The sequence below is a fragment of the Nelumbo lutea genome, chromosome 4, assembly GCF_056320005.1.
Source record: "Nelumbo lutea isolate HS-2025 chromosome 4, American lotus-T2T, whole genome shotgun sequence".
Classification (NCBI taxonomy): domain Eukaryota; kingdom Viridiplantae; phylum Streptophyta; class Magnoliopsida; order Proteales; family Nelumbonaceae; genus Nelumbo; species Nelumbo lutea.
This window is the reverse complement of record NC_142687.1, coordinates 94,269,893-94,392,040: the sequence shown is the minus strand read 5'-3', so window position 1 is coordinate 94,392,040 and position 122,148 is coordinate 94,269,893. Positions and strand designations below refer to the sequence as shown.

The 122,148-nt window shown below is 36.9% G+C and overlaps 4 protein-coding genes, 1 long non-coding RNA gene, 3 other non-coding genes and 4 pseudogenes across 15 annotated transcripts; 3 read left to right on the top strand and 9 right to left on the bottom strand.

Annotated features, from left to right (window-relative positions):
- Positions 1-6,648: 6,648 nt before the first annotated feature.
- On the bottom strand, positions 6,649-7,855 carry LOC148861928 (non-specific lipid transfer protein GPI-anchored 7-like). The gene is made up of 3 exons (XM_088985985.1): positions 7,444-7,855; positions 7,195-7,239; positions 6,649-6,893 (listed from the first exon to the last, which is right to left on the bottom strand). Exons 1-3 carry the CDS (start codon positions 7,763-7,765, stop codon positions 6,799-6,801), a joined length of 462 nt encoding a protein of 153 aa, XP_088842111.1. The 5' UTR covers positions 7,766-7,855; the 3' UTR covers positions 6,649-6,798.
- A 14,312-nt stretch (positions 7,856-22,167) lies between these two features.
- Positions 22,168-23,620, bottom strand: LOC148861927 (uncharacterized; annotated as a pseudogene).
- Positions 23,621-29,337: 5,717 nt separating this feature from the next.
- Positions 29,338-31,628, bottom strand: LOC148861926 (non-specific lipid transfer protein GPI-anchored 7-like). The gene is made up of 3 exons (XM_088983236.1): positions 30,964-31,628; positions 30,669-30,713; positions 29,338-29,635 (listed from the first exon to the last, which is right to left on the bottom strand). The coding sequence occupies exons 1-3, from the start codon at positions 31,292-31,294 to the stop codon at positions 29,541-29,543; spliced, it is 471 nt and encodes a 156-aa protein (XP_088839362.1). The 5' UTR covers positions 31,295-31,628; the 3' UTR covers positions 29,338-29,540.
- On the top strand, positions 29,579-31,893 carry LOC148861925 (uncharacterized). The gene is made up of 2 exons (XR_016112650.1): positions 29,579-29,704; positions 31,516-31,893. It is a non-coding gene; the product is annotated as an uncharacterized LOC148861925 (long non-coding RNA).
- Positions 31,894-40,618: 8,725 nt separating this feature from the next.
- On the bottom strand, positions 40,619-42,114 carry LOC148861924 (granule-bound starch synthase 2, chloroplastic/amyloplastic pseudogene; annotated as a pseudogene).
- A 678-nt stretch (positions 42,115-42,792) lies between these two features.
- On the bottom strand, positions 42,793-44,315 carry LOC148861923 (granule-bound starch synthase 2, chloroplastic/amyloplastic pseudogene; annotated as a pseudogene).
- A 1,055-nt stretch (positions 44,316-45,370) lies between these two features.
- LOC148861922 (U2 spliceosomal RNA) lies at positions 45,371-45,526 on the bottom strand (annotated as a pseudogene).
- A 2,475-nt stretch (positions 45,527-48,001) lies between these two features.
- LOC148861921 (U1 spliceosomal RNA) lies at positions 48,002-48,163 on the bottom strand. Its single transcript, XR_016098325.1, has one exon. It is a non-coding gene; the product is annotated as a U1 spliceosomal RNA (small nuclear RNA).
- Positions 48,164-53,051: 4,888 nt separating this feature from the next.
- On the bottom strand, positions 53,052-53,247 carry LOC148861920 (U2 spliceosomal RNA). Its single transcript, XR_016095146.1, has one exon. It is a non-coding gene; the product is annotated as a U2 spliceosomal RNA (small nuclear RNA).
- A 741-nt stretch (positions 53,248-53,988) lies between these two features.
- On the bottom strand, positions 53,989-54,149 carry LOC148861919 (U1 spliceosomal RNA). The gene has a single exon (XR_016095412.1). It is a non-coding gene; the product is annotated as a U1 spliceosomal RNA (small nuclear RNA).
- A 14,998-nt stretch (positions 54,150-69,147) lies between these two features.
- LOC148861918 (uncharacterized) lies at positions 69,148-89,250 on the top strand. Of its 3 annotated transcripts, XR_016112938.1 has the most exons (11): positions 69,148-69,408; positions 76,485-76,544; positions 76,655-76,694; positions 85,387-85,565; positions 85,750-85,788; positions 85,982-86,068; positions 86,248-86,308; positions 87,925-88,049; positions 88,555-88,610; positions 88,685-88,776; positions 88,972-89,250. XR_016112938.1 is itself a non-coding variant. In XM_088984720.1 (10 exons), the coding sequence occupies exons 1-10, from the start codon at positions 69,361-69,363 to the stop codon at positions 89,084-89,086; spliced, it is 825 nt and encodes a 274-aa protein (XP_088840846.1). In that variant the 5' UTR covers positions 69,165-69,360; the 3' UTR covers positions 89,087-89,250. The 3 variants fall into 3 exon arrangements, 2 of the variants coding, with proteins under 2 accessions (XP_088840846.1, XP_088840845.1); XM_088984720.1 differs by lacking the exon at positions 88,555-88,610 and having other exon boundaries at positions 69,165-69,408; positions 85,408-85,565; XM_088984719.1 differs by lacking the exon at positions 88,555-88,610 and having other exon boundaries at positions 69,165-69,408.
- Positions 89,251-99,716: 10,466 nt separating this feature from the next.
- On the top strand, positions 99,717-110,357 carry LOC148861917 (DWNN domain, a CCHC-type zinc finger). Of its 6 annotated transcripts, none has more exons than XM_088984527.1 (15): positions 99,717-100,748; positions 101,199-101,298; positions 101,537-101,621; positions 101,727-101,893; positions 102,008-102,087; positions 102,172-102,237; positions 102,333-102,489; positions 102,588-102,736; positions 103,126-103,290; positions 103,370-103,672; positions 104,212-104,250; positions 104,608-104,860; positions 104,985-105,104; positions 106,913-106,988; positions 109,453-110,357. In XM_088984527.1, the coding sequence occupies exons 1-15, from the start codon at positions 100,583-100,585 to the stop codon at positions 110,065-110,067; spliced, it is 2,541 nt and encodes an 846-aa protein (XP_088840653.1). In that variant the 5' UTR covers positions 99,717-100,582; the 3' UTR covers positions 110,068-110,357. The 6 variants fall into 6 exon arrangements, with proteins under 6 accessions (XP_088840653.1, XP_088840651.1, XP_088840652.1 ...); XM_088984525.1 differs by having other exon boundaries at positions 109,450-110,357; XM_088984526.1 differs by having other exon boundaries at positions 106,910-106,988.
- The last annotated feature ends 11,791 nt before the right edge of the window (positions 110,358-122,148 follow it).

Below are 122,148 nucleotides of genomic sequence, written 5' to 3'. Positions count from 1 at the left end.
TTTACAGTTTACGGTTTGGTTCAGTTTATAAAATTAAATAAACCAAATCAAAACTGTAAATCGTAATTTGAAAAATTCTCAAACTGAACCAAACCATTTATAGGTATAAAGCAAACCAAACCACAAACTCAGTTTGGTTCGATTCAGTTTTGCGATTTAAACTGTATAATGAACACCCCTAGCTAGTCAAATAACATATTTGAATTGAAGTGATTTAAAAAAAAAAAAAAGTGATTTTCAAGTACCAAAAAAATAATACACAAAAACAACCCGATAATGATAATAATGACTAAATTCACTATGAATTTATAATCCAACTTTAGCCTTACAATCATTATTTGAACAGTAATCAATCAAAGCTACTAAGCTAGCAAGTGAATATAACGAAAATGACTCAGCAGCACCACCTAACAATTGAGCATGAACAAAAAAACACAAATGGAAAACGTAAGTTCAAATATTTTCGATCATTCTCTAATTTAAACTCCTTTTCATTACAAAAAATAATTAAACTCCTCTTCTTGTTTTCTTGTTTGATCTATAAATTTAATAACTGTGTTTCTTCCATCCGAAAGCATTCCTTAAAGAATGGCCCAAAACGACCATGTCAAAACAGAAATAGTAGTCTTTCCAAAGCTATTTAAAAGTGAAGAGTCGAACCACTATCTCAGTTGCAAGTTATAGGGTTGTATAATCACCTTTCTCTTCACATAAATTGCTATACACCCAAAACAAATTAACCAAAAAAATAAGCATAAAAGAGAAACCAAAAGATAGTGCAAGTTAAATCAAAATTTAGAATTTTAGACAAAATAAAAAAATAATAAACTAACTACTTTGTTGAGTTAACTCTTATTTTGGATTCTAAATTGATTGTGTATCCAAATAAAACGAAATAGCATTCAAATCCTATAACATACTACACTCCTATTTAGGTTCAAATTTGGAGGATTTTTATAAATATGATCACATTTTTATTAAAAATGGGGAGATACATCCATTCAACTTATTAAGTTTATCAGATTTCATTTAATATCATGAAAACAATCCAGAGCCATGTGAGAGTTGTTCAGCCCAAGGTTTTTAAAACCGACTTGGACAGCGAACCGGTCAAGGGTCTGGTTCCCAGGTCGAACGGTCTAACCTTCGAAACGAACAAACGACCCGTTTTGACAAAAAATAAAGAAAAATATGAAAATAAAAACTGGCCAAACCATTGAACGGTTCGAGCAATTCAACTGCCCGGGTTAGCAGCCAAATCTATGGTTTTGGGGGAAATAACGGTTCTATGGTAAAACAGAGCCGATCACTTGACATATTCCTGGTTTTTTCGGTCTGATAACCATGGTTCAGCCATATTTATTTGGTAAAAATTTAACCAACATTATGACTACCTTAATAAGGTAACCATTACGTGGAGAATTTGGATGTCCACGTATTCATCTTTTTAGGGCACTTGTTTCTCTTGTATATAAGGGTAAAATAGAAACCTTGAATTTGCTAAATTGGTTGTCAACCCATTCAAAGTTGTATTATTAATAGGGGCAGATTTGTAAATACAAATCAGGGTATTCTACAAAAAAAATGATCATTTTCTTATTTTTAAAATTTTTATATAATGGGGTATATGTTAGTTTAGCTATTTTGTATTATTAATAAGGGTAAATTTGAAAATAAAAATCAAGGTGTTCAAGGAAGAGCCATTGATCATTCTCATTTTTAATAATGAAATAATGAGATAATGAGATGAGATAATAAATTTGTATTATTAATATGGGTAAATTTGGAAATAAAAATAAGGGTATTCAACAACTAGCCATTAATCATTATCATTTTTAATAGTGGTAATAGAAAATAAGCAGAAAACTAAGAGAGAAGCTAAAAATTAAACTATTAGAGTTAAATATCACTCCAATCGGACCCGTTTGACCTATTTAAACAAATGGATCAATGGTTCAACCACTTATGGAGAACGAGTTTTAACCAATGTTTTAAAAAATGACCTAGAATCGGAACCGTTCTGGCCATTGGATTCCGGGTTGACGGTTCAACCATTCGTTCTAAATGAATGGCCTGTTCTAGCAAAATAAATTACAAATTTTAAAAATGATAACAAACCGTTGAATGGGTCGACAGTTCAACTGCCCAGGTCAACACTTCATTGGCCAATTCAACTTTTTTTTGCCAAGGACCGGGTTTGAGGTAAAATGGAACCTATTGCTTGAACGGTTGTTAGGCCGAACGGTCCAACCATCTGTCAACAGTTGTTTGAAAATCATGTTGATGTGATGAACTTAATAGGCACTGATTTATACGTTTCATATTTCCATCGAGGTAGAAAACTACCAAGTGTGCAAGCCAATAAGCCCAAGACCAAAACTCTAGCAAAAACTTGTGTATTAGAGAAAAAAACATAAACAACCAAAGGGTTATCACCAAGCATAGACTGAATCAATGTTTTAAAAACCAAATCTATAGGCTAGACCAATGTTTTTGAATCGTCGTTGACCCAGACGGTCAGACCGTTTGGCTTAGAAATCGTCCGAACAATTGGTTCCATTTCACCCTAACCTGTTATTGGGTCAAAAGCCGTTGACTTCATCAAAAAACCGCTGACCTGGGCGGTGGAACTGTTGACTTGTTCAACCCGACCAGTAGTTCGCAATATAAAGTTGCAGAGAGAACTGAGATGATTCAGATTTGAGATCTAGTCTGAGACACGAACTTAGATCTGGGATCTTGCACAAAGAGAAGAAGAAGAAGAAGAAGAAGAAGAAGAAGAAGAAGAAGAAGAAGAAGAAGACTTTCTTCTATAGGTGTTTTAGAGAAATCGATCTCAGATCTGAGATCCAAGAACTCAGATATCAGATCTGTATTTGTTGTTGCTGTCGTCGCCACTATCGTCGCTGGTGAGCATCCAATCATCCTCATCTTCTTCCTTCTTCTTCCCTCCTCTCCTTCCCTCCTCTCCTTCCTTCTTCTTCTTTCTTTTTTCTTTCTCAGAGAACAATCTCCTTTCTCCTACTGCTTTCTGGCTTTCTCAGCTGACATCTCTTATGAGGTTTTCATATCAGGGCAAGTCTCATATAAACATTTGCCCTAATATGCAAATTGTCCGAACCGTTCGACCCGGAGGTTGAACCACTGACCCGAAAATCGATAGCTTGAACGGTTTCGTTTCCTGGTTAGTTTTTAAAACCTTGGGCTAGACTATTTTTGTCTCTTGGTCACGGGTTAATGGTTCAATCATTGGGCTTGGACAAGCCATACCATGTATATCTATAGTTTATATGTATGTGTGTGTATAAATATGGATTATATCAATTAAATAATAATGTATAATCATATTCTACATGATATGAGTATATATCATTTTTTTTTAATTTTATCTATACTACCTATAAAAGAGCGAATGCCTCTTCTTTTTGGAATTTTTATTGGACGTTTTTTACCCCATTTGTCTAAGCATACAATGGGTACAAAGAGGGTATATACGTTTTTTACTGTTATTTTAGAAATTGCCCACTTATAACCTTTTAGAAACTACCTCGGTGTTGGAACCGGATATGGTAAGTTGAATAGTTTTGTCTTAGAGAATTCTATCCATGAATTTTCAAAATACCTTAATTAATTTTTGGATAAATGAATTAAAAAAAGTGACCATGAATTGTACATAATTTTGTCTTATAGATACTGTCATGTGCAAATGCATGTACACATTTATTAGTAAATAAAAAAGATGAAAATTAAAATTTGATGCCAAATTGAGAGGGGGTGGGGGTAAAAAATAGTGTGGCAAGGTGTCTTTTGCCTCATTGGAACACATAAATCTCTAAAGGTTATCGAAAATAAAAAAAATCACAAAATCTAATAATTGAGCACATAGTAATGACATCTAAAAGTTTCAATGCATTTTATTGTGTAACCTATGATTGGGTTGAGCGGATTAATAGTTTATCCGCTTGAGTCTTGTGGGTCTTTTACCAGATCAACATTTTTTTTTGGCAATTTTGCAGGTTTTAAGAAAACTATACTTACAAAGGGGGCAGGTGATGATTCAAATAGTTCGACCATTTGGAGCGTCTCAGTCAACAACAAGTTGTAAACGTTGCGCTAATGTTGCTAAATATAAGTGCTTGATGTTAATCTAGACAACGAGAAAGTATGGCTTTCAACTGTTGGTATATTTCCAAAAGTAGGGGTATAAGTCAAGCAACCCAAGCCCAAACCAAACTAAAGGTGAAGCCCGATCTATCCAATCTAGGCCTAGCCCGCATTGAAATTTGATATACTCATGTTGAATTGAGATTCAAAGCAAACACGGATTGGTCAATAAATTTACACTAAAATTTGATATAAATGTATATTATTTACATGCATGTATGCATGTATACATAATTTACCAAGAAAACATATGCATGTGTATATGTATAGGGTTGGGCTTTGGCCTGATTCAAGTTAGGGATAATAGCATATAAGGGCAATTTTTGGGGTTTAATATCAATAAAACCAATATTTAAAAAAAATCAAAAATAGGTTATTTTTTTTTAAATAATATCAATAAAGGGCAAAAACACTATTCATTATCTTCTTCTTGCCATTTGTTCATTAGCGCTGCCGTCCGCCTCCGCCTCTGGCAACGTTGCCGGAGGTGGGTGGAGATAGAGGTGGCAGTGCATTGCTGGGTAGAGGAATGATCACCAGCGTCGTTGCCAGAGGCGGAGGCGAAAGCGGAGATGGGTGGAGGCGGCGGTGGTAGGCAAGTGAACAAAATGGCAAGAAGAAGATGATGAACAGTGTATTATTTTTAAGAAGTTAACATATTTTTTATTTTTTTTTAAATATTACTTTGATTGATATTAAACCCCAAAAGTTGCCCTTATATGCTATTACCCCTTCAAGTTACCTAAAGGGTGAGCCCAAGCCCAACCCAAACAACAAAAACCCAAAATTGTAGGCTCATGACTTATCAATGCATATAAATTTGTGGGTTACATCTACCCTGGGCCAAATTGAGCCCACCCAAGTTGCACCCCTGTCCAAAAGCAAATGCCATCCCTCTCAACGAGTCATATTTCTTTTTGTCAACTCTTTCAAGGAACCATACTTTAGTTACTCATGACGTTAGAAGTTGTTGGGGGTGGTTCTAGAAATGAGATTTTGATTTTAGTTTCTCTTTTTCCTTTGAATTTGGATGATACGAAAAAATGGAGCCAACCAAACACCTAGAGGAAAAAAGGGAAAATTATACTTTAGTACCCTGAACTTTGGGGGTAAAGTGAAGTTAGTACTTAAACTTTCAAAAAGTGTTAAGTTGGTCCCTGCCGTTAACCGATCGTTAGTTATTCGTTGAAAATGTCAAAACTACCATTCAAAAAAAGACACTATTCATTATTTATACCTTGAGGCTGAACCGGTTATCTCAAAGAAAAAAGAGAAAAAATATCAAATATGATGGAGAGAAACAATAACTGAAAGCAAAGAAATAACTATACAAGAATGTGTTTTAAATCTAAAGGTAGAAGACAATGATTAGCCTAGAACCTTAAACACTTCAACATGTTTAGTTTCAATGTATAAGACAATGAACAATGTCTTATTTTAAACGATAGTTTTGACATTTTCAATAATTGGTTAATAGGCAGGGACCAACTTAACACTTTTTAAAAATTTAAATACTGCAGTGACACATCAGGTAGTAACTTGACAGTACCCCAAAGTTAAGGGTATTAAAGTGAAAATTTCCAATAAAATGCTGCAACATGGTCGCATGTGACCCGAATCATATGATAACACATCAGCGTTTGAATTAAAAAAAAGAAAAGAAAAAATCAATTGATTTGTATTGGGGTCGCATACGACCACGACCACGACCACAGCAGGATTTTCCTCTCGAGCCACAACCGAGTAGCTAGATATAAAACCTAACTGCCGTAGCTTACTAAAATAACTATTGAAGTATTCACGGTTCAACCCAAGACCAGTAGACCAGTAGACCACTGCTGTAGCCTGCAGCTAGCTCATCCAATAAAAAACGCATTGTGGTCTTGATTTCTCATTTGGGCCCGCACGATACTGAGTTAATGAGTTATAAAATAAACTCAGTTGGACAGTTGTGTGCTCTTTACAACACAGTGAGTTGATTTACAAGGAAAGAATTCTGTGTATCACATCTTGCAATTTCTATGATTCCAACTCTAACTCATGCACCCCAAATAATTGAACCCCCCCAATCCACCCTGCCCTAAGCCCCTAACGAATATAGGCTGCCCCAATTTTCATATTTATTATAGACTTTGAGATTTGAAGGCAAAGGCTGATTGTAGGGGGTGTTCATGCTTCAATTAATCAGAATTTTTGGTTCCGTTTTTCGATTTTTTAGTTTTTGATAATCATCCCTGTCGGTGTAAATGGTCAACGACCAACGCGGTTGCGCTTTGTGGGCCTGGCTGTTTTGGGTTAGTCCGATTTTGGGCTGGGATGGATTGGTGTAATGGTGTTAAATATGAAATAATCCGATTTAACCAGTACTAATACCCACATGGTTTCTTATACAATTATATATTATATGCATACTTGCCAAGATGCTATAACATCTCCATGCATGATTGCAAGTTAGGCATTTAAATATTTGTGAAAGACAAAATATAATCATATATAAAATACTTATTTAAATCAATTGAATACAAGCACACGTGATAGAACACATCATACATATAAAAATACAAGCAAATAAGAAATTAAATCTGGCCGGCCGGGCATCCTAATCCTCTGAAATAAAATCTCTGCAATCCTCAATTAAAACACAAACATGGAGGTCCAAAGTAGAACCAAGCTAGTCATCCCGGTCCATGCCGTCTTGCTCACGCCATTGCCGTCGCTTCCCGGAACTCCTGTTTTATTCAAATTTTGGTTAGACAAGGAAGAGAATTTCTTAGAAGGGATGAAAATTTTGACTACGTAACTGATGAAATCTGAGCCAAGAGTCTAAATGAGATTTGACAATTAAATAATTGCAGTTAATTTTCAAAAGAGAAACACCAATCAACAAACCAACAAGTAGCAACTGTATATTGACAATTACGTAGATCGATACATTCTGGATCTAAAGTTGGTGACCAATCAAATATTTTAAAAACGAAGTAATTAAAAAAGGGAGTTGGTGAGCGGAACTCATGAAAGTGAGATTTGTACCTGGAGGAGGTGGAGGTGTGAGAGATGCAGGAGACGGAGCTTGAGCTGCAAAAATGGAAAGCAAATACATTAGCTATAATTAATGGCGTTAATTGTATAAAAAACAAAACACGTAACAAAACCCTGAAAACTGCATGGTTCAATTCCAAGAGCTCAGAAGCTCAGAGATCAAGCTCTTCACCTTTTTATCATGTTTTGAAGCAAACTGCTTTGGTTCCTAGCTAGTTTGAACAAAGAACTGGGGAATACCTTTGATGCAATCGCTGACTGTAGCATTGACACCACAGTACTTGGAAAGCTCAAGAAGTTGGGTGACGTTGAGTCCGAGACTCTGAGGGAAGTTGCTTTTGAGGAGGTTGCAAAGGCAGGACAATTGGGTCTGTACCATCTGCCGAATAGGTTGGCAGCACGTCTCAGGCGGTGTGGTCGAGTTTAGGAAATTAGCGCAAGGCAGCAATGGAGTCGCGCACGCCGTATCCTGTCCCTCTACCGCCTGCATTCCTCCGACCAACAGAATGGCAGCCACCGCCACCACCAACACACCCACATCACTCTTCCTGGAACAACTCATCTCTCTCTCTCTCTCTCTCTCTATGATTCTATCTATCTCATCTACCTCTCTGCTTCCTTATTTATAACTCCAGAACGATTGATGTATAACGAATTTGGAACCTTCTTCTCTAAGATTTTCACCTTCTGGCCGTGGAAAAGACGGCCATAGTCAATCTTGTTGGTTTATATTTCGGGACTCTTTCAAAGTTCAAACGTGGAAAGCAGTCACGGCAGGATTTTTTTATCCACCAGACTCGACAAACAGTGTGAGCCCCACCGCGTTCATCATTTTTGACTTTGCGATTTTCATCCAATGAATGAAATGATAAACACGGCATACACGACACCGTTACTCAGTGTGGACTTTCACAACGAATCATCACCTTCGAACGTAGTTCCGTTATACGATATATATACTGGGTTTTATAGAATCATATATAAAATTATAAGCAGGGCTGGGACTACTGGCTTACTGCATGTACAAGGCGTAAGATTCTTGATTTGTTTTTTATAACTGAAAGGATTAAATTATAAGAAGTAGGAAGGTTCTGTGTAAGATTCTTGATTGATTTCTTTTCATCATGGTTGCGACTTCCGAGCTGAAAAGCCTGAAACTAATTAAGGAAAATTGAGCTATGGTCACCCTTATTATTATTAGTTTTTTAAATTATGCCTTCTAATTATTTAGAACTTGATTTATTGTGTGGTTCATTATTAGGAAAGGACTAATTTTTACATGGTGCTGAAATCTGTGCTTGTCCAGCCCAAAACCAACCGACCCTGTCCAACCTATGGTTTCAGTGGGGCCAATCCAGGCTCATTTTTAAAAGTTGTACTTAATTATTTTTCTTTGTTATGGATGGGGCGTAAACCACCCTGATTGAACCAGAAGATAACGTGGATGATACCTGGTCAAGCTGTTCAACATGACGCCAATGTGGAGGACGATATGACGCACGATCATTCACCGCGGAAGATAACCAAAGCGAACGCCGTGGACCTTGAACAAGGAGGGCACGTGACGACCTTTTGACATGCTACGTGTCACGCGATTCACGCCAAGTGATTGTACAATGACACCCCCCATCCGGCGTTGATTGATATTTTTTTCGGTTTAAACGTTTTGTTTAATTTAAATGTTTTTTAATTTTATTATTTGGTTGGGTTTTACTTTAAACATTTTTTATTCTTTACCTCATATTAATACCCATTAAAGTGTGCCACATCAGCATTTGGTTTCAAGAAATGCTAAGGTATTGGGAGGAAACAAGCATTTGATGTTTCCTCAAATACCCTATGTACAAAAATCAAAGTGTTTCAGTTTTTCACCATTTATTTGATAAAAGCTGAAACCCAACATTTGTTTTATTTTGCTTCTTATGTAATAAATACCAACACCTATGCTTATGAAGTGCTGATGTGGCAGCACTTTTTCAATAAACTTCCATAGAACCAAACACAACCTAAGACCGATTCATCCTTATTAACTCGGCCTAACCGATTGTTTGATTCTATTTAATTACTAACATGAGCATTGGAGTGGTGCTCCCCAAGAAACCACCTTGAGGCTGGCTTCTAATTTCTGTCTTCATAGCGTCTGTTTGGAACCGTTGATGTTGCTCTAGAAAACGGTGCCACATCAGTGTCATGTAGGAAAAACGGTGCTCCAGGAAATAACTTTCTATTTGGAATTATTTTTTCATAGAAAACGGTGCTCCAAGCCACGCCTTGAAAATCGGGAAGGCATGGATAGGAGTAACGCCAAATTTGGCATTTCCTGGAGCTGTAGCTTGTTGTTGCCAATAGGGCAGTGATGTGACAATGGATAAAGGGTAGAAAGTGCATAAAACACTTCCAGCAGCATTGGTATCAAACAGAAAAAGTTGTTGTTGCCCCAGGAAACGTCCTACCTGGCAACAACGATTCAAAAAAAAAAAAAATTCATTGTTTTATGATAAAACAGTGTTCTAAGCCACACATCAGCAGATGCCAAACATATACATAGGTGGTCGGATCCACTTTAGCTCGTCAAATTTATCAAGACACTCGTATATTGCTCATCCCCCTTAACTCAAACAACGCCACTTCTTCTTTTGTATTAAGTTGAATGTAGACTTTATAAGGATCAGATCCATCTATAGTAGTATCTCTAGGGGTGTCAACGGTATTTGAAAATCCGATTTTGAATTTGATATTCAACATAATCGAATCGAATCTGAATATCTAATTGGTCGAATACGGATATTCTATTCTTACCAAATAGTTATTCAATCGAATTCGGATATGACCTGATTTGATTCGATAAATATTCGAATTCGACTGATTGTTTAATTCTTATATATAATATATAAAATATTTTATATAATTTATATATAATAATTAACTTATAAAAATAATTTATATATTTATATTCTTTATATCAATAAAATATTTATTTTATATATTTGCTAATTATTTAAAATAATTAATCGAATCAAATTGAATATTCAAATAATTTATATATTTATAAAAATATATAAATTAACTTATAAAAATAATTTATATATAATAATTAACTTATAAAAATAATTTATATATTTATATTCTTTATATCAATAAAATATTTATTTTATATATTTGCTAATTATTTAAAATAATTAATCGAATCAAATTGAATATTCAAATATTTAATCAGATTCAAATTTGGATATTAATTTTCAATATCCGCCGGATATTGAATCAAATTCGGATATCGGATTTTCTAATCGAATTTGAATTCAGATATTGACTGATCCTATTCGAATTCGATCCGTTTACACCCCTAATTATCTCAGCCAATTATAAAATCTCGGACCAAATCAGATTTAGTTTTAATCCACATCCATCTCACAATGATAAAAGTAAAAATATTAATTACTTTTAACTTATACATGTACAATAAATATATAAATGTTTGAAAAATCAATTTGGACGGTGTCTTTTTTGGAATGAAACCCACTTTGGTACATAACTTATATATATACAATAAATATATAGGATATCTTATTTCTTAGAAAACGGTGCCTTTTTTTTATTTGAAAACAATGTTGTTAGGTAGGACATTTTCTAGAGCAACAATAGCACTTTTTGTTGGGTACCAATGCTCCATATCTGTTTTCAGCATCGATACTCATTATTAAGGGTGTCAATGGACCGGTTTTGGATTAAACCCCATCTAGTCCAAAATCAATTTGGACAGACTAGATGGACCAACAAGACATATTAGATTGGATCAATTCGGTCCAAAATAATTATTAGATTGGATTGGGCCTGGTCCGTCCGTAATAAATTTATATTGGATTGGGTTGGATTAAACCAATATCTGGTCCATTGATATAAGATAAGAATATATGTGTCAATGGACCGGGTTTGGGTTGAAACCAATCTAAATCAAATTGAATTTGAATAGATTGGATGGTCCAGACATTGAATTGGATCAGTCCAAAATGGTCCAAAACATTCATTGGATTAGATTGGACCCAGGGGTGATCATTTTAGCCCGGCCCAGCCCAGCCCGGAAATTCTAGGATTGGGCCTAGGTTTTGTGTTCAGGCCCGGCCAAGGCCTGGGCCCTTATCAGGCCCACAAATTTTAGGGTCGGGCTTGGGCTAAATACTTCAAACCCGGCCCGACCCGCATATATTTAAACTTACACATTTTGTATTGAATGTATACAAGTTACTTTTCATTATATTATATATTTTATATATAAATATTATAGCATGACATGTATAATTTATGTTATATGTAATATTTTATATTATATAATGTATAAAATAAGTTTATATGCATGTTATGTCATTTAATATAAAATATTATAGATATGTAATGCTTTATATATATGAAAGACATTGGTCAAAAATCAGGCTTGCCCCAGCCTGGGCCCGTGTAGACCTGGGATAGGGCTTATATTTCAGGCCCGGAACCCGGACCGGGCCCGAGCCTAAGCTATAGCCATTATCATAAGTGCAAAACCTCGCTCGGCCCATGGTCACCCCTAACCTGGTCCATTTATAGTGGACTCACATTAGACTAAATCGGATTGGACCAAATCCAATCCAATCGACACCCCTACCCATTATAGGAAGTCCATGTCACTGCCACATCATGTCCTTGTTGGCAACAACGAGCTCCAATAGAGAAAACATCAAATTTGGCATTGCTCCAAACCATGTCTTCTCGATTTCCAAGGTTTGGCTTGGAACACTATTTTTTTATGGAAAAACGGTTCTAAACATATTGGTATTTTCTAGAGCACTGATTTTTCCAACGTGGCGCTAATGTGTCACTGTTTATCTGGAGCAACGACATCGATACCAGATAAACACTTAATTTACTTCATTTGTACTGCAAACAAACAAAATAAGATAAAATTTAAAACAAAAATAGGTCAGAATTTACACTCAAATCATTTGCACTATCATGGTTTTGCATCAGTGCAAATTTATTTGCATTGCAACCAAGCATATAAGCATCCTATTTCATTCAATCAAGAAGTTGATACAGAAAAAGGCCGACGAGGCCAATTAGAAAACCCAGGAACAATTTTTTCAAGAGAACAAAGTAAGACAATGGATGAAGGAGGATCAAAAAATATTCTGCAAAAGAAAACATACACATCTCCAATCCACCAATCCGCCACAGATTGTGAACGAAGCTGACAGAGGAGGAATCCAAAAGACTGTCATCACCGGAAACTCACCATGAGCAGCATCAACCGGAGAACCGCGAACGAAACTCACCATGAACAACAACTGCTGGAGAACCGCAAACTGACAGAGGAGGAAATCAAAAGACTGCCTTCGCCTGCGGACAACAAGCTTGAGCGAGAACCTCGAACAGAATCAAACCACGAACAGAGAAAACAAAACCTTGAGAAAACTTAAGAGAAAAACCTCAAAAAAGCTTGAGAGGAAAGCTTTCTCAAAACAGAGAGAGAGGGAAGAGGGAGAGAAACCAGAAGTTCGATTGTCACTAAACTTATCGAATTAATCTTTCATTTATGTATTTTTTTAATTATCAAAATCCAATCCAAATCACCATGTAATTTTTTTTATGCATTTATTAAAAAAAGAATCCATTTTCGAAAAAAAAAAAAGAATTCATCCGATTTTTTGAACATTAATGATTAAATACGTAATAAATATAGTATAGGAAATGTCGGAGTTTCCTCATATTTGCTTTCCTTTTCCAATTAGTTTTAGCCCAGCAAGGTCCGCTACAGGTCATAAAACCTTGGTCAAGTGGGGTTGTTACGATGAAAGGCCATATTTGGTTAAGAAAGTTGAGGGAAACTTCCTCTTTATTTCTCCTTAATTTGTTAAGACCTAACAACCTTCCGTCATCTCAAACCAAATACATTGTAGGGGTGAAGTTAGATTCTAAGCCCATCCTTTCTTTTATTCTTATTCTAACTCTAGAAAAACAAAATAATTTGACTAAACAAAGTCTTGGCTTTCACCACCTTGTAGTCTGTCTCTCGATATTGATGAAAGGGGTCATATCGATCAGTATTAAGTGGGTTCATAGATTTCTTTTCCCCCTAAGTGGGTTGAAGTTGTTCAAAGAGAAATCTGACGATCAGTATTAATTGAAAAGTTTATTGGGTTTTGAGAGTCAAGCGGCAGCACATGAAGATCCTTAAAATAGTTCATCCCATTTACCAGTTTTGTTATATTCCAAGGTGTTTGAATCTTATAGAACAACCTGATATAAATTCTTAAACCTAATATCAATCATCATTGTATATAGAAATAAGGCTCAGTTTAGAAAGAATATAAATATAAATATGTACAATATAAAATCATAAATATATATAAAATAATACAAAATATAAGGTTTTATGCTCTACATATTTATATTTATACTCCTTCCAAATAGAGTCTAAGAAAAAAAATCAACTGATGCTTGACATAGAGATCGAAGAGATGAAAAGGCATTTTGTTAGAGTGGTTTGTGATTCTTAAATCAGTAATTCTACTTTTTGAATATAAGGTATGTTTTGAGACACAATCATTGTTAATTTATATGATTTTTTTGAACTACGTGTAAATTGTTTATATAACATAATCTTTTAGGTTGAATAGTTGAAAAGGGGTGATTGAAAAAAAGGTGTGCGTTCAAACCATACCACCCACGATACAATTGGAATTTCCTTCTCACAACTCTTTAACCACACTCTACCGGCCTTGAATTGCAGCCACACATTCCCATCTTATATGTAAGATGTGACACTGCAGTGTAGTCCGGGTAGGTAGAGAAAGCGATAGATTAGCGAATTTGGTCTATTATTTGAAATGATCTGATTGAAATAATCATGCAAATGATAATTATATCCCAGAAGTCAGAACATACCTCATGGTCAAGGATCAAAATACCAATACACACTGATATAAAAATTGGGTGTTAATATGTATAAATACAATTCTAAAACCAGAAACCACTCTAAATTCCAAAAGAAAGTTTTTTTTCACCTGTTGTGTATTTAGAATCGGTTTAAAAAACAAAGCATTACTAGATAATGAAAATCATGATTTTCGAATTGCCGTAGTTGATTCGGATAGTCAGACTGTTCGGCCTGGGAATCGTCTAGGCAATCGGTTCTATTTTACCCCAAATCTGGTCCCTAGAAAAAAACCGTTGAATTAGTCAACAATCCGTTGACCCGGAAGGTCGAACCGTCAATCCGTTGATTTGTTCAATGGTTTTGACCGTTTTTTATTTTTTAATTTTTTTTGTCAGAATGGGCCATCCATTTGAACTAGACGGTCAAGCATCAACTTGGAAACCGGTGGCCATAACGGTTCTATTTCTAGGTTGTTTTTAAAACCATGCCAAAAATAGTTACTTCCCGATGCTTATTTTTATGAAACAATTTATGTAGACGTATGCTCTTTGGGAGGTTTTGCACCCTACATATTGGTATTTGTACTCCTTACTTGCAATCTAGAGCTAGAACCATTACATTGGGCATTCTTTTTTTTTTTGGTATTTGGTGCTATGCACCATTAATAACTTCCCCCTGACCCTTTTTTCCCAAAGTATTGGTTGTAGGATTTGATTCAGCATATACACCGGAACAAACCAACTTACACACTTGGTTGGTTACATTGGGCATTCTTTCCTTTGAAGATTCTATCAGCTTTATATCTTGACTACTTTAAAAAGTATGAATGGTCTTAAAAATACTTTTGGAATTTTCTAAGAACAAAATTTACCCCTATATATTTAAATTTATTGATAAAAAATGAGGGCAAATAAGATAATCGGTTCTTGGTATTAAATGAGTTGAAAAGATATACTTTAAAGATATTCAATACATTCAATTATCTCTCATTAAATCCAACATTAAAGTGATTAACTTGCATTCATATTCATTGAATCATATATTTAAGTCATTTTTGTTTCTTCCGATCATTAAGTTCTATTAATTAAATCCATACTTAATAAATTTATAATTCCAATAATATAAAAGCTTATACTTTTAAAACATACCTAGCAAAAATAGTGTTTTAATTTAGGTGGTGGTATGAAATTATATTATTTTTGGGTCAAATGGGTTAATATATGTTGCAACAATTAAATAATAGAATTAAAAAATAGATAAAATTAAAAAAAATAGAAATTAAAAAAATCAGAATATTTTTAACATATATATAATATATTAAACAATAATAAGTATGATAAATAAGAAATGTTTTTATTAATGATGGATATGGAATGTAAAATTTAAAACCAATTGGAAATAAAGATATTTTCATATTCTCCCTCATTAAATTCTATATTTAAGGTATATTTTTTTCATCATTAAATTCTTGTAATTAAATCCATAATATTAATTTTAATAGTATAAAAATAAATATTTTGAAAAGTAATTTGAAAACAAAATCATTTTCTTCCCTCCCGATGATGGGTAAGCAATTCAACCATTTGGGGTCAAATGGATTAATAAAGAATACCATAATTAAATAATAAGAAAGCTAAAATATAACTATGAAATGTAAGAAGTATTTTTATTATTGATGAAATGGAATGTCAAATTCAAAATCTACCTAGCAATGAAATGATGTCATAGTCAAATAATAATTTTTTTTAATAATAGAAAATACGAAGAATCACAAAAATTAAAAAAAAAAAGATAAGAGAAAATTTTGGCCACAAATCTAATGTTATATATTTATAAAAAATAAAACATTGGTATATCTAATATTTTGCATTCATTAAGTTTTATACATAAGGAATAATTTTATCAATTATAGAAATGTAATACAAAATTTAATGTCAACCTAGAAATCAAACAATTTTCATTTTTAAATGGTGGGTACGTTAGTGGTTTGAGTCAAATGATACCATAGACAAACAAAAAATAAGTGTGATAAATAAAAAATATTTTATATAATATAAATGAAATATATAATTTAAAGGAAAAATTATAGTCAAAGTCGATTGTACATCTAAAATTAGGTTGCAGACTGGTCCAAAAACCAACAAAGCTCTGACAACCAGCTCTACGTTTCAAATTATAAAAAACCATGCCATGTCATCGGAGGCTTATGTGGCTGTTGCTAACATGGGGCTCTTAGTCCATGTTGGACACAACAAAAAACGTATACCGAAAATAGGTTTTCAGTTTCTCTTCCACTCCCTTTGTATCTCGATATCCCTCTGTCTCACTCTCACAGTCATCTCTAGATCTCCCTCTCCCTCTGTCTCTTCCACTCTCTCATCTTCAACTTGTAGCCAAATCAAAACCTCCCCCCCCCCTCTCTATTATTCTCCCTCAATCTTTCTCATTCTCCTCCCTCACTCTCTCTCTTGGTCAATATCTCCTTCTCCCTCAATCTCTATTGTTCTCCAGTTGGTATAGAATTCATAGCCAAGAGCTTCTTGTGAATTTTTATCAAATTGGAGTAATAATTTTTGGACCATACCAAATTAGTCTCATGTTCTTTTATACGATATGATTAATACCATATAAGTGTGTAAGAAAATAAAAAAAAAAATGAGAGAAGGAACGAAAGAGAAATTGAGGGAGAATGAGAGATCAACCGAGAAAGAGAATGAGAGAGATTGAGGGAGGCAGATAGGTAGAGAGAGAATTAGAAAAATTGATATAGAGAGCATAAATACAAAAATCAAAAGACATTTTTATTTATTTTCAAATCACATAGTCGTTGAGCAGGTAAAGATGACTATGAATGAGAGAGTGTAGGGGGGGGGGGGGAGAGAGACTAAAAACCTTTTTTTTCCAATCACTCAACATTAAAGGGAAATTTCAATATAAGCTTTTTGTTGTGTCTAACATGGATTAAGAGTCCCAGGTTGGCAACAACCACATAAGCCTCCACTGACATGGTGAGGGATTTTATAATTTGACCAACTTGCAACCTAATTTTAAATGTACAACCAATTTTGACTATAATTTTTCCTAATTTAAAACTAATCCAAAAGCAAAGTTATTTTCTAATCTAGATGGTGGGTTAGTGATCCAACTTTTCAAAAAAAACTATAGTGTCATAATTGAATAATAAATATTTGAATTTAATTTTAATCATATTATTACTTTTGTTAATTTTCAATTTCTATCTTAACTATGATATATCTAAAATTCAAATTGTTAATATGAAGAAAAATTTCTCATGTACAACACGTGCTTAATTACTAGTATTATCAAAAGTCCCAAATGATTATTCTATCAACCTAAAGGAGGTATTAAATCAATTCCATTAGATGTATGGACAATAGGACAATTGATGAATTTGTGAAAAGTTAGAAATAATTTTTAGCAAGAACATACAAGGCACCAACGTACGATTAAGTTCCAATTGAAAGTGATGCCTTGAACGCCAAAATGGCTCACCGGAAAGCCTCAGCTCTATTTATGGCAGGTAGGGAAATTTTACTTCAATCTATCCTGCAATCTGCCCCTATGCATTGTATGAGCCTGTGGAGATATCCCAGTTTCCTCGAAAGACTTTAGCGAGTGTAGAAAGGATTCAAAGGGATTTCTGGTGGACCACTAAAGCTAGCTAGGGAAGGATCATATGGTGTTCTTGGGATGGGTTGTGTACCCCTAAACCGGCTTAGGTTAATGAAAATAGGCAACAAGATTCTCTTGAAGAGGTTTCTTATAAAAAATCGTAAATGGTGGGTAAAAATTTGGCCAGACCAGATCTACTCCTCACATAGAGTGCTTTTCTTTCGCCTCACATGCACATCGTACCATGTATTGGAAACATTTTCCGTAGTTATAAATTATTAGAAAATATGGGTATCTTTTCTCCTTTAGAATGAAAAGTACGATTTCCTAGCCTATTTTTGAAAATCTATGGCGTCCATCCCTAGGAATCTTTTTGAGGAGGTGAGGTTCTTAGTTTCTCCTGCCACGAGGTTTAATTTCCTCATCCCCTTGGATTAGGGATAAAGATGGGTTTATAGGATTTTCCCAACCCTTGATTAGGGAGATTCGATCCCTAAAATATCCGACCTGATGAGAGAGGATGGCTCATGGATCAGACCCCGATAGTAATTAGAATTTGTGAAACTCCCAATTGCCCAGTGGACCCTGATCCCCAGTGGGTCTGGACTAAGAGAAAAATGGGCATTTCTCTACCAAACAATCTTATCGGCTTGAGTGCAATAACTCTGGGAGGCCCTTTGAGCGTCCCACTATAGACTTGCTATAAATGGGTGCGGAAGTCAATGATTCTTAGGGCGCTTCAAGTTGGCTCTTTGGCGAGGTGTAGCTAATCTATTTCTTGTTAAGGCTTAGTTTGTAGAGTGTAAAACTTTATATTTTGTTTTATTTTTTTATATATTTATATTGTACATATTTTGTATTTGTGCTCTTTTCAAATTGAACCTACTTGTCCATTTGGTTGCCGCCACGATGATGAGAAAGGAAGAATATTCTCTTTAGATTTTTCTTTTTTCGCGTTAGATTTGAGAGAAACAAATGAGAAATGGGTTCACAAAAATAGGGATGTGGGGTCTCACCTAATAGGTGCAACCCCAGTGAGAAATGTAAACAATGAAAACCAAGTGGGAAGATTTTATATAAGGCGCCAATTCCTCACCTTCTCAACCAAGCTTTAGACACCCCAACGGTCACAACTCCATTGTTTCCGTCATCATTTCTAGCAAAGATAAGCCATTTGAACACTTTTTCTTCTCTTTATGCCATTTTTGTTGTTTTTTGTTTTTTTTGTTTTGGACTCATTTTTGTTCTTCCCCATTCAAGATTCACACCTTCAATGGTCACAGCTACGACCATCACCTTCTTCATCACTGGCGAAGGTAATACCATTTTATGCTGTCGTTTTTTTCATCAGATGAATTTAGCGATATAGATCTAACATGTTTGTGTTTTTCAGATCTCATCGTAGTAGATGCAAATAAGAGAAAAATAGAAGGCATGGCCACCGGAGGCGATGCTCATCGTTTATTATTCTTCTTCTCTCTTCTTTTCCTCTCCTTCGCCATTATCACCCAATTGTCTAATGATTGTGTGTATATAGTGTACATTAGAACGGGATAGATCATGTTTTTCAGATCTGCAACCCCTTGTGCTAGATCTACTAAATTACATTGGTGTTTTTCATTATTTAGACTCTTCAAAGCACTATCAGGTATTCCTTCCATCTTGCTTCTTATTTTTTAGATCTGATAAACCCCTATGCAAATTTATTGATCCCATTTGTTGAATTTGTTTTCAACAAATCTATAATTTGTAATTAAATAGAAAAGTAGAAATTTTTGTAATTTTTAATCTGTACTTTCTGTAATTTTTCTTTGCAATCAAACACTGGGAAGCATATCTGATAGGATAACTGGTCTCACCAACCCAACATAGGGTGATAGAAAATGAGAAAATAAATTTTATCTTCTCATCCCATACCTTCTCATCACATCCTTTCTTAGCAACCAAATGACCATAAGGAAAAACTGAGATTAAGTGGAGAGGAAAGAATTTGTGTCTTGTGTCAATCTCAGATAGAGTCAAGGGACCATCTTTTCGGTTACTATCCTTTAAGGCTATGTTTGGTTTGAAGGAAAAGGTATGGAAATAAAGGAAAAGGTAAGGAAAACTATACAAGTTTTGTAAAGGTTTCCTTACCTTTCCCTTCCTTTCCCTACTTTTTCCTTCAAACCAAACACAACCTAAATGAAGCTATTTGGTTCGGGATCACCTTGGTCTCTTAACTTGCAGAACCTCCCAAGTGTTCCTTTTCAGATTGGATTTTCTAGCTAATTAGTTCCTTAACAAGCAACCAAACTCTATCTGAAATTATCTTTTGGATAGTTATAACCATTTTCTTCATTTGATTTGTGAGGAATGAGTTAATTTTTAGTGATAAAGGAAAGGTGTGCTATAGTTCTTAAATAAAGTTGGTACAACTTATCACAATTTGCTAATGCCGAATGATATTAAAGCCCTAGACATTGACAATTCTGGGTTGGGGATATATGTTTATTCCCTTGGATACTCAATCTATTATTTTATGTGATGGAGGATTAGCTAGGTCATCCATAAGCAAATTTGGCTTTGTTTGCATGATAAATTTGGTTCATATGTAGGCTCAACTGGAGTCATTTAAAGCTCAAGGTATTGTGGAAGAAGCAGAGTTTATGGTGGCTATTCTTAAGGCTTAGTTTGGAATGAGTATAAATGCAAAATATGCATAGTGTAAATATATACAAAATACAAGGTTTTGCATTCTACATATTTGTATCTGTACTCTTACCAAACTAAGCCTAAGGTTCTAATAGAGGCGGTCTCAAAAGATTGGTTGAGGATGATGTGTTATTTGGAGTTTAAGACTCCCTTTCGGTGGTTAATAGCTTAAACTCTACATCTGAAATGATACCTTGGCAGGCTTACTACCTCCCTTTTGAAATCCAAGTTGTGAAAGTTTTGGGTATCATTGATAGGCCTACTTACTTGGCTGGACTATTATTTTTGTAATGCTTTATCTTCTTAGTGTATATTTTTTTTTTTGCTCATTTATCAAAAAAGAATGTAAGATTTAAAGAGAGAGAATTGAATGGGGTAAAAATGGTAGTTTCAATTACATTTCAAACCTCACAATTAAATAGGATTAAATAAAAATATGAGTATTTTAGTCCAAAGAAAGTTTCATAATTTTATTCATGTTTTTAATTGTAATGTAAATATGGAGTTATAGATGTGTTCAATTTTTTTCAATAATTTCTATATGTGTAAAAATAATACAGTTATGTACAATTTTTTTTGTTTAATATGATAAATATATGATATTATACATGTACCTAAATGGTTTCTGTAAAATTTATGTATTTTTATGTTTTTTATATTTTACTAATTATTATTATTATTATTTAATTATGACATTAAATGTTGATAGATTTGACACAAAATTTGAACTATTGATTTTCGCTAAACAAGAAAATAATTTCATTTTTCGTTAGTTTTAGATTATAAATTTCATTTTCATCATCAATAAAAATAATTCTTGTTTATTACACTTATTTTTTAATTTGATTAATAAAAAATATCATAAATGTGTCTATTGTTTTCTTCTTTTTTGTAAATTTCTATATTTATTTCTCTTTAAAAATTTTATTATCTAAATATGATGACTTCATAGGTTAGCTAATTTGTTTCAGATATTTGAATTGCTTAGTCATCACTTAGATAAAGAATGATTTTGTTTTTGAGTGAGTTTTAAAATATATGGGTTTATATTGTTAAAAGTATTAGACATAAATCTAATTAGTAGAATTTATTAGTGAAAAATAACTTAAATATGAGATTTAATAAAGGACAAATTTCTTAAACTAACCTTATGGTTTAGTTAATTGATTAACTCTACCCCTATTGTTTACATATTGTCTTAAAGTACCCCTATTGTTTTTGACAATTGACATAATCATTAAGTTCTAATGGAAAAACAAAATGTCTAATTTGCCCTCCATTATTCCTCAAATTTTCAAAATAAAACCCAACTAATAAAAATTTTCAAGTTGATTTGCTACTCCTTCTCCATCTTCATCTCTATCTCCATTTTCTGTCTCCATCTATGTTTTTATCTTCATCTCCATCTCTATTTGTGTCATTCTTGTGGTATCCCTCACCTAAGTCGAAACAGCATACATTTGCGAGGTTAGACACGAAAGCCCTCCATCCTCTCTCTCTCTCTCTCTCTCTGAAGTCCGAACTGTTCATTCTAACATACTTCTTTTTCTGCTACAACAATGTGGTGCCACTCAAGAGGTATTAGACGAACCAGGATTTCTTTCTCTCTTCTCCGTCTACCTCCTCCTCCTCCCCCGTCTCTGTTCAATCTCCTCCTCCTCTCGGCCATGTATCAGCAATCTCCGAAAACAAAAATACAAAACAAGAAAAAACAACAGAAAATTTACAAATTGAAGTGGAAAAGTAAAGGTTATTAACGACCCAAATCCAAACAATTGATCCATTATGCGAATCAGCAAGCGCTTAGACTTATTTCCATCCATCAGCAGCGACAATGATATTGACTAATTCTATTCTTATTGATGAAAATTCACTAAGTGTATCTTTGTCGTTGACAATTGACTAAGTGTACCTTCGGAAAAAAAAAAGTAAAATACCCGTTATACCCCTGTGCGAAATTACGTTTTTATCCCTTTTTTTAACTTTACTCTCTCTCAGACAGGTTGCCATCTCTATCGTCACGGACGGCGGTCGCTGCAAATACCGAACGGTGGAGGTTCGGCGGAAGTCGACTCCGATCGACGACGAACGACACTGGAGCCACTGTGGATTTCTACCGAACGGCGGTCGTGCCCGGTTGAGAGAGCGCAACAAGCAGCAAGATCCCACCTTGTCTCACCAATAATCCTTTGTTCTATACACTGTCCGCGCATAGTTGCAGAAGCGACAGTACTGCGAACTCTTTCCCTTTCATCAACCCCTCTTCGATCGCTTCAACCAAAATTGCAATCCCTCCTTCTTCGACTATGGCAGTTCTGCTTTTTGGAATTGCAGCTAAGCTGCTTAGAACCACCATAGCCTTCTCCATCAAACCGCTCCCCTACTCTAAAATCAAGTCTACCAGCGGTTTCACATCTCCTGCATTAACAACCCTCTCTTTGTTCTGTTTCATAGAAAAGAGCTTGTAGAGCGTCGTAAGCGCGTTCTTCCATCGGTTTGATCCATTCAGGAGCAAAGAGACCAACGGCGGGATCGCTCCTCAAGCACCGATTAAAACCTTGTTGTCTTCGATTAACGAGAGGCTAAGTAGAGCACATGCGGCGTTCTGCTTCGACACCTTTGTACCGGTTTTCAAAATGTAGACGAGAGGCTTTATGGCTCCGGCATTCATGATGGGGGACTTGTTCCCATCGTGGAGAGAGAGGTTTAACAAAGCAGTTATTGCGTGCTCTTGTGTCCAGGGATCGATACAACAAAGGAGAGGTATCAATGCTGGGATGGCGTCGGATTCACCGATCAGTGCTCAATTTTCGGATCTATTCTTTGCCAAGAGGCGCAATTTCGCTGGCTGAGCGTTTTACGGCAACTGACGGCGATTGAAGACCGTCCATGCAGATCTTCACCGCTGCTTCAAGATTTTCCGAAGGAATGTTCTCGAAGATCTCTGATGAGAGATTCTCCCGCTGCAGAAATCCTAACCATGGCTCAGGCTCCAGATCCGAGGATTGGCATTTGTGTTGATCTTTAGACGATGGAAGAGAAGCCAACATTTGCGGCTCCCCTGAAATGTCGCTACTACAGGCCGAGAGGGATTAAGTTAAAAATAAGGATCAAAATGTAACTTTGCATAGGGGTATAATGAGCATTTTACCTTTTCATTAACGGTTAAGGGTATACTTAGTCAACTGTCAGCTAGATTTGGTCAATTTTCAAACAGTAAGGGTAGAGTTAGTCGATTAGTTAAACCGTAAGGATAGTTTAATAAATTTACCCCTTTTTTATAAATTAAAATGTCATTTTCTCTTCTCACGCCTTGATTGGATCTCCATGTACACTTTGTATAGTTTTTGCTTCACGGTAGTAGTGATAAACTGGTAGTGATGGCTCGTCCGCCATGGCGAACCATTGATCCATGCTCACTCATATGGTTGTTGAAGCTGGAGAAGCACAGAAGAGATCTATTCCTTTCATCTCTATAAGTGTTCACTTATAACCATGGTTCAAAGTATCAATACGCCTATTGGCAGAGGCATATGGGTACTTAGATAAACACGGAATTAACTTTTTTTTTAGTTTTTTTTTTTTAATTTTGGTTTTTAAGGAGTTAAAAAAGGATTTTTTTTTTACTATGGACAAGCCCATTGCAGAATTCTGATTTCCTCTGCAGATCTACAACATTTCAAAAGGTCAATTACACCTATCCTATGCACCAATGCCCGCCTGTGAATTGACATCAATTCTGATCTGGCACCTACCCCAGTTGTACTTTGTGCCTATGAATTCTGATCCTGGGTTGAACTGTCATTCTCCCTTTTTTTATTAAAAAATGGTGGTTTTGGGACCCAAAAGATATGATATGGAGTGTATAATATCGATTTTTTGAACCTTGCCGATAAAACAAAATATGGAACTAATGGTTCAATGAATATGCATCCAAAATGGTACCTAGAAAAGGTTTGGATGTTGAAAACACCCTAGCACCAGAAAAGGTTACGATAAATCAATACTGGTAACAGAAAGGGTATTATTGTTATTTTCTCAAAATATAATGATCAGGTGGGGAGTAATTAGTCAATTGTCAGAAAACTTGGGGGTACTTTAAGATAAAATATAAATAGTAAGGGTAGATTTAGTCAATTAGCTAAACCATAAGGGATTAAATGAGGTGAAAAGCATTTATTAAAATTATATTTTCAACAGTTCAACCTTAATAGTTGAGATGGAATAAATAACAAATGTGGCATTTTAGTAAAGAAAAGTTGCACACCCTATTTCATACTTTTTATAGTACTAATAAACATATATGTGCATTTGCACGTGACAGTATCTCTAAGACAAAACTATTTACAATTCATGGACAATTTTTGAACAATTATAAGCGTGCAATTTCTATAAGTGGACAGTTTTTAGAGTGAGTAAATGACATATATGCCCTCTTTATGCTGCTTAGATAGGAGATAGAAAATGTCCAATGAAAATTCAGAAAAAAGGGACATTTGCTCTTTTATAGGTGATGTAACCGTTTTCGGCCACGTACCAATGTTTTGTGATGTAAAATTTTTTGGCTAAGTACCTCGTCATTTGACCCGGTGGTGGCGTGCCTTAGTGATGAGCTACTTGGTGGTGAACTGCCTATTGGCGAGCTGCCTGGTGGAGAACTGCCTAGGGGCGAACTGCCTAGTGGAAAACTGCCCGGTGGTGAACTGTCTGGTGGCGAACTGCTTTGTGGTGAGCTCCCTAGTGGCGAACTGCCTGGTGGCGAACTGCTTGGTGGCGAATTGCCTGGTGGCGAGCTGCCTGGTGGTGAGCTCCCTGGTGGAGAGCTACCTGGTGGCGAACTCCCTACTAGGCGGCCGGTGACTTAGAGAATGGTGGAGCTCCCTGGTGCGACGCAATCCGACTACCCTCAGCATGAGGTGGCCTTCTTTCCTTTGTAGGCAGTGGGAGCTGAGGGACCTGCAAGAACTCCATTTTTCCTCCTCTTTGTAGGTGGCGGGAGCTGAGGGACCTGCGAGAACTCCATCTTTTCCTCCTCTTTGTAGGCAACGGGAGTTGAGGGACCTGCGAGAACTGAACCAAAGGTCCTGAGGGTATTTTCCCGGTAGGGTCTCTCCGACGCTTAAGTTAGCACTCTGATTGTAGAGAGCTTTGAAGATAATATTGGAGAAACAAGAGAGTTAGAGAGCAGGGGTTACTTCCCTTTTTCATCATCCTTTCCCCCTTTGAGGGGTGAGGTCCTTATATACCGGAGTCCTTGCGGGTTAGGTGGGTGAACTCCTCGAGGTCGTCAGGCTGGCGCTTGTGTCAGGCGGCCAGGTCGGCACTTGGGCTGGGTTGTTAGGGCGGCACCTGCGTCAGTCGGCGGGTTGGTGTCTGGTCCAAGTTGTCAGGTCGGCGCCGGTGTTAGCCGGCGGGTCAGCGTCTAGGCCAGGTCGTCAGGTCAGTGCCTGTGTCAGTCGGCGGGTCAGTGTCTAGGCCAGGTCGTCAGGCAGGAGATCTTCCTGCGATATGCCAAACTACTCCTGTACCGAACTTCTCTACAAGTGGCAAGCTGCCTAGAGCGAGCTGTCCGGTGGCGAACTGCTTGGGGGTGAACTCCCTGGGGCGAACTCCCTGTGGCGAGCTGCCTATGGCGAGCTCTACCGAGCTGCTTGGCTCTTTGGCGAGCTCCCTGGTGAGTTACCGAGCTCGTGGGGCATGTATGCCGTCGAGTTTTATCAGTGGGCATCTTATGGGCGGCTTGGCTGGATCATGTGCTAGGCTGGTCCAGGTCGGCCAGGTCGCGCAGGTTGTGTGTGTTGCGCGCAGGTCGCGTCAGGCCGGCTAAACTGGTGCCCGGGTGGGTTACCAACTCCGTAAGTTTGTTGGATGGGTGTTTGCCAAGTTGTCAGGAGGTGCCACATGTCACAATTCCACTGGAGGGCCAAATTTGCCCTCATCAATAGGTAATACATATATTATATTAAAATAAGAATACTATTCTTTTCAATTTTGTATATTTTATTATTTTATTGTAACGTTATGAATTAACCCTTTTGCCTCATATGAAAGAAATGTTGAACTATTGATCCAATTAATAGATCATATGTTAGATATTGTTCCACTTTTTTTTCTCTCATTTTTGTGTTTTTCTATAATTTTTATTTTTTATCTATTTATTATATTTTTGTTACTTAACTTTGACTTTATGGATTAACCCATTTATCCATTAATTGGATTTAAAAAAAAAAAAAACTAGCTTTCTTTGGATTGGTTTTAGACAAGACTTGTCTGACTTTTATGTTAGACAAGTGTTGGACAAGACCTCCCTTCTTTTCCCACTTTTGCACACCTTTTCACACCAAAATATTGTGATCCTAATTCTTTTTTCCTTTGCAGCTAATGTGAGAAGGAAAAAATATTTGAGAATATTCTTTTTTCCTTTCTTTTTTTTTCCTTCCTCACAAACTGAATGCAGCACAAAGCATCAAAAGTGAAAGAGTGCTATTGGATTGCGTTGGGGGACAGAAGACCCATGAATAGGTATGGGCTTTTAGGTAGGAATCAACAATGTCCACTAACCACTTCTCTCCACTTTGGGACTTCCCTTGACTTTTACATACCTCCAAGGACACCCCCACCTTTAGATATATTCCATCAAATGGGAATGAAAAGCTGGCAAAATTACTACTGTAGTCAATAGTCATCATATATAATAAATCCTCTACAGAAACGCATTCTTCTTGTAAGAAGAAAGTTTATTGATAAAGGAGGCGTACTTCATCAAGGGGTTAATAGGACGGTGCAAAGAAAGGAGTATATATGATGACTACTGAATTGGACAACGGATCCAGTTCTAGGGCCAAATGATCTGATTGTTCGAATTAAATGGATGGCCCGTTTTGATAATAAAAAATAAAAAATAAAAAATTGTCAAAATTGTTGAATGGTTTGAACAGTATAACTGTCCGAGTCAACGGTTTGCTGATCAAATCAGCGTTCTTTTGGCAAAAATCCAGTTTTAAGGAAAAACAGAATCAGTCATCAGACCGGTTTTTGGTTTTTCCGGACCGACCACTTATGACTAATGGAATTTTGGAAAACAAATGGACCACCAAATTTGCTTTCATTGCTTTCTTATTCTTTTAATACACGTGTATGATTTTAAATAAATCGATATGAATGGACAAGTGATATCAATTGTAGACTAGTAGTACTTCTTTCTTTGGGAGGGCTTTTAGTTTTGATTGAGCTACTTTCACTAAGCCCCTTTGGAGCACTCAAAGGATTTTCCTCTGATTGAGCAAATATGCGCTGAGATCTACTATTTATGCACAAGACATTGCGACATTGCAGTTGCACATCAGGAATGTCTACCCATAAATGACAATATTCAAGGACTGGAGATATTCTTAATGCATGGTTTCAAAATGCAATTTTTTTTGTGGGTAAGCGTGGATAGCATAAGATGTCTACCCATAAATGACAATATCCAAAAGAGTTTTTTTTTTTTTTTCAAAAATAACTTGGTAAGGTGCATAAGATGCCTTGGGATGCATAGATATCAAAACATTACCTAAAATAGAAAAAAAACCAATCGGATATCTACTCACAAAGTTAAGGCTTCTTAAAGTTTGCAATATATTAAGTGTGCAACCCGTGACTTGGTGACCGGGTCGAACAGGTCAATGATTCAACCAATTTGGTTTGAGAGTTTTTTGCCAAGTCAATTGGTTTTGACTGAAAGCTAGGCCAACAATGTTTTGAAAACACTGAATCAGCTTATCACATTTAAAAAATAAAAATGTAAAATAAAGGATTAACCCAAAAACCGTTGTCTAGATCAAATAAGTCACAGATTTGACCAATGTTTTCAAATCAGCATTGACCTAGACAGTTAAACTGTTTGGCCCAAGAACTATCCAGGCAACCAGTTCTATTTTACCCCAAACATGATCCCTAGCCAAAAACTGTTGAATTGGTCAATGACCTTTATGTTTTATTTTTAAACATTTTGTCAGTACAAACTGTCCATTGGAATTAGACAGTCGAATCAACTAAAAAATCGGTGACTAGAACAGTTCTGATTCTGGATTCTTTTTTAAAATATCGGATTTGACAACCAAATAAGCGAATTTTCAGGAAAATAATCATTTGGGGCCGATAGCCTAACCGGTTTCTAAGCCAAAGCGGTCCGACCGTCCAGGTCCACGACGATTTAAAAGCCTACGTATATCAGAAGACTTTGACTCTTTGTTACGAATTTCATTCATGCATAATCTAATAATCGTCCACACACGTTGGAAATGACTATCGACTAATCCTCATTCCCCGATGTCCGCGGAAAACGCAGAATTTAAAACCAAAGGGTATAAAATGCACGTTTCGCGTTTCGCGGAGAGAATCTAGGAATTTAGAGAATGGAAATTCCAATTCTGTAGCTAATAATTGTGGTTTCAACTTTGAAGAGAGTTGGTAAGAATTCCCCATACAGCGCGCTGGATCACAGTCAATCCTACGGGAGATGTTCTCAATGCACGCTGAGATGTGCTGTGGGGCGTTTTTGGCCGCGCTGGGTGGGGCGCGGTTGTGCAGATTGAACTCAGTTGGTAAAGGCACCAATGGTTGGCCTCATCACTTTTCGCTATATACTTCCCCGTAATTGCGGGTGCGGGCTGGATATTTTAAGGCTGTGTTTGGTTTTACAGGAAGTAAGAAGTAAGAGTGATCCAAAACCAAATTTAGGCTACGTTTTGGCTAGAAATAAGCCCGCAAAAAGTGTGTGAGAATAAAAACTTATTTGAGATGCCCAAATTTTAAATATATTATTAAAGTTATATTTGATTTGAAGGAAAAAATAATATTTATTTCCTTTCCCTACTTCCTTCAAAGTCAAAGTTCAAACTAAACATTTATAAGTATTTTTCACTGAACATTTATAAGTATTTATTATATAATAAACACTTCAAATAAGCACTCCTAAACTTAACCTTAGCATAAAGGAAAGGGAAATTAAAGTAATCAATCAACTCATCTCTATTAGACTATTACAAAGGCCACCACCAACCAATTGGTCTTCCTAAATGTTCAAAGTTTTTCGCCCACAAAAAGGATATAATCCTCCCTAGAACACATTCATAGAAAACCAAACCATAAGAAGACTAGAAATTCCGGTCGATGCCAGCCTGCCCACGCCACTGCCTTCTCCCTGCGACACACCTGTGATGTAAATTCAACCCAGGGAAGTTCGTCAGCAAAGCACGAAGAAATATCCAAGTTTGACAAAGGGTATGATTTGATCTCTTGGGCTTATTCTATTTCTTTATGTTGCTTGTTTTACCAAAAATGAAATCCTTGAGTCGAACTCAGAAAGAGACACTCTTAAATGAAAAATGCAGAATGATTCGTTATGCCCAAATGCTTTCAGGGTAAAATGAATAAAAAACCAAAAAAAAGCGCTTTCAGGGCATAATGAATCAAAAAGTGCTTTGAGCATTTGGTGCTCAGAAAGAAACACTCCTTAAAAGTGTTTCCTTTTACCAAAGGCCCAAAGTACTTTTTGGCTCATTTTTGTAGCCAGAAGAACACTATCGATTCCGATCTGCATTTCTTTATGTTGTTTGTTTTACCAAAAATGAAATCCTTGAGTCGAACTCAGAAAGAGACACTCTTAAATGAAAAATGCAGAATGATTCGTTATGCCCAAATGCTTTCAGGGTAAAATGAATAAAAAACCAAAAAAAAAAGCGCTTTCAGGGCATAATGAATCAAAAAGTGCTTTGAGCATTTGGTGCTCAGAAAGAAACACTCCTTAAAAGTGTTTCCTTTTACCAAAGGCCCAAAGTACTTTTTGGCTCATTTTTGTAGCCAGAAGAACACTATCGATTCCGATCTGCTCAAGTTTCATCCCTTTGATCCATACAAACATTACAAGTCTGAAGACATAGCTACTAATCTAAACCATCCCAGCAATTTACCCAAAAGGTACAAAAAATTCAATAATTCACAGACCATTTGACAAAGTGAAAGGAGGTAGCCAAAAATCTGATTGGTTGAGGTAAGTGCATTCAGAAACATTTCAGAAACAGGGGTCGGTATTTGCTACATGGGTTATCTATAATTTATACCTTTTTAACATCTGAATGTTCAGAGAAACAAAAAATAACAAAAATCAAAGAAGCAGATTCTCAATCTAAGTGAGTAACTAAATATCTTCTCTAAATCTAAAATGGGTTTAAACAAAGATTCATACCTGGAGGTGATGGCACAGAAGTAGAAGTAGAAGTTGGAGCTTGCGCTGCGAAAAATAAAAAAACATATACATCGTTACTAAAACACTCATCAGATCAGAAACCCTCAAGGCAGATTCCAATTCCAAGCCCAATAGACTCATCACTCAATTCACTCCATCAAAATCTCCTTTTTCAAACCCCTAGTGGGTTTACTGGGTTTTCCCAATATCCAAGCAAAACACCACATCCATCTGCAACTCCAAGACTTGGGTAACAAAAGCAGAATATAGAATTATAGATACACAAAACACAAACCCTTGTTGCAAGCGCTGATGGTGCCGTTGATGCCACAGTACTTGGGAAGCTCAAGGGCTTGAGTGACGTTGCTGACAAAAACTTTCAAAGTGGGGCTCTTATAGAGATTGCAGAGGCATTCGAGTTGGGTGTTTACGGCGTTCCGAAGAGGTGTGCAGCAGGAATCCGGCGGCTTCGTTGAATTCAAGTACTGTGCGCATGCCGCCAGATTCGACCCGCACGACGGTGTATCCTCCCCCTCTACCTCCGTCGCTCCTCCGATCAACAAGATCGCCACCATCACCACCGCCCACATACCCACATCACTCCTCTTACCCTTTGAATCACCCATCTCTCTCTCTCTCTCTCTCTCTCTCTCTCTGGTTCACGGGGCACCCTCTTCTCTTTTCTATAGTTACTCGTTGAACTCAGGCATTTACTTCTTAGTTATCTTCCACACCGGAGAATTTAGGTAGATGCAGAAAGGTGGGTTGACCCGTAAATAATGTAATTGAGTGTCTAATCATCTGGCTTATTGTCTGAATTTTAATAACCGTTGGTGTTTGGCTGCAGATCCAAATTATTCGTTCGCATGCATCAGATAAAGAAAAAGAAGCGAAACCTAACTGCAAAAGAAAGGAAGGGGATTTTGGTAATTGTTGTTTTCTCAACTCTCAAGGACCATCTCCGGGAAAACCGCCAAAGGTTTTTTCTTGGGGAGTGGGATCCACGTCCACGAGGAGGAATTTTAACTGGGCCTACAACGATGATTGATCCACGTGGCCCGACAGGGCCCAATCCACTTCACACATGGCAGATTAACAAGTTAGGAGCCAGGACGCACAAAGAGGAACCCACTAGGGCCCACTAATACGTCAACGCGTGTAGAGATTATGGTGTATAATTGATAAGTTCTAATGAAGCCAAAAAAAATCGAACCGGTTTGATTAATCGCTGGTTTGTTTTTTTTTTTTAATATTGAATCAAAATCGAACCGTTTAATTTTTTTGATACGGATCAAGTTGCCAATTGGAATAAACATATTACGCAAGATTATTTTTTATTCCATCTATATCAAATTCAAATGTAAAAAACTATTATTTTGCCCCTTTTGTTAATACACTGATTTCATCTTTCAAAAAAAAAAGCCACCAGTTCCACCGAAAGGCAAAATCAGTGAAGTCTTCCACGTTACTTACAGCTAATCCACTGACTTAATCTGAATCACCCTAGAAACTATCCTTATTAGCCTCGGATGGAGATTTGGACTAAAACAAGCTTCAGATTTTGCAAGATTCACCTTCTCCCCACACTGCTCCAGAACCTTCATTATTCTTCCTCCTGCTACACTGGCCTTTGAGAAAATATAAGTCATATGCAAAAAAGAGATGAGTGATAGCAGGACACAATTTGTTCGTCTTAATTCCATATATCATATCTTCACACACTTAATAGTCAGAGATAAAACCTTAGAATTTGATATGAGACAGATGAAGTGCATGCCGTCATGGTTTTAAAACCGACCCGTTAATCGAACCAATTAGGGATTCAGTTACTGGGTCGAATGGGCCGAGCGTTTGATTTTGACAAAAAAATTAAAAAAAAAAAAACTGTTAACGTTTTTAACCGCTCGATTCAATGGTTCACTGACCAAAATCAATGGTTTTGGGGGAAACGGACCTGACCGGTTCCCAATTTTTCTGATCTGACCATCCAGTTCGGTCCAGTTTTGAAAATCATGCATGCCATGACCCAATCTATGAACTTCCTGTCAAACCCTAAACAATAAAAAAAAAAAATCAGGTTTCCAAATTGTACTATCATGCTGGAAAAATGTGATACCAAAAAAATTTACAGCCAAATCAACGGACATTATAAATTTAATAACCAATCTAACGGGTTTTTATAAAATTGAGAGGAGTTGTGATTGGTTAAAGCCTTCCAGGTATCATATTTTTCCGACTTAGTAAATTTTCCTTACAAAATTGATCTTCACATCGACCTCCCAATACTTGAGCCGTGCACATTGGGAAATCTTCCCATTAATGATGGCATTAATTCTTCAACTGCATGTCAACTAACCGAGTTACATAAAAAATCAACTACCTGCCTGGGAACCAACACTCAATTCCCGAAATATATGTAAATTCTGGCATGTGGGTTAAAGTGTAATTAATTGACAAAATAAATAAAATTCATAAAATAATATCAAAAACTTTTTTTTTTCATTTTTTAGGAGAGGGTAATTGTGTCTAAAAAATTGGGATTTTCCTCACTAAACCATTATGTTTGGAACGTAATTGATTTTGTAAATTTAAGAAATTTCATTATACATCTTATAAGAGTTCCAAAAAAGATGTTTATTATTTCTTTTCACAATAGATAAATTACTACAGATCAGAGGAGAACTACCCCAAAATTTAGACTGAGAAATCAGTCATTGGCTTCTCTTTAGTTTTTAGATTTTTATTGGGCTTATCATGGAAGAATTAAAGTAGTGTACAAGACCTCTGAGAAAAATTGAAATGTAAAAGTTGAACTTCTTGTCTTTTTTTTATAGATGGGGCGAATTTGTTGTTGGGACCAGCAAATATCCTCCAAATGAATTTGTCAAAGCTTTCACACGGCAAATGTGTTAAGGAACATGGATCAGCCCACAAAAATTGAACTACAGAACCAGAAGATTAGTAAAAGGGGGACAATAGATAGTGGGCACGTGACCTCTGTGGGGCTTAACAACTTGTCATCTACCCTCCATCACAATCAATTCATCATGTCTTATAATCAATAGCTCTCATTATGTGGATTACAAAGGACCAGCTTCAGCTTGACTTCCTATACAAATTGCATAGGGCGTCAACAATGTGGTTGGAGATGGTCATAATTTCTGATAGAGCTATGCTCTTTGTGGACGATTTAAAGATGGATTTCAAATGGCGTTGGTTACTGTTTTTTTTATTACGGCTATTAAATTCAAGGAAAATAGATCGGAAGTTGTACGACATTAGATTTTACCGTTGGGCGTTGGTTATAAACTTATAATTATCTTCAAGCTCTAGACTTCCACTAAGCTATGCATTGTGAATTTCATTTGCACTAGTAAAATGAGAATGCAAATAGGCAAACTGTAAATTTGTCATTCCTGCCTTTATAAAAGAGAATGAATGTAGGAAGAAGCTTATCTGTCTACTTGTATGGGAATGAAACAAGATGACGTGGTTTCCAATTTATATGAAAGAATTCATTTAAGATTATTACAAAATTTGAATGGCCAATGAGTGCAAATGAAGCAAAAAAAAAAGTATAAAATTTATTATGGAAGAATATAAATTACTTATACTATTATAAAAAGTATGAATAATGGTGTAAAACTTTTTTTGACTAAAATGTCTATATTTTTTATTTAGTATACCTCTAATTATATGAAGGTTGAAAACATAATTTTAATTAATGCTTTCCACCTCATTTAATTCTCTCATTAATTCTTGTATTTAAGGTATTAATTCTCATTCTCTCTTATTAAATCCCATATTTAAGTTAGCTTAACTAATAAATGCTACTAATTAGATTTATGTCCAATACTTTTAACAATATAAATCCATATATTTTAAAATTAATGAAAAACAAAATCATTCTTTATCCAATTGATGACTAAGCAATTCAACTATTCGAATCAAATTAGTCAATTCATGAAGTCATAGTTAGATAATAAAATTTTTAAATATAAATAAATATAGAAAACTATAAAAATATAAAAATAGGCACACTTATGATTTTTTTATTAATCAAATTAGAAAAAGAAAGTGTAATAAACAAGAATTTTTTAATTGATGATTAAAATGAAATATATAATCTAAAATTGACCAAAAATTAAATTAGTTTCCAATTTAGCAGAAATCAATAGTTCAACTTTTGGATCAAACCTGTTAACCTTTAATGTCATAATTAAATAATAAAAATTAATAAAATATAAAAAGCACAAAAATAAAAAAAAACATTTGGGCACATGTATAATATCATATATTTATAATATTAAAAAATTGTTTAAAAATAACAATATTATTTTTACACACATAGAAATAAAAAAAAATATAAAAAAATTGAGCACATCTATAACTCCAAATTTATATTGCTACTAAAAATATGAATAAGATCGTGAAACTTTCTTTTGCCTAAAATACCAATTTTTTGAATTTAATCCTATTTAATTATGAGGTTTAAGATGTAACTTGAACTACAAATTTCATATCATTCAATTCCCTCTTGAAATATATATATATATAAGAAGAAGAAGAAGAAGAAGAAGATAAAACACTACAAAAAGAAGAATTTATCCAAGTAGGTAGGCCTGTCAATGGTACCTAAAACTTTGTTGCCCAATATGATGTGCTTATGTAATTAGATTCAAATTTTGCAATATGCGTCCAATTAATAGTGAAAAACAAAAATATAAAAAATAAAAATTACATTAATTTTATAATAATTTTGGATAGAATATTTCTATCATTATCATCACTTAGAATTGTCACATGCAAAGCACATACACACTTACTAGTAATTAGATATAAATAGATGCAAAATTCAAACAATTATAAAAATTGTATATAGATTCTAGTTCAGATTTGCATGGATTGCAAACAAGCTTGAATGGGAAACCATCACATTATGGCATAGGGTCGCAGGGGAGTCTTCATCTAGTCCACAGTCTAATTTGATTGGACTCTCAATCCATAGGAGATGGGAAGAGTTGTTATACGTTGTTCATCATCGAAACATGAATCGCTAATATGAAGAGTTAATGGGTATTTGGCATCGATGTTGTTTTCTAAGAAAACAGCACCATGTATGCACCACATCAGAAAAAACGATGCTTCAAAAAATGGCATCTTACTTGGTATTGTTTTTCCATAAAAAGCATTGCTTCAAACCATGCCTTGGAAATCAAGAAAGTGAAGTCTGAAGCAACGCCAAATTTGATGTTTTCTCACAAAAACCGCTCGTTGTTACTAGCGGTGCAATGATGTGGCATTATCTTGGATGTTGAATAATATGACCAAAGCTGAAAACAGTTCTATAGCACTGGTACCAATAAAACCAGTGCTGTTTTTCATAAAACAACCTATGTGACAACACCGCTTCCAAACAAAAAATAAGCACAGTTTTATCAGAAAACGATATTTACAACTCACACATGCCCAGCACTGTTTTTATGAGAAAACGGTGTGTTCCCAGTACTTTTTCCAAACACCTATATATTTAATGAATCAAATCTGCATTTAGACATTAATTGAACTATTACCAAGCTCTGACATGGGCAGAGGAAAAAATAAAAAAAGAAATTAAAGAATTGAATATCCGGAGTTTGCACTACTAAGGCTCAGTTTGGAAAGAGTACAAATGCAAATATGTATAGTGCAAATACATACAAAATAATACAAAACATGAGGTTTTACACTCTACATATTTGCATTTGTACTCCTTCCAAATTAAGCCTAAGGAGAAGTGGAACTTTCATGGGAGCAAATGGTCAGCGAAGAAAACCAAGCACTGGGATTATTTAATTAATTACTAAAAATTATTTGAATTTCAACTTTCAAGGGCAAAATCATGGCTAATAATGTTTTGCTTTGAAATCATCGCCCAATGGACCCAACCTGGGTGAAAGGCAGAAAGCAATTCCAAGGAATGTTTTCAAAACCGAATCGGAAAACCAGGAACTTGTCGTCATTTTACCCCAAAACCGCTATTTGGCCAAAAACTGTTGATTTGGTCAGTAAATTACTGACCTGGGTAATCGAATCGTTTGACCCAAGAACAGTTTTAGCCATTTTTTGATTTTTTTTAATTTTCTTATTTTTTTTATCAGAATGAACTATCTATTCGAACTGATCAGTTAGACTATTCGACTTGAAAACTGGACCCATAACAGTTCCTGTCCAGTCCGATTTTAAAAATCTTGATTCCAAGTCTATTAGACAACAAGAAACCTTATCAAATGAACATACCCAGTTAGCACCTTTTTTTTTAATAAGCGGGGTGCTCTTGCATGGACTAATAAGAATACAAGAAAATATTAAATAGGCAATCTTATTTAGTGTAATTTAATTAGTTGATTTAACTTAATTAATTAAATATGATAAATAAGTTTAATTATTGATTTAATTAATATAATTAAATACTTAAATTATATGATTATTCAAATTTTAAAACAAATAATTTTACAATTAATAAATTTAAAATAATTAATAAAATTTGAAAAATACATTTAAGTGAAATTAAGTAACCTAACATATGATATGCACTAAGACATTTTAACAAGTGTATACTTGGAGGGGTTGGGGGGACGGGAGGGAGTGGTCGAATTCTTGGAGAGAGAGTGAGAGAAGAGAAAATGTTTTAAAATATTAGTTTATTTTTGTTTCATGGAATTCAATTGAAACATTAAAGAGATGTCGATGAAAAGGCCCAACGTGGCCCAAAAATTCTAGGCTTAGGTGGCGTTTGATTGCACAATTAAGATGTCTGAAGTTTGACATGGTTGCTTTTCAGACGCCACAGCCGTTTGGAGTGCCTCTTAATATTAGGTCTGAAATGCATTTTCAGATCTTAAAATGAAAGTGGTTGGGTGAATGCTTAATGCGGAGAGACCATTCAGACCTCGGTAAACGATGATACTCATAAAAATTAAAAATGACAACAATTTGTCCTTCAAATAAAACCCAAAAAATTAGGTCATTCACCATATTTTCGAACTAAGAAGAAGCTCACCGCCATCCTCTCTGCAAGCAAGCTCCACCGCCATTTCTTTATGAACCTTCACTTCGAACCGAATCTACTCTCTTCTTGATTCGAACTGAAGAACCTTTTCTTGGAACCGAATCTGAAGAAGCTCCCTCAAAAACCCTCGCAATCTTCAGTTTTTTTCTTTTTTATTGCCATGCTTGTTGGATAAACATGAATGTTTTATGCTATTCAACCATTCGGATTCGTTTTCTTTGTGGTATATGGATAAACAGGAATTATTTTCGTTTGATTTGCTTTAACCAGATTCTCTGTAAGATTTATCATTAACCAAATGTATGTTGGGGAGAAGAACTGACCCAGATTCGTTTTCTTTGGAACTTTTTTTTTCTTTTAATTTTGTAGTTTTCTTCAATTTATCGAATATGGGGAACAACCCATCTTTAGATTCCTTGAAGTATGTTGGCAGAAGACAATTGGGCATCTTCAAAATCATCTCGTTGAAACTAGTTTAACCCCAGAATTGCACATTTTTTTAGGGAAATAACACCCAGTTCCAGTGTTCTGTGGTCACGCAATTTGAATTATCGGGTTACTTTACTCATTGTATAGGGAGGGAATAGGACTTTTTTAAAGAACTTGTTAATCGTGTTATACCACCTCGGTTCTACTTATAACATTTTACTTTTGGCCCATTCATTGAAGTAGTATTGCTTTTTATTGGGTCTTTGTTGAGTGTCCCAAGCTCTCTGGGGATGAGTAAATAAATGGTGTTAGTTTGGGGAACCAATTGTTGGCATACCAGAATCAGAGATAAGGTGTATGTTATTTATTAATGATACGGTTTTTGGTAAATTTTGGGGTAAACATAAGTTTTGCCAGCAGAATTGAATGAACCTATCAACTAATGAGATGTCATTGTATAGTTTTTACTAGCAATAACAGAAAAATGCATGGAATATGGCTGAATCAGTCCATGGGATATTGGTTAATGATATCACTGTATCATTAAGCAAATGTATGTTGTTGCTTTAGTAGTCATCCCATATTACACAAAATTGTTATTTTATAGGATATTTTGAGATGATTAGCAGTGTGTCTGTGTGCATTTTCATAGAAATCCAAGTGGATCACTGGTCATCAAGTTCAGGTTCACTATGTCTGTCAATGAGTTGCATAGAGTAGGTGCTATTCCTACTCTGTGGGTCATCGACATCTAAGCTATTCCTTTGAGCTATCTACAATAACATATAAGATATGGACAAGCTTGGTGCTCCCAAAACGTGATGCTTCAAGAAAACACTGGTTGACATTGTCCGCACCACCTTCTACCACCATTCCCAGCAACCCCTAAATTGCAGTAGTAGAAATACTAGATGCCCAACCAGGGTCAGATGAGCTAAGAGAAGAGATTGAGGGGAAAGCATTCCAGATCAAAAGCTTCTGTGAAACCCTTTCCTCTAAGCTGGTTGGTTACCAGCAAGATCTAGAAATGTTTTGAATGCTGACAACTGGAGTTGGATCTCAACAGCTGAACTTTGATTTTACTCTATCCATGTTTCCCTGACAACGGGAGTAGAAGTCTATTAGAGCCCATTCTGTAAAATTTTGGACCTTGGCTCCAGCTTCTGCCTTCTTCATCTCCATGGCATTCCTGGAGGTGTTCATGCAACCTTTGGGCCCATGATAGTTACTGCTTCTGCTAAACTCATTGTTTGGCTGACAGGCAGACAATTAAATTTTAATTATTTTATTATTTTTTAATAGTGAGTAATTATTTTTTATTAATTTAATTACGTTATTTATTAATTATTTTTCGTAGTTATTCTATATTTAATTATTTTTTATTCCCGTTGGTTCAATATTATTATAACTATTAATTGCACTTTTAAATTTTAATCATTTTATTAATCCCCTTCTTAATGCGCTCGGATCTGAACGCCCTTTTGGTACGCTTCATTTTTGCTTGGGTGATTAGGCGAATTGCAAATGCCCTACCTGGGTTATACACTTATACCCACTCTCCGCTTTTTGGGGATTTAAATTACTACTAGCCACCCCATGACAAAGGTACAACCCCAGGTGCACGACTCGACCTAATTTACCTAATTAGGAGTGTCAATTAGATTGGATTTGGTTCAATCCCATTCGGTCTAATATGAGTATATTACAAATGGAGTAGGTTCAATCCAATATGTGTTACGGGCCCGTACGTAAGATCTCATCACGGGTTGGTCCACGAGGAGAAAGCCCTGCTTTCCCTTGCGTGCAAAACCTATTGTGAAAACCCGAATGGGTGATTTGTCTAAAAGACCACCTGAACTCTCCGAATGGGTGATTCATCCAAGAGACCACCCGAACTCTCCTCACTCTTCGCTTGACTGGAAAACTGAATGCTTTATTTCAACTCGTAGCTCCTTAAATAGAATATTACAGAAGGGAATTCCTTATTGGATTCGGCTAGGCTAATGTAATCCAACTCAAACTCAAACTCCTAATTACCTACTCCTAATAGTAACACAACTCTTACTTAAGATAAGATAAGGATAAGATAAGATAAGGGATAAGGGATAAGGGATGGTGAAGCTGGCGGCGAGTTGGTGAGTAGAGTGTGGACCCACTCTGAAGAACTGTCATGTGGGCCCCACCCTACTGCTGCTATCGGGCTGTGCGCACATCTCGCGGTGCTGCTGCCATGCGGTGCGTGCTGCTGCATAGTGCTGCTGCCGTGCGGTGCGTGCTGCGCGCTGCCGGGCGGTGTGTGCTACGCGCTGTCGGGCGGTGCATGATGCGCGCTGCCAGGCGGTGTGTGCTGCGCGCTGCTAGGCGGTGTGTGCTGCGTGGCTCTACCGGGCAGCACGTGCTGCTGTGCGGCTCTACCGGGCGGTGCCTGCTGCTGTGTGACCTGCTATGCGTGTTGCTGCCTATGACTACGTCACGGTGCACTGCCAGTCGGCGTGTCCATAACATCACACCCCTCCTGGACCACAAGCTTGTCCTCAAGCTCGAATTCTGGATACGTGGCTTGGAACTCTGCCAATTGATCAAACGGCTGCACACTATCTCTTAGTCCACCAACAGCATGAACAACAAAGATTGCCTCGTAGCTTAGTGCATAAAGTTGGTTCAGTCCACATGGCTCAAATCTAGAAGGCATGAGTAGGATGTCAGCACTAGCAGTTATTCGATGGGCCATTTGCATAGAGGAACCAACTCAACCCCTGATTTTGTCATGGTGTTGACTCTCAAGATTTTTGAGAAGCTGTTCCCGGTCAGGTCTCCCAGTGCCCAACATGACTAGTTGCACATCCTGGTCCACCATCCAAGAAATTGACTCAGCAACGAGATCAACACCTTTCTAATTGTCAAGCCTGCCAATGAACCCAATCAGAGGAACATTCTCCCGAAGAGGAAGACCAAGCTCCCTTTGTAGAGCTGCTTTGCATTGAGGCTTGCTAGTCTGAAGAGTCTCCGCAGAGTAATTAGTGTAGCCATCCGATTCTAGGTAAACATTTAACTGTGGGTTCCCTTCGTTTCCATCAATCCCATTCATGATGCCCTTCAACTTCCAATCAAACTCATTTTTTATTTGATGCAGACTAGCCACCTTCTTTAGTTTTAAGCTCCCAGGCGTAACCATCTTATAGTGACTACACGATTTGCTGATTTTAGGTCAGCTGCAAGGGCATTGAAGTGTTCCCCACCTCCTGCGTCATGTAGTTTGAAGTAGTTTTGTGGAAAATCCACATAACGAAAATCGCGTATTGGACCACGACCCCGGTGTGCTATGTTGTGGATCACTGGGACGCACCAGGTATACTTACAGAAGAGAACCTCAAGAGCAGCCTCCATATCCTGCCCCTCCGCCTTATATCTCTTGCGCACTCCTACTTCTTGGGCTTCTACATAGTTACTATACCGTGGTGCCACAACCATAACTCTATGTCCACGCCGAGTCATAGCCTTCAGTAAAGCCCCACCAACATCGCCAAGTCCACCTGTCTTCGACCCAGGAGCGCATTCTGCAAGTACCAATATAATGTTCATGACATTGTCCCTGGCCAAAGGAGGAGACTTTACAATTTCATCCTCCGTGCGCTGATTACGAAAGGATTGTTCGCCGCGATACAGCCATCCTAGTGGGACGCCGCTGCCGCTGTATGAGGAAGACTCCAAACGGCTATACTTGGGAATAACTGTGGTTGTCGGGCCAGCGATCTGTTGTTCGCTGGATGCCTCTGCCCAGTCCGGACGACGACTGTTTGTGTTGGCGATTCCCTTAGAACTTCTTTCTTTGTTGGAGATGAATGCTTCCAATAGGCGTCGCAGCTCCCGGACATCTTCCTTGACTTCACGAACCTCTATGCTGGTTTCTGCTAGCCTATGTTCCAGTTCGTAGACCTTGGATGATAGTTGCTCCATATCGCCCATGACGTTTGGCTCTAATACCAGAATGTTATGGGCCCGTGCATAGGATCTCGTCACGGGTCGGTCCACGAGGAGAAAGCCCTGCTTTCCCTTGCGCCTTCCCTTGCGTGCAGAACCTATTGTGGAAACCCGAATGGGTGATTTGTCCAAGAAACCACCCGAACTCTCCTCACTCTTTTCTTGACTGGAAAACTGAATGCTTTATTTCAACTCGTAGCTCCTTAAATAGGAGATTACAAAAGGGAATTCCTTGTTGGATTCGGCTAGGCTAGGGTAATCCAACTCAAACTCAAACTCCTAATAGTAACACAAATCTTACTTAAGATAAGATAAGGATAAGATAAGATAAGGGATAAGGGATTAAGGGATGGTGAAGCTGGCGGCGAGTTGGTGAGCAGAGTGTGGACCCACTCTGAAGAACTGTCATGTGGGCCCCGCTCTACTGCTGCTATCGGGCAGTGCGCACATCTCGCGGTGCTGCTGCCATGCGGTGCGTGCTGCTGCCATGCGGTGCGTGCTGCTACCGTGCGGTGCGTGCTGCGCGCTGCCGGGCGGTGTGTGCTACGCGCTGTCGGGCGGTGCATGATGCGCGCTGCCAGGCGGTGTGTGCTGCGTGGCTCTGCCGGGCAGCGCGTGCTGCTGTGCGGCTCTACCGGGCGGTGCCTGCTGCTGTGTGGCCTGCTATGCGTGTTGCTGCCTATGACTACGCCGCGGTGCGCTGCCAGTCGGCGTGTACATAACATCACACCCCTCCTGGACCACAAGCTTGTCCTCAAGCTCGAATTCTAGATACGTGGCTTGGAACTCTGCCAATTGATCAAACGGCTGCACACTATCTCTTAGTCCACCAACAGCATGAACAACAAGGATTGCCTCGTAGCTTAGTGCATAAAGTTGGTTCAGTCCACATGGCTCAAATCTAGAAGGCATGAGTAGGATGTCTGCACCAGCAGTTATTCGATGGGCCATTTGCACAGAGGAACCAACCCAACCCCTGATTTTGTCATGGTGTTGACTCTCAAGATTTTTGAGAAGCTGTTCCCGGTCAGGTCTCCCAGTGCCCAACATGACTAGTTGCACATCCTGGTCCACCATCCAAGGAATGGACTCAGCAACGAGATCAACACCTTTCTGATTGTCAAGCCTGCCAATGAACCCAATAAGAGGAACATTCTCCCGAAGAGGAAGACCAAGCTCCCTTTGTAGAGCTGCTTTGCATTGAGGCTTGCTAGTCTGAAGAGTCTCCGCAGAGTAATTAGTGTAGCCATCCAATTCCAGGTAAACATTTAACTGTGGGTTCCCTTCGTTTCCATCAATCCCATTCACGATGCCCTTCAACTTCCAATCAAACTCATTTATTATTTGATGCAGACCAGCCACCTTCTTTAGTTTTAAGCTCCCAGGCGTAACCATCTTATAGTGACTACACGATTTGCTGATTTTAGGTCAGCTGCAAGGACATTGAAGTGTTCCCCACCTCCTGCGTCATGTAGTTTGAAGTAGTTTTGTGGAAAATCCACATAACGAAAATCGCGTACTGGACCACGACCCCGGTGTGCTATGTTGTGGATCACTGGGACGCACCAGGTATACTTACAGAAGAGAACCTCAAGAGCAGTCTCCATATCCTGCCCCTCCGCCTTATATCTCTTGCGCACTCCTGCTTCTTGGGCTTCTACATAGTTACCATACCGTGGTGCCACAACCATAACTCTATGTCCACGCCGAGTCATAGCCTTTGGTAAAGCCCCACCAACATCGCCAAGTCCACCTGTCTTCGACCCAGGAGCGCATTCTGCAAGTACCAATATAATGTTCATGACATTGTCCCTGGCCAAAGGAGGAGACTTTACAGTTTCATCCTCCGTGCGCTGATTACGAAAGGATTGTTCGCGGCGATACAGCCATCCTAGTGGGACACCGCTGCCGCTGTATGAGGAAGACTCCAAACGGCTATACTTGGGAATAACTGCAGCTGTCGGGCCAGCGATCTGTTGTTCGCTGGATGCCTCTGCCCAGTCCGGACGACGACTGTTTGTGTTGGCGATTCCCTTAGAACTCCTTTCTTTGTTGGAGATGAATGCTTCCAATAGGCGTCGCAGCTCCCGGACATCTTCCTTGACTTCACGAACCTCCATGCTGGTTTCTGCTAGCCTATGTTCCAGTTCGTAGACCTTGGATGATAGTTGCTCCATATCGCCCATGACGTTTGGCTCTGATACCAGAATGTTATGGGCCCATGCATAGGATCTCGTCACGGGTCGGTCCACGGGGAGAAAGCCCTGCTTTCCCTTGCGCCTTCCCTTGCGTGCAGAACCTATTGTGGAAACCCGAATGGGTGATTTGTCCAAGAGACCACCCGAACTCTCCGAATGGGTGATTTGTCCAAGAGACCACCCGAACTCTCCTCACTCTTTTCTTGACTGGAAAATTGAATGCTTTATTTCAACTCGTAGCTCCTTAAATAGGAGATTACAAAAGGGAATTCCTTGTTGGATTCGGCTAGGATAGGGTAATCCAACTCAAACTCAAACTCCTAATAGTAACACAAATCTTACTTAAGATAAGATAAGATAAGATAAGGGATAAGGGATTAAGGGATGGTGAACCTGGCGGCGAGTTGGTGAGCAGAGTGTGGACCCACCCTAATGAGCTGTCATATGGGCCCCGCACTACTGCCGTTGTTGTGCGGTGCGTGCTGCGCGTTGCCGGGCGGTGCATGCTGCGTGCTGTCAGGCAGTGCGTGTTGTGCCCTGTCGGGCGGTGCGTGCTGCAGAGCGACGCTGCTAGGCGGTGCGTGCCGCGTGTTGTCAGGCAGTGCATGCTGCGCGCTGTCAGGCGGCGCGTTCTGCTGTGCGACTCTGCCGGGTGGTGCCTGCTGCTGTGCAGCTTATTGTGCGTGCTACTACCTATGATTGCGCCACAGTGCACTACCAGTCGGTGTGTCCATAACAATCTGATGAATACTTGGAACCATTTTGGACCAATCCAATACTGTCCAATCTGTTCAAATTGGATGACGCTTGGATTATTATCTTCTTATCTTCTATCAATGGATAGATTCAATCTTAACCCAATCCAATATGGATCCATTACGGATGGACTAGGTCCAATCTAATCCAATATTAAAGCCCAAGCCTGGTCCAATTCAATGTCTTATTGATCCAACACAAAACACGTCCATTCACAAAGTGAAGAAGGTTGATAATGGCTGAGACATTGCAGACCACAGCTGTTTGCCTGTCTTTGCACAAAGTGAAGAAGGTTGGAATAATAAGTAGCAAGCTACTTAGATAGATCTTCCCCCTAAAGTAATAAATTTAATATCATGTGGACCGATGGCCCACGTATCAGATATTAAACTGATAAGAACAGATACTACACTTGATCTTAGCCACAAGGCCAAGAAAGGTATGATCCTCTCTGTTTCTTCTATCACTTTTTATAGTTCATCCTACCTCTTCGACTCCTTTCACCAGCCGATGTGGTACTAAAGCCGAGACAATTATCACCCAATACCTTTGACCTTCCTCGTCTCCCTCGATCCAACCCTCACTTATTTATGAAACAGCCACCTTGATCGACCACCCTAAAGCCGAGACAATTTTTCTATCTCAAGATGAACCATAATTATCAATGTTCAAATGCAAACTTGAGAAATTAAGTCCACTGCATCTGTGAAGCCTTTTAACTTGTTCACAACACATGTTCAAACCATCAATTTTCATGGAATAGGAGATCCACAGAATGGACCATTGTTTGTATTTCTGAAACAAACATCAAATGCGGGATTAGAGAAACGAGACAGGTCTGCTTTGTGTCTATGTATAAAAACAGGAAAAATCAAGAGGAGTCTGCATTAAACCTGTCTTTGTCTCAAAAACTAACCCATATGATTGAATGTAATAATACATGCAGAAACAGCAATAGCAACTTTAATTTTCAATGGATTTGGTAAACATTATACTGATAGCTATAAATATAACCCTAGCAAGTGTACTAGTTATTAGGTAGTATAAAATATCGTTCCCACGGGGATTTAATAAAATAAGTATTAGAACCACAATCTTCCCTAATTATCTGGACAACCGAAATTCAGAATTGAGCAAGAACTATTGAAAATAAAAATTATCATAAGAAAATAAAAGCGAATGTGATCACTAATCGAATCTGAAATGGATGGAATCGCTAGGGCTTTTGGTCCACCTAACTAATGCAATGAATATTGATGGGTTCAATTAACTAAGATTATTTGTCATTCCCATAAGTTGAGGTCTTTCCAATTTTATTTAATATTCTCTCTCGAGATATACTAAACCTACGTCCATCAGGTAGCCATTCGATCTCTCGAGTAGAACTCTCAAAATGGGAGTGCATTAAGTCCAAAAAGACCATGAAATTCAGATGAGTCATGTATATATATCTCTATATACCATTCAATTCACACTATGAATTATTCAATCGATTATGTGACTTCCTCTCTTGATTCATTCACATAACTCAAATCAATTAAGAGGTGGCCAAGCTCTTAATTGCATTAAGCACAATAATTCATAGACTATATGAAAATCACAATCTTAGATAAATCATAAAGATAAAAATATATTCATTAACATGATTAGGCTTTCCTCAGCCCTAACAAGAAACAAATCAGTTCATGATAGAAGAATTAAAGCAAACAAAGGGAAAGAAAAAACTCTTGGAATCGCCCATGATGCTGAGATCTCCTCCTCTTGCCGCCACCTTCTTCTTGAATTCTTGCTCCTTTTTTGATTGATTGCTCCTTGTTTCTTGATTCAATCCCCAAGATTGAGTGATTGTGTGATGCCTAAAGCTGATCCGCCCCCTCCTTTATATAGCTTATAGGGGAGGGGGTGGTCTCCTACTTCCTCTTGAAGTTGATCTTTACAAGAATAGAAAGTCTTATCCTAATTCTAATCTTATCTTTTTATCTAATGAACTCAATCCTCTTATCTTTCTAAGATTACATTAAGAATTTAGATCTGGAAGGACTCTTCTCAGTTTCTTGTTCTTGGATTCGTATTAGACCTCCTCTGCGAATTGGGCTTCAGCCAAGCTTTTCTGCAAGTTGGGCTTCAGCTGCGGATTGGGCCTTCCTATGAATTTTTTGCAACTTCCGGCCTAGATTTGACTTAAATGCTGGCCGAATCTGCGAAAGACCAAAACATGAAAGTTGTGGCTTTTTCTCTTATCTTTTCAATGGATTTTGAATCAGCCCATTGGGAGTTCGGATACGTGAGTTAGGCCCAAATTACAGAACGATGTCGAAACTGTGAAAAATCATCCGATTTGTATTTCTTTGCTCTTGATTCCTTCTTTCATGCCCTAAACAGAAATATGAATCCAATTAGATGCTAATTTGGTATAAAAGACATAATAATTGGGGATAAAAATATGATAAATTCTACTCTCATCACATACATGAAGCAAGGCATCAATGCAGGGCTTCAGCAGCTACAGAAGAAGAATGATGATCACTGATCATGGTTTTAGGAACCTAAGACCTCTCATCTTTTTTTATACTCAAATCTATTGTGAATATTGTAAATGCTAAATAGTTAAGGAGGTAGTGTATAGCTGGATGGATGGAGAAACCTTTCTCACCAGCTATTTATCTTATTTAACTTTTAGGTAAGGTTAAAATAGAGTATGTCAATTGTAAAGACAATCCTATAGCTCATAATGTGGCCCATTTTGCATGTAAAAGAGAGAATGGGTACAGACCTTTTGAATGTAATGAACAAGTTTAATTTTCCGAAAGAAAAAAAACATAAATAAAGAAACAAATATTGAAATCCCAACCACAGATAGATGGAAGAAAAGAAATGAGACGAAGATAGAAAATGAAATTTTTAAACCAGGGAATTGGGCAGGGGCCGCGCGAACGCGTACCCCCGGATGCCACAAATTATGACGTACACTCTCCCACTTGGGGAGATGTTAGGCGGACACCCCTCCTCAGTGCAATGGAGGTCGCCAACCTAAGCCATGGGCCTTCTTGATCACCCATCGACCCCGTCCAGGTAAGTATGTTTCATCCTCCCTCTTTCACTCTATTTATATCCCTTTACTTTCCCCCTTTGTCTTTATTTTGGTGATGTGGGACTCCAGCAATTCTGAGGCTAGATATCCGAATGCTTGAAGCTTAATAGCTAATTGTAAAACGAAGATGCACAGCGAACGCATATGAAAACAGGGGAGATCCGGATACATCCTTACTAAGGCTCCACAAACTCCGTTACCATTCTCCACAGAAACACCATATCCAGCAAATTAATTAATGTAAGCACCATTGGTATACTTGTATGATCTTTAACAAAGCCTGATTCACTGCTTGTGCTAAGATTGAGTTTGACGTTAGAGCATATGATTGGTTAGACCAGGCAAGTATGTTTCATCCTCACCTCACCTGTTTGGCTATCCATCTGGGACATTGGAAGAGAACTGAAAGCAAGAGAGATCTGTTTGGGATTATAATCACTCAATGGGTTTTTTTACCTCAAAACTATCTTCTTTATTTGGGTAAGTACATTTACTAATGTTCTTTTATTTTACAGGTAAATAACATAATGACTGTTTTAGCCAAAAAATCTATTATTAAAAGGGGCAACCTCATCCCATCCAAGTGTTGACAACTTTTTCCATGTAAGAAATATATTTATCCACCTGGGAGATGGGCATTACTTACTTAGGTAAGTAACACCCAAAGAAAATAAATTTTCAATGCCCCTTTAATAAGATTTTTGAGAATAGGGAACAAAGTTTTAATAATTAATTGTTTCCATTCTTTATAAATTTCTTTCAAATGTCTTAAGTCCACACAAGATACAAGGAATTGGTGCTGGTTTTATTCCTGGTGATTTGGAGGTTGATCTCATTGATGAAGTTATTCACTGAAACATCAGTGACTATACAAAAGGCATTCATAAAAGTAAATAAATTGTCCACATCTACAGCTGTAAGTCAGTCCTGGTTAGGTCAGGTTGGGGTTAACCCAATAACTTTGGGTTGGGTTATTCACCTCTTTTTTGCTAAAATGTTCTTAATTTCTTAGCTTTTTAGACTTGAGATTAGTGGATTAAGGTTAACTTACTAACATTATTATATGTAAAAGGGTGTTTTAGGAGTACTACATTTATGCTAAAAGGGCAGCTCGTGCATGAGGCTTCCACCAATGTCAGGTCTGAGGAGGGACAAATGCATACAGCCTCACCCTTGCAGATGCACTGAGGGTCTGTTTCCAAGATTAAACCCTTGGAAAATTATGTTACAAAGAGGCTTTAGGAGTACTGATTTATGTTACAGTAAATTTCATGTACGCAATAGATCTGTGAACCTATAGACTACAGGTTTCAATGTTGACAAGGTTAAGTGTCCATCGTACCCATATATAACTTGTACTTTTCGTAGAATTCTTGCACACTATATTTTGATTGGGTCTTTTGGCTGCAATATAGGCTTAGTTTGGAAAAGTACAAATATAAATATGTGTAGTATAAATACATACAAAATAATACAAAATACAATGTTTTGCACTCTGCATGTTGTAGTATAAATACATACAACAGACTAGTTTGGGTCTTTGCTCTTTGGAATTTTAAGGTTTATCCACCAATTACTTTAGTTCCATGTCCAACATCTGTTGCATCAATTAGATGTCTAGTTGGGTCGTTAATTAGGTGCATATTACAGGCTCATTTGATTTTTTATTTATTAAATTTGTTATGTCTGTAATTTCTAGATATCAAGTGATTAGCTATTGAAACTGCAAAGCTTCTTGCACTGAAAGAAGGTTTATTGGTAAGTTCTCTACCCTTTGATGATAAAAGACCTTCATTTTTCTCTGTTCTCTGGAATAAGCAAATCAAATTTCAAAATCTGTATCTGTATGTAGATTTCTCTAGTTCGTGGATTATTTTCCTTTTTAGTTTTATGATATTAGAGATCATTGATTACAGGTTGGGATATCATCAGGTGCTGCAACTGCTGCTGCACTTAAAATTGCAGAGAGATTTGAAGTTTGTTTTGTAGTTAGCTGCAAAAACAAGATGTATAAGATTTGCACTTTTTTGCAGCTGTTGGGATTCTATTTGAAAACATTTTGGGAGTTGAATGAACTTGATATCTCATATTATTAGTGATGAGGGCTGATTTGGCCCGACCTAGTAAGAGGGGACACGTGGACACGACCTAATCAAGAGATGACAATTCAGCTTAACGTAACCAGTCCGCAGCAGATCGAGCTCGGGTACCCAACCACCCTGAGCTAAAGTGACCTCGGGACAAGGCCACCTCGAGACGAGATCGCCTCGGTACCAGATCGCAACAAGAACACCTCGATGCCAAGGCACTTCGACACTCAACCCAGTTCGGAACTTAAAGACATTAGTTTGGGGATACCGACATGCCACTACGTAGTGATCTTGAAAACCCCTCCAACGGATCTCGAGCCTCACGGGATCACGCCGGGCGGAATTGATGAACCTTATCGGTTGGCAGCATTATCTTCCAACTTACACGGAAACGGATCTTATCGTGACGATGATCCCGGAACCGATTTGTAAAACCCGCGAGGACTCCATTATATAAAGGCTCCACCCCTGGTGGTTCAAGGCATGTGTGATTTCTATGCTCTTTAGCTCACTGCAGTCTTAAATTATTTCAGTTCGCAACCAGTATACTAACTTAAGTATCGGAGCGACCTTGTCGGGCTAGCAACCCCGAGTTCTCTAGTCCTACTTTTGCATATCAACTTAGTCCGTCGTCTGCCTGGAAGCCAGATCACCTCCAGGAAGGAGCAGTTAGATCGCGCAGCATCAATTACTTCAATCATATTGAATTTTTGTCACAAAGGATCTGCCAAACAGGACTACTCGAGGCAATCTTGGGAGATCTTTCAGAGCAAACTTTTACTTGTTTGGATGATTGTTGCATTGTTATGAATGTCAGTTTTTGAAATCCACAAACACATACAAGTAAGAGAAGAACGAGAAAAAGAAAGGCAGAAATGACAAGAATGAAGAGATCAAGTTTTGTGATTGGAATAATCTGGTCATGCTAATTTAACTAGTTGCAATGCCACTTGGAATGATAGGATGTTTCAGATGTGTGGTGTCAGATGATTTGTAAAGCATCCAAGAAAAAATTATTTGTTTTGGGCATGTTTGAGAGTGCTCAAGTTTAAAAAAAAAAAGTGCTTATTTGAATAAGCATTTATTTACATTTGGCATCAACTTTTTAAGTGCTTATTTTAATATTCATATTGGGCATTTGGTAGACTTTTTCTCTAATAAGCACTTAGATAAGCATTTGTGACTATTTTGTCTTTTATTTTCTTTCAAATTTTCAAATTATATCCTTATGAAAGTACTTTTATTAATCTACTTTTATGAAAACACTTTTACAAAGAATTTTTATATAAAAATACTTTTATGAAAGTACTTTTACAAAATTCAACTAAGGATAATTTTATATGTGGTATTTTTAAATTCAACCAGGGATAATTTTGAAAGAAAAAAAAATAAAAAGTGATAAGCAGTTAAAAAAAGAAACTGGAAATTTGGGCTTAAAAAATAAGCACTTGTTTCGGGCTTGTTTCCCAAATACCAATAAGTGCTTAATGGCCCAAATAAATACTTATTTTTATGCACTCACAAACATGGCCTTAATAATCTTGTTTTGAAAGGTTAAGGTATGCAATTGGTTAAAAAGTGACATCACTGAAATAAAACCTTTGAATTAGTATTCCTACCTGTCTAAATTTTAGACATTTCTCTTGAAGCTTATTAACTTTCTATATAGGAAAGAAAAACGAAGTAGTACTAATTCCCATCAAGAAAATTTAAGTACTACTAATAAATCTCTGATGCATTTTCCCAAAGAAAAATAAAACCTCATTCACATATAGCAAATGGGAGGGGAATTTAGCTTGGTATACAAAATTCACCCATACCTTACATTTCTGCTGATTCTACATTCCTGTACTATTTTAGTTTCATTTGAAATTTAGATCATCAAGCTGTTTCATTTCATTCTTGTTTTCTTCAACCTTATGTTGTCAGAAATGACTCGTTTTGCCGTTATGCAGGTGATTTTCCCCAGATTTGGTAAGCGCTACCTGTCATCTGTGCTGTTTGATTCCATGAGAAAGGAGGCAGAAAGCATGGTTTTTGAGTAATAAGATGTCTCTGAAGTTCAGGAGTTTTATCTGTTTTTTTTCTTGGTTTCCTTGTTGTTATTTGTGTCTCTTTCGTTATTTGTCCTAATAATTTGAAAGCTTTTTAATGTCGTACAACAGAAGGCAGCTTAGATGGACCTCGAATTGAAAGCTTTCTAATGTTTGATAGTTCAGCAAAAAGTTTGATCCATTGAAGTTTATAAAGGCTGCACGACTTCTGTATTCATGCATTTCGTGTTGCAGTCTGCAGATAAGCAAAAAGTTTGATCTGTGAACCAAAGGGACCCTACATGTCCACTAATCACAAGTCACGAGATGAATTTAAGGCTGTATTGCAGTCTGCAGATGGCGAAGTTCTGTTAGAGCTTCTCAATGGTTATTTGAACCCATGAGTCATGATCTTAGCTAGTTTTTGTTTTAGCTTTTCTTTTTCAGTAAAAGATGAAGAAACATACATTACATAAACTAAAACACAGGTAACCGCTTCACAACCTCAGAACAAGCTCGATTCTGGCAAGAAAGTGAGCCACTGAACTCTATTTTAAACTTGAGTAGCTATGATACTCTAATATCATCAAAACAAGAAAACAGATATCTTGTAGAGTAGTAGAATTCCCCCTATAAAAAGGTCTGCCAGACATTATTAGAAACAGATGAACATTACATCAAATGCTTATTACAAGTCTCTGTATAATAGCTCAAAACACTGATTAGAACAGTGAAAGATTTAAACAATGAATTGGTGGGGTGCACAAGGCCCGTGCAGTAGTGCAACGCATAGGCGACGCACGAGGACCCCAGTAGCAAGCTACAGTAGTTGGTCTTCCCCCTAGTAAAATGAATTTAATATCATGTGGACCGAAGGCCCACGTATCAGATATTAAACTGATAAGAACAGATACTACACTTCATCTTAGCCAAAAGGCCGAGAAAGGTATGAATTAATAGTTGTCTTCCAGCACTTTTTATAGTCCACGCTAACTCTTCTGTTCTTCTCAACAGCCGATGTGGGATTAAAGTCCTCCTTTCCTTCCCCGCCATTCATTAGTTCAAGATCACGCTGGTGTAGTCATCTATGAATCATCCGCCCAGCGCCCAGCGGTCGTTTGGTCCAAGACCCACCACTCTCTTGCCTGTTCAAAAAGCCTTCGCCTGAGCTTTTTCAAGGGTCCGAGTGTGTTCATCAAAGAATTATCTGGGTTGGCCAGTTTTTCCATGGTTATTCTTAAATAGCCATGTTTATATATGGTTTTCCAACAGTTTGGACTGTTCAGCCCAGAACTATTCAAGCAACCGGTTCTATTTTCATCTTTGAGACACTCCTTTGTCAAAAAAAAGAAAACCGTCGTCCAGATCAAACAGGTCAAGCGTTCCTGGATCAACGGATCATTGATCAAGTCAACTATTTTTGGTCAAAAAAATTGTCGTTTAGGTCAAAAACACAGATATATATTGTTCTGATCCAATGAATTGAAATTGTATTTCCGTTTTACTTTGAATTTTTCCTGGTAGAAAACTCAGAAAGGATCACAATGAGTAGACTGTAGTCGGCAAAATAGTAAAGATATTCCTAAAATTACCAAAGATGGGATAACACGTGAGATCAAAACTGGGAAAATGGGACTAAGAAGTGGCCTCATTGGCAAAACAGGGAGTAAAACTTGAAATTTGGAATTGGATAGGGGCCGCGCGAACGCGTACCCCCGCTGCCACAAATTATGACGCACACTCTCCCACTTGGGGAGATGTTAGGCGGACACCCCTCCCTTCGTGCAATGGAGGTCGCCAACCTAGGCCATGAGCCTTCTTGATGACCCATCGACCCCGTCCAGGTAAGTATGTTTTGACATTCCTTTTTCATTGTATTTATACTCCTTTATTTTCTTCTCTTTTTCTTATTTAGGCGATGTGGGACTCCGTAGCCACTCAAAGTTTAACTCTCAATAGTTTTTAAAGCATCCCGCACGCTACCCGTGGTAAAGTCCGTTTTGCAGTCTGCAAATGGCTAAGTTGTGTGATCCCTTGCGTCATGATCTTAGTTCCTCTTTTAGCCTTTTCTTTTTCCTTTTGGTAAAGATAAATCTAATTTATAGATAAAAAGAAAAAAAAAATAAAGTTGAACAAAGCAGCAGACAGGAAGGCGGGGAGAAAAACCACTCCCCAACCTTCGATTAAGCTCCCACTCACAAATAAAGTGAGCAGTACTATTCCAATGTCTACTAACAAAATGTCCCAGACTATTTGAGGAGACCAAAAAACGAAGACTTTGAGCAGCTCTGCTCTAATATCATCAAACAACATTTTTATCAGCCACCAGAACCGAGTCCCCTTAAGGCCTTGACAAAAACAGAACCGAATCCGTTTCGATGCACACATTATAATTTTTCAAAATTGATTGACAGTACCCAACTTGACCACACATTATAATTTTTATTGCAGATCAACCCAGAAAATAATCCAAATGATAAAGATATTAACACTTCCAGAATCAGAAAGCACATTTTTTACGATGAATTGGTGGGATGCGCCGGGCCCTTGCCGTAGTGCAAAGCATGGGCGACGCGCGAGGACCCCAGTAGCAAATTATTAATCAAGCCTTTTGGCTCTACTTCATTATAATTGGCATCTCAAATTTTACTTGGTAAATTGTAATTTGACAATAAATTCCTGCAATAAAACCTAATATGAGAATGAACCTTGTTTTGTTTTTAAATAAAAATAACAATTTTCACCAGGGCAGTAACTTGGCAGGTCTAACTTGAGCTTTTGCATAGATTGGGTCCAAAGTTAAAATATTAGGGATGCATGGGCCTAGGCTGACCCTCAACTTGACCAAAGAATACTCTTACACAAGTGAAATATATTCACAAAAAGGAGGTGAACAACTACAATTGGGGGCCAACCAAGGGGTGGTTAGTTGGTGTGTTAGTTGGTTCACTCTAGCATTGACGTGGAATTGGTTCTTACAACCATCGATTTGGGGAAAGGGGGTTATTAGTGGTGAAAGGAACCAAATATACCAAAAAAACACCTACAATCAAAGAACTAACATGGTAACAAAGGTAAATACAATAGTATCCTATTTATGTAGAGTATAAAAGATAATGTGAACTAATAAAGCCTATTTTTTATACAATTCATCCTCAAGTAATGAAAAAAAAAAGGGAAATAAAACATCTTTTGAGCCACCCATTTGAATCCCCATCTCTACCAATTTATGTTGGTTGTAAGGATCAAAGTTTTTTTTTCAGGTAAATTGCTAAAATCTCCCTTGAAGTTTCTAACCGCAAGGTTCAAAATCATGGTTAGGTAATAAAATTTTTAAAATAGAAAATTACAAAAAATTAGACACATTTACGATATTTTTATCAATAAAATAAAAAAATAAGTGTAATAAACAAGAATTGTTTTTATTGGTAATGAAAATGGAATACATAATTTAAAATTAACCAAAAATGAAATTATTTTATTGTTTGGAAAAGATCAATAGTTCAATATTTGGGTCAAACATGTTAACCTTTAATGTCATAAACAAATAATAAAAGTTAATAAAATATAAAATACATAAATTTTTCAAAAAAAACATTTAGGCACATGTATAATATCACATATTTATCATATTAAACAAAATGTAAGTGTGATATATTAGAATTATTTTTACACAAAAAATACAAAAAAAAAAGTTATAGAAAAAATTGGACACATCTATAATTACATATTTACATTATTATTAAAAATATGAATTTGTGGAACTTTCTTTTGACTAAAATACTCATTTTTGAATTTAATCCCTATTCAACTATGAGTTTTAAATTGTAAATTGAACTACTACTTTTCACCTTTACCCCATTCAATTTCCTCCATTTAAATCTTTCATTTTTTTTTATAAATAAACAAAATACAGATATATAAAAAAGATTAAATATTACAAAAAGAAGAATCTAGCCAAGCAAATAGGTATATCAATGGTATTTGAAACTTCACAACTCGACCCGATTATCACATATATGGATGAGGTGTTTATATAATCAGATTTGGATTTTCAATCAACATCCGATTAATAATAAACAAAAAATATAAATGCAAAAAATAAAAAATACATAAAGTTTATAGGAAATTTTGTATTACTATCATTATTATCGTCTAGAATTTCCATGTGCAAATCACGTGCACACCTACTAGTATTATAATATATAAATAGAGTATTAGGCTGTCAAGGAAAAATAAGCCCCAAAAATTGAGTATAAAAAAAGTGCATATGCTAAGATGGTCGAGTGGAAAAACTATAAGGGATATGGTTATAGAGATATGAAGTCATTCAAATGAGCCTAAGAATACCACTAAAAGGTGATAAAATGAGGCAATGTAGACCAAGATGGTCTGTTTACTTGCATAGAAGACCACCTACAACCAATGTTCAAAGTATTGACATGATACAACCTGTTATCAGGAGTATCGTATTGTATTGGCAATGCCGAAATGTTCTTTTAAGGCTAATACCAAAATCCTTTTATTTTAAATGACAAATCATGTTTAACCTTTCCCCTATGATATTAACAAAAAAAAAAAGAAAACTAAAAAAAAGGTAATGCATGTGGTACAATGTATTCATACACCCCTTTTGTCGCATCAAAGTATATTGATACTTCAAATCTTGCCTACAATGCACATAAGAGGAAGTAATTTGTTATTAATTGAAGGGACTAGAAGGGCAAGAACAAACCAAAATGGATATGGTCCAAAAATGCAAGCCAAGTCACAATCTAGCCTACACCCCCACTTAAATGTATTGCATCCAAGCTTGAAAATTGCAAGTGAATTAGGGTATGACTGATTATAGCGATAGTCACAATACTAATATTTACCTTTATTTTACTAAAGAAAAATGTACATTTTTCTATAGAAAATGTTAAAGTTTACAACTTCCTTAAGTCTCTATTTTGACTTTGGATAATCGGTTAAATGACGTATTAGGTACCAAATAAAAAAATGGGCTTAATTTGTAATAATGTACATGTATATATTTTTGCCCGATTACCCATTCTAGGTCATCACTTTACCTGTTTAACAGTTACTATCATCAATTCAACATTGCAACAATAATAATGTTTCAGAGTATATGGAAAGCTTAAATATGTGGCAATTTCAATGTTTCTATGTTTCTTTCATAAGGATTGCTTAAAATTCTCAAAAAGTCTTTTAAATAACTTAAATAATGGGTTGCTTTTTAACAAAACCTTTTAAACAAATAATAACAATTCAAGGGAGGGTTTGGTGAAGAAAGGAGAGAATAGGGGAAAATTATGGTTCAAAATAGAGATGAAGGTGATTTTGTTTCCATGTAAACAATTGTGATTTTCAGTGAACTGTGATTTGGGTGGTTGATGATTAAGAACTCCTTTTTCCCTTTCCACATGGACTATTGAGAATCCTGGGTAACGTGAAGGTAGTGGTGGAAATTGGCGGGTTGGTTTGGGTTGAGCTTCAACCCGACCCATCTAACCTGCCAACCCACTAATGACCCAATTATATAAAATTAAATGGGTTGTTCAACCCAAACCCGCCTTGATCCAATCCAACCCGCCCAAACCCATTAATCATATATTTATGTACTTAAAACAAAATAACTAACCCCCATTTGATAAATAAGTTGATCATAGCTTGGTGGTAATAGTAGTTGTTATTTACACAAGTGGTGAAAGTTTAAACCACATTATATGCATGCTAATCTTACATAAGTGGCGAAGCCATTTAACTATATTCGGGTTTTAGGTTTAACCGAACCACTTAGGTTCAAACCAGTCAGACCAACTTAAACTATCTAATTGGATTGCCTTTGAGCTAATCACAGAAAGAGTGATTGAACCATTTGGATTCGGATTAGTCAATGGCGGATTAACTTGGACCAACCCATATCTGGGTTGTGCATGGGTTTGGGACCGAACCAACTGGTCTGAAGCGGGTCCAATGAAGTAAATCAGGTCCGTCCAAATTCAGGTTAGTTGTGTAGATACGGGTCAAAACGGGTGACATGGACTAGGTCAAGGCAAGCATGCCGGATTTTGGGCCAGGTTAGCTCAAATCTGGGCCAACCCATCCCATCCGGTCCCATTCTGGATTTAGGTCAGCCCAGATCAGCCTAATCTAGATCGGGTTGGGTTTGGACTGGGTTGGCCGACCCAAATGAAGCAAATTGAGGTGATTGGGTTTTCTCATATTTAAACCGAGTTGAACTGGTCCAGACTCAAGTCATGTTGATTTGAGGCAAACTAATTTTAGTAAAAAATTAATAGAAAATTAATACATTAAATATAAATTATTTCACTCAAATGAAGAAAACTAAAAAAAGGCTAAGGAATTAATACTTGTATCTTTAGCGGTTAATTGGTTTATTTGCGATACAGTTTCAATTTTGATTTTTAAAATTTCGGTTTATTCGAGTCGTTTTTAACCTAATAAACCGAATGCTCACCCCTAACAATGGGAAAGAGTGAGTAAGAGAATTGAGATAGGGTAAAGGAGAAAGGATATAGCGTTCAAAGAGGAATTAACAAAAGGGGCATGGAAGAATGGGAGGGTTGCTGACAAGGACCAATACAAGAACGCACTTATCATTTTATAAAAAAATGCGCTATTTAATATGGGAAAATTTCTTAAACTACCCCTATTGTTTATCTAATTGATAGACTGTACTCTTACTATTTAACTATCGTCTTAGAGTACCCCTAAGTTTTCTTACTATTGACTATCTTTACCCCTACCGTTAGCATTTGTTAATGTTCTGTCAAAGTTCATATACATGTGACACCACATGACATATAATTTTTTTAAAATCCAATACTACCCTTCATCCATCTTTCTCTTCACTTCCCCTTTTCCTCTCTTCAACCTTATCTTATTTGCCTCAACTGCAGTGGGTGCAGCAGCAGCTCCGACACCAGTGACACCACTATCTCATCTTTCTTCTCCTATCTTCTAAACCAAAAACAATTTCCACCATTCAATGATTTTCTACTTTGTTGCATGCTTCAGAATCCTACACAATAGTTGATTATTTTTTGGGTTCTATAACGGACCTAACATTCTAGTGCTAAAAAGTCGGTGCCAAGTACATGGAACAAAAAACAAAGCCATGTTTCGTCTTCATCATCATCTTGCACTTGAACGAATAACACAAGATTGAAGTTTGCAGCAACGGTGGCAGCAATAACAACTATGGTGGAGACTCTTCAGTTTTTGATTGAGGGTAGGAACGACTTTAGTTTTCCAACGGAGGAAGTGATGTCAAGAAGGGTAGGAATCAACAACGATTGATATGGCTTCTCCAATGACAAAGGCTCCTACTGTGACTAAAACTGTTGTTGCATCCTTCGCTCCTAGTTGCAGATCCAAATTCCGCCTTCCCCTGTTTCACCATCCACTAGCAGCCGTGAAAAACAGAGGTAGCGGGAATGGGATGTAGGAGGGAACAAAAAAAAATAAAGGAACAAAAAAAAAGAGAGAAAGGGAGACAGAAGAGAGAGAGAGAGGGGGGAAGAGAAGACCATCGTTGCAACTCATGTGAGATTGAGTGAAGGCTTCAAGAAGATTAAGCTCAAAGAAGAACCAAAGGTGCAGATATGGCAGTAGGAAGAAGAAAGGAACATTAAAGCTTTTGATTGGTTGGAGGAGAGGCGCAATGGGAAAAATGGGTAAGGAGAGATATCAGTTCATAGATGAAAAATCCAAAAAGGAAAGTGGAAGAAGATGAGAAGAAATGTGGGGATCTCATTGAAACATAGGAAGAGCTAAAACTTTCAAGGGTTCAATTGATGAGACAATAAAGATTGAAGAGAAATTTGGGGATCTTGCACTAGTTGACAATGATGAGAAGAAGGTAGTTGAATCGAAGGGTGCAAAAGCTGTAAATAGAAATAGATCGAGAGAGATGAATGGAGGTGGTGGTGACAGTTTGAGGTTTAGGATATGGAAAAGGTTGGGTGGTGGTGGCGGAGGCGGGAGATGGTGGTGCTATGGTATGGGTGGAAAAAGGAGAGGTTTCCGATGGGATAACTCTCCACCAATTATCTCTCAGACCTATAACGGCATATCTTTCCATCAATTATCCCTACCATTTTCTATCCTCTCATAACCTCCTTGTATATAGTTGTCGTGCCCCTTTTTTCTATCAATAAACATTGATTTTGATGTCAACAAAATATAATGCCTAACACCTTCTTTTGTTTTCATTACTTTGTCAAATGAATAGTAGGGGAATGGGTGGCCTTTACGATTGTTGTTGGGGTGTGTCTCTTGACGGGTTTGTTGAAGCCCTCAAAATTAGTACTAGTCTCACAATAAGATATTTGCAGTAAAAGTGGTGCTACGTCGAATCCCACAGGGAACAAATCAGTAATCTCTTAGTCGAATGGATACTATAATTGAGTGGAAAATTTTAATAACTAAAATTAAAAGAATAAGAAAACAATAACAAACTAAACGAACAAGAGAAAATCAGTCTTACCAAATTCTGGTTCAAGGGTTCGGGTTGAATCGATTGGCCATCGATCCTAGGTACATTTCAGCATTCTTGCAATTCAAGCATTTAACTTTAGATTTATTATGATAGCCATAATAAACCTTGTGTTTTCCTAATTCAGTTGACCAAACCCAGCATTCGATCAACACTTATCACCACTCAACTAGGTACGATTGCGTCCATATTAAACAGTGATAGCATTAAGATTTGTGAAAATAGTTAAACCAAAATAACAATAATTGAGATAGCTGCAATTACTGAATCTTGTCCCATCGATTCCTTTAGGTTGAACCATGTTAAAACATTGGTCAAAGGTTGTCACGAACAATTGATCCAAAAAGGTATCAACCTAATTGCTACTTGCACCATTATTCGTGACAATTACGGATCACCGAAATCATGGATAGCAGTAGGAAGATCAACATTAATTCAGTTTGTCAAACTAATTAACATCAACATCCAATAAAAATATGCACAAGAATCAATGAATACTTGAATTAGAAAGCAAGAAAATAAAATAACTACAGAACCTCACAATGACACAATCGAACCTCACCCCTTGAACCAGAAAAAGAAGCTTAGCTGCTCATGATCTGCACAATCTCCATGCTTTTCTTCTCCATAGCCGAACTACCCTTTTGAGCTTCTTGGTCTTCTTGATGATCTCTTGGATCTGGGAGTGAGTGATGCCTAAAGCTGGTTCGCCCCCCTCTTTATATAGCCAAAGGAGATGGTTGTTTTCCAACTCCTTATAGGAAATCATCTTATCTTTAGGAAGTCTTGATCTTCTTTGAACTAACCATATCCTATCTCTTATCTAATGATCTAATCTCAATCTTTAGAGATTACATTCGAAATTTGGACTCTTAACTCTTGAATTCGAGTTGGGCTGCTACAAGGTATTTCTGTGAGTTGGGCTTAAGTTGTGAAATGGGCCTGGCTGCGAACTTGTTCCGACTTCGGGCTCATTTTCGTACTCAATTCGGGCCGAATCTATCAAAATCCAAAACATGAAAGTTGTGGGTTTTTCTTTCATCTTTCTAATGTTTCTCGAATTATCCAATTCAGAGTTCGGAATTGAGAGTTAGGCCCAGATTACTGACTGTCGCTAGACTATGCAAAATCACCTGATTTGCCCTGTTTTCTTCTAATTGCCTTCTTTATTGCCCTGAATCGAAATACAAGAGTAATAGTCCATTTAAGTGCTAAATAAATATAAAATAATGAATATTAGAGGACAAAAATAGGGTTCTTTTTTGTCTCATCATCTCTACAGCAGTGAACGTGATGGAAATAAGTGTTACCCCCCTCTTAGATGACTTATAGATGGTGGCATTTACCATATTCATATTTGAACCCATAATATTTCAACAGATGGAGCTTTTCATTATGAACATTTGGATTTCATATTCGGCACCTTGCTATAGTAGATAAGGGCTTTGGACAGAGCACATGATTTTGGTTGGGCTAATCGAGAAGTTATCGACAACATCAAAGGCTATAAGAAGAATTGAGGTTAGGGACGATAATAATGTTTTCGAGTAAATTTTGTAGGAGATGATTCCACAAACTTGATTACCGATATTAAATGCATCCTTCATTCTTGGTTGCATATTCAAATTCCAAATTCTGCCCTCCCTTATTCCATTGTCCACCAATGATGCAACCACACTCCCTCCCTTTCTTTGGACCTATAGTCTCTCTTTTTATCTATCTCTCTATGTCCCGCCCTTTTCCTATTTCGTTGTGAAACTTTGAAAGAGAATAATGGGTAAAATATTCTTTTTCGTTATTCCATTAATAGTGTTAATGGTATTGAAGTTTTAGACAATTGTTAAAAAACTTAGGGGGTACTCTAAGACAATAGTTAAACAGTAAGAGTATAATTTGTCAATTAGTTAAAAAGTGTGGATAGTTTAAAAAATTTGCCCTTAATTATATATCCAATGCAAGAATGCATTTCTAGAGACATAACGCTTTGAAATTCACATTTATGAAATTCAAATGCACCATTAACCAACGTGTGAAAGGGATTTCTAAGACATGTGCCCGTTTGGCGCATCTTTTTGGAAATATCTTCTGGTAGCTCTTACAGTCAAAAGACGCATTGAGATTTTTCATGAAGATCTGAGCAGTCCGAAGCTAGTTTGGCATTATCACGTCTTTTTGTGTCTTTCCGTGCGATAATAAAACACGAAAAACATGAAAAACTTCATTTGAAACTTCCCAAAATCAGCCTAAAATGGGCTTCTCAGATTTTTTCGGCACTCCGACTTTTAGCGGCTAGATCTTCTATGTACCAAACGAGAATAGTCTGAAAGACCGTGTGGAAAGGCATGCTAAACAAGCCCATAATTTTGAAATCACATATGCTAATATGTTTTACATGAATAATGTGATATTTCATCATATTCTCTTAGATTGGTTGCATTTATTTTCATCTTTCCACAAAGGTTTTCACATTCGATTTTCTCATAAAGCATAAATTTCAATACTTATTCCATTTTCACAAATGCTTCATTTGCTTAGAAATAGATGATGCTTTTGAAATTGAAATATGATATTTATTATACTATAAAAAACATGCTATTTAATTATTTATCCAATACAATATGGCATATCTACAAACATAACATTTTAGAATTCATGTTTATGAAATTCAAATACACTATTAACTAACGCAATAAGGCATTTTATAGACACACTGTTTTGAAACCATGTCTTCTAACCTGCATTACGAAAAAATGCATTGTTTTCTCCTCTTCTCTTAGATCGGTTATTTCATTTTGCTTTTTTTTTTATTTTTTTTACAAAGTTTTTTACAATCAAGTTTATCAAAAGGCATGGATTCCAATACTTGTTTTTTTTTTACAAATGCTTCACTCACTTAAAAATAAATAATGCTTTCGAAATTCAATTACATTATTTATCCTTTTATAAAAAAAAACACTATTTAACTATTTTTCCAACTTAAAAGGCATTTTTAGAGACATACCATTTTAAAATTCACGTTTATAAAATTCAAATACACTATTAACCGACACATAAAGGGATTTCTAGAGATACATTCTTTTAATCACATTTGCTAATCTATCTTATAGAAAGATATTTCCTCATATTCTCGTAGATTGGTTTACTTTCATTTTGCTATTTTTATCTTTATACATAAGTTTTCACAGCCTAGTTTATGACAAGGAATAGATTCCAATACTTGTTCCATTTTTGCAAATATTTCAATTGCTTAGAAATAGATAGCATTTTCAAAATTCAAATATACTATTTATCCTTTTATAAAAGAAATGATATTTCATTATTTATCTAGTGCAAAAGGCATTTTTAGAAACAATGTTATGAATTCTCATTTACAAAATCCAAATACACTATTAACTAGTGCATAATGGTATTTTCTAGAAATACACAATTTTGAAATCACGTTTTCTAATTGAAGAATGCATTATTTTCTCATTTTCTCTTAGGTTGATTTTTTTATTTTGTTATTTTCATATTTCCATAAAGGTTTTCACAACTAAAATCCTCACAATGCATTGAATCCACTTGTTCAGGTGATGGTTGAGTTGGCAAAGGACCACATGGCAACTTCCACAACCAGCCTCTATCTAGCCACGTCGATACCATGTGTAACGGAAGAGCACATCTAAGGAGTGTCCTACATGGACAAAGAAGCAGACTCTGCCGAGGAAGAGGAAACCTCCCAAAGACCTCACGCGAACGACTTCATCCGAACAACCTCGAAAGAACTATCCATCTAGGGCACGAACACCCACCTATAAATGGGTATTCCCCGCTCGAGGTAAGGGACCTTTGTTTGGAAGAACACTCTTTGAATATCTTTGCACTATCTCTTTGACTCGGACCAATATTATTTAAACCTGCTCGGCCCAACCACCTTTTTCTCTACCCAACTGACTTGAGCGTCGGAGTACCTACCCGGGGAATAACTCGTTGGGCCTTTGACCTTTCTCTTGGTTGTAAATCTCAATGCACAGCTTCGTCCTTCCACCTCGGCTTTGTCTAGTTGGTAGGACTATTTGATTGTGTTCTCCGTTCGGAACACCTTAGATCGGACAACATCACCAATAGTTTAATTTTCACAATTACTTTACTTGCTTAGAAATAAACTATAACCCTAGGGGATAAATCGTTGGGCCTCTGACATTTCTCTTGGTTGTAGATCTCAGTGTGCGACTTCGCCCTTCCACCTCAGTCTCGTCCAGTTGACAGAATTATCTAATTGTATCATTGGTTCGGAACACCTCAGATCGGACAACATCACCAATAGTTGTTTAATTTTCACAAATGCTTTACTTGGTTAAAAATAGATTGTAATTTTGATTGTATTATTCTTTAAACTTTTATAGAAATTCTAAAAAAGACAACTCAAATATAGAAAAAACACACACACACACGATGGTGCTAAACACAATTATACTAATCTAGATCAATTCCATCTATACACTATAATCACTTCTTGATGTTGGGTGAGGAAGAAATAAATAATTTAAAAGAAACCATTTACATTTATTCACTTGTTTTCCTGATACAATGGTAAAGAAATAATTGGTGTATGTGTTGTGCAATTGATAGAGGAATAAGGCGATTAATATAAGTAAAAAAAGTCAAATTATTAATATATCCTTGATATTGCTTTGATAACTGGGTTCTCAGTTGATGAAGATGAGATTATATTATAAGGAGATGGCACGCTAGAGAGCACACGCTTGTACAATATATTTAATAACATGGAAAAGTGAAAATTAATGCAAAGACAATTTCAAATGCTATACTTACAAATTATTACAAAAAATACAAATAAACATATAAGAAGATAATTTTGTATATATTTTCAGTTTTTCATTTACTAAGTCAAATAAACAAATTGGTAAGTATTCGCCTAAGTACATTGACGATTTGAGTAAAGTTTCTACTTGTAATTGGGGGAAAGTAGCTATATATTTAGGATTTTTTAATTGGATCTATTCAACATGAGGGCAGACATATATTTCTCGTATATATTACAAGTTTTCCAAATTGAAAATTTCCTAATTAATCTAATTAATTGTTCATAGAATAATATGCTATATTGTTTATTTCTTAATTACTGTAATTAATTATTTATAGCATATTTGAATAAGAGGTTTGTATGCAGATATGATTTGGAAGCTTTAATGCCTCTAAACTATTTAATATATTTTTCATTATTTCAATAGTATTTTAAAATTTTAGATTATTTGTATTTTATATTCTTATTATCAAATATTTTTAAATATATTATAATTAGTTTTTGTTTTTGATAAAATTCTAAATTAATTACATAATTTCGTTCTTTAATCTATTTTTTGTTTTTTAAATAACATTTAAAATATGATTTAGTTATTAAATTTTCTGATATTTAAAATTTAGTGAACTATAATATTATTTAGTTATTTAAATAATTTATTGATTATTTAACTTTTTAACATATTAATTATTAAATTTAATAATCTATAAAATTAACATTTACATTGTTATCACATAATTTTGTTATTAACTTTGTAAAATATAAAATTGTTATTAATTTAAATATTTATGAAATATATTATAATTATTTTTTATTTTTAAGAATATTTTTAAATTCATTACACAATTTCATGATTTCAACGATTTTAAATTTAGTTATGTTAAATATTTAGTTATTTACATGTTGGAATAATATTTTAAATTTTATTTATTTTAATGTTATTATATATTATTAAATATTTTGCTATATAATTATTCAGATATTTTTAATATTTTGCTTTTGAAATGTTCAAATAATGTTTTAATTTTATATTTTTATTATTTAAATAATTTTATTATTAAATTAAATATTCCACAAAATTATAATTTATATTGTTATTTTTTAATTTTGTAATGAATTTTCTGAAAATATAATTTTATTAATAATCTGAATATTTTTAAATGTGTTATTTTTATCTTTATAATAAATATTTTAAAGTTATTACCTAATTCTGTTATAGTATTTAAATATTTCTTAAACTTTTTATTTCAAACTTTCTTTAATTCAAACTTTGGGCCAGTTTGGAAGGGTTTTCACGTAGATGCACCCAACTTGGGTAGCCTATAAGTAATGTTTGGAAGGAGTGTAAATGGATTGAATTCGGCTCTAATTAGGCAATATATGAATTAAAATCCGATTATAAAATTCATATATGAATTCAATTCGATAATTGGCATATATTAAAAATAAATGTTTGAAACTTTTAATTCAAATTCAAATAATAAATATTTGAAAGTTGATTTGATTCGAATTTGACCTGTTAATTATTTTATGTAATTAATAAATGTATAAAATAAATATTTTATTTATGTATATTATATAAATACATAAATCATTTTTATAACTTAAATATTATATATATATATAAAGTGTATACAATATTTAAATATTTATATATTATACATAAGAATTAAATAATTGATAGATATTTATCAAATTGAATCATACTATATCCTAATTCAATTCAATTATATAGATATCGAATTTAAAAGGGATTATAGCTTATAAGGGCAACTTTTGGGCCCTAATATCAATAAAATTAAATACTTTTAATAAAATTTTAAAAATAGGTTAACTTTTTAAAAATAATATCAAATAAGGGCAAAATTACTGCTCATCTTCTTCCTCTTTCAAACCATCATCAACGCCACCGCCAGCCATTGTCTCCGGCAACACCTCAGCCTACCTCCACTGCCTTCACCTCTACCTAATGCCGCCACCTCCGCCTCCAGCAACATTGCCGGAGGTGGGCGGAGGCAGGCGGTGACGACGGTGTTGGTTAGAGAGAAACTTACTTGCGAAGTTGTTATTCTTGGTCAAATTAACTTGGTGTCCTCGTAGTTGTTCAATTTCAATGATTGGCCACTGCACCAATTGTTTCCCACTTGAATCGAGTTAGAGATGCATTGGGATTGCCTGCAAAATGTATCCCATAGAATTTTATTGATCTTCTCCTTCATTCTGATTAAATTTCCCAACTTCAGCCGAAGGGCATCGATAGAGGAAATTGAAATTGTTGACCCAGGTGAAAAACTGAGCCACTTTCTGAATCGGAAAGGATTACTGGAAAGCAAACTATGAGAAATAAACTGGGTCTAGGAAGCATTAATTCAGACATTAGATGCAAATCGTGCAATCTATGAGATGAAGAACAGAGATGTTCAAAAACACTAATCAGATTGGTTTGGTTTTGATTAATTACCTGAACTCCAGACCATCCCTTCTTTACATCATCGGCTACGCTAGAGGATTCATTTATCCAACCCCACAATATCCTCCTCTTCTTCGAGTCATCTAAAAATGTTTTCGAAGTGTAATTTTCCGTAGTCATATCTCAGGCCTGAGCCATTGTCTACAGAGCCAGAATTGGGAGTGTATTGATCCTTGGCAGGATCATAAGTACCAATTATGTAATACTCGTGTTTGGTATCACCCAAGCTCACCTTAAGCACATGCTTAACACCCCGATTAATGACTGAAGTATCGAGATCCATTTTGCCATTGAGAGAGACTGGGAAGAAATCTGGGCATTCCCACATTTCAGTGTTGTCCGACAAATGGAGTGGGTGTTGATCTTGTCGGAGGTGGGCGGAGGTGGTGGTGTTGGGCAGAGGCGGAGGCGTTGTCGGAGGCAGCTGTGGGCGACAATGCTCATGATGATTTGCAAGAGAAAAAAAAAAAGATAAACAGTATTTTTGTCCATATTATTTTTTAAAAGTTAATTTATTCTTAAAATTTTATTAAAAATATTATTTTTATTAATATTAAAACTCAAAAGTTGTCCTTATCAAATATAATCCCAATTTAAAATCAGATTTTAGAATATCGTTGACAAGTGAAAACTCTGGAAAACCCAAAATACAAATCGAGAGTGCTTCCAAACGGGGCCCTTTGTGACCTCACCTTTAGTCATTTTACTCGACTTGACCCGCGCTTGTCAGGCATGGTGGGCTTGGCAATTCGAGTAATTCTCTCTCCGAGTCATATACTCCTTTCTTTGGATATTCGACTCGTCCGAGTACTTTTACTCGGTGCGGACTTCGGACACGTCGAAGGAAAGCTTTTGACCAATAAAACCGGACCACGTCGTCTCGAATGTCGACGTGTAAACAAGCCAACGACCTGTACAACTCAGAAGACGACTTTAGATGAACTAGGAAGGTGAACTTTCTAAAGTGACCTTGTTCCGTAATCAAGTGATCGTACTAATGCCCTGCTTTAATTATGGGTATTTTAGGAATTTTACTCGTTCGATAAAATGGTCCTGATAGTTTCACAGAGAGCAAGAAAAAACTCTTGTCAGGAAAAGGAATTTTCTTCCTTCGGGTTGAGAAATTGGGAGGTGCTTTTCATGTATTTGAATTTTTGTCTCTTTGATCTATAAGATGAAATGGACAATTGGAGTTCTGAGTGAATAGTGTATTTTCAGTACCCTTGCTTAATCTCTGATGGTTGAGAACTTCTCCATTGATTGCAATGGCCGCTCCGTTCTTCTCAACGCCTTTCCAACCTTATGTTTACCAGGTAAACTTTACATGTTTTTTTGTTTTTGTTTTTCTTTAATTTCGATTACATTGCGTGTATGTATTTGTATTCTCTTTTTTTGGGGGGGTAAAATTGATTTGTTATTCGGTTTTAGTGTTAGATCCGCTCTGTATCTAGATATAGTAATAGTTTTCGTGATTTGATGTGCATTAACGAAGAGTTATTTGTTTTGTCTTCTGTATAGTCGACCTGTCTGGTTTCAATTTCCTGTGATTTTGGGCTTACGTGGTATTTTAAAGGTCCTGAAAGACATAACTGGAGTCAATTGACTATGAAGAGATTTCTTAGAATGTTGGTTATGAGGTGGAAATTTTATGTTAGCCTAAACTTACAATCTATACTCATTATCATTCATACTATAGCCATTGAGTGAGCTGGAATTATTAGGTTTTATCTTACAAATACTCGTTTTGTGGCAGTTTCTTTAATTTGTCAATAACCATTACTATAAATCAGAGCTAACGTATGATGCATGCACAAATCAAGTGTTTTGCATCCTTCTGATCGTCTTCGTTGTTTTTAAACTATTGTCATCTGCATTATTCCACTGAAGTGGGGTGTGAAACATGAATATAGTTCTTCCATTGTATTCTGTGTAATGCATCATATCTTTAGCAACAGAATACGATCAACTGAAATGAAAATGGCATAACCCCAACCATATGGGGTTGGCTAGATGAATCCTGTTTACAGTTCCACTCTATCAAGGGACTATCTTACTTTCTCATGCCGTCTTTGGTTTGTGTATAGGTCTTTCAGTCCCTTAGCTTTATCATCTATTTCTTCCTGCTGGTGTTGTAGAGGATGTTCTATTCACATGGCTAAACCACCTTAACCCACTTCCCCTCATTTCATCACCTGTTTGGGCCATATTGTCAAGGTGCCATTGTGCCAAGGCAAAGCTAGGCAACAAGGGAGTGACTAGCCACTTGGGCGATGGATTTTTTCTTTTCTTTAACCTGAATCCTAGGCTAATTCCCTAATTTTGTTAGTAATCAAAACTCATTTTTTACTAATATGTAGTAGTGATTTTCACCAAAAGTACAAACTTCAGATCAAAACATAGAAACTCATCATATTCATGAGAAGAGGAAGAAGAAGAAGAAGTACAAGCCTCTTATAGAAATTGTCCCAAAAGAGAAATGGAAAAACTTAGAAAATAAGGAGAAGGGGCGAGGCCCCTATTTTTGTCCCAAGAAAAGAAGAAAAGAAAGGGGTGGAATAAACACATTCATCTCAGTCCTATTGATTGCTCTTATGTGTTCATTGGTTAAAGTCTTCAAGTTCTTCCTTGCTTATTGATTGAAGTTTTTAGTCTTCAAGAGCTAAAGGCAGTGTTCGCTGACTTGTTTTTTGATTAAACCACGACAAACAAGAAAATAATAGAAAGAACTAATATATAAAAAATTACAAACCTACAGAATCAATGATTTGATGTAACAATGTCTATGATAAAATTATAAACTCAAAATATAAAAATATAAAAACATTATAAAGCACATTCTACAAAAACAACTAGGTGCTTGGATGAGGTGACCCCCATCTCCTAGGCATTGCTTTGACAACTATGGTTTAGGAAACTTCTAGATTTGCACAAATGCATTTATATCTAATCCTATCCTTTCTATATTTGTCCCTCATTCATCTCAACGTTTGCATCTTTGTTTGACATGGTATTTAATTACTGCCATATTCTACCAAATAATGAGCTCTCAAAATTGTTTCTTGTTTTTTCCTCTAACAAGTAACGAAATAATGAACAGAAAGAAGAGGGGGAAGATGTGTACAAGGAGAGTTCCACAGAGCTGTCTTAGAGGAGTTTTAAATGTGGTTTCATTCCACCACAAGAATAGATCACATGAATTTTTTTTGAAGATAAATAAAAAAGATAATTCATTAAATAAGAAGAAAGGTACAATGCAGCAGTGACAAGGCATCACCCACTAATCCAAATAACAAGCAGTAAAAAACAAAGAGATCACATGAAGTATAAAACCACGGCTAAACCATTGACATCTTTTGATATGCATAAGAACAATGTTTTCATGAAGATGGCTAAGGCTCTAATCTTGTGGATATGGAACAAGTAATCATTCCCTAGGCTGTTTTGTTTTTCCTAACCACGTTATTGGAGTCTCTAGTCAGGACTAAGGGAACTGGAAAATGTGATTGTTTACCTACCTATTAGAGTTAATGGTTCCTTTCCTAATATGGTTCTGGTTTAGTAATTTTGGAAAATATTTTGCCATCCTTTCTTTTATTTTCTTGTCCTTCATTAGGTTCTTTTAATTCTGATTTTATATTCATCAACATCACATTTTTTAACTCACTCCTTCCTTCGTTTCTTCAAATTTTTAGACATCTTTAGCAGCCATATGTTCTTAGCATGTTGTACAAGTAAACATTGCTAATTTGAAATGCAATTTTTTTAGAATATTTTGTTTCGCCCTCTTCTTAATGCTTTTATATCACTGTAGATTTTTTGTTCATTGCTGGTTCATTTTTCCAAGCCGTTGTTCACTGATAGCCTTTTGGATATCATTATTTTGCTACCAAATTCACTGAAAGGCAGGAAATAAGTCATTCAGTTCAGCCACTTCAGCTGTTATCAAATAACCCTTTAGTCGAGGGGGAACCTGCTCTTGAGGGGTTGGAACCTGATTCAAAGAGAATGAGGCTGCATACTTCCAGCCTCTTATGACATCATTAGATGAGGACCAAAACCCTTGTTGTTTCACCTAATGAGCCGCCTTCACAGGTATTAGCTCAACCAATGCTTCTATAGATTGGTTCTTATTTGAGAACGCTACCATTTCCTTCCTGCTAAACAGACCACAAAACAGCTGCTTGAGTACAACCCTATAAAATTTTTCCTCCTTTTGAGGAGGAGAGAAGAGCGGGGGATGGACTAAGTTATCTATGTCCAACAATAACAAAAAGACAGGAGATTAATAACTTTCATTGCAATGAAAAAAAAATGAGGTGATAGATACCAAAAAAGCTTTCTTTTGAAGCCTTTTACAAGTGTTGACTTTTAGGTGAATAGTTTCTCAACAAAATGCCCTAAATTTTGGATGGGTAGGACCGAGTAGGGGTGACCTTTTTTTTTGATAATTAACTGGAGAATTTTATTAAGAAAGAAACACCATCCTTCAAACTCAACTAGGCAGCAGGCCAAAAGTTACAAAGCAACTCCCAGATATAGGGAGCCCAACACAACATAAACATAACCAAGCACAATAAAGAGAAGCTATTACAAATTACAACTCCACCTTGGACAACCCCATTCTAGCTGTTCCTTAGTCACCCCAGCTCTTGCTAAAGCATCTGCCAACATGTTAGCACTTCTGCGCACCCGATTGAATGAGGCATTCAAGGTTGTACTTGTACCTACAGAATGTGCCTGCCTTACCAACAATCTGACATTCCAGGGTATTGCATTTTGGGTTTTCATCCAACAGACATTCAATTAGGGGTCATCATTTTTAGCCTGGTCTGCCCTGCAAATTTTTGGTCTTAGGCCTAGGTTTTGTGTCCAAGCTTGGGCTGAGTTTGAGCCTGCACCAGGTCCAGAAATTTGCTTGTTAAGCTTGGAGCCTTGGGCCCAATATGTTAGGACCCAGAAAACAGGCTGAAAGTATATTTTAGAAAGAAGAGGAAGAAGCCAACTCAGCCACTGAGACAGCTAAGCACAACTAATCAAGAAACAGTTGGCACCTAATCAAGATTCAGTTACATGTAACCAACCAAGAAGCGAAGCCAAGTGGCAAGTGATTAGTTAGCTGTAATAATGTCATGAGACTATTACAAGAAGGAGAACACTATAAATAGAGGGCTGTACTCTGAAAGAAAGGAATAGAAGACTTGCACCAAATTCTCTCTCTCTCTCTCTTGCTCTCATCTAATTCGATTCAGGAGTCAGCATCACCCTTGAAGGGAAGCCTGTGTCAGGCAGTAACCCAACACAATACTTGTAGGCCTGCCTGGAACAGCTCCAAATTTTGTATAGGGCCTGGTCCTATATTTTCAGGCCCGGGCCCAACTGTCGGTTAAGCCCCTTATCCTAGGTGCTAAACATGGTGAGGCCCAGACCGCCCCAGGACAAATCTGGATACCTTTTACTAGGAACACTAGAGGAGGATGTAGAGATGAGGATAGAATTTTAAAGAAACAAATACAAGTGACCAAGAGAATCAACAAAACAAATCCTAGAATCAGACTTTTATAAGTCTAGGAGGGCCTTAAGAGTGTTGAAAAGGTCTATTACATTCTCAACCCCATTATCCCTCAAATTTCTTCTCAACCCAAGTCCCCTTTGATAACCACAAAAAAGAACTAAGCATACAATCTGCAATAAGTGACAACTTTTTTCAAGGAGATGGAGTAGATTGTAAGGAATTTCAAGTAGGGTGAGGGCTTCTCGTCTCTCTAAATATTTGTATTCTTTTTAACAATAAAAAAATCAATTCCTTTTCGTTTTTGAAGTGAGTGAAAAAATGAGGTTTATTTTCTACAACTCTTGGCGTTAATGTTTTAAAACTTGACCCAGACACTGAGCCGCTTTTCCCTCTGGGTCAATGGGCCAGAAGTTCATCTGTTTTGGTCAAATGTGATGTCATAGAAAATTTCAAAAAATAGTCATACAAAAAAATCCTAACCAGGTCAGATGGGTCAATGGGTCAACTTTCCAGGTGGATGGGTCATTGACCAAAATTTGTAATATGAAGGGTTAGAGGTTGACGCAAAATGGAATTGTGACTGGGTCATGGGGTCACCTGTCTGACTGATCAGGTTAACGACAGGTTGAGAACACTGTTTGGAGTTCATGCATTGAGGAGGAGCCCTTTGTCTTGGTGTAGACTCTTTCTCTCTGTCTGTCTGTCCTTTTCTTTTCATTTATCTTTTTTATCTGTTTTTTTTCCCTTTCTTGTGAAACTTTGTAGGATGTTGCACAAATTACCTTCCCCAGGAAGCTTATTACACCAGACCTCATTGTTGTTCATTTGTTGTAACTGTTTACAAGGTAGAATCTGTGAAAAAAAATGCATATGTTTTCTTTATCAAAAGGTCAAAACTTTGATTTCTAGGAAAATTTAATTCCTTACAGAATGGGATATACTGTAGAAGTTTTGCTAGAAATTTCAAAATGGCATAAAAGTTCCATATATAATGTGGAACTTCAGATAATGTAATATAGATACGATTCATCTTAAAAGCTACCATACTATGAAATAACCATATATAATGTTTATGACAAGCTCAAGGAACAAAGTAGTGTTTCAGAATGATATTATACATGTATGATTTGTTGGAAACTTGGAACATCTCTCATTAACACCAAAATTTGCTATCATTACGTGTGGAAATTTTAAATTACAATAACAATTATTATTATTATTATTAAATTTTGTATTTCATTAGTTTTTTCCATAAATAAAAATAAATTTTACTTTAACAATTATTTTTATTTATTAGGATGAATATATAACATTATAAATGTTCCCAAATGCGATAGAATTTTGTACTTTTTCATTGTTTGTGTTTTATCTTTTTTAAATATTCTTATTCAATTATGACATCATGAGTTTCTTTGAAAGGTTGGATCATTGACCCACCATCCAGATAAGAAAATAGCTTTACTTTTGGATTTGTTTTAAATTATATATCATCTATATTTTATAAATAATTTTTACTTATTACACTTAATTTTTGTTTGACATAATTAATATATAATTTTTTATATATTCTTTTGATCACTTGTACTCTTTTATTTTGTAAAAGATTTATTATTTAACTATCATATCCTTGGTTAATCCATTTGACCCAAACCACTAACCCATAACCCAAAAAGGAAAATAATTTGACTTCTAGGTTGACACTAAATTTTATATTACAGTTCCATCACTTATAATGAATGTATAATATTAGAGATATACCCAATATTTATTTCTATGAATATGGAGCGTTAGATATGTGCCCTTTTTTTTCTATTTTTTGTTATTATTTATATTTTCTATTTTTAAAAATTTTATTATTTGACTATGACATCATTTCATTTATAGGTTGATTTTAACTTTGGCATTTCATTTTCATCATTAATAAAATTACTTTACATTTCATATGTATTTTTATTTAGTATAATGAATATGCAATTTTAGATATATGTCCAATTCTTTTTATTTTTTGTATTATATATTTTATATATTTAAATTTTGTATTATTAAATATGGCATTATTTATTAACCCATTTGACCCAAATTGGTTGAATTGCTTACCCACCATTGGGAGGGAAGAAAATAGTTTTGTTTTCAAATTATTTTTCAAAATATTTATTTTTATAATATTAAAATTAATTTTATGGATTTAATGAGAGAATATACCTTAATATGAGATTTAATGAGAGAGAATAGGAAAATAGTTTTATTTCTAATTGATTTTAAATTTTACATTCTATTTCCATCATTAATAAAAATATTTCTTATTTATCATACTTATTATTATTTAATATGTCGAACATATGATATTAAAAATGTTCCCAATTTTTTAATTTCTATATTTTTAAATTTTATTATTTAATTGTGACAACATGGATTGGCCCATTTGACCCGAAATGGTTTAATTACTTATCATTGCCTAGATGAGAACACTATTTTTTAGGTAGATTTTAAAAGTATGTTTTTATGTTATTGGAATTATTAATTTATTACGTATGGATTTAATTAATAGAATTTAATGACGATGAGAAATAAAGATGCTTTAAACATATGGTTCAAATGCAAATTAATACCTTAAGTGTTGGATTTAATGAGAGGAAATTGAATGCATTGAATATCTTATAATTGTCTATTTTCAACTCATTTAATATTAATAATTGATTACCCTTTTGCCTTCATTTTTTATCAATAAATTTAAATATGAAAGGGCAAATTTTGTCCTAAAAAAATTCTAGAAATATCAGTGAGACTATTCATACTTTTTAAAGTAGTATAGATAATATCTTCTTGTCAATTTGATACTTTTGAGTTGCCTAAATATTGAGAACTATGTTTTTTCAGAGTCCACAAGCAGCTGTAATACCTTTTCAAATTTTGGGCGGTGAAGCTCAGATAGTTCAGGTATAGTTCACACTAATAAAAATTTCTCTTGCGATTGTCCTATTTTTGTTTTTCTTCTTTCCATTGAACTGATAATATCCTTTCTGTTTTCTTGTTCTTTTGGCCACTAGATTATGTTAAAACCACAAGAAAAGATTATTGCAAAGCCTGGTAAGTATCCTATCAATGGTTTATGCTGTTTTAAACATTAATTGTGTGGGAAATATAATATGGTTTAACAAATTGCCTTGGCAGTTTTTTTTTCTTGTTTCTTTTTGAGTGTGTGTCTATGATTGTTAATGTTGAGTTTTGGGCTGATGTTATTTGTTTTATTTACATAGCATAGTTAGGGAGTTATTGGGCCTTAGGCCCATTAGTTTATGTTTTAAGTTAAGAGTGTTTATTCAGTTCTTACAAGTAGTCAAGTTACTAAGGGCATACTTGTCTTTGTAATCTCTTTTATTTGTGAGTATATAATCTAATGAAAGGGGCGACCAGACCCAATTTTGTGAGTATAGAGGGAGCGGTAGCCTCTTCTCTTTCTTCTCCCGCTCTCATGGAAAAGGGAATCTTTGGAATGAGGGGCTTCTAGAGTACTAGGAAGGTGTTGAGGTTTCTAAAGGAGATAAATACCTTTCTTCTCATCTCAAATTGATTTCATAGTTTGTTTTGTGAGTTTATGGAGGGTTGTGGAGATGAAAACAAATTTGCAGGTGAAATGGAACTAGGGGGAGGAGGTGTTGGAGATCTCTTAAGGGTTGGGACCATCACTACAGTTAAGTTGGATGGTACAAACTGCTTAGAATGGTCACAATCTGCAAAGATGGCCATTGGAGCTCGTGGGAAATTGGGGTATATCACCAGTGAGGAAAAGAAACCTGAGACTAACTACTCCTAGTGGGTACAAGGGTACCCCATATAAGTAAGAATTTTTTATGGGCTAACATAGCTAAGGAGATTTGGGATGGAGTAGCAGAAACTTATTCACAGAATGAGAATGTTGCTAGAGCCTACCAATTGAGAAACTAGGTGATTGTTATTATGCTACTAGGCAGTAGATCTGTTCATGGGCCGGGTAGCCCGATGGCCTAGCCCGCACCCCGGTCGGGCTTGGTCATGTAATTAGGCCCGCGGGCCTGACCTCAGGCCTAACACAGTAAGCCCGATTGTGTTTCGGGCCGGGCTTGGGATTTGTCAAAAAAGCCCGGCCTGGCCCGACTCAGCATTATATATTTTATAAAATATATAATATGTATTTTATATATTATATAAAATATATAAATAATATAATATTTATTGAAACATATATTTATAATTTAACATATACATTTTTTATTCTTTTCTTTATAATTTCTCTCTCTCTCTCTATTCAGCCGCTTCAGTAGTAGTAACAGTATGGGCTAAATTTCGGGCTCGGTCCCAAGCCCGGGCTTTTTATGAGGGCCGGGCTCGGGCTTGGGCCTTAGAAAAATTTGTCAATACAGAGTGAAAGCCCGACCCGACCCATGAACAGGTCTACTAGGTAGGGAGATAAGCCTATTGCTATTTATTTTTTAGCCCTCGAAACCTTATGGCAGGAGATAGATCATTTGGAGACTATGGTTTGTGAAAGTAGCAAGGATGCCACAACTTATCAAAAGTTGGTAGAGAAGAATGGGGTTTTTGAGTTTTTAATAGGATTTAACCCTGAGTATGACATTGCATGACAGCATATTCTTTCCCGAGACAGTGTAACTCTCTCTTAGGCATATGCTTTTGTGTCTGGAGAGGAGAGTAGGAGGAATGTGATGATGAGGAACCCAGTCCTTGAGCAGTCATCTATGGTTAGCACAGTGAAGTCTAAGCCGAGTGGGGACAAGGGTGGAATTGAACCGAGGAAGGAGGACAAGAAGGATCTGATATGTGACTATTGTAAGAAACCTAAACATACTAGAGATACCTGCTAGAAGCTTTACCCACACCTTATACCAAGCTGACTCAGAAACATGAAGGGAAATGTGAATATGACAATGATTGATGATTTCTCAGGACCACCTACTATAGCTTCTCCAGAGTCTGTTGCAGTAGCTGCAATGAGGTCTGAATTGGAGAGATATGGGCAATTTTTTATCAGAGGGATACAACCAGCTCTAACTCATTATTAGGTGCATAGTAGGGTGCAGGTGGATCAGGAGGTAGCCATTCTACTTTGTTTGCATATACAGTTAGTTCACATGCCACTACAAATCATGTCTCTACTATAGGTAAGGGGGGACCTCCCTGGATTATAGACTCAAGAGCCTCAGAACATATGACCAACATTTCCACCATTTTCTCGAGGGGTTCTTCTTAGGGGGAGTGTTTTGGGGAAGGAAGTGAGCAATCTATACCATTTCCTGTTCTAGCTCCTTTGTCCACTCTAGTGTTTGACCCACCTACTCCACCCACTTTGCCACCTCCATTGCATCCTGTCTCTCAGTGTTTTACACGACAACACACGGAGGTTGATTCCATAGCAGAGGAACCCACGTCACTCCTTATCGGCTCATCGGAGATTCCAAGTTCAATTGACACAAACCCAGGTATGCCTCTTGTTTCCTCTAATGACCTAACACCATTGTAGATGACCTAGATCTCCCTATTGCACTTTGAAAAGGGAAGAGGAAGTGTACTGCTCATTGCATCTCACACCATCTTTCTTATAGTGGATTATCCCCTTCATATCGGGCCTTCCATTCCTCCCTCGACTTTGTGTCTATACCCAAGAGTGTTAATGAGGCCCTCTCCAAACCTGAGTGGAAGACAGTTATGCAAGAGGAAATGAAAATATTGGTTAAAAATCATACATGGGAGATTGTGGATTTACTTGATGGCAAGGAGACAGTTGGGTGTAGATGGGTTTATACAGTGAAGTAAGTACAAGGCTGATGGGAGTATAGAAAGGTACAAGGCAAGTCCGGTTGCAAAAGGGTACACTTGGACTTATGGCATAGATTACTTTGAGATTTTTGCACCAGTGGCAAAGATGAGCTCAGAGTCCGGATTCTTCTATCATTAGCAGCTACATACTCTTGGCCACTCTTCCAACTTGATGTGAAGAATGCTTTTCTTAATGGGGACCTGCAAGAGGAGGTGTACATGGACCTTCTAGCTAGCTTTTACAATGATGTGGATAAAGGAAATGTATGTAGGTTGAAGAAGTCTCTATATGGTTTGAAGCAATCACCCAAAGCATGGTTTGACAGGTTTAGAAGTGCATTGGTTGTATTTGGCTACACTTAAACTCAATCTTATCATACTTTTTTTGTGAAGAGGAGGGGGTCACTGGTGTCAATTTTGATAGTGTATGTGGATGACATTGTAGTCACAGGAAATAACCTGAGTGAGATTGATACCTTGAAGAAGAACTTGCAAAGAGTTTGAGATCAAGGATCTCGGGGAGCTGAATTACTTTTTGGGCATTGAGGTGGCAAGGTCTAAGCATGGGATCTTCGTCTCACAGAGGAAGTATGTTCTGGATCTACTACAGAAGATGGGAAAACTTGGGGCAAGGGAAATTGATGCACCTATTGATAAGAACCAAAGGATAAATGCTTCAAAAGGTGAACTAGTGAAGGATGTTGGAAGGTATCAAAGATTAGTGGGCCAGTTGCTATACTTATGTATGACATGACCAAACATCTCTTATGCAGTGAGTGTGGTGAATCAATACATGCATGTCCCACGAGTTTGGCATTGGGAGGCTAATGATAGGATATTTTCCTATTTGAAGGGACACCCGTGTAGAGGCATATTGTTTGCTGACCATGGATAGTTGAAGTTAGAGGCTTACACAGATGATGATTGGGTAGGGTGTCTAGATGACAGGAAATCTACATCAGGAGTTTGCACTCTTGTTTGAGGTAATTTTGTTTCATGGAAGAATAAGAAACAAATAGTTGTGGCAAGGTCAAGTGCAGAAGCTGAATACAGAGCCATGGCACATGGTGTTTTAGAGTTCCTCTGGGTCTATTATGACAATCAAGCAGCAATTAACATTGCCCATAACCCAGTTCAACATGATAGGACGAAGCATATAGAAGGGGATAGACACTTTATAAGGGAAAGGTGACATTTGGAGAAGTTTGCTTACCATATGTTGCATCTGACTTGTAGCTTGCTGATGTTCTTACAAAAGGTGTTGCAAGAAACAAGCTGGAGCATGATCTACGCAAGTTGGGAATGTGAGACATCTATTCCCAACTTGAGGGGGAGTATTGAGTTTTGAGCTGATATTACTTGTTTTATTTACATAGCATAGTTAGGGAGTTATTGGGCCTTAGGCCCATTAGTTTATGTTTTAAGTTAAGAGTGCTAGTGCTTATTAAGTTCTTACAAGTAGCCGACTTACTAAGGGCATACCTGTCTTTGTAATCTCTTTTATTTGAGTATATAATCTAATGAAAGGGGCAACCAGACCTAATTTTTTGGCTTCTCCCATTTTCTTCAATCTCTCTTCTCTTTCTTTCTCTGTAGAAACCTTCTCTTTTCTTTCTTTTCTTCTCTCTTACAATTTTTATATCAAAACAGATCTTCCAAACTTTTCTACTGTTAATTGTCAATTTATTAGATTATAAATAAAGAATGATGTATGTACAACATGCCATGCACCATAAAATTGGTTAAAGCCAAGTCTTTCCAACCCATTTTGTTGTTTGCATTACAGTTGCCAAAAATGATTAATTCCTGTTTACCCCTTTCTAGGGTAGAGCATTGGCCAATTTATTAGCTGATCTTGGTACCCATGAAAAACTGGAGCCCAGTTCCATGGCTGCTCATAACATGTTGGTACTGCTGTAAACCTTGGCGATTATTCTTTAACCAATCCATCACTACTTTTAAATCCCCTTCCACTATTACATATCTATAACCCAAGGATCTCCCAAATGTAGTCCTTGCAATAATTCTAGCAGCTTGGCAGTTGGCTCTAATGAAACCCTCATTTCTGTATACACCACCTATAGCTGATGGCCTCAGGTTGCAGATGCTACATCCCTCAAAATTCAGCTTGGCATTCCATGATATCTATTGATTTTGATTAGGATTCAGTTTTGTGTAGTCAATGATTTACTATTTTATATACTTTTGGTTACCTTCTAATCATTGTAGAGAAGATGGGCCGAATGGCCCATAGGCTATTTATCCTTTTTATCTCTTATGTTCTTTGCTATAATGGGCCTTAATCTGGGCTTTATTCTTTCTTATGTTATGTCTTTTTAATTTTCTGCCCAACTAGGGGCTTCTCTGTAAATTACTAAAGTTTAACTTAATGAAATAAAATTAAGGGAGTAAGAGAAGGGATTATGTTAGAAAATCTCCCTCTCTGAACCCAAGTTGCCGCCACCTTCTTCTTCTTCTCCTCTCCTCTTGAACTCTGATTTCTGTTACTTTCTTTTGAATTTTTGCAGCTTTCTAAACAATCCTTTCTTCTCAAAAGGTAGTTTTTCTTCTTGGTATCAGAGCAGACTCGTTTTTCCCTTTTTTTCACCTTTTTTTTCCCATACACAGTTGTTGGTGGTTTCTGGAGAGAAGGGGACTGGTTTTGTTGTCCTCTTGACAGATTCAAGTGTGTTGCCCAAAACCCTAATTTTCTGGAGAAATCTGATTGCGGGCCCCACAGGGAGTTTGATCTGGGCACTCAGTGACTTTGAAGGCCTTCTCATTCTTCTTCTTGAAGATCGAATCAAGTGGATTGGTGTTCTGTGAAGTCTACAAGGAGTGGCTGAGTTTTTTCTATTTCTCCCAGCTTTCGGGTGACGCAGGTTATTGGTACGGCTGCATAGAGGTTGGCTCACAACACAGTTTTTTGTTCTGTCTTCATTTGTTGTTATTCGAAGTTGTTTGGAGTCATTTTTTGAAGTATTTAAGAAGATGAACTCCTCAGACTTTGAAAACAAGCATGTTGCTGAATCCGGACAAGTTCCGGGAGCCTCTATTAGACTCTCTACTGGTTGTGACCACAATCAAGCTGGATGGAAGTAATTATCTGGCTTGGCCACAATCAGTAAAAATTCATATTTGTAGTAGAGGCAAATGGGGTTTTATCTCCAGGAGCAAAAAGGCTTATCTGGAAGATGATCCATCATATGAAAAGTGGATGCAAGAAAGTTATACTGTTATTGGATGGCTTGTGAACTCAATACAACCACAGATTAGTCAGCACTATTTGTGGATGAATTTAGTAAAGGAAATTTGGGATAGTGTTGCTGAAACATATTCCCAAAAATTAAATGTGGCTAGGGTTTACAAGTTGAAAAGTGATGTGGAGAATTTGAGACAGGGGGAGAAACCATTAGTTGTATACTTCTCAACACTGAAGTCTTTATGGCAAGAAATATATTTGATAGAAACTGTAGCCTGGGACACCACTAAGGATGTTGAGACCTATAGAAAACTGGTTGAGAGAAATAGGGTGTTTGAGTTCTTGACAGGGCTAAATTCAGAGTATGACATTACAAAGCAAAATATTTTATCCAAGGATAGTGTCTAACTGTCTCAAGCATATGCCTTGGTAAGTAGTGAAGAAAGCAGAAGACTCGTCCAGGTCCAAGGGGCTGGTCTAAATGATCACTTTGCTAATATGGGAGTGAAATCCAAGGGGGTTGTAGGGACTCCAAGTAGCTCAAGGAAGAAAGAGATTATCTGTGAGTACTGTAAAAAGCCAAAACACACTAAAGACAAGTGTTGGAAATTGCATCCTGAGCCCCTACCACTTCGGTTTCAGAAGAAGTTTGATAATATAAAGGGAGGGAGTGCCAATGTTGCTGTTGGTCCAAATAGTGATAGATACCAAACTGAAGAGATGACGACTAGTGAGCAGTTAGTAGCTATGAAGGCAAAATATGAGAAGTTTGGGAGGATGATCAGTCACCTAGAGGGTGTGGCCTCTTCTTCCAACCCTCCAGGAAATTCAACCTCTTTTGCATTTGCTCACTCAGGCATACGGGCTTCTGCCAATCATGCAACCATTTCAGGTAATCGTAGGATCCCTTGGATTATTGATTCTGGTGTTTCTGATCATATGACCAGCCTTTCTACTTTGTTTGTTTCATATGATTTACTTCCTGGATGTGACAAAATCACCCTAGCCGATGGCTCTCTTGCCCCTATCTCCGGCAAGGGAACCATCAAGGCTACAGACTCCTTGGTTCTTCCTTCTGCTCTTCATGTACCCAGACTAAATACAAACTTGTTATCTGTAAGTTGCCTAACTAAATCATTAAACTGTTGTGTAACCTTCTTCCCTTCCTACTGTGTTTTTCAGGATTTGGAGTCTCAGAAGGTGATTGGGAGTGGCCGTGAGGAGAATGGAATATATCTGCTGGATACTCCTAGACAGTGCCATGAACAACCTGGAAAAACTGCTTTTGGGTCTTCATCTACAGAGTCCATCAGTCGAGTCATGTTATGCCATTTTCGTTTGGGTCATCTTTCTTTTTCTGCATTAAGTCATTTATTCCCAGAACTGTTTAAGGGAATTAGTTTGTCCAGTTTTCATTCTGAGTTTTGTGAACTGTCAAAACATTGTAGAAACAGTTATCCTCTGAGTAATAAAAGATCTTCTTCTCCTTTTAATATTGTGCACTTTGATGTGTGGGGGCCTTACCAATTACCTCCTTTTAAAACATTGTACAAATATTTTATCTTGTTCATTGATGACTTTTCTCGATTCACTTGGATATTTTTGATGAAGTCCCGTGATGAAGTTCCCAGACTTGTGAGGCAATTCCATGAATTTGTCCTAACCCAGTTTGATACCAGAATTAAAATTTTCAGATCCAACAATGCAAAAGAATATTTTGAGAAAAATCTGACTTGCTATCTCACAGATTTAGGGATTATTCATCATAGCTCCTGTGTTAGGACCCCAAAACAGAGTGGAGTTGCTGAAAGAAAAAATAGACATATTGTTGAAGTTGCAAGAAGTATTCTATTTGCCTCACATGTCCCTACAAAATTTTGGGGTGATGCTGTTCTTAATGCTACGTACCTTATAAACCGTATGCCATCTAGGATTTTAGGGTTTAAGTCTCCCTTCAGTCTTCTCCATTCGGACAAGGATCTTTTTCAGACTGATTTATGTTTTACAATGTACCTGAACCTGATAGTACACCATATGTCTTCTCCATATTAGATGTAATAATGTATCATTGATTGATCACGAATTTACTGATCAATGTTCAAGAAGCTTTTTTCAGAAGTGATTACTGACTCTAATGAAAGCCATAGAAACTAAGGTTTTGTTTTAAACTAATCTAACTTTAAAAATATAATTAAAAAATCTTAATTAATTCCTCATCTATTTGCGATGCAATATAACGTAATAAAATGATTTATCCCATACTCACTTTATCATTGTAGTACCTTTGTTTTTATCCCTTGGGGAGTGACAAAGCATTCATTGGCTTTATCATGGTAGTTCCTTTGTCATGTAATAAAATGATTTACCCCCTACTCACTTTATCATGGTAGCTCCTATTGCTTGCATGAACTTCTATTGAGATCTTAGAAACCATGTCTGGCAAAGCATTGGCTTTATAAATGTCTTTCCCTTGTTTCGACAAGGAACATATGTGCAGAAATTGTTAAATGGTCTAATAGAACTGCAACCTTAGGTTATACCATAAAATGTTCTTCCGCCATTTTCTACAATGGTTTGGATATTTGCTATTTTCCTCCAATTGGGGGTAGTTTTTTTGCATGTTCTTTTATAAAATACACAATGTATTTAACATTTCCTTTCCCTATGGTATTCTAAATTGTTAATTCACTTTCTAGATGAAGGAGCTAGTCACACCTGTTATGTCCTTAATTTGTCTATCTGATGCTTTAATAAAATTTGTAGGCTCCATGTGCTACATGTCAGGATCCATTCAGATGGAAAATGTTTACCCCCCAGAAAATGAAGGAGGTATTTGGCAATGGCTTTTTGGAAAGAATGTGACTAATGTTGTTCTTCTCAATCCTGGTCCAAATGATGGATTTGTTGGAATAGCTGCACCTTCTCTTGCAAGGACACTACCGGTCTGTATTTGCAAAATATATCCATTTTACTTGGTTCCATATTTGCATTATTAAATTATGCATTTCGTTTCTGCTTAACTTCATTATTTGGTCTTTATTAGGTGCTCGTACTACTAATATTTATCTCTGGATATCACTAATCACACTCACTCTTGTTTCGTACTTGTGTTTTCCGTTCTTACAGATTGACTTAGCAATGTTTGGCGGTGAAATTTTATGCCAGGTAGAATTAATTATCAGCAGCACCCATTCCAACATTAGATGAATTTGGATGGTGATTTTACCATAACCTCTCATTTTACAGTCAGCAACTTAGTGAAGATATTCCCATGTGTCTCTTGTTAGTCTAGTTAGCTTGTTGCCTTTTCTTTGCTTTCTTTTGTTGAGTTTACATTTTATGGAAATGATTGTTGTAGCCAGATGCGTTTCTTTGCTCAGTCCATGATGTGACTGTCACCAACTCTATCGATCATAGGCACCGTAATGTTGTCCCTGGTCCAGAGGTGAGATCATGATCAATGCTGGTTTTCTTTCTGTTTAATTAAAAGATGAGATCAGCATGCAGCTGATGTTATGCTACCTTGGGATATCTGTCTTTTTCTTTATTTATATCCATTGACTTTGCACCTTGTTATTTCTGTATGGAGTTGTCTATTTGACCGTGAAGTTGATGTTGTTATAGGCAATACTGAGACAGAAGCTGGCTGGCCAAGGGCTTGCTTTCATAGTTGCTGGTGGATCTGGTAAGAAACTAAAAATTCCTCTCTCCAATTCTGATTCTTAGTTTTTAATGGCATTGTGTTACTGCAAATTGTCATATGATTCGTATGCTTGTCAGTTTCTTCTAACTACATATTTACAGACTGCATGGTTGGAATGAATTAAACCATGTTAGAAACACGTCTTAGAATGAAATAACCTGTGTGCACAGGTTTGCATTTCATATCTTGTAAAGTTGTCATATCCAACTCCTAGTTTTGATTATAGATTATAACAGAGTGTTGGTCTGTTGCTACATAGGTTGTCTACCATTCTTCCTTAAAAAATGTTCAGGGTTTTTAAAATTTGCTTGGGCTTGTTGCAGTTCTGGCTTGAGTTTGGGTTTTATTCTCTGGATATGGGGTCTGATCATGGTGTGACCATTGAGCAGACCTGCATGCATCAAATGCCCTGGTTTATTTACTAGATGCCAAAATTGCTTCTGCACCCATTTTGGTTTACAGTACCCAGTTTCTTACCATTACTTTGTTCATCTAGACACAGTTTTAGTAACTTATTTTTTTCTTGTTGCTGAACAAAATCTGCCTAAACACTGAAATACAATGAAAATCATTGATAGCAGTACTTTTACAAACCAATTGATGACTTTTTGCATATTTGGGGGGGGGGGGGGGAGAGGTTGCCAAAGAAATGAAGGACTTTGAATCAGAGGGTTTCTGAATTGTATTGTCAACAGTGATTAGCTTAGCTTCCCCTAGTGGTAACAGCACCTTGTTCTCTGCACGGCCTGAAGCTGGTTTCACTAGGAGTTGGCAATTGCTCTGGCTAGATTCCCCCTTGGCCATCTGTTGGGTAGTGCTATGTGAGGAGAGGAACAATCGGATCTCCAGGGTTAATTCCACTTGAGTGGAAGTGGTGAATGGTAGGGCAGAAAGACTCGTGTTCGAGTGGGTGTCCATAAAGAAAGACTTAAGAGGCATATCCTTCTCTCATATCTGTAATCAGTGGAGACAAATAATTGGTCTTCCACCCCTTTTTGAGAGCTTTATTCTATTTTGTACATGATGTGAATAGCTCATACTGATTGCCCCTCCTTATAGGGGATTTTTCTTTTATCTATTGGGAGCCCTCTCCCCTTCATTAATACAACTACTTACCTTTCAAAAAATTTAAAAGCTTTTCACAATCAAGAGTTTGCTTTACCCACTTCCTAAGTCCCCTAAATTGAAGACCTCATTGATAAATTCTGACTCAATTTTTCATTGGATTGATAAGGGGTAAGATAACTCAGTTGTAGTGATTAAATTTCAGATATTGGAACCCATAAGGATAATCTTATTTATGATTGAATTGTCTAGACTGTTATCCCACCTGTCCCATGATTTAGAGGCTTGTATCTAGGTCTTGTATCAGTTATCTGTCATAGGACTCGTACCTGTGCTAATTGCATTTAATTACATCTTTGGCTTGAAGCTGAACTTCTCAATACGTAAATTACTTGGAACAAAAATATTAATATCTAATGCCTTTCCAGTGTTTTTATCTATGTAGCTAGTTTTGGCTTGAAGTCCCAAATATTCTGAATCCATCCTCGTTTTCACTAACCTGTGGATAACTTTGGAACTTCCATTTGCGCTAGTTGTACAGAAAAATCTCGATGTTGGTGAAGTACTGGTTGTTGATGCCTCCTGCATTGTTGCCATGTCGGCAACCATCAATTTCCAGGTCAAATTCTCTGGTCCCATGAGGCGGGTGGTCTTTGGGGTAAGGTTTTTATTTTATTTTCTTTTAGTGTGTTTTCATCTCTTTTTCATTTCCTCCATCTTCCCTTACTCTATCCCCTGATCCCCTCCTTGTATTGCTTTTTCTCCCTCATTCCCCTATTTCTTTATATCACCCTCATATTCTTAACAATGGCATACTTGATTCGTTTACTGGTTGTTGATTTATGCATGTCTCATCTTTGGTAAAGGGGGTAAACTCCTATTTTTAAGGTATAACTAAATCATATTTAAAGTGGCAAATATAATCCTAGTTGTTGCAGAAAGTTCGCTTCAGCTAGCCTCTCCTGCTGTTCCCCAAGTGAGAACCATTTTAAATAAATCAACGTGCAGTTTGGGTTTTTTTTTTTTTTTGGCATGGATTTCCTATTCCTAAGGTCTTCTTAAGTCGGGTTTCACAACTCGGGCTTGAATTATTAGGCTTAGGTTGATTATTTATGAAAGGGTCATGTGTCTTTCTTCATTCTGTTGCAAAAATGTTTACTCAGTCATGCAGCAATTCTTGGTGCTTCAAACACACAGATTCATGATTGGAGCACGCCCGGTAATTGTGCTATACATGCTTATTTACTCTGTTCAATCAATCCAATGTGTTTAATTGTTGTTATCATCTTGCAGGGTGAGAACCTAGTAACAGCTGTTTTGACGGGACCGGGCATAGTCTTCCTTCAGAGTCTGCCCTTCTACCGATTATCTCAACGCATTGCAAGGCAAATCTCCTTTCCTTTCTTCTTCCTCCATCTTCTAATCAGTGTTTGTCACGGTATCAATAGACAATAGTGATGCTGTTTAATCCATTTCCCCCTTCTTTTCCTTTCTCATGTTTTTTTTTTAATGTTTTTGTGCTTTCCTTTTTCTTATTGTACTTTCCAAGTTTGAATAAATAAGTGATTTCTTTATTCCAGAGCGGTTACGTCACCGAGCATGAGGGAAAATCCAAAATTCTTCATCCAGATAGCCATTTTCTTCTTTCTAGCTTATGTTATGATTGTATCTTCATTAATCTTGACAGATGTCTGATTTCCTTTCCTCTTTTCTGCCATAACCCATTTTATTTAGCATTTATCCGGTCTATTGTTACGTAGCATTTTTGTTATTTTCACATGTTAAAATAGATAAACCGGCTGCTAGCCATGAAGTAATCAAAATTTTAGTTAGAAATGATTAAATTCGAAGTACAATTACACTTTGTGCCCGTCCGTTTTTAATTACAATTACACCATGGCCAAGTGTTTTTCAAGTTTCCAACGTTTTTGTGTGCTATCAGTTATTTGGGTGAAGAGAGGTAAAAGGGAGAGTGTTTGTCGGCTGCAACAAAACGGGCGGGTAAATTTTTTATCCACCTCTCAGGAGGGTATCAGACTATCATTTATCTGGACAATTGATACTATATCTTGAATGATCGTTGAATCCAATATTAGCAACAAATGAATGTAAGCATTATCAGGATTCAAATATTGACACGTATCATACAGACTGATATGAATTATTTTGGGAGTTCCCTGATATACCTCTATAGAGAGCGTATCGGGATTTTAACTGGTTCAAGGGGTGGAGGAGTCTTAAATTAGCCTCCTTTGAACTGGTTTTGAAAAAAATAAAAAAATACTATCGATATCGTCTAACACGTTGTTGGGCGTATCAATATTTAGAACCTTGGGTATTATGCACTTATTCCACTAAATACCGTCAAATGAACATAACCTCCCTTTGTAGTAGAGGAAACACACATGGACGAAGAGCCAAAGTGATCTTTCTTTTAAAGCTGCGATTGCTTCATGGTGCACTATAGCGCGCAGTCATAGGCAGCGGCACGCATAGCAGGCCGCATAGCAGTATGCATCGCCTGGCAGCGCATAGCATGCACCGCCTGGCAGTGCGCAGCATGCATTGCACGGCAGCAGCAGTAGGGCGGGACCCACATGATAGCTCATCAAGGTGGGTCCACACTTATCTTACCACATCAGTTCTGCTCGCCAACTCGTCGCTAGCTACTCCATTTCTCATCCCTTATCCTTATCTTATATTATCTTAAGTAAGAGTTGTGTTACCATTAGGAGTAGGTAATTAGGAGTTTGAGTTTAAGTTGAATTACCCTAGCCTAGCCAAATCCAATAAGGAGTTTCCTTTTGTAATCTCCTATTTAAGGAGCTACGAATTGAAGTAAAGGCATTCCGTTTTTAGCCAAGAAAGGTGTTAGGAGAGTTCGGGTGATCTCTTGGACAAATCACACACGTGATTACCACAATAGGGTCAGTACGCAAGGGCAAGGGCAAGGGAAGACAGGAGTCTCTCTTGGTGGACCGACCCGTGACGAGATTCTATGCGCGGGCCCATAACATTATGGTATCAGAGCCTACCGTCATGGGGGAACAAGAGTCGCTGTCTTCCAAGGTCCACGAACTGGAGCACAAACTTGCAGAGACCAGCATGGAAGTTCGTGAGGTCAAGGATGATGTCCGGGAGCTTCGACGCTTACTGGAGACATTCTTAGCCAATAAGGAAAGGAACTCAGAAGGAACCGCCACCAACAACAGCCACAGGCTGGACTAGGCAGAAACGTTCGGCGAACATCAGATGGCCACCCCGACTGTCGTTGTTATCCCCAAATATAGTCGGTTAGAGTTTCCGTCCTACAATGGCACTGGAGACCCACTAGGATGGTTGTACCACTGCGAACAGTTCTTCCGCAACCAGCGCACCGATGACAGAGACAAGGTCAGTCTGGCCGCTTTCCACCTCACAAAAGAGGCACAACTCTAGTTCTACCGTCTAGAGCAGGAAGAACCTAGGCTTAGTTGGGAACAATTTAAATCCTATTGCCTCCTCCGGTTTGGACCCCCACTGACAAGTAACCCACTGGGCAAACTAATCAACCTCAAGCAAACCAGGACTATAGCAGATTATCAGCGCCAGTTCCAAACCCTTCTCGCCAGAGCTGCCTCGGTACGCCTAGACCAGCAAGTCGACATTTTCACAACAGGGCTAGTGGAACCCCTAAGAGTGGACGTCGAGATGCAACACCCCCCTAATCTAGTCACAGCTATGAACCTCGCACGTGCCTTCAAAAGGAAGATGCAGATCTCCCACGGGGGCTTCAGTATAGGACGACCGACATCAACATGGACGCCTTCGAAGACAGTAGGAGTGACTTCCTCTTCGATCACTAGCAGAGAACCAAGGCTGCCTGCGGGCAACCCCTCCAAATCAACGTCAAGCACAGGAAGCAGCAGGTCTGCACCCCCATTAGGCGGCTGCCACAAGTGTAAGAAGTTGTTCTGTCTCCTAGTAGAAGAACAAGAAGAGGAAGAGGACAAACCTGCTACATCAAAACCAAAAATCTCCCTCCATGCCATTACGGGGGTCAAGACCTCCCAAACCATGCAACTGAGAGCATTGATAGTAGAGCGGCCAGTCCGTATTCTGGTAGACTCGGGTGGCCGTGGCAAACGGGGAAAGAGTTCATAGCCCCGGAATTTGCAAGGACACCAGAATTCAGGTCGGAACAGAGCCCTTCCAAGCAGATTTATTCGTACTATCCTTTGATGAATTTGACATCGTCCTAGGTGTCAAATGGCTGATCACGCTTGGACCAATCCTATGGGACTTCACTGCCCTAACCATGACCTTCCACTTGGATGGCAAACTAGTCACATGGCAGGGAACCAGAATAAGAACAAGGGCGCAGCTACATACACTCCAAGGTGGGGACTCACGCGCAACAAATATGGAAAGGCTCCTTATGGACTTCTCTGCAGTATTCAAGGAGCCCAAGGGGCTTCCCCCTCCCAGAGCTTGCGACCATCGAATCCCTCTGATAACCGGATCAGATCCCATTGTTGTCAAGCCCTACCGCTACTCACATCGGCAAAAAGATGAAATAGAAAGGCAGTGTGCAGACATGTTATAGCAAGGGATCATCTGCCCCAGCCGCTCCCCCTTCTCCTCCCCAGTTCTTTTGGTGCCCAAGCAAGACGGGACTTGGAGATTCTGTATAGATTACAAAGAGCTTAACAGTCGGACGGTCAAAGATAAGTTTCCCATCCCAGTCGTAGATGAGATGTTAGACGAATTCCACGGAGCGCAGTACTTCTCCAAGCTAGACCTCCGATCAGGATACTTCTAGGTCCGAATGACCCCAGAAGATGTAGAGAAAACGGCCTTCAGAACACACCATGGCCACTTCGAGTTCCTGGTCATGCCCTTCGGTCTTAGCAACACGCCCTCCACATTCCAGGCCTTGATGAATGAGGTGTTTCACTCCCATCTCCGCAGATTTCGACGACATCCTAGTCTATAACAAATCGTGGGTAGAGCACGTGCAGCATCTGCGAATTGTTCTTGAACTCCTGCAACAACATCAACTCTTCCTCAAATGGTCAAAATGCTTCTTTGAGTGAATGCAGGGTCCTTTAATTAGGACATGTGATTAGCGGTCAAGGGGTCACTGTGGATGACTCCAAGATTCAGACCATCAAAGAATGGTCCAGACCACAATCCGCCAAGGCCCTCCACGGTTTCCTAGGGCTGACCGGCTACTACCACAAGTTCGTTCACAATTACGGATTGCTGGCAACCTCGCTAACAAGTCTGCTCAAGAAAAACGCCTTCCTCTAGGACAGTACAACTGAAGCAACCTTTGTAAAATTAAGAGAGGCCCTCTCCTCCACACCAATTCTACTGCCAAACTTTGATCTTGAGTTCACAGTGGAGTGTGATGCATCCAGCACCGGCATAGGCACGATACTACAAAAATAGGACACCCAATCGCCTTTTTCAACCGCAAGCTAGTCGACCGCCACCTTAAGTTGCCCACCTACGAACGGGAACTTATTGGCCTAGCTAAGGCAGTGCAGCACTGGAGGCCGTACCTATGGGGAAGATCTTTCATAGTCAAGACGGACCATTACAGCCTCAAATATCTGCTGGAACAACGGCTCACCACCTCACCACAACAGCATTGGGTCAGCAAACTCCTTGGATTCGACTTCCGAGTAGACTACAAGGCTGGGGCCTTGAGCCGTGCCACAGATGCCTTGTCCCATCGAGAAGACGACATGCTACTCCATGCAATCTCACAGCCCCGAGCCTCCCTGCTGGAAGACATTCGGATTGAATTGCCACAGTCACCCGAATGGAACGATCTGCTCAAGAAAATACAGGCGGGAACGGCCAACTCTAGTTGGAGCATGCAGGACGGGTTGGTACTGTACAAGGGCCGAATTTATCTTCCAACCGGCTGCCCCTTAATTCCCTCCGTTATCTCCAGCATACACGATGCCACGCATGAGGGTATCCAGAAAACACTGCACCACATCCATGCAGATTTCCACTGGCAGGGCATGAAGGCTTCAGTACGGGACTTCATCCAGAACTGTTCAACATGCCAGCAGCAGAAGTGGGAAAACTTGCACCCAGTAGGCCTTCTCCAACCCCTTGCCCTCCCCACTCAGATCTGGGTAGATATTTCCATGGACTTCATAGAAGGCTTACCCAAGGTGGGAGGGAAATCGGTGATATTTTTGGTGGTGGACCGCTTCTCAAAGTATGCCCACTTCCTCCCCTTATCTCACCCCTACAACGCGGTTTCAGTGGCCCACGCCTTCTTCGGCCACATCTTCCGATTGCATGGGCTACCCGAATCCATTGTAAGTGACAGGGACCCGATCTTTACCAGCACCTTCTGGAAGGAGCTCTTCTGATTGCAGGGAACAAACCTAGCCTTCTCCTCCACCTATCATCCACAGACTGACGGCCAAACAGAGGTGGTGAACTGGACAATAGAGATGTACCTCCACTGCCTTGTGGGAGACCAGCCCAGGCGCTGGGTGGAGTGCCTTCCGTGGGCCGAATACTGTTATAACACGTCCTACCACTCCTCCCTTGGCATGACTCCCTTCCGGGGGGTATATGGCCGAGATCCTCCCCGTCTCTTATCTTACGAACCAGGCTCAACACGACTGGAAGAAGTGGATCGCAGCCTCCAAGATCGCGATGCCCTCCTGGCCGAAGTCTCCTTGCGCCTACAGCAGGCACAGGCGCGCATGAAGCATGCCTACAATCAACACCACTGCGAAGTCACCTTCAAGCCGGGACAGTTCGTTTGGCTGAAGCTCCAACCCTACCGGCAGCTCTCCCTCATGCGTCGAGGCCCCCCCAAGCTAGCCCCAAAATTTTACGGGCCCTTCAAGGTTCTTAGGTAAATTGGGAAGGTTGCCTATCAACTCGAGCTCTCGGAGCATAATAGAATCCATGACATCTTCCATGTGTCCCTCCTCAAGCCTTTTATAGGGACCCCCCGGACCAAGTGCCTCCCCTACCACCTCTAAAGGATGGCAGACCCATCCTCCAACATCGGGCTCTTGTACGATCACGCGTCAATCAGGGTACCTTCGAGGTTCTAGTGGAATGGGACGGACTACCATCAGCTGAGGCCACCTGGATTCCCTGGACCGATCTTCACAGCGCCTACCCCGAACTCGAGCTTGAGGACAAGCTCGTAGTCCAGGAGGGGTGTGATGTTATGGACACACCGCTCGGCAGCACATTGCGACGTAGTCATAGGAAGCAGCACGCATAGCAAACCGCACAATAGCACACACCGCCTGGCGATGCGCAGCACGCACCGCCTAGCAGCGCACAACACGCACTGCCCGGTAGCGCGCAGCACACATCGCACGATAGCAGCACGCACCACACGACAACAGCACTATGAGATGCGCGCGCCGCCCGACAGTAGCAATAGGGCAGGACCCACAGGACAGCTCATTAGGGTGGATCCACACTTATCTTACCACATCAGCTCTACTCGCCAACTCGTCGCCAGCTACTCCATTCCTCATCCCTTATCCTTATCTTATCTTATCTTATCTTAAATAAGAATTGTGTTACCATTAGAGTAGGTAATTAGGAGTTTGAGTTTAAGTTGGATTACCCTAGCCTAGCCGAATCCAACAAGGAGTTTCCTTTTGTAAGCTCCTATTTAAGGAGCTACGAATTGAAGTAAAGGCATTCAGTTTTCAGCCAAGAAAGGTGTTAGGAGAGTTCGGGTGATCTCTTGGACAAATCACACACGCGATTGCCACAATAGGGTATGTATGCAAGGGCAAGGGCAAGGGAAGGCAGGAGTCTCCTGGTGGACCGACCTGTGACAAGATCCTACGCGCGGGCCCATAACAACCCACTAGTGCTTACTGTTTACTTGAGAAAAAGTATAATATATTGGGGGTGGGGGTTGTAAACACTGTTACTATGTTGATTTTTGGACCTGATTCGTTTTTTTTTTTTTTCTAAAATAAAAACATTGGTCTTATTTGATATAGCGCTTCATAGAAGGCAAGTATAAATTTACTAGAATGGAAAATAATTATACTTAGGGTCTGTTTGGCTTGCAATCGAAATTGGAATCAGAATTTTTTGGAATTGGAATTAGAATTGTCTATTCCCATAGCTGTTTGATTAAAATGGGAATTGGACTTGGAATTAACTGAAATGGAATCACATTCTCAAGAAAGGGAAATGATCATTTCCTCAAATGGGAAAATGCTATTCCACCATGAATGAGAATGAGATTTTCACTCCACCAACCAAACAGTTGGAATCAGACTTTTATACCTAAGAACAAACAAGCCATTTTTCTTCGAACAAGATAATAGTAATTTCTTAGAACAAGATAATAGTAACAGTTATATTGAAGAACACCCTCTCGTTCTTGTGCTACTGCTAGCTAAACCCACCCTTATTGCTCATTGCTGAGTTTGTGATTTTTGCAAACGGAAGACCAAAACTCATCGATGTGTATGGATAAATCCTCATTCATACACTTAGACATGGAAAAAATGTCCTTTTATTCAATCCGCATTCATTGTTTCAAATGTTTTTTTTTCTTCAATACCAAAAAAACCTCTATCATTAGGCATGGAGCATGGAGGGTTTACTAGTTCCAAAGAGCGAAATGACCTAGGATTTACCGTTTTTTTTCATAAAACCTTTTGAAATTGATTTTTTTTTAATTGAAGCAAGTTTAAATATCTGGAGATGGAGATACAGGGGATACAATACCACATAATAATAATAATAAATCAACCGCCAAATATCCAAGAATTACAAAATAAAAATAATGAAATATTTGAATTTAATGGAATTTAATTAAAATACTTAAATTTCTGAACATGGTCGATTGATCTTCACCAAACTAGTATTGTTTTATTTTTGGTTTGAACACCATTGGCATGGACATGAAACTTGTGTCAAAAACCAGTTCGAAAATCATTCCCATTTGGGCATTTGTCCAAAACACGTGAATCAGGATTAATTGATTCTTCTACTGGTTGGCTTGAACATTAAGAATTGACGTTTTTTTTTGCACTATTTAGAGAATCAATTGATGTGGCAAAGTTGGGTGGCATTTGAAACCGTGATGTTGTGTTTCCATTTTTACTCCACATAATTGCCACATAAGTGATATGAGAGCAATGTAATATCAAAATAAAAAGAAAATAAAAGATAGGCTCTGTTTGTTTGCTGTGTCAAATAAGGTGAGTGTGAATTCTGACTTTTTTTTTTTAATATCTTCTAAAGGGTTGCACAACAAGGGGTAACCCATCCCCCAACCTAGGTGCAAGCGGGATTTGATCCCAATTTTCCACTACAACTAGCAGGAGACCTTACTAATCAGTTGGTTGGCACCTTAGACTGTCTTATTTGTTTTGTAATAATTTAATATGAAGTCAGATGATGCAGTCGCAGTCACAACACAAGGTAGGTGGAAGGTTATTTGTTTTGGAGTGGAACTTGGATACAGTCCTCACAAACCAGTGATCACATTGTCATTACAGTCAATTACATCCATGTATTGGGAAAATCTCCGGAATTGTATGTTTTTTATTGATGGGGAGGTATTTCCAATGCACAACTACAAGTGGCTGTGAGAACAATGTGAGCATGATTTTGTGAGGATTGAATCAGATCTCAAATTAGGTAGGAAGCAAGATGGTAGGTGGTGCAGTAGGGAAACAAAACATGTTGAGAAAAGCTTCAAAGAAAATAACATAAATCGAATTACCAGGAATACAAATTCTTCATTGAATAATTAAGAGAAAATTAAGTATTAAAACTGTCTTTGCCTTCCTCTAGCTACTTTTTATATAGGCATACACCCTTATGGTTCTTAAAGAAATGTAAAACTCTTAAAAAATGAAACCTTAATTGAGCAATCATAATCTAAGAAAACACTTCATAATATAATCCTAATAAAACTCTTCAAAAAAAAGTCCTAATTGAATACAAATTCGAAATCTCGCTATAACCCTAACTTGGTAATTATGAATTAAGATAGAAATTTTGCGGTGGTGCCAACTTTGTAAAAATGAACTAAGAGAGAAACTTTGTGATGATGCTATATCAGTAAAGATTTAATAAGTTGAATAAGTAGTGTTATCTATGCTTTTTATGTGTCTTGAAATGATCCCAACTTGCATAAAACTTATTAGCTTCCTTCTGTGTTGTATCACCCTCTCTTTATATATACTAAGAAGGGTCTTCAAAAATCAAAATTGTAAATATTTACTCAGTTGGTCCAAATCTCATACTGCATCAATAAAACTGCAAACCAATTGAACTGGATTCGATAAGAGATATGTTCAATTTGATTCAATAGCATTTCTCAGTGATTCAAATCCATTAATAATTCTGCGAATTTTACAAAAGCTTATTCGAATTTGATTCGCTAATCTTAGCAGATGTCTGATTTGAATCCGATTGATAACTATTGAGACTACATACTTGGGAAGCATAAAGTGCTAGCACATAGTACAGGCCCGGTTTCCCATTTATGAGTTTCAATGGCCAAGTGAGAGACAGAGAGGCAGTGTAAGAGGGAGATGCGCTAGTTTTCCAGCACAGGGTGTTGTGTTGTCAATGTCGTCATCGATGATGGAATAACAAAGCCACTCAAACACAAAGGTTCTGGTTCAATGATCACGAGCATTCGAAAAAGAAGAATAGGGGTAGGGCGGCAGTTGAATAGTCGGAACAAAATTACTTGGTAGACTATAGGCATCAAAGAGGAAGGTTGTAATTGGTTACAAATGACAGGCGTTGAATCATCAAAGAGGAAGACCGGAGAAATGATTCAGTCTCATTCATGTTTTGGATTATAAGCCAAATTATAAACATAATACTATTACAAATATATAAAACCTAGTTAAAATATAAACTAAAAAGGGTAATACTTGTCATATAAAATTACCTTAAAATATATATAAAAAAATAAATTATACATATATTAGCGGATCGGATCAGGTCACGACAGATCAAATTGGTTGATGTTCGAATTCAATCCGTTAATGAATCGACTTTTTGCATCCGATCCGATTTGTTAGGATTAGGAAGGATATCTGAATCCACCTCTTAATGGATTGGTATCAGATTTGAATTGGATCTGATCCAATTTATTTACAACCCTACAAGATGGTGTGGCACTTTATGCGAGAGATAAATAACAAGTGGTGAAAATTTTGCATCAGTTTTTTAGATGCAAAATTTGTATAGTCACTTACCAACGAATGCAAATGAGATAAAATACAATTTCTGTATTAGGTGAGAAAGCAAATCATGTCTAGGGGTGTTTACGGGTCGGGTTGGGTCGGTTTGAGTCATTTTCTTCAACTGACATGACCTAGCCGATTTACTTATTGATTAAACCGAAATTGAGCCAAGCATGAAGGGTCGGTTTATTGGTTTAGTTGATTTTTATATATGTTTTAAACTAAAATATCTATTTATATTTAAATTTATTTCTTTTTAGTTTTTATGCATAATCAGAATATATATTTAAATCGATTATTTTTTTATGCAAAACTGATTTTTTTGTCAACATATATTTAAATTTATACAAAACTGAATTAAATATTGTACCATTGTATTATATTTGTATTAGTTTTACATTTTAGTTTTTATCATAAATAACCAATTTTTTTTCAAAGTTCAAACAAAACACAAATAAAATATATCAACATTTAACATATAGGGTAGGGACTAATTAATAATTACATAAACATATAGGATCGGTTTGGTTTGGTTTCAGTTTTCATACATGAAAATCAAGACTGAACCGAATTATCAGTTTTTTTTCTCATACAAACTGAAACCCACTGATGATTTTGAAAAAATGACCAACTTAAATTGGGCCAAGCCGGTTTAATCATTTTGGTCAATTTGACATTTAATATAAACACCCCTAATCATAGCTAAAAACAAATGAATGCAAAATTTGTATCGAATTTAGATTTGCAATACAAACAAACCGAACGTTTAAGTTGGAATTTGGAAATTTGAAACACCATGGGATCAAATCCCCTTGCCATTGTCATAGATGACTATTCGATCCACCCTATTATGTATCATTCAAGATATGCTGCTCAAAATGCTGTGCATGGGGTTGGGAGATGTTCTCAATAAAATACGTTCCAACATACCTCCAACATGATCTAGCACTTAACTAGGCCTTTAAACAAATGACGTATAGGCGTATCGCATATGGCCGTCAAACCACCAGCTGGACCTGGACCGGTTCGGGTTAAAAAACCATCTAACTAGCTGGCACTTAACCAGGATTTAACCTCAGTTAGCGGTTGCCTTATATACGAAAGTTCCGGGCTTTGGTAGAGGCGAAACCGTAACCCTCGGCGTTTCGCGTCGCCGTGCCGTTCTGTTCTGCAAGCAAAGATCCTCTTTGAAGAAAAACCTAACCCTAATTTTTTATCTCTCCTTCCTTCGAGTTCTTCTGTCGCTTGAAATCCTCAATTGCCTTTTGCGTTATTCTGACGGGAAATTAAATTCTTTGCATGATATAATTCGATATTTTGGATCTCTAAGGTGCAATCTTGCTTGGTTGAATTTGTTTCGGAGTCCTGCGATCATCGAATCAAATCGTGGTTGGTGTTGCGTTCTTTGGATCTGCTTTCGCTGCTGAATCCGTTAGTTGAGACTGGTTCGTGAAGATTGCGGCCTTGGCGATCGTTTGGATCTCCAGATTCTGAATGCTCGATTACTGCTGCATCTGGCTTTACTTTATCTGGAACGAGGACTTGGATTGTTTCGTCTAGATCTGCTCGAAAGCATCGAATTCGCGACGAACTGGGGGTTTAGGTGCGGCGAGGCTACGAACTTTTCTTGGAGGCGTCGTCGGGTCTCCAAAATTCGAAGAATTCTCTTAGTATATTGGCTCCAGAGGTGTTCAGATCAAAATTTTCTTAGTTTTGAAGCATTGAAGGGGGGAAATCTTCTACTTTTCAGAGATCTTGCGTGTTCGTGTGGTCGTTGTTTGAACAACAGAGGACAACCAGAAAAGAAAGGAGATAATTGCTTGTACTCATTATCTATTTTTGTTTTAGAGTTTGATATCAGGCCTTTTTTATTTTACGGCCTCTGAATTTCATCTATTCCTCTTTGGGCAATTTGTTTTTCTTGATTTCTCTTACGTTTATAGCTGAGAGAAAAAAAAAAGAAAGGAATATGGCTGTGTATTATAAGTTTAAAAGTGCAAAAGATTACGACTCTATTCCTATCGACGGTCATTTCATATCAGTTGCGAATTTGAAAGAAAAAATATTTGAATCCAAGCATTTGGGCAGGGGAACCGATTTTGACCTCATGGTCGCCAATGCTCAAACAAATGAAGGTTGGTTCCCTTAGATTTTCTTGGTTCATATTAAAAACTTCCATAAATTCATTTTGTTTGCAATAAAATGAATAGTTAAATCGTGGGTTCCATTAACTGTAGATTCTGAGGGTTAGTGTAGGTTAGTGAGGGTTAGAGCATGTTCTTGTGCTCTTCCATATGACTTGGTTAGTATTTGGCTGGACATTGTATGCAATTACCAATTGGGATGATGGATTAAGAAGGAACTGATTTTGAAGGTTTGGAGCCGAATTGTCTGGTACTTTTTGATGAGGGACATCGAGTATTGTGATCGATTCTAGCCTTATGAACCATGTCTAGGATTATTTTTATTTATAGGTCCTAATTGTGGGTTTATGGGATTTCCTTTCACTTCTATCTTTGGTTACATGGACTGGATTAATCTCTGCGGTTTTTATATATGTTGTGTTCTTTGCTTTGCAATTTCAGAGTACCATGATGAAGCCATGTTGATACCCAAAAATACCTCTGTTTTAGTTCGTCGGATTCCTGGACGGCTTCGCATGCCCATTGTTCCGGAACAGGATGAGTACTACCTCACACCTTCAATCTTGACCATTTGTTGCTTACTCATGTTGGTTTATTTGCAGTTTAAGATGGATTACTTTATAGTTCCTAGTTTTGCATATTTCAGATCTCCTTCATTTTGGTGGTAACTATTTTTCTTTCAACTTTAAACAATTTGGTACCGTGTTCTTTAATGGTAGTGGTTCTGAGGGATCTTCTAGGTTTTAGTTGAGATAGGCTGTGTATCTGTTCTTCTGCAGGCCAAAAGTAGTAGAGAATAAAGTAGAGGATGCTCCACCTGCAAAGAGTAGCTTCCCTGTGGCAGATTCATCTGCTGCAAGATTTGTAAGCATTAGTTACCATTCTCTTAGATACAATCTGGTCTTTGCATGGTTTTTAGTGTGAAGTTCCGATTCAGCATTGGAGTAACTTATCCTTTGGACTTTACAGCCTGAGGAATCGGAATGGGATGAATTTGGTAATGATTTGTATGCCATTCCAGAAGTGCAACCAGTTCAGTCAAGCAATCTAGTACAGGATGCTCCTGCTCCCAATAAAGTTGATGAGGATAGCAAGATTAAGGCTTTAATTGATACACCAGCCTTGGACTGGCAGCGGTGAGACGTTCTCCCTTGGTTACTTTATGGTGCCAAATTTTCTGTTTTCTGATACTGTTTTCTTTTCCTCTGTTCCCTAATGTTGTATATCTAAAAATTCTGATTGCATTTCAGACAAAGTCAGGAGGGTTTTGGCTCTGGTAGAGGCTTTGGAAGGGGTATGGGTGGAAGAATGATGGGTGGCCGGGGTTTTGGTAATTCTCTTTTGTCTATTTCTCTTGAGTAACATACATACCATCTTTTATTGGGTCTGAGCATTAAAGCTTGTTTATTGCAAGGTCGTGGTGGGTTGGAGAGGAAGACACCTCCTGTAGGTTACATCTGTCACAGATGCAAGGTCCCTGGTATGTTGGCATTGACGAGGTTCATGATGTTAATTATTGTTTGCTTTGTTGGCTTTTCTTGATAGCCATATGATACTTAATGTGTGACTGTCCAGGTCATTTTATTCAGCATTGCCCTACAAATGGTGATCCTAACTATGACATTAAAAGGGTAAAGCCTCCAACTGGTATTCCAAAGTCAATGTTAATTGCCACTCCAGAGGGTTCTTATGCATTACCAAGTGGTGCAGTTGCTGTTTTGAGGCCAAATGAGTAAGCTGTCCATTAAACTCATTCACTATTTTGTTTGCTGTTATTGTAGCTCTATTTAAGCTGGATATTTACCTGGAACCTTTTAAAATTGAAAACAGGGCTGCATTTGAGAAGGAGATTGAAGGGCTACCTACCACTCGATCAGTCAGTGATCTTCCTCCAGAGCTTCACTGCCCATTGTGCAAGGAAGTAATGAAAGATGCTGTACTAACAAGCAAGTGCTGTTTCAAGAGTTTCTGTGATAAATGTAAGGTTTTTGGTCTAACCTGCTCCTCCACTCTTCTTCTTTTGAGGAAGGTGGTGGTTGGTTTTACTAGTTTTTTTTCCTCTTGTCTGTAAAATATCAATAAGTTAGATGTACCTTCAACTCTTTATAATAATATTTGAGGATGACTTAAAACTAACACTATTTTGATTCCACTACTTGTTTATTTGTTTTTTACTTAAAAATTAAAATGGTCATCATATGATATTTGGTGATTATGTTTCTAAGTGATGGTGTATATCTTGGTCAGATATGTGAAAGATAGTTCTTGTATTATTAATTTCCTTATTATTTTGTTACGTTTTTATTTTTTAACTTGCGTAAAATTTACTTCTGGAGATTCTAAAACTTCCATGTTATACCAAAAATAGGCATCCGGGACCACATTATTTCAAAGTCCGTGTGTGTTTGTGGGGCCACAAGTATACTTGCAGATGATCTTTTACCTAATAAGACACTTAGGGACACCATTAACCGCATTTTGGAGTCAAATAACAGCAGTGCAGAAAATGCAGGAAGCATGTTGCAAATTCAAGGTTTGTTTTTAATAATTCATGCCTCCCCTATGTTCTTCCCTCTTCAAATCTTGTGTATCAACCTACTTGCTATTGTCAGATATGGAGTCTGCTCGTTGTGCACAACCCAAAATCCCATCACCTACACATTCTGCCACTTCCAAGGGAGACCACATGCCTCCACCACAAAAAGACAACACTCCATGTACCAAGGAGACAGCAGATGAAGGAAAGGCAGTTACAAATATTCCACAACAGTCATTGGAGAAGGGGAGAGTTGCAAAAACTGTGGATGTTTCTGAAGCCACACATGAGTCAATGAGCATGAAGGGTCCAACATCACAGGGGAGTGCTCCACTGGCTGAGGATGAAGTACAGCAGAAGATGCCTGCTGGTGAGCCAGGTGAATAATCTACAAATAGTAGTGGATATGTTGATGGCCTTCATTTGTGAGTCTTGGTGACCAGGCCTCAAGCTCTGGAAATTCTACTTATCTGTTCTTTCTAAGTTGCATAATTTCCAGAACCTAGATGCTTAGGTTGCAAAAGCTTTTCTTCCTTTTATTTATTGAATAAAAAAGCTTTTCTTCCTTTTCTGTCTTGTCATGATTTTAACTTGTTGTCTTAGATGACATCTTGTGACTCATGGCCTAGTGCTTTTCTCCTGTCTTGTTAGAAGGATTCTGACAAACTTCTGCAAGACCCAGTGCTTAGGTTGCAAAAGCTTTTCTTCCTTTTATTTATTGAAAAAAAAGCTTTTCTTCCTTTTCTGTCTTGTCATGATTTTAACTTGTTGTCTTACATGACATCTTGTGACTCATGGCCTAGTGCTTTTCTCCTGTCTTGTTAGAAGGATTCTGACAAACTTCTGCAAGACCCAGTGCTTGCAAGAGAAAGTGTCTTCCATGCTCTAATATTTACTTTCTTTCATTCTTTTTTTCAGGAAAGAAAAAGAAGAAGAAAGTTCGATTGGCTGTAAATGGTTAGTGCTTTGCCCCTCTTTTTTGATGATTTTGTCCTGGAAGAAATTTTCAAATTATCTCTTGGCAATTGGTTGTGTATCATAGCGAAATGTTGCCCAATACTATAATGGTTGGCCATTGAAGTAAAAGGGAAAATGTCTGAGCACATTAACTTGTGTATGTTTTCATCACTTGTTCAAAATTTATCTATTTATTTTGTTTCCATGCATTTGTGCAAGTTCCTGTATGCTGGTGAACTTTTTTTATCTATTTGTTGATTGTCGTTTTCTCATTTCCCTCTTTTTTTCATTGAGTTTTAGATTTTTTTGTAACTGCAAATAAAAAGTATTTGTTTGAAATTATGCTCTGCTCTACAGCTGTAGACATGCAATGGAAAGCCTCTCAGGATCTTGCGGCTGAAAACTATATGATGCCACTTGGACCGTCAACCTACAACCCATATTGGTCTGGTTTGCCACTTGGGATGGATGGATATGTTGCCCCTTATGCTGGTACTATGCCATATATGGGATATGTCCCTGGTCCTTTTAATGTTCCCTTTGGAGGTATCCTACCACAAGATCCTTTTGTTGGACAGGGATACATGTTGCCTGTGGTACCACCTCAGAGGTATTCATTGACGGATAGATATGATGCACTTCTTTCTGTCTTTTTTCATTTTTCATATATACCTTACATTTTTCAAGCCTAACAGTTAAATAAGTAATCTGATCTGAAACTTCAAAATTTCCAGGGACCTTGCAGAGTTTGCTATGGCTTCAACTCCAGCCCCTCCAGTCATGAGCAGAGAGGAGTTTGAGGCCCGGAAAGCTGATCTAAGGAGAAAACGTGAAAGTGAACGACGCGGTGAAAGGTAAATTATAACTGTTCTTGTCTTTATGGGGTCATGTACACTTCTTTGTGTGGAGTTGCTATATTCCTTGTAGAATTCCAGCGGAGATATATGCATTATTGTCATGCCAGTGGAAATGAGATTCTCCAGTTCCTACAAATACTTGACATCTAGGATCGACAGTGGCAAGTGGTTATTCTAATAAACTATTAATATTGAAATGGATAAATGATCCTATCCTTTTGATTTGCTATGCTTCATTTATTGTGTGGGTGTATTTGTCTTCCACGTTACTCTCTTTTCCACTTTCCAAGTTCTTTTTAACCCCTTTCTGCATGCATGGCATGGCAAGGCAAGATATGATCTCTTATGATTATAATATAGTCTGTCTATGGTAGAGTATAGGCATGATATCTGAAGAACTGTAGCCAATCAGCTGATATCATAAGAGGTAAATCAGCCAGTATTCTTCAAAGTTGACGGGGATTTGTTTTGTCAAGGTTCTTCTGGTATCATACCCTTGTGACATCATACATATTGCCTAATTCAAATTGAAACAACAATAGTTGCAGACTAGAGGCAAAATTCGAAAATGCCAATACATATAATATGCTCTGTGGATGACATGGGCCAAGACACTTTAAAACGTGGCTAATGATGAGGTTCATTAGATTCATGGCCTAGGTTGTCCATATCACCCCTCTGGGTAAATTTTCTGAAAATTGTAATTGTATTATAATTTTTTTTGAAGATAAGTGAAAAAGAAAATTTATCAAGGAAACAGATTAAAGAAGATCATCAGGGTGATAAGAAATCACCAACAAAGGAAAGACCAAGACTTTCAACCTAATCCTTATAGATAATTAACCCTGGTAATCCTGTTAATTGTATTATAAATTGTAGAGAAAGTTGAATCAAATCGAATCATTAATAATATTGTAAATCATAATATTGCTTCAATATTTTATAATTTTGTAAAAAAATTAAAAACATTTAACTAAAAACTTAAATATCTGGTAATCCTGTTAATTGTATTATAAATTGTAGAGAAGGTTGAATCAAATTGAATCATTAATAATATTTTAAATCATAATATTGATTCAATATTGTAAATCATAATATAAAAAAGTGATTTTGCCCTTCTTTTGATCCATATATATTATTTAATACAACAAAATTCAACTTTACATTTGCTCTTTAACTTTGGTCGGTTTTAAAACAAGAGCTCATTGAAAAAGAATGAAAAGAAATACAGGAAGGAAAAAGTACAAAACCAAGTCTCAACTGAATGGATTCAAATAGAATGAATTGTATAAACTCTAAATTGTAGGATTCATACGGCAAATTGTAAGTTACTTGTTGAAAGAATTGATGTAAGATTCTAATTGAAACCCTTCAGATTCACTACTCTAATTGTGAATGGTTGTCATAAATTGTCACATTTTGACGACTATTCTCTGAAGACCTAATTGTGGGTGCTCAACAATTCTGCATTTAGAAAAGAAGTTTCAAGTCACGTTAGCCTCTTTTCAATTAAGTATTGAAGGATAGCGAATAATGTTCCTTTGATTATGTCTCCACACTAAATTTTATTGCAATTATCATAAAATGATATAAAAATTGAAAACTGCATTGAATGGCATGTGTGTGTGTGTACTTTGATGGATGACAAATAGTTTTTATTAATGAATAAGGTATAACGTGATATAAATAAGTGCATTTGTGTTGTTTATGGTTTCCTGGATGTTGGCTAATTGCTTGATGTTACAATTGCCCTGTTAATTTGATGCTTTTATAGAGTATGAATCTTTTTTCCCCTTGTCCAGTAGGGAATGTTCCAAGGAACGACAAGGTGTTAAAGAAATGAGCAGCAGCGGTGATGTTCCTTCAATGAAGTCCAAACCTGTATGTCTTTTTTTTGCTGTCAAAATTCGCTTTGTGCCTTCTTGGATATGTACTGCAGGTTAATATCATTCATGATTACAAAAAGGTTGGCAGGAAAACGCAGTATCTCTTTTTTCTTTTTTCATGGAAAAAGAGAAAAGTCGTTTTTGTTGCTGTGATTTACCACCAATCTTCTCAAAACATCCTAAAATCTGCAACTACTGGTTTGTAAAGCTTATCTTTTGATACAAATGTGTAGTTGATAGTCAGGCCTTAGTTTCTCCTAGGGCTGCAAACGGATTGAATCAAATTGGATACAAGTAGAGATCCAAATTTGATTCATTTACATTTAAATTCAAATCGGATCTTATCCATCCGATTTATATTGGATTCAAATTTAATTCGGATTGCAATCAGATATTGAATAGTATAAATAAGTTAAACTAACAATGATAAAAATATCTTATGTTAATAACAAAAGTGAACTAAAAATGACCTAGATATTGTGTTTCATGAACAAAATGATTTGAAAATTATTTGTTACTTGAACCTATGACAATTTAGTAAAAACAGAACATTTAAAGCACCTCTACTACTAGGTACAATATGAACTCTTAAGTATACGAGTATAAATATATTTACATCTGATTGAATTGAATCAGATTTTATTCACCCTTGATGGGATTGGATTTGAATTTGAATTCGGGCAACCGGATACCATTTGCAGCCCTAGTTTCCTCCTGCTATGCTCAAGTATATCCTTGTGCATTCATGGGTGGTTCAGTTGTTTGCCAAGAGCAGGTAATGTTTTATGCATCGTTACCGACTTAAACGTGCTATAAACATGGTTGGACCAGTGTGGAACTGTCTCGGTCTTCTAATTCCACTTCTATTTGAGACCTGGCATGTTTGTAGTGAGTTGTAAATCGGTATGCTGCATAATGGATTGCTGCATTGCTCATAAATTGGCAGTCCAAAATTCTCATGTTATTTATAGTTGGACTAGAGTGGGTTGACATCAGTGGGGTACCGCCATATTGGGGGGGGGGGGGGCAGCACTTTCAACCCAAATTGTGGTTTTACAGATATACGATAGTTGTATTTCAGATTCTTAATTTTCACTGCAATGAAAAATAATATTTATATGTTATTCAAGTCTAGAGGTGTAGTCTGTATTGAAAATTGCCGTGGAGCATGTTCGTTTCTGGTTCTGGACTCTGGAGCAAGTGATGTAGGCCATGGCATTGGGTCAATTTGGGTTTTTTGACGCAATCTCTGTTTTGTTAATAAGGCATGCTGCCTTGTCCTCCTGCTTTCATTGATCCGTTTTCATAAACAAGATTTTGGGCTATCGATTTCTCTATTAAATGGTTATCGGGATTTTTATAGTAGGTAAACTGTAAACAGGCCCCTTGTAGAAACTAGAGAGAAAATGTAGCATTGATATAATGATATCGGTTCTGATGAGCAAATTGTGTGGCCAAACAACCGTTTCGGTAATTCTATTTTGGATGTTTCTTTCACGTATCGGTTATTTGCTACCTAGTGTAAAATAACTCAAGAGGTGGTGGCTCATATGTATTCTCTTTTTGTAGCGATGGAGTATAGATTTGGTGTGGCAAGGCCAAAACTTTCTTTTCACTCCTATCCAAAGAAATCTGGAACTATTTGCTGCTTCCAGGGTCTGCTGTTGTCTACCGTCTACGTGAGGCCTATATACTTTGGGCACTTGATTCCTTTTGGGTATTTTTAGGCACTTGATTCCTTGAATTTCCTCAGGCATGGAACTTGTTTTTGGCATCTGCATCCCCAGATGCGCCATACATTATATAATGTGGTCGATATACCACTTAAAATGGAGATGCCCTTTTTGCGGTGCCCTAGGCATCTGTGGCTTCAACGACATCTGGCGGGAGGTGGTATTGTTGGGGCTCAATTTTCCCTTTTGACCGTGTGACTGTCAGATTTCGTTTCGGTTGAGGATGGAATTATGACGTTCTGGGCCTTATCCATTCTAAATTCTTTTTTCAAAATTCTACTGCTTCATGGTCTTTCAAGAAAAATAAACAAGTGTGAAACGGGGAATTCACGTTCCTATTTCTCTAAAAACGTAATCTCATCTATCTTAGCTTATGGTTTCAAGGGCTTTGGGCTCTATTTTTTTTCACCCATCATTAATCCTATTTTTGATAAATTTAGTAGCCTTGTCCCTGTAATACCGGAGTAATGATTACTAAGTTGGGCTATTAGAGGTAATAATCAAAGAAGAATTTAAGGAATAATGTTAAATTGCAATATCGTGTAAAAAATTTGCATGTTGGTTTATAAAGCCAAAGCCAACGTTGTCTCGTGGTCTTTGCCGTTCATGTCACGAAAAGCGAAAAAGAGGGAAGTTAAAAGAGCCCTATTTCACGTGCGGTTGGATAATTCTATTGCCTTGTGATGATTAATAATTAATTAGTCGTGTTTTTTTTGGGTGCAGAAGTTACCGTCTCATGCGGCAGCGTCGGACTATCAACACCACCGCCGATCGGACAAGGCGTCTAGTCCGGAACGGCCTTCACGCGAGGTTGAGTCATCCCGTCTTGGGAAGAGGAAAAGTGACGATCAGTATCACCGCCATTACCATCATCAAGACGAAGATGATTCAACGGCGGTCGAAGCCGACTCCGACAAGGCAGCAGCGGCGGACCGCAAACAGAAAGGGAGCGTCTTCTCTCGCATCAGCTTCCCTGAGGGGGAGAGTAAGAAGAGGAAGTTGTCTTCTTCTACGGACAAACCCGGAAATCCCGTCAACGGATACAAGGACTATGATAGGCCGTCGTCTAATGGTTACCGTGACGACTGGAAGCCACCACTGCCGACCAAAGGGCCATCTATGTCGAGTTTGGGAGGGGCACGTGGGAGCAGCAGCATCGTCGATCAAGACTCGAGCGACGAAGACCGGCACTTCAAGAGGAAGCCATCGCGTTACGAGCCACCACCGCCACCACTTTCAGATGAGGAAGTCCGGCCCTCGAGGAGCTCAAGGGAGCGAGATCGCGGGAGAGACCATGATCGGGAGTACGAACGAGAACGCGGGTACAAGCACGGCAGGTAGACATTTGGCAAGGAATGAAATGGCCAAGCTACCTTCGTTGCCCACCGCTGCGTGGTCTCTCTCTCTCTCTCTCTCTCTCCAAGGTCGACAGTCGAAAATTGTTATGCACGATGCGTAAACGGGCGAAGCGCCCGAAATCGTGGGAGAAGACCGACTGAAATGCAGACTCGAGGAGTTCTCTTTCTGTAAATAATTTGTATTTTTTTGGTCTCAAGAGTAAGGCGAACGCTTTCTTTTTGTTATTTTAACATCATTTTTGTTATCAAATAAAATATCTTTCTTTGTTCCCATTTGTTTATTTAACATTAAGGTTCAGTTTGGAAAGATTACAAATACAAATATATAGATGGCAAAATCTTATATTTGTATTAATTTTTATGTATTTATATTGTATATATTTCTATTTATACTCTTTTTAAATAATATTTTAAGTGTGTATTTGTGCATGACTGAATTCTTAAATTTTTGGGAGAACGACGGTTCAGCTTAGGGTCAGAATTTGTATGCTCAAAGTATTGTTGGGGTAGGCATCAGCTCGGAATTGATGCCAATTCATGAGTGGGCATGGCACATAGAGTATGGGTTGTTGACATTTTGATTGTTTATAGTTTTATAATGAAATCAGAAATTTGCATTGGGCTTATCTGTACTTTCTTATAAACTTTTTATAAATTATATATATATTTTTTTAATTTTTGGTTTTTATTTTGAATTGGATATAGATTATTCAAATTTGGTTATATAAACATTTCATTCAAATATATGATAGATGGATTGAGCTATAAAGTTTCAAATATTATTGACAGACCTACATAGACTTTTCTTTTTTAATGTCATATATGCAACTAAAAAAGGGGTAAAAATTGCTTTTCGAATGCATTATTAATAAAAAACGCAAGGCAATAAATAATATCACTCATAATTAATAAAGAATTCAAAGTGAAATAATAATATTCTTGTAATTGGTAAATAGTCAAAGTGATAAATAATAGCACCAAATGCAGCTTTACACAAAATCAAAATGCTTGTTGGATCACGGGTCAAACAATTTGATTGTTAGGTCAAATGGTTTGACCACGAGTTGTATATTTCATATGCATTAAAGCTGCATTTGGTATTTTTTATTGTAATGACTTGTTTTCTTTTTGCAATTGAAATGCCTTTATGAACACTTAGGTGCGTTCATTTATTTTTTCGGATTTTGAGAGGGAGGAAAATTGGTCAATAGGATTTTCGTTTCCATTGATCAACAATTGAAATGCCTTTACGTGGGAATCAGAGAAAGTTTATTTTCTTGGATATCACTTACTCAAGTAAGTAATACTCATCCCATAAATGGATAAATAAAATTAACAATACTTAAATGGGACAAAAATACCCCTTTTAGTAATTGATTTTTATGACTAAATGATCATTGTCTTATTTACACATCTGGGTTCAAATTTTGTTTTAAACATTTTTGGGGAATGTGCATCTATTTTAATAAAATACATACATTAAAGATGTATATTTAAGCACAAGTACAAAGATGGATTAATGATAATAGACTAATTTAATTAAGAGTTTAATCTCACTATTGACATTTTATGTTTTCAAGCATTTATTGACTTGGGCGGGTGGTTGAATCCGGTTGGATCATCAAATCCGGCTGATTTTCAACTGTTCTATTATGTTTTCATTGTTTTTCAAAAATTTTAAATGTAAGATTTAAGTAAACCAGAATAGTCTTAGGTTCCTGAGTCTAACATTCAACCATCCGGTTTGGTCAGGGTAAGTTAAAACATCGAATGCAATAAATATAACATTTTCGTTAGTTGACCATTAGATTCCACTTACATGTGACATTTTTAGTTTTAATTTTTCAGAAAACCCAAATTTCCCCCCTCACCACTGATAATTTTACTAGTGTCCTTGTTGTCACTAATTCACTATAACTCGTCCCTGTTATTGAATAGTACCACAATTTGGTTCATCGGTTTGAGAGGAACTATTGCCAGCCAATCCTGTAAGCTTTTTGTCATGGCAAAATAATTCACTATTGGAATAATTGACAAACGCACCGAAACAGAGGAACACATCGGTTGTTTCTCTTCTTTAACGTTAATAAAAGTATTCATTTCCTAGGCAAAAGACTTAAATCTCCCCTGATATTCATGTCAAATATTAAGACCTCTTGTATTTTTAAAATGGATTAATGCATTCCTTGTCCTTGCAGGATTAATACTAAACAAAATTAGAGAACTTGTGTCTCTGTCATGGTTATACTCAAGATATAAAATAATGCTTTACAAAAATTATATGAAATCATAATTTAAATAACATTATAATAACATAAGGTATAAATTAAAATCGAAAGGTAAAGCTCTAACAAAAAAACATTAATAACCAAAATGTAAAGTGTCTCCTTCACAGTTCTGTTCTTCTCTACCTTCAGGCAAAATCAGCAAGTTCCTCTTTCTCTCACCGTTGGAGTCTCTTACTTATAAGAATTTTAGATCTCCCATCATCTCCTAACCCCGTATTGATTTTTTTTTATTGATCTAAGGTGGAAATGGAAATCTGAGAAGTAAACAGGGGAGAAAGAGATACAAGAAAGAAGAAATGTGTATCAAATCATGGTGGTGATATTTATTGGTCTTATTTTCAGATTTAAATTGTTAAAGCATGAATTTTTGTTCCATTTGCAGTTGATTTTTTATTTTCTTGTAACTTTAAAGACATCATGGTTTTCTTGTCTTAAGAGTGCTGTGCTTGCTCCTTGGGGGCGTTCTCTTTTTGGATTTTGAGAGGGGGAAAAGTTGGTCAATGGAATTTTGGTTCCCATTGACCAAGAATCACATATTCTTTTCTTAGATTTATGTGGGGATCAGGGAAAGTTTATTTTCCTAAGTACCACTTGGGTAAGTGATATCCATCTCCTAGGTGGATAAATTAGGAAAATTTGCCAACACTTGAATGGGGCAAAAATGTTCATTTTAATATGGTTAAAATGGCCATTGCCTTATTTATATAAGAAATAAAAGAACATGGATAAATGCACTTATTTAGGTAAATGTTTCCCAGGAAACACATATCCAAGTTTTTACTCGGGTAAGTAACTTACTGAAAAACAAACAGGGCCTTGATGGGAGGGGGAGCATGGTAGGGGCTAGGGAGATAAATAGGGTTTTGACTGTAAGAAGGGTAAACAACTAAACCGATGAATATGGTGAAAGAAGAGTGATACAAAACAATGGTTTTTCTTTGTTAATACTTTTGCAATGGTGAATTAGATGCAGGCAACGGTGAGCCTTTGCGTGAAGGTCATTGTCCAATGAATTTCACAAGTAATTAAAGCCTAACCCAACCTTAAAAGTGCAAAATTGAGTTTTTGAGAATATTTAACACACAAATGAGGTCACATGTGGTGGTGTTTTGAGAATCCTAATGGAAGGGAGATTCTTGTCCAACAACATCACATAAAAGGGGAGGTATTAGTCCATTTGAAAAATACAAGGAATGTCTTAGCATTTAATATTAATATCCGGGGTGGTTTAAGTCTTTTACCCCAAAAAAATAAAAGAGGAGCTCATCAGTCAAATTCTGTTGTCGAAAGCTGCTAGTGTAATATCCAACCCATTTGTAGGCTGAAGTCTGCCTTTGCGTTTTAATTTTAAAACCTCCTTGAATGCTTGAATTTAATTTTCTCAACCGGAAGCTACCACTGCAATATCCAATCCATTGCTGGGCTGAATTCAATTGTATGATAGAAGATATGAGGGAGAACACTAACTCAATTCAGTTTTTCTCAGTATACACAAGATCCTAATGGCTTCCTCGAAGAACCCATTTTGAGAATACCCAGCCATCGATCCATTTCAAGATACAACACTTCTTTGGGGCATCTCATCAAACAATTGTCTTGCAGCCTCAAAGCCCCCGAGTCTGATATATCCATTGATCGTCACATTCCACAAAACTATATTCCTATCTTGTCGTCTCTTGGACATTACTTTCTTGTGAGAATTATCCACATTAACAGACTTTTGATGAACCCTCAATAGTTTATGATTATCAGTACTTCCGGAATCCCTGATCTCCCTACTAATAGTCTGTCATTGGGGGCTGTTCCTTAATGGGCTCTCAACATCCTAATAGCGATATCAAGATTGGGAGCTTTATCGAATGCTTTATGGTTCTAAATGGACCTCTGGTTTTAGCTTGAAAATCGAGGGTTTCGGATGATGCCATGCCAATCAAAGCATCAAAGGATTATACTTCTTCTAAGCGATTAATCCTCAATTTCTTCTTTGATTTTTGGACTGCCTTCTACTAACTTCATACAGTCATACTCCGTTCTACAGTTTAAGAGTTGGTCATCAGTTAGAAAATTTGAGGAATAGTTATGGGTATAAAAGTTTTTTATCCAATCACGGAAAGTGAGTTTTTCTAAATTTAGAGGTCTGTATCATGGTTTTAAAAAACGAACCAGTGACCGAACCGGTTAGGGGTCTAGTTATCGGTTCAAACGGTCTGATCGTTCGACCCGAACGATTGGCTTGTTCTAACCAAAAAAAAAAATAAAAAAATTTAAAAAATATTAAAAAATTGAAAACGGTCAAAACCGTTCAAACGGTTAACCGACCGGTTCAGCGGTTTGCTGACCAAAACCAACGGTTTTGGGGGAAAAAAAGGTTTTGGAGAAAAACGGAACCGGTCAGGTGATCGGTTCCCAGTTTTTCCAATCCGACCATCCGGTCCAGTCCGGTTTTGAAAACAGTGGTCTGTATCAAGGTTCAAAATATCGACAGGGGTGTATTGGTACTAAAAGATCTCCACTAAATGTGTTTTTTTTTTTTTTTTTCAAAATTTGATTTTTAAAGACGTTTTTTTAGTGAAATAAATGAAGGTCCCGAAACACCAGTAAATAGGTGTATTGAGACCAAAAGAAACATATCAATACTTTGAACCTTGGTTTGTATGTGTTTCAACGTTAAGGATATTTAAGTGTACTAATAAGTTTGCACGTGCAAAAGAAATTCTTTATGATAATAATAACAATAAATAATATATTTCCAAAATTTTTTAATTTTTTATATTTCCATGTCTATAAAAATTATTCTTATTTGTCACATTTATTTTTGTTTAATATGATGAATATATGCTATTAGAGAAGTGTCAAAATGTTTTCTACAAAATATTTTGTATTTTTTATACTTTTGTGTGCTTTTACCTTTGAAAATTTTCATTATTATTTAACTATAACATCAATGGTTGATACATTTTGACCCTAAAGGTTGAATTGTTGGTTCACCACCAAACAAGAAAATAACTCCATTTTTTTGTTTTTTTTTTTAATTTGTATTTTATTTATATTATCAATAAAAGTAATTATTCTTTGTCACACTTATGCTTCTCTAATATGGTTAATTAATATAGGCATGTTTCAAAGTATTGATACGCCCTTGTGTATTGGCAGAGGCGTATCGGTTCTAAAAACTCACTGCTCAATGCTTTTTATTTTTTAGTTTTTTTTTTTTCAAAACTTGATTTCTGGAGATGATTTTTAAGTGTTTTTTATTGAAATAAATGGGGGTCCCAAAACACTTGTAAATAGGTACATCGAGATCAAAAGATACGATATGATATGATACACCTATAAATAGGCATATCATATCGATACTTTGAACTTTGATTCAATGAAATAATATGAATTAATACCCTAAATATAAGTCTTATTGAGAGGGAATTGAATGAAGGAAGATATAATATTTTAAATTACACTTTGTAACCTCTTAATTAGAAAGGGACCAAATTCAAAAATAAGAATATTTTAATAAAAAATAAGATTCATGGAATTAACACATTACGTTTATGTCATCAAGTGAATAGAGAAATATCAAATTAAAAAATTGTATAATCACCCACAAAATTTATGGTTTAAAAGTTGGCGGTCGAATAAGAAACTGGATATATCATCAAGTGAATAGATGAACGGAACCAGGCTAAAAATGGATTAAAGTGGGGTTGATTTCTATTCGACGAAGGAGGACAAGTGTTCGAAATACTCTACTCGAAAATGGAAAACATGTAGTTTATACAACCAAAAGATATCCTCTGCTCAGTAGTGAAAGTCTATTCCAGGCGGCTACTTTCGAAGCATTTATGTAACCCATGATTTGACACAGGAGTTCTTTTGTCTATCTCTAAGAGTAGGGATACAGTTTGGATTATTTCGCTGAGCGTGTTGAACATGTTGCAAAACCTTACAAGAACTAGGTGCTATTTAATGGAGCTATCAATATCAATTAGATAATTATTAAGCAACGCTTAGGGAGTAATCTTTTCTTCATTTTATATCTCATAACTTGTTTGCTATTTGGAACATAAACAAAATATATATTAAACAGAAATAACATCTACAAAGGTCTCAATTCTAGGAATCCCATAAGGATAATCGTAATATTCAAAAAAAATATAAAGGATGAGTTTTTGCCTATTGGGAGACCTTATGAGCTGATATATTAAAAGTTCTATTTACAAATTTAATGGTAAGATTAAGGTTCAAAATAGATATTAAGTTCTTGGTTCTCATCAAAAGCCAGTGGCAGAATCAGGGAAGAGGAGACGTACAATTTGCTTTGCATCATAACAAGTACATATTTCTTCCTGACTCCAACTTTGCAATTCCATTATGACCTATTTGATGGCATACAATTCAGTTTGATCAGTAGAAGTAGGATGTGATGTTCTTTCCCTGATAACTTTGATACAATCTATATTTGTATTTAATATCACAATACCAAAACTATAAAGAAAACCCGATATTTTCCCTGCATCAGTGAAGAAAATTAACTTAGTACCATTAGAAATGGATAATTGTATTCTTTGACTTTCAGAGGAGTGATGTGGATTTAATTCAGGGCTTGACTCCATTGATTGTTGAAAATTTTTATTAACAATAGTAATTACTCTCTGAGGCAAAATTTACTTTTTTCCTGAAAATTTTTTCATTCTGGGTATACCATATATAGTAGTAGGCAATAGCTATCCAATTCAAGATTTGTAGGAAAAGTTGGTTATCCCATTTGGTTATATAGATTTTTGAGACAAGAGATCCAACTATATTGAAAGATATTATGTAAATGTAAATTCCAAGGATTTCCAAATAGAACAGTTTGAGAGAATTAACAACGGCCGAAAAGATGATTAACCGTTTCTTCTGTCTCATCACACAAAACACAAAGTTTATCTGTAGGATCCACAGATAAAGAAGCCTTTACTAGAATAAAATTGTTAAGGATTCTCCAGAATAAAAGTTGATAACAAGGAGGAATAGTCAAACACCAAACTTTGGATAAACAAAATTTAAAATCATTCGAAATATTTGTAAGAAGAGTTTTTTGTTTAATTTTGTATTCCTACTTGATAGTATATTTTTCGGAGTGATGACAGGTTCAGATCCAGTTGACTTTATTATTGGAGGGGAAAATAGGAGTTTGTAAGACATTTCTAGATTCCTCACTTGAAAAAAGAGATTGAATTACATCAGTATGCCATTGTCCCATAGATATTAGGAAGAAATATTCAAATTCCTCAATTGAGGGGCAGTAGGAAAGGTAATCCATTGGAATTTATGATTTATCTGAATCCAGGGAAATTGATGGACAAGAAAATTCGAATTTTCATTTACAAGATAACCAACTTCAAAGGCTGGTTCCATTATTTTAGGACAAATAACTTTCCATTAAATAGAACCAGTAAGGGCTGTGGAGTAAGGAATAATGTTATGATCTTTCATATATTTTGATTTTTAGATCTGAGCCCATAATTTGTGCTGTTCATTTAAGTATTTACATGCCACTTTCTTGAGAAGAGCATGGTTAACCAGATTAAGGTTCTTGAAACCTACACCTCCATAAGATTTGGGTAATATGTGAACATTCCACGAACACCAACGGTAGGGATGTTTACAAGAAGAAACATCCCACCAGAAACTTTTAATCACTTTATTCATTTGATCTACATTTTTCTGGGGAAATTTAATAAAGCTTATAGTATGAATAGGGATAGATTGAAGCACCGATTGGATCGGAATTTTCTTCCCAGCCTGACTGATTGTTGAGGCTCTCCAATTGTTTAATTTGGCCTTAGGATTTTCAAGAATATAGTTAAGTGGTGTATGCCTATTACGGGACCAAAAGAGAGGAAGATGCCTAAATATTTAGAATTTTTATTCAGAGGGCCTATGTGTAATTGTCTCTTGATCATACATTGATGCATTCGATAAATATTTTTGCTACAAAATACTCCAGATTTTTCAAAATTAATCATTTGGCCAGATGCTTGTTGAAACTTGGTAATAATTTGGAGTAAGTTATCTAAGTCTTCCTTATGAGCTCGTAGAAAAAGCATGACATCATCAACAAAAAAGAGACGGGAAATTTTTGGGGAAGTAGAAGTTATGGAAGTGCCTTGTATCTTTCCTTCATGTTCTACTTGAAAAAGGAGACGACTTGAACCCTCCATTGCTAAAATAAATAAATAAGGAGATAAAGGATCTCTTTGTCTTAGACCTCTAGAAGGGAAAAAATGTCATTCTGAAGTACTCATTAGTACGGAATAGGAAACTGAGGGTGTACATTCTTTAATGATTTGACAAAAGTTCTTTGAAAAACTAAGGGGAGATAGGGTTTTCAAAAGAAAACTCCATTCAAGACGGTCATAGGCCTTTGACATGTCTAACTTTAAAGCATTGAAGCCTGTACCTCTTTTTTTATGTTTTAAATAGTGGAAAACTTCCTAGGTTAGAATGGAGTTGTCAAACATATGACGGCCTGGCACAAAAGCTACTTGATTTGGAGCTATACATTTATCTAGGAGAGTACGTAGTCTAGATGCTATCAGTTTAGCTATCACTTTATAAATTACAATACATAAACTGATAGGTTTGTTGTCTTAGACTTTTGTGCAATCAATCTTTTTTGGGATAAGACAGATAAAAGTATGATTTAACCTCCTTAATAGTTTTTTATTTCTAAAGAATTCCTAAACCACTTGTACTATATTTGAACCCATCAAATCCCAACAATCCTTAAAAACTAAGGCTGACATTCCATCTGGCCTAGGAGATTTCAGACTTCCTATTCTAAAAAGAACCGATTTAATCTCTTCTTCAAATGGAATATTCAGAAATTTGGTATTGTCTTCTTCATTAATAATCGGATTAAATAAATGAGGTAGCTCTTCAATTTCCTGTGCATCTTGGGATGAAAAGAGCTCTAAAATATATTCTACAAAGATCTTACCAATATTTTCATGAGAGGATTTCCATCGATTATTATCATCCATAACTCCTTCAATACAATTTCTTTTCATCCTAAGGAGAGTACTTTTATGAAAGAAATTGGTGTTCCTATCTCCCAGATGCAACCATGTGTGGCGAGATTTTTGTCTCCAAAAACTTTCCAATTGCCACATAGTAGATTCATACTCTTTATACTGGCTATTTAAGGTAGAGGATCTTCCAATTGTTCTGCCTATATAATTTGAGCTTCTAAATTTTTCATTTTATCTTTTGGATCTAGATATGATTGTCTTTTCTAGTTGATTAAGTTTTTCTTTACCCTGCCCAACTTCTGGGTTAACCTATATGTCGCATGTCCATTGATCTGACAATTTCAACCATCCTCCATCACTTGTTTGCAGGAAGACTTAGCTAACCACATCTCAAAGAATCTAAAAGGCTTAGGTAGGTTTAGAATATGAGGGTGGAGATTCAGGAACAAGGGATGATGATCAGATCCCCATTTTGAACATAGAGATAAAGAAACAATTGGGAATAAATGTAACAAATTCGGGGACATAACTGCTCTATCTAAAGTTCTTTGAATATGTCCCATACTTTTTTTATTTGACTAAGAAATTCCACCACCTTGAAGATTTAGTTCTAACAAGTTATGATTTAAGATTAAATTTCTATATTGGGTTGAGGTTAGTTGGGTTATATTAAAGGATGAAGATGAAGGATCAAGTGTGTTTAATGAAACTGCTTTGTTAAAATCACCTATTAAAACAAAAGGAAAGTCAATTGTTTGTAGTGAAGCATTTAAATTTGCCCAAAATTTATTCCTATGATGTTTAACAGATGGGCCATAAATGATGCCTATAAGCCAATAGTTAGAATTTGATTGAAGAAAGGAAGGGAAAAATAAGGAAACCTATTTGTAAAGGTTTCTCTACCTTTCCCTTCCATTCCCTACTTTTTCCTTCAAATCAAACATAGCCTTAGGGAACACATACCTGGAGTGTGACCAAAATACAGAAACTCCTAACCCTACTTTCCATAAGACTGTTAATCCCCCTGCTCTCCCTTCTAGATTAATTACAAAAGAATTAGGATAACAAAGTTTATTTATCATATTATCTAATTTAACAAGATGGATTTTTGTCTAGCTTAAAAAAATAAAATCCGGATTAAAACAATGTACAAAATCCCTCAAACCCTGAACTACCTTAAAACATGAGGCCCCTCGGCAGTTCCAACTAATGATTAACATGGATAGGATGGGGTTGATAAGGGCCAGCCACCTCCGCCCATAGTAAAGAAAAATAAGTAAAAATAAACAAAATTACCCTTATCGAGGGCTGATGTTTAGGTTCAGAATCAGAGTCTCAATACTCTACATGATCCACTGGAATGAGATGCTCAGTTGATGAAGAGGGCTTTGACATTTCTGGTCTATCATAAATGGGAAGCGGGGTAGCAGACTCTATCTGAAGTCCTGACAACAGGTCCACATGAGGATGTTTTCCTCTAGACATTGAAGACAGACTAGGCTGGTCATACCGATTAAATAAAGATTGGGTATTGATGGCCACCTGAAAAGTTTCAGAGGAGACTCGAACATGGGTGGTCTTGATGATGACGACACAACTAACAGATTTGGCTGAAGATTATCCCAAGAGACAGTACGAGGTTGAGAAGTCAAATTATTGGTTGTCGGTTCAGGAGTTTCTTCATCATTATGGTTAGTTGGAGAAGAAGAAGCAGGAGGAAGGTTAACAAAGTCACTAAACTGCAACCTCTTCCAAGATTGACGTAGTGCTTGTTTTGCCCTCAACTAGGGCCCTGGAAGATTCATAGGATAACGATTAAAATACTATTCATAAGATCGATCAATGATATGAGGCATAGGCTGAGAACATCGACGAAACAGATGTCCTACTTTCCCACATAAATAACAAACCTAAGGAAGATCCTCATAGCGGTAGGTAACTCAGTTATGAATACTGATAAAGCAACCGATTTTCAAAGGTCTATCGACAAAAATAGTTACTTTTGCATGAATGTAATTTTGAACAACAGAAATGAATCGAGTAGGGCCTAGCCTTTCAAATAGAGGTCTTCCTATGTAGGGATGCAAGTTGAGCAGGTTGGGCCGGGTTTATGGTCAACCCAGGCCTGGCCCTAAAATTTGGGCTTAAGGCCCGAGCCTAAGGTCAAGCCCGATTTTCCCAACCCGAGCCCAGCCCACCCTGCAATTTGATGCACTCAGATTGGGCTTGGGCTTGGATTGGTTAATGAACCCACTCTAAAATTATACGTATATAAATGTATTTATGCAAATATATATATATATATATATATATATATATATATATATATATATATATATATATATATGTATGTATGTATGTAAATATGTATGCAAAATATCTATACAAATGTTATATATACAAATATGTATGTGTGTGTATATATATATGTGTGTGTGTATGCAACATTTACATATATATATATATATATATATATATATATATATATATATATATATATATATATGTATGTATGTAAATATGTATGCAAAATATCTATACAAATGTTATATATACAAATATGTATGTGTGTGTGTGTATAAATGTATATAATTGGGCTAGGCTCGGTTCAGGTTTGGGCTACCTAAGAGCTAGCTTGACTTCTTAGCCTGACTTCTTAGCCCCAAGCCTAGCCTGAGGACCAAAACTCCAAGCCGAGCCTGTGTAAATTCCGGATTGGGTCGATTCGGGCTCGGGCAGGGCCCGCCCAATTTGCACCTCTAT

Coding starts and splice junctions, on each gene's coding strand:
- LOC148861928 (XM_088985985.1), bottom strand. CDS start 7,765: ATGAGTTGTTCCAGGAAGAGTGATGTGGGTGTGTTGGTGGTGGCGGTG. Junction 7,240..7,443: donor AGTCAGCGATTGCATCAAAG/GTATTCCCCAGT, acceptor CCATTTTTGCAG/CTCAAGCTCCGTCTCCTGCA. Junction 6,894..7,194: donor CACACCTCCACCTCCTCCAG/GTACAAATCTCA, acceptor TGAATAAAACAG/GAGTTCCGGGAAGCGACGGC.
- LOC148861926 (XM_088983236.1), bottom strand. CDS start 31,294: ATGGGTGATTCAAAGGGTAAGAGGAGTGATGTGGGTATGTGGGCGGTG. Junction 30,714..30,963: donor CATCAGCGCTTGCAACAAGG/GTTTGTGTTTTG, acceptor TATTTTTCGCAG/CGCAAGCTCCAACTTCTACT. Junction 29,636..30,668: donor TTCTGTGCCATCACCTCCAG/GTATGAATCTTT, acceptor TTTACATCACAG/GTGTGTCGCAGGGAGAAGGC.
- LOC148861918 (XM_088984719.1), top strand. CDS start 69,361: ATGGCCGCTCCGTTCTTCTCAACGCCTTTCCAACCTTATGTTTACCAG. Junction 85,789..85,981: donor GCGGTGAAATTTTATGCCAG/GTAGAATTAATT, acceptor TGATTGTTGTAG/CCAGATGCGTTTCTTTGCTC. Junction 86,309..87,924: donor CATAGTTGCTGGTGGATCTG/GTAAGAAACTAA, acceptor CATTTGCGCTAG/TTGTACAGAAAAATCTCGAT.
- LOC148861917 (XM_088984523.1), top strand. CDS start 100,583: ATGGCTGTGTATTATAAGTTTAAAAGTGCAAAAGATTACGACTCTATT. Junction 102,490..102,587: donor GCTGTTTTGAGGCCAAATGA/GTAAGCTGTCCA, acceptor AATTGAAAACAG/GGCTGCATTTGAGAAGGAGA. Junction 106,989..109,449: donor CTTCAATGAAGTCCAAACCT/GTATGTCTTTTT, acceptor TTTTGGGTGCAG/AAGTTACCGTCTCATGCGGC.